This window comes from Liolophura sinensis, chromosome 6 (assembly GCF_032854445.1).
Source record: "Liolophura sinensis isolate JHLJ2023 chromosome 6, CUHK_Ljap_v2, whole genome shotgun sequence".
In the NCBI taxonomy this organism is placed as follows: domain Eukaryota; kingdom Metazoa; phylum Mollusca; class Polyplacophora; order Chitonida; family Chitonidae; genus Liolophura; species Liolophura sinensis.
In genome coordinates this window covers 24,387,111-24,531,289 of record NC_088300.1, presented here as the reverse complement: position 1 = coordinate 24,531,289, position 144,179 = coordinate 24,387,111, and the positions used below count along the sequence as shown (strand labels likewise).

Below are 144,179 nucleotides of genomic sequence, written 5' to 3'. Positions count from 1 at the left end.
TTTAGGAAGACGTGACTGAGTGAGTGCCTAACAAAAAGCAGCTTAGATATGAAATAGAGAAATGTCGGAGTTGAAAATTAATGAAAATTTGTCAGCACTAAGAAAAGCAATAAGTTTTATTGCACTCACTGGTACAATTCGATATGACATATGTGTTCTGTACACAAATATACATTTCACATTGTGTTTTACTTAGGATCGACAGGTCGGTTACATGTAACAGGTGTTAGCAGCATATACTGTCCGTTCAAACAAGTGACACAGTGGAAACAGATCAATACAGTATAAAGGTGTAGACGCTGCTGGCAGGCCAATGTTCCCCCGGTATTAAGTGATTATCAGCGGGGTATGACCACGCGCGCACTTCTCCTTTATGGAATTCAGGACGCCTTGTAAACTGACACAGCTTAACAACCATGTCAATCATTAGCTGATTTCACGGGACGGGTAACGTACAACTGACCCAACTCCAAAATTAGATATTACAGCCCTGTTCCCCATCTTCCCGTGACCTTTGAGCGAGCCTTCGTTCAGAAGCTGTTACAGTTTTCATATGGCTTTTAATCACCACGAGTATTTAGTAGCGGACGACCGTGTACAATGCTTTATGGCAGACAGCCAGAAAACACGCGTCAATGTAGGTCTTGCAAGAAATAGCTTATGTTTTCCATGGAGAGGCCACGCGCACAGGCTGCATGGGCGAATGAGAAAGATAATCTTTCAAAATAAAACTCATCTTTTAAACACTTTTTAATTGCATGGCTTTCATAAACAGATAGGAGCATGTCTTCGTATTCATTGATGAATAGGTTAATTAACGAATCACACACGCAGGGACGTGGGAGGATAATTTGAAGTAGTTAGTATTTAGTATAAGAATGTTAAATGCAATTTGCCTGGTATGTCCGGTAATGACAAACTTCCTTATGCATTTACTATACTAAGATACCCGGATATATGTAATTGTAGACCATTGAACATGAACCTGATACCAAACATGTATATACACTAACTGCTGCACGGCATTTCGGACTGAAAATAGAAAATAAGAAAAAAAATAGATTTTTGCTTTTATTTTCATGCTATATAAAGAATTTGATTTAAACGGGAAAATTAGTATAATTTGGAACCGCCTGATGTACTATTCTGTTTTCAGTTATATCCGCTTTGGAAGTCACTAACAAATGTGATGAGTCACCCAAAGAGTCGGCCATCTAAAGCATAATGTTATACTATATGCTCATTCTGTATACCATATATAAGCCGTATACTATAACAGAAAGAACACTCTGTTTTGTTCTTTATCTGAAGGCCTGTACATCTAAAAGACCATGTGTAGGCCTATATATATAGTATACATATACATATGTTAAACAATCTCTATAATGCAAAGAAATAACGCTCACGCGCATATTGTGTAATAACACGGTTAACTTAATTCTCGGTTGACCCAGAGATAAAAATTTTTTACTGGTACTTTATTTGATTGACGTTTACGCCGTATTTTAGAATATTTCACTTATACGACGGCGGCAAGCATTATGCTCCTAGCGATTGATTGACGAGGTCACTAAATATCCCTTCCTAATGGTCTCACATCTAATTTGCTCATTAAATGTGTATATTTTTCTTAAATCTTCGAGAGATCTCTTTAGTCTGTAAAAAAATCCAAAAATTTATCTATATTTTAACAATATATGCTTATTAATAATTACACTTACACGTGAATTAACGTTATACGTACCTGCATGTATATACAGCATTTAATTATCGTTAGTCACGCTCTTCGGAAACGTTTAGCATATATCATTATCTCAATTCATTTCAGGCAAACTTAAAAAAAGCATCTCATTTTACACAATGTAACTCTTTTTTCCATTTTATCATACAGCCACATTTGTCCTTGTCGCGTGCTTCTTTGTTCGGCCGGTATCTGATATTCAAGCTGTTCAGAAAAAATCTTAATCTTTTGTTCGTACAACAGCCGTTTCTCTAAGCTGCTGTGCTAACTTGAATGCATCGCCTGGCACTTGGAACAGCATAAGCTGTAATAATTGATTTGGTCCTGAAAACTTGATACAGGTGTCCAGTAGTGTGTAATAAACCATAAGTTCTGTACCAGCATTCGATATTTCATACAACATTAGGCTTATTCCCGCAAAACCAGTTGAACTTAATTTATTCACACATGCGCTATTACCGGCTTGCGTAACACTGTCTTCTGTTAAAGTCGTATTGTTATTGATTTATTTATTTGATTAGTGTTTTACGCCGTACTCAAGAATATTTCACTTATACGACGGCGGCCAGCATTGTGGTGGGAGGAAATTGTGGAGAGCCCGGGGGAAACCCACGACAATCCGCAGGTTGCTGGCAGACCTTCCCACTTACGACCGGAGAGGAAGCCAGCATGAGCTGGACTTGAACTCACAGCGACCGCATTGGTGAGAGACGCAGTGTTATGTATATATATATAGTATAACTCATTTCATAATTCAACATATTGTTTATTTATTATATGTTTCTTCCCGCCATAATGCTGGCCGCCGTCGTGTAAGTGAAATATTTATGAGTACGGCATAAAACACCAATCAAATAAATAAATAAATAAATAAAGATACTTATTATATCTGTACTTTTACATATTGTTACGTAAATTAAATTAAAAACATGGCTAAACACTTCAGATGAAATCAGGCACACTCACTGTTGCGTATTTATACTTATCAATGCATAATTCGTTAGGTATTTACAGGTTTTTCTTATACACTTTTAATAACCATGCAGAGTGCGCAAAAAACCAGCTGTTGTAAGCACATGTACATGTACACATCTCTTTGAAATCGACTTGGTCATGTCTTAATATATGCAGATGCATCCACTGATGAGTCAGAGGTCAGGTGTCAGATGACACTGGGAGAGGGGAGGCTATATAGGGGACAAATAGTCATATACACTCAAAAAATTAATTTTTTAATTTTACAAGAAAATGTGTTGTCCGAGTGTTGCTACAATGTATTCTGTTATAACATAATATTCTGTCATTTTCAAAATAATATCCTGTGAGCTCAGTATAATCTTTATGTTGAAATTAATAGATTATGTGTGTTTATATTTAACAGAACAATCTGCTGCAATAACAGAGTACATTTTATCATCACTCAGACAACAGACTTTCTGTTAAAATAAACAGATAATTTTTTTCAGTGTAGCTACGACACCAAACACGAGAAGACACCTGATCCTTGTGGGTTATATAGGTGTTTAAGAAAACGTAATCGATACAAAGGACAAATCGGACTGTTTGCGAATCTCTTCATATTACTCGTGTCACTAAAAGTTAAGTCATTGTATATATATGCACCAGTGAAATATGGGACTGTTTATGAATATCTTTTACATTAATCTGAAATTAAGTCGTTTTAAACTTGTATATCGGACATAAATGCGTTCACTTCTAAACGTCTTGATTGTACGAGTGCGTTTGCATTGTATACATAGCGAAACCGTTACTTTTCTCCAAGAATTAACTGTAGCCGTTGGCGCAGGAGTTCCGATGCGCAATATTACACAAAAATTGATATGGATGAAAGTAACTGTGCCTTTGTATACTATATTGCTATGACCTATGTTCTAAATTCTACTGGTATACAATCAAAAAATTGATCTGTTAACAGAAAGATTGCTTGAATGATGCTAGAATGTATTCTGTTATGACATAAAATTCTTGAACATATATGTCATGTAATATCGTGATATTCTAACAGAATCTTTATATTGGATTAATAGAATATGTGTGTTATATTTAACAGAACAATCTGCTGCAATAACAGAATACATTCTAGCAACCTTCAGACAACAGACTTTCTGTTAAAACTTTTTTGAGTGTATATTCAGTTAGCAATCAGTTATTTATATGAATGTCGTATTATGAAGATATGTATATTTTAACGGAATATGTTAATACAGTATATGGGTATTCTTTGGAATTTGAACAACATTTTATTCATGTTCATGCATTGTTCACAGTTTCATATAATGAAATATCTACATTGTTAAATATAGGACTGTACATAGGAATGCTAAATTTCAAATGAAGTAAGGCTCTCTTCTTCACAAATAATTTCATTTCACTTAAGCCTAATTCAAATTAGTGATAGTGAATCGACCAGCTGACATCAAAAATGTATCGAGCTATAAAGTCTTTGCATATCTGTAGTGTGAAAAATCAACGTTCAATGTTCAACGTCAAAATGTTTCCGTTATAAAGTATTGACACATGATATTTATCCTGAGCAGTGACCTTTTGACATTGTTTGTCATCGTGAGATCGAATTATACTCAGTGAAATCGGGCCTATGTCATACAGAGACGAAAAACCCTGTGTTCACTCATACAGACTTATCTAGTCATTTATATATTCCCAATATTTTTTGTTTAATGATCTTTAAGTTTGAATAACTGGATCCGTGCTTTAAAAAATCATGGATCAGCAACACATGTTTGAAGTCTTTACAACTTTGAACCATGGGCGTTTGTACAGCTGACTGATTGATCGTCTCACCCTAATATCGATTAGAATATAAACACTTAAAACTGACATGTACAGCTCATTTGAACGCTTTCAACATTAGTCACTGCTGCTGCAACGGTATTGCATTTTCGAAATTTTTGTAGAATTTATTTTTACGCTCCATGAGTTATTGATGTTAACTGGTAGCAGTTTATCAAGCTCCGATTGGTTGAAAATAAGAGGTCAAATATCCACCTGCTTTAGATGGAAGGTATTCGAGATCTTTATAGCATAGGAGTTCGTTCCCCACGCCGGGGGGAAATCAAAGTTCTTTTGTGATCAGATATCCTAAAAAAAAGCAAATTGACAAAAATAATTTGGTCGTACATTTAAACCACAGGAAACAGAGAGATTTCCCATCAAGTTAACACTTAATTAATATATACCGGTAATGGGTTAAAGCTACCGTTCATTTGTAAATATGTTTGCACAAAAAGAAATTGATATCATGTGTGGAGAATTAGAGGCACTTTTTACACAATAATGACAGAAATAATGAACTTTTTTTGTGAGTCCTCTCTCGAAGACTTTACTTAAGAGCGATAATTTCAGTTTTGACAATGTAAATTATCCTTACTTGGACAGCAATATACCGAAGCGTCTTGTGTATAGACGTGTACATATCTCACCTGGTGGCATTTCTTAGATCCTGTGTGTTGTGCGACAATTCGATCAACGTCACAAGTTATTACTGCAAAAGCTAGTGTACAAAGGTTATTCTATCAAACACTTTCGCTCTAAGTTTCTTCAGTTTTACAGTGAGTATAATTCCTCTTGCAAGTAAATTTGGGGCCGGGGGACAGGGGTGTATATTCACCGTGTTAAATTAGATGGCCTTTGGAACGTTTGAAGAGTTGCAATCAAAGCTCAACTGAGATACATATTTTATTATCGACAACTTATACATTAGCATGGTTCACGTTTTGATACTCATTTCACTCTCTCGCCTAGAACATGCCTTGCGGCTTTTTCCAACATCACTGAAAGCTGTTAACCACTTCTTTTTACATGATTCCCGCCCAATTTCAAACTGTATATAGTTTCTTAGTTCTTTGGGGGTGTATGTTTTACGTCGTTTTGGGAATTGGCATTGCGATTATTGACATGCCATGTCTTTATTGATTGACGGCTGGTATACGAATATCTCTTTCGACCCATAGATTAGAATGATTTAAAATTAAACATTTACTGCATTAATTAAATCCCTGGTGCCTGATAAACTAAATTGTTCTAACTGAAATTTTCGCACACTTGTAATGACCCGAGAGCATTGGGTAAATAGAATCTATGATCTGAGGTTGAATAAGCTTAAAAGAGCGGAGTCATCCTGTGCCATTGGAATTGGCAGTATAAGAGGTTCTAATAGTACAATAAAGTAAAGCTGTGTCCTAGAGTTGTACGAGCTTGACATAACAGAAAAAGTATGCCTGTTGCACAGAGTTGTATGAGTTTGACATAGCCGGTAAAGTATGCCTGTTGTACAGAGTTGTACGAGATTGACATAACAGAAAAAGTATGCCTGTTGCACAGAGTTGTATGAGCTTGACATAGCCGGTAAAGTATGCCTGTTGCACAGAGTGGTACGAACTTGACATAGCCGGTAAAGTATGCCTGTTGCACAGAGTTGTACGAGTTTGACATAGCCGGTAAAGTATGCCTGTTGCACAGAGTTGTACGAGCTTGACATAGCGGATAAAGTAAACCTGTCACCCAGGTTAGTACAAGCTTGGCATAGTAGATAAAGTAAATCTGTTAACCAGGGCAGTACAAGCTTTGCAGTGTCTGCTCGTTTCGCCTTAGTAGCGCTTCGCCTTAGTAAAATTGGTAAGGCGAAATGCGAATGCTTAAGTTACCCCCTTGGATCAGTTAAAAGGATTAGCCCATAGGAGACTCGATAAACATGTAGAGAAAATAAGACTAGACAGACATATTGAGATTTCTATCTTTATTTAATAGCACTGTGAAAGTTATAAACGTAACAAAAAGGAAACAGAATATGTATACCCCATAGTTGATTTCATATTACCGCGAGCTTCGAATGCCATTCTTCCGAATGGTTTTTGGTCCTTGCACCGTCGTTGTCATTAAGCTTCCATATAGATGGAAATTGGCCTTCCATACAGATGAAAATTGGCCTTCCATCTAGGTTTCTGTGACATAGTCGGCCAGCTTGGCTGCTGGTTATATGTTTGGTTCTTGGTTGGCAATCTCAATCCAAACTACGTGAAGAAGATTCTCTGGTACGAGTGGCAGTGCGCTGATTCGCCGTAGCTCTGGATCTGTCTGGTAGATGCTTTGAAGTCCTAATTTCTGCACCTGTTTCCAAACACACTGAGTAAAATGAATGAAACATCCTCTGACCTCTGCATTTGAAAACCGGGCTGGGTGGATATCAATATTATATTCTCTTGCCTTAACGCGAAGTAGACGACAGAGCCGTTCATAGGTGACTTGACACTTGTCTGGCAAAAAACTATAGACAAGGGCAAACATCCATCAAAATCCTGGTCCATCCTTCTTCCAGCTGGATTGAGGATCTGCCCTTTGGTAAGGCTGGTAACTACTTACGCCACTGACGATACACAGAATCTTTCACCTGCTGGTATGTGGGCATTTGACGAGCAACTCATTCCCCATCGTCAATGCATTCATCTGTACGTAGGTTCACAAGTTCGTCATTACAGATGGATGGCATTGCGTGATTTCTTCGAGAGCTGTCTTCTTGTTATTCTGCATAACCATGCTTACCGCGATTGTATGGACGTAAGAAGGAGGATGGTGATCATTTCCGAGCTTGGTTATCAGATCATTCCTGGTACAATTGATAACTAAACATCCCCTGTGTACGCACTTCCAGGAAGCCCGGGCATCTGTCTGACTTTTTACACGGAACTTATACCCATTTCTCACCAACAATCAGCTTCCTCTCTTGGATGGGATGAAGGTTACCTGGATATCAGCTTGTGCCATGATGTTATCTGTACGAGCTAGAATTTAGGTATGATGAAATATTTTTTGTTGAAATCCTGGTTTTAGAGCCACCTCCCTCCCGGATATCGTGGCCCGTCAAATCAGCGCTTTTATTAAATCATTTACATTGGTAATTGTTTTTTCCCCTTGTTTATTTGTTTGTTTTGCAATGCGAAATTGTCTATGTACATAAGTACATTAGTGTTATGATTTGTTTTTCTTTCACTATAGTATATACTTTGCTAAATGGATTGCATTCCAGAACTTAATTATTGTATGGCATTTGTGAATAACAATTGAGATGAAGAACAATTTAGAGAAGTGTGTACAGAAACAGAAGTATGGTAAAGTATGCCTGTTACCCAGAGTTTTTACGGGCTTGACATAGCGGTTAGAGTAAGTCTGTGTCATATGATTGTCTATGTTAGAAACATCGGGTAAAGTAAGCCTGATCCCCAAGGTTGTATAAGCTTGAATAACGTATAAAATAAGACTGCTCCCTAGGGCTGTACAAGGTTTAAATACCGGGCAAAGGAAGTCTGTACAATTGTACATGTACATGGTATGAGACTGTTCCCCAAGGTTGTACAAGCTAGGTACACCGGGTAAAAAAAGCCTTTTCTCAAGGTTTGTATAAACTGAAACCAGGAGGTCAGCCTATGCCCCAGGGTTGTTGAAGCTTGAAACACCTGTTGAAATAGGCCGCCTGTGCTCCTGTTTTGTATAAGCTTGAAACATCGGGTTGGCTTGTTCCCCAAGGTTGTATAACTTATATAAAGTCAGACTGTGCTTCACGGATTTACACGCTTGAAACACTGGGTACGGTAGAACTGTTTCCCAGGGTTGTATACGGTAGAAACACTTTGCAAAGTTCGCATGTGCCCTTGAGTTGTATTTGCTTGAAAGTAAAGTAAGCATATTCTCTTTGGTTGTATAAGCTAGAAACGGACTAAAATAAGCCTGTGCTCCACAGTTGCTTAAGCTTGAAAGAACTGGTAACTTAGACCGCTAGTGCTCTTGTTGTATAAGATTGATACACCGGACAAAGTAAGCATGTGCTCTTGGGTTGTATACGCTTTAGTAAGCCAGTATTCCAGGATTATGTAAGCTTGAAAAAGCGGGTACAGTAAGCCTCTGCCACATGATTGTACAATCGTGAAACACGGTGAAAAAGTAAGCTTGTTCCCTTGGATTTTATAAGGTTGAGTAACAAATAAAACAAGCCCCTTCACCAGGGCTGTACATGCCTAAAACACCGAACAGTCTGTACCCTATACTTGTACATGTGTTCGTTTGAAACACCGGTAAAGTATATCTGTGCGTTTACATTTTTAAACTGAAATATAGGGTAAAGTAGGCCTGTGCCATTTGTATTCGCTGGAAAATTGAACCCTTATCATGCAAGTTTATAAGCTTGAAACAGCGGATTAAGGAAATTTGTGCCCCAGTGGTGTATAAGCTTGGAACACCAGGTAAAGCATGCCTGTTTCTCAGGGTTGTATAGGCTTGGAACACCAGGTAAAGCCAGCCTGTTTCTCAGGGTTGTATAGGCTTGGAACACCAGGTAAAGCAAGCCTGTTTCTCAGGGTTGTATAAGCTTGGAACACCAGATAAAGCCAGCCTGTTTCTCAGGGTTGTATAGGCTTGGAACACCAGGTGAAGCCAGCCTGTTTCTCAGGGTTGTATAAGCTTGGAACACCAGGTAAAGCCAGCCTGTTTCTCAGGGTTGTATAAGCTTGGAACACCAGATAAAGCCAGCCTGTTTCTCAGGGTTGTATAGGCTTGGAACACCAGGTGAAGCCAGCCTGTTTCTCAGGGTTGTATAAGCTTGGAACACCAGGTAAAGCCAGCCTGTTTCTCAGGGTTGTATAAGCTTGGAACACCAGGTAAAGCAAGCCTGTTTCTCAGGGTTGTATAAGCTTGGAACACCAGATAAAGCCAGCCTGTTTCCTAGGGCTGTATAAGCTTGGAACACCAGGTAAAGCAAGCCTGTTTCTCAGGGTTGTATAAGCTTGGAACACCAGGTAAAGCCAGCCTGTTTCTCAGGGTTGTATAAGCTTGGAACACCAGGTAAAGCCAGCCTGTTTCTCAGGGTTGTATAAGCTTGGAACACCAGGTAAAGCCAGCCTGTTTCTCAGGGTTGTATAAGCTTGGAACACCAGGTAAAGCAAGCCTGTTTCCCAGGGCTGTATAAGCTTGGAACACCAGGTAAAGCAAGTCTGTTTCCCAGGGTTGTATAAGCTTGGAACACCATGTAAAGCCAGCCTGTTTCTCAGGGTTGTATAAGCTTGGAACACCAGGTAAAGCCAGCCTGTTTCCCAGGGTTGTATAAGCTTAGAACACCAGGTAAAGCAAGCCTGTTTGTCAGGGTTGTATAAGCTTGAAACACCAGGTAAAGCAAGCCTGTTTGTCAGGGCTGTATAAGCTTGAAACACCAGGTGAAGCAAGCCTGTTTCTCAGGGTTGTATAAGCTTGGAACACCAGGTAAAGCAAGCCTGTGTCGTTGGGGGTAGTATAAGTTTGGAACACCAGGTAAAGCAAGCCTGTGTCGTTGGGGGTAGTATAAGTTTGAAACACCAGGTAAAGCAGGCCTGTGTCCTTAGGTAGTATAAGCTTCAAACAGCTGGCGATATTATCGTTCGTCCTTGGGTTGTACATGCCTGAAACAAAAAGCGGTATACTTATGTGCGCTTGTGTTGTATAGGATTGAACCGGAGTGTATAGTCTAGCCGAACCGTTATAATATTATAACCCTAAATCTGTTTGAATTAGAAAATGTTCATACACACATTAGCTAAAGAGCGCAGAAATCCCAAGGCACTGCTATTCGGATGCGTTTGAATTCATGAAGGTTTATTTCAGACTTGTTTATGAGACGTGTTTACAACCTGGGCTATTGCACAAAATTATAGAGGCCTTTAACGAAGTTTAAACTGTGCTGACCGCTACACGAGCGTCGGCCCAATGTTTCATAAATATTTAGAATGGAAAAATCCACGATTTCTCTGTCCAAGGACAGGCTTGAACTCGTAACTGTTGTTCCCTGTATGTATCGACTGAAAGACACAAGGGGAGTTTCAAGTTCGAACTTTTGTTGTTGAAGGTAAAATCAGCCAGCACCCCCTGTATCATGTGACCACCCCAAAATGTTAGGCAACCTTTGCGGACATTAATTTACCGATCATTTGTCTCACTGTGTTCCAAAGGCACAAATGACACCTTTAGAAATCTCTTGAGTTCGCAAACTTTCAGCTCCGCAATTTTCTCCATCGTTTGTCTACTCTAAATGATTTTTGTGAAACTTTTTTTCACATGTTATAGTAAATGTGATCTCGCAATAGTTCCCTAACATTTTTGGGTTTTCACATGATACAGTAAGACATTTTTACCTTCAGCGATAAATGAGTTCGAACTCGAAACTCCCCTATTGCCTTAACCACTCGGTTACTGTGTGCTCCCTCTATGCCTATTTGTCTGGGTCCTGTTTTTCATAACAACTTGTCATAAAAATAAAAATAAAATCATACATTGTTATGTGTTCTAAAGTATTTTCGCATAAAACTGTGATACACTAAGTCGTTATATTCGAGGACAATGGGACACGGATGGCTGCAACTGGACGGTAGACACTCAGTAAATTGCACCAGTCAAGACAATGGTACAATACAAGAACACAAAGTACGAGTCAATTACCATAAATGAATAACAACTAATTGGTTTGTCAATATCAAAAAAATATTAGGTCTCCATTGTTATTATTGTTTTAAACATTATCGCTTTGTAGTGATTCAACAAAGATACATCTGTTTCTGACACAAATTGTCATTATATATGTGTATAACAAACAGGTATACATTAATTTAATGGAAGAAAAACAGGAAACGTCATACATGTATAATAATTGCTATATCACACAACATAACGGCACATTCGGTGCAAATGCAAGTTATTATTTTATAAAATAGGGATATTTAGTTGAACAGGCCGTGGTTTGTTTATCTTATTAATTGCTTATGATGTCCCTAAGTGAACTGAAAAACACAAACTCTAATTACCACAACAGGAATTAGTTTAATGTCAAAGTCAAATGAATACATGCAATGCATTACATGTTCGTCTGTGGAAATGCTGCATAATACAATGGTGAAGTACACTCCAAAAATTAATCTGTAAATTTTAACAGAAAGTCTGTTGTTTGAGTGATGAAAGAATGTATTCTGCTATTGTAACAGATTATTCTGTTAATATAATACTCATGTTCTATTAAGTCAACATAAAGTTTCTTTTAAACTGACAGGACATTATGTTATAATATGACACAGTATTATGTTATAATAACAGAATACATTCTAGCACCACTCATGCAACAAAGTTGTCACGTTAACGAATAATGTTGAGTAAGATAACAAAACTGAGTGAAATATTCCCTAATAAATGCGCTGCCTAGATTTTCTTCAGTTATTGTATCCATCCAAAACACCCATTAGTGACTACCACAACAGGCAAAATTTGAACTGAGATGAAGAAAAATTTATCTCATGACAAACCTAAAGATCGACTATATAATAACATTAAGATTACCAGGCTTAAACGGATAGGCATGAAAGAAATTACGAGGTCTTGTGTTGTTGGGGAGATGATCGACTTTTTCACACACAGCCGAAATTTTGTCCTTATAGCCGTAAGATGTACATAATGGACTCGCTCTTTATTAAACGGTCGTAGTACAAGTTGGGCATGGTCGCCACACCCTGCAGTAAAGGATGGACGTGAGTCACGCAGTCGCACGATTGATCGTCAATGTACGCCTCGTCGTGCGACCGCTAATGATTGGAAAAGACGTATGCTAAGATCAGCCGTATAGATATCGTAAGTATAGTCGTGCGAATTGATCGTACGAACAACCAGTGACGGCCGTTGATTCACGCTAGCACAATCGATCTTGACGTCGTAGGACAGGTGGCACCACCAATTGTGAAGCGTCTTGCGATCTGGAATAGACGATGAAATGTGTTTGACATGACTATCGAGCTTGCTGAGACTAGTTTTGTACTGGTTATCACCCAAGACATTTGCGACCAGTCGCGCGCTCTTTCTACGATTTACGCTTAATCCCCCATTTCTCTGTCGCAGCTCAGTAATTTCCTTGTCGCAGGCATGGTGCGGTTGGGCCTTCAATGGAAACCGTGACAAATATTACAGATTGATCGTACTTTGACCAAAAGGGCATTAATCTAACAATCCAGAAATCAGCCGGGCCGGGGTGGCTGAGCCCATGAAGGGAGAAGCATTCCAACAGTACGGCCATGAACCATGCCCTATGTCTTGGCCTGTTGACACGCAACAATAGTGCGCGTAAAGAAATCAACAAGTATGTATTTGGCCATAGAGTATAACATGTTGGCAACCCAGGGGTACTACACACAGGAAACTACGGTAATAAGAGCCGGACATTACAATGTATAAACATTATAATGTATAAACTGTCAATCACAATTATAATCCGTTCAGTACGGTAAGGTGTAAAACTTGTGCCTGCATTCATAAAGTACAAGATCCAAAATCATGTTTTGATATTGCACCACAAGGGCCCACTACCATCATACTCCATGGTGACATGCATAAACCCCTATATTTGGGCAATATGAATATTCAGATCTCACTCACTATATGCTTACATGAAATACACGGAAGGCTGACGCCATACACGTGGCTGAGCTGACACGTGGCGCAGATCAGGAAATCCCCTCCTAGAATGTATTACAAGGCCACACAGTGTTGATCTATACGTTTATCACCAGCTCCCAGCAGAACAGGACATATCTAGTTACCGCCTTAATTGCCGTAAAAACTGTCCCAAAAATTTGCATTTGCATGTAAGGACAAATAAAGCTCATAAAGTATTACATTTGGTGTTGGAATTTATATTTTTTCCAGTAGGGCATATCATCTTACATTAGAAACCAACCAAAAATAGGAATTTATGTTACCTTTCAAACCAACCTCAAACACTTTTCTAAGATCAATTATAGAACTCTGAGAATCAAGTAAAATGTGTAACTTAGTAATGGTCGAACTCTTAGGTGAACCACGGTACTCACTGTAGTGTCTGATAATGGCGCATACACGTACGACCAACCGTCAGCGGTACGTTATAATAAGACACATGAGAAGCTATGACTATATTCCATGTTTGGTTACATGGATTTCTCTAGATTATGTACATAGAGGAGAGAAACACCGGACGTGTTGTAAGTTTTAATATGTGCCGTCAGCATTTCACCGTATGATACATGTAGTGTTGTGCACTGAAATGAGTCACGGGTCACGTGTCGGCAATGAGGAACTCCAATTTAAGTGAAAAGTTGAACGCTCAGTGTACAGCCTTGTATAACTCCTTGACACATTTTAAAAGGGGATTTCCACTTCAATAACGTGAAATATGGGGAAAGTTTCGTCAAGAAAATAAACCCGTACTGCGTTACACTTTGTACGAAATGCAGTGAATTCATCACAGATTACAGACTATTTCTGTTGGTCGAACAATTAATGTCATTTACAATAAATTAGTTGTAAGACAGGTAGATAGACTGGTGCGTAATACAAATATCTGTTTTGCGCTAAATTAAAATAATACTCTACAAAACATCACACAGCACTCATATAAGGCGATTCCTTGATATCGACATAGCGCAAGGGCGCAGATCACATTTCAAAATCATTCTAGTTACCATCTTTTTTTGTTGATGGACAGATGAACAGATATACATATCCAGGTTTATTATGTTGAATGTAGCTAAATGACGATCACGCTTCAGATGTATTCAAAAAAGATACTTAAACACACACGTTTTCAATAATGTCTAGACGAACAAAAGCACTTACATATGTACAAGACAAAAACCATAGGCCCTACACAGAAGGGCTTTCACAAGGCGTGTGAATTAATTCCATTCAGAATCCAGTGTTAATTAATTTAGTGTGGATTAACGCCTTTCCGAAAAGGTGTGAATTCAAATCTTTTGAAAAAGAAGAGAATTAAGAACTATTGCAAAAGATTTGAACTAACAGCTTTTCCAAATGGTGTTTCGGCTTTTCTAAAGCATGTATTACATTACGGCCATTAGGAAAGCGGGCTTTTACTGATAGGATGTGGAGAGGGATTTCCAAATTGGCACATAACAGAATGAGGACAATGCTGAACAATATCTTCCTGCTTTATTCAATGCAGGGTGTTTTATAACCACTGAATTTCGCTCCATGCTCTATCATGGCGTGATAACTGAGCAGTGCCCAGGCTGGAGAGGTGTCTCAAAGATCACTCATACAATATTCAGGGTTGACATACTAATACAGCACTCGAGGCACATCCCAATCATGTTTATTCAAAGAGCCTTTACATTATCTAACTAAAATGACAAACAGTTCGCCCAGATCGAGGCTCTAAAACAAAATGTTGTGCCCGAAATGTTATAATCCGTAGTGTTTCTATCGAAAACCCATATAGTTTCACTATCTTCATCGGTGACATCAAAGAAAACACACACTTGACGGGAATCCAAAAACCTACATTATTTGCACCAATCGGTTGCAAAGAATCAAAAAGATTCCACCAACAAACAAATCAGAAATAAAGAAAACCATTCTTAGTTTTAATCTAATTAAAAAGTTGCTTCTGGGAGATAGAGCGATATGTCCGATCTTACTTTCAGCTAAACCAAGTCATACATACATATATACATACATATATATATATATACACACACACATGTTCATTCCTTGTCTCACCTAATGCCATAGTTATTATCTCACAAAAACCATAGTGGCGCCAGATGAACATTATAAACGATACATATATAAACCAACAATCAATAATTTGGCGCCAAAGAAATAAAAACAATCCTGAAACAAGAACAGATTCGGCTAGTTCCAAGTTTCAATTCCAATAATTAGCACAGCAATATCGATCACCCCCAATTAACAGCCAACTCTGAGGAAGGTTTTACTGTAATTGATAGTCTAGACTAATAGTCATCAAGTAATTTTGGACGTTCTTCTATAAATATATACGTGTGTGGTCTGGACTGAGAGAGTAAAGGGGCGGGCCATAGAGTATGTGAGAGGGTAAGCGTGTTAACGAGTGGGTGTGGTTGATTGATTGATTGATTTATTAATTGATTGATAGACTCATTGATTAGTGTTTAAAGCAGTGCTCAAGAATTTTTCACTTAATATATGCCGGTTGCTAAGTTTTATGGCAGAGGATATCGATGTGCACATGGAGTTTAAACCATGAACCGCCCTTCATCTGATATCTGACAAACCTCTAGGCTGAGTTCAGGTCGCAGTCGATGTATTAAAAGCTGGATTCCAACATGTTAACTCATTCGTCAGGGGCCTGATGTTAACGGCGTCATCGTCATAAATATCAAAGACAGCGAGGCCTGGGGTGTGGTCGATTGGTGACGAGTTCGAGGCAACAGTGAACCTACAAGTCTTAATTCAGGCAATGACCATGGTGTATATAGGCCTATTTTATTTCGAAATTCAAGCAGATTTACGCCAGCAATGTAATGGTGGTGTTCACATGTTAATGATTTTGTTCGGAACGGCATTTTGAGCACTTTTTATGTTACGCGTATATGCTTTTCTTGCAGGCTTGATTGACTGTCCATGGATTCGACAAAACGGCAAATTATTTTACTTCTACCACGATAGCCAGGCTATTTTGGAGAATCCAACTGACGTTCCAGGGAAGAAAAATAAGTTGAAAATTATGCCTGGAATAAATACGGTGCGTGTGATTAATGATGGGAATTGAGTCTGAGCAATAATTTGGGTCATGTTTACAACTCTACATACTTTTTTTAAAACTTCTGTTTCTCGGATGCCGGTGGACTACATGCTTGGAAAAAATCATACAGCTCATGGGAAATTACCAAATCACAGCAGGAATAAATCACCCACTTTGAGAGCCTTTAAAGTACTGTGCAGTTGTATAGAACGATTGTACTTTAAGTAACAATGTGAATCAGAACAAAACATAAAGAGATACATCCTTGTGACTTCCTTTTCATGGCTATATAAGACTTCCCGGTTTAAACGTGGCACTTGGGGGTTCCTTCTACAAACAAACATAAACACGGATACATACATGAAGAACGTCTCATTGAAGTATTGCTCATCAACAGAAACTGAAGGCTATATCTACTTACCAGAATGAGGAATATAGTCAATATTGTGTTTAATTATGAAGTATATGGAACAACATAATGTTGCTCAAACCTGTTGTACATAACACAGACAAATGTTTGTACAGCCCATAAAGTCGTTTTGGACTCTAAGAGCTGCAAAAACATTTATGTATTTATTTATTTGGTTGTTGTTTAACGTTAGACTCAGTGGCATATTTCACTTTACATTCGTACGCAGGTTTTTCTGCGTAAATGACGTCATCTTGTGAGATAACTTTCAATTACGACGTTTAACGAAAATGGTCTGCTCTCAAAAAAAAAGTCTGTTGTTTGAATGATGCTAGAATGTATTCTGTTATTCCAGCAGATTATTCTGTTAAATAGCACTAATTTAACATAAAGATTGTGATTCACTAACAGGGTACTAGTATTACGTTGAATATGACACGTTGTTATGTTATAATAACAGGATACATTTTATCATCACTTAAACAACAGACTTTCTATCAAAATGAACAACTTTTTTTTCGAGTGTAGGTGGACGTCAAAGTTATACGACCACTGTTCAATAGCTTTTCAAACAGGCAAATAGAGAGCAATCGGGGTTTTAGAAAGAAAGTGAGGATGCCCGAACCTGCCTCAAACCAAACGGGCGCATGGTTACTTTACAGAGCCTGTTTGTGCATGCGGAAGGAAACTGACCATGCGCACAGCTGTCATTTATCATACCATTGGCCTCTCGGGTCAATCTGCACATCTTATTGTGTATTTGTATACATGTAGCTGTTTTCACCCTCTCTGTCAGGTGTCCTCTCACCATCATGCTGGTCGCCCTCGTATAAGTGAAATATCCTTGAGTACGGCGTAAAACAGCAATCAAGTAAATAAATAGATATAACCACCCTCGCTGGATGAGAATCCAGCTCTCCTGTTACGAAAGTGACGTTGTTTACTCTTAAGACTCCGGTTTCCACTACCCACAAACCTTACAGACGCCATATTTACTGAGACCAAAATTAAGATAAAGGAAATTAAGCCTTTCCAATAACTGATGCCACAGCAGTTTCAGTAGAATTCCCTGTATTCTCATGTAAGACGAAAAACTTACACATTGTACACAACACAGTCGAAAGTTTGTATACATGTCTGACTTTCAGTGGTCTGTGCTCGTCTGCTTATCAAGGAGATGACCATCACATCTGCATTTGGCCTTGACCTTGTTGGTTCTTTGAATACGATATAGATCTATACTGGGAACCAGGAAGACAATATAAAATGGTATCCGAAGGTTATGCGGAAGGTCTGAATTTTAATTATATTATGCATGCCAATTAAACATATCAGTATTAAGAAAGAAAAAAGTCTTTCTGTAATATAATAACGAGGGTGTTTAACTGCAAGGAAGATAAAATGTATACAGCGCTGATGTTCGTAAAGTAGCCGAGTGTATGGCGGTAAACTTTTCACTGGTTCAGGAAGAATTTTTCTTGAAAAGTATATAAGCTGTGAAACAGTCGACTCAGGGACTTTCCTGATGAGTCTGTGGTAGACATTTTAAAGCAATGTCTTTGGTTGTATTCGCAAAGAAAGTCCCCAGCATCAGGTAATCCCCTTTATCAATAACATTGCCCTATTCACACCTATACCTAGCAATAACCTTCATCCTTGAATACAACTTTTAATACCATTCCAGTAAATTACAGGTGTAATGAATGTATGAATGTGAATTTTTAAAAGCAACAAACGGAGGATCTGACAAAAAAATACAAAACAGAGACACCTCAAAGTTGTCCGCTTTATGTCGTCATTTCTTCACACTTATTTAATGAGGTAATAAGGTATTTATACTTTTGCCACATTTATTTATTGTGGTGACGAAAGTAATAGTTGGATTATGTTATACAGTTTTGCTAAAACCAAATTTCTATGCATATGATGATATACTTGACATGCATGTTGAAATGAAAGAGAAAATTCTGTACTGGAATTCTGCCCATGTTCGTATCTTAAGTAAGGTTATCTTGTCTGCCGTACATTCTAATAGTAGTCCATAATACACCTGCACACATCTGTATGTATAGGTGCCTATGTCACATATATACAATCTGTGCTGCCACACCCAACCTAATGTATATACACATGTATACATGCGTTTTGTGTAAATTGCATTGTCATGAGAGTATTGCTGGCATCGAATGTCATATGATATCTGAATTACCCATTCAAAATCCATGAGTGCCACTGATCAGCTTAGTATTATATATGCTGAAGAAAAGTACCAGTGTATACGAGACCCACAATACATATATGCGCTTTACTTTGTCATCAACAGGGGTGAGTTATGTTGACATCAGGAATATACAGACGCACATAATACATAAATACACACATTACGCAGATACAAACAGTACTATATATATAACACATTACACATATACATTACACAGATACAACACATTAAGCAGATACAAACATTACATATATAACACATTACGTAGATAAAACATTACTTTATATAACACATTACATAGATACACACATTACGCAGATACAAATATTACATATATAACACATTACATAGATATACACATTACACAGATACCCACATTACACAGATATAAACATCACATATATAACATATTACATATACACACATTATACAGATACAAATATTACACATATAGCACATCACATAGATAAAACAATACTATATGTAACACATTACACAGATACAAACATTACTATGTATAACACATCACATAGATACGCACATTACATAGATACAACACATTACGCAGATACAAACATTACACATATAACGCATTATATGGATAAAACATTACTATATATAACACATTACATAGACACACACATTACACAAATACAATCATTACATATATAACACATTACATATACACACATAACACAGATACAAACATTACTTATATAACACATTTCATAGATACACACATTACTATATATAACATAAAACACAGATACACATATAACACATAGTTTACACCAGACACCAGACTAACTGACTTAGACATGATAATTAGTCATCACCATGGAAAGTCACCTATAATTTTAAACTGCTCAGTATATGTGTGTAAGAATGTCATCGTAAAGCTAGGGGTCATGTTCAAGACTGAATCGAGTTGGTGATAAATCTAGCATGTTTGTTACTTCCCTGTGATCAGCATTAAGAGATAGGCCAAGTACTAGTCGGACTGGGGTCAGTATATACTGTGACACGGATAGGGCGTCATGGCGTTCCAGTAACATAACAAATCACAGCCAGGGTAGTGACATAGTTAAGATATAGTTTGAGTTCTGAATTTAAAACTTCCTTGAATTAAGAAAATAAAATCTGATTTCATAATCGTAATTTTTTATTAGTCAAAAATCACATTATTCTTAATATGTGTATATGTATGTATGCTTGAGGTTTAATTTCGTAACAATTTTTCAGTCACAATGCGACGTTGAGTCTTTCGGTGTTTGCAGATATATTGTGTCTTCTTGTGGTAGGCGAGACCATGCCGCCGAAGTGCTGTCGTCACAGAAGTCATGCTTCCTCTAATCAGTGCTGAGTACCAAGCGAGGAAGCAACAAGTAATATTTTTGAATTCCTCTATATGATCGGACCAGGGTTTGATCCCGGGGTCTCCCGACTTCGAGGCATTATCATAAATAACGTATTTCGATGTTTGTATGTATTTAACTTTGGATGCATCGTAATATTTAGTTCACTTTCGGCTCAACTCCAGGAATTTTATAGTGTATGACAAATTATCTTATCACCCGTGTCCTCGATTGCATGGAGTTCAATGAAACAAACATTTATAGAAGTGTGTCATATTTCTGTCAACGCAATACCACACCTGGAGGAGGGAAGGGGGGGGGGGCAAGCATAGAATGTTTGTCATAGACTCGGCTTCATATACACACACTCTATTCCTCATTTTATTTAAATGTTTTATTACTTGATCAGTGTTTTACTCTACACTCAGGACGTTTAATATATATTTTACATAAATAATTTCGAAATAATACACTTTATTCACATATTCAGGGAAATTCATTCCCGCGTCCTTACTGTATATACATGGATATCAGTGACGGATTTCTATATCTGTGCTATTTTTCATTTTATTTTATTTACAGAAAATTTTCATAATGGCTTGCCTAATTTAACAAACTTAACATCCATATAGCCTAACAGTACGGTGTCCGATTCGCTAGGCTTTGTTCTTATTTCTGAGAAATTAATGCATGCCCTATACTGTATATGGAGCGGATTGTATATAACAGTATTTGTAGAGGCGTATCTCGAAAAGTTCAAAATACATTCTCGTAATCTATACACGTAATTTAAAGAAGATATCCAGAAGTACATAAAGGGTCGCATCACGTGATGTATGCCTGATGTGTTGGTGACTTTCGATTTTGTTTCGGCAATATCTTACTGTGGTAGAGGTAGGCCGATATATTCATAATATGGTATTTACTTGTATATATTCCAGAAATAAGATTTACAGCTTGGATCGAAATTTCTGATAACATATCACATAACTCATTGCTGATATCATTTACAAGCCTTACTCATGTAATTATCTGTATATAACTCTACATTACAGTGTGCTTATATATGATATGTGGTAACCTAGACAATCGGGCTAAATGTGTAAGGGTAAACGCCCTGCTAGTGTCATCAGTTCAAGCCCAGCTCAAGACTCTGTGGCTTAATTCCTCTCCTATCTTACGCGGTCTTCCAGCAATATGCGTATGACCCGTGTATGACACGTGTTTAGGGTAGGACCCAATCGTCAGAAGACATCTACCCGATAAAATCGACCATGTAGGTGTATATAATGACATACAAGTCTGGACTGGGCATGAGCGGTTCTTTAAATGTAGCTTAAATTTATAGAATTTCACAGAAAACTTGAGTGCCTGGGGTGATGAAGTTACTGATAACACCTTTATATATGGGATGTAATTTACAACAAAATAGATTTACAACGTTTTGTGCAAGAGGGTCCTAATTTTTCAATTTTTTTTTCCAGAAAAAAAAAAATTAGATTTGATGTATACTTGTATATTAACCACTTGCATTATCCGGGAGAAAAATGGTTGTGAAAATCATGGCGGAAGGAAGTAGAAGATCGGGAGAACGGGAAATACTCAGAATGTATATAGCTAAATATGTTCTAAAGCTAAATTTATAGCTAAATTACGATAATTCAAATATTTAGTCAGCCCGGGTAACGCATAATTGGAACAGCCGTGAATACCTTCGCCTTATTTTTCTAGTGTGTGTGTGTGTGGGGGGGGGGGGGGGGGGGGGGGGGGGGGGGTATTCCTACAAATGAAAATTCTCTGACGTCAAAATCAGAAACAACTTGCCTGGGCTTATCTCTTTATATTCGTTCTATACTGACGCACCAGAAGAGACTCTCAAGCATCTCACCAACCTGACACGCGCACGTAACAGAATCTTGAAGGATGGAAACTGACTTAATGGAAGCGGGAATTAATGGAAAAGTTCAAGACAGAAATCTGAAATGCAGAACATCTTGCACATGGCAACTTAATGAAATCAGATCGTAAAAATTTCCGCATGTACACCAAATGACAAAACTACCATCGATGGCCAAGTCCCAATCACCTTGCCGTGACGAAAGAAAATATAATTGCAACTTATAGTATTTACACATATACAAGCGTACATGGTACCTATTTCGAATTTCATTTTTGCACCTATTTTTATACCTAATAGGACCTATCGTTATATGTGTGTAATTTTACTTAAATAGATGGTCTATAACTACGACTACTGGACGGAAGATAAGTGCGCATATAATGATTCTTATATACATACTACTTCGGGATACGATATAGATAAAAACTTTTGATAAACTTTAATTAGTTTACTCTGACCCCATAATGCCTCATGCATTATCGTTTAATGATTTTTAATTAAACAGGCATTTACAGTGAAAAAAAGAATCTGTTAATTTCAACACAAAATATGTTCTTTGAGAGATGCTAGGATGTATTCTGTGATATTGTTGTATTATAACATAACAGCGTGTCATATTCACCTTGATTCCTTCTAATCTAATACAGTCTTTTATGTTGAATTAATAGAATAGGTGTGCTATAATTTCTAGCATCACTCAGGAAACAGACTTTCAGTTAAATTGAACCGATTATTATTATTTATTTTTTATTTTTTGAGAGTATTTGCTACAAAAAAATTAAGTTAGAATGGAAACAATTTATTTTGTTCGTCTATATTTTCTTTGTGTGGCGACATCTTCCCTTTTAGGCCTTTCAACACAACTGCATGTTAATTTAGCTGCGTATATAAGCCTGTGTAACAGTGCAAAGGGTGCCTGATTGCAGTGACTCACGAGTCGTTGATATTTATATATATATTATATATATTTGTGGGCCCTATACATGTCAACTCTTGCCGCAAAGGCGCGTCGCTGGGTAACGCTCTAACTCTGTTTATACACAGGTGAAGACAGACGGGCTGCTTGGATCGTCAGCGGACTAGCCACGCGTCGGCTCCAGCTCTTTTGTAAACAAATAAAAAGAAACCCGTCTCATGTGTGTTTCATAACCTTAAGACACCCAGATGACGATAGTTACTATACTTAGAACAGACTTGGAAAGGTTACTAGAGCGTGTCTCGTCAAGTTTTGCGTCTGCTGTAGTAGTAGTAGTCACGTGTTACTATGTCAACAGAGTTCAATATGGCCATCTCTCTGCTAGTAACGCTTATACATGTGTACAGGATAAAAGAAAATGGACAGGTGTTTTTGTTTGTTTGTTTTTTTTTTTTCGCTTTTTTTTGTTAGTTCAATTCATAAACAGAACAATGAGTTTATGCGGTGATGGCTGTGTACATCCGTGTAATCCGTTTTCGATACCCTGTTTGTCAGCTGGTGAAAGCATCTACATGCATAACCATCCGTCACTGTATTAATTTCATTCGGTTTTTGGTTCGTTTATTTATTTATTTATTTATTTAGTTAGTTAGTTAGTTATTTCATTTCTGTCCGCAGTGAAGATAAGAATATTCCTCTTACATAATGGCGGTTAAGTTACAACTATGTAGGAAACTAAACGAGACATAGGAAACCGAAGTTTGGTTCCACTTATTCGACTGTGACTTTAAGTCATGAGCTTCAGCTGATGTCTGACAAAGGACGGTGTTTTACTCCAGTTTTACTTTTAAACAAATGACCTCAGATTTCTGCTAAGTAGTGTCCCACCATGATATAGGCCTACATCTGATGAAGAGTTGGATTCGAACACGCGACTTTAGAATCCCCTCTTCAGTTAACGAAAGCTCAAACATAAACCACATCGACTCATTAAATTTGGTGAGGAACAGAAACACCCACATATGCAGTATAATTTTCATTTGATTTATACTCACATTTTTATTTGAGCAAATCGAGGTTCACATGGAATACCGTATATAACAAAACCCTGCAGTTTAGAGTAAGTCTAAATCTAACGCCTTAAACTTCGGGAATATACGGAGAAAATTTAGTGTACAAATACCGTACACAAAAGAGGAAGCCTCCGCATCGTTTTCATCACACGTTAGATGGAAATCAATATTGTGTAGTGTGCTTCACAACCATTGCTCTATAAAAATGAAAACGGATTTAGGGTGAAACGGGATGTAAATTTGAAGTGGTCGCATATAGGTCATATTGTACACTTACTGCGCATTAAACTAACCAGGTTGAACAAAGAAGGGAAATCCCCGACAAGATCAGGCAATTCATGTATGTCAGATTTCCACATGGACAAAAAACTGTCTATTGCTTTTCCGAAAAATATCACAAGGCACTTTATCTGTTCTGCAAATAATAGCGTCCATTCCAGAGATATAAAATATTAAACACACATGTCCATAAGTATATTTTTATCTGGAGACGGCTGTTGTACTCCATGCAGTTATACACAAAGTTATATACAAAGTCAGATGGCATATAGATACGAATATATACAAATCGTATCAATCGATATCTGTTTGTCAAACAGTTATCTTGAATATCTGCATGAGCGAAGGTCGGTCAGAGCTTATGTATATATATACAAATGACACAGATGCAAACCATGGATATACATCCAACATATACAAAACAAATGTACAGATATATACAATATTAACATGAAATTTACAAAAATATCGTAAAACTACTATGCAAATATTACCACTCAAATTCTAACTTTCAGATATGCGAAGTAATCACATACATGAGTGTAAATCACAATAATTCCACCTAATTAAAAAGTCTGTTGTACAGCTATTTACATTTAGCGCTATTTATATGTATCTTTCTACCATATCATATTTATGTAGAAAAGATGCTTCCTTGAAAAACCAAAATACAAAACTGAACGATGTCTGTATAAATGGTTACAACTGAAAATGTTTCGTGTGGGCAAATGATTTTATAACTTAATAAGAATACCAGTGAAATTTACACAAGAATGTCTACAAGCTGACAAGAAATACCTTAATTTGATTAAAACTTCTGCATGTCCAAGACATGTAGACAATGACTTGTGATATGTTATTGAGATCTGAACAAGGTCCGTTTTCTATCAAATAATAAATGTACGTATATATACAAAAACTGTATGAGGTAATATAGCACAGAAAAAGGAAACCTAAATATGGTTAAGACTGTGTTCTTTTAATGAATGGAATGGGTGAAACGGATCTGCATGGGTTATATTAAGGTCACTGACCTTTGACAAAACTAATAATTCTTTAAAAAACTTAAAATTCACACGTCAAACTTCATACGATGGCACAAGTCATTAAAATAAAATGATTTGTATAAAATGTACATCGCCAAAATGAGATCAAATGGAAAACTGATTATCTTGGTGGTGGATTTCTCAAACTGTCGTCGGACTTTTACTGGTAAGATGTAACAAATCTAACTTGATGACTGGAAGACTGAGACTAACGTTACATGTAATGCAAATGTCGTCATGTGCAAATTATTCCCATTCGTTGGTCTATAACCTTTTGTGTTGTGATATTGATAAGCTTGGCTCACTGCAAGGGCATGGAAAACTGAGCTCACTGCATTGTTACATGTTGATCGAGGACATAGACAACTGAGCGCATTGAATTGTTACACTTTGATCGAGGGCATGGAAAACAGAGCCCATTGGATTGTTACACTCTGACAGAGGGCATGGAAAACTGAACCCATTGCATTGTTACACTTTGATCGAGGGCATGGAAAACAGCCTAATGGGTGTTTCCTCGCGCAACATTGAGCTGATATCACACATTCGCATTTTTAAAAAGAGACAATGCGCTCAAAACTATATACGTACACGTAAATACACAGGAACAATGGTCTCTTTGCGACATATACATGTGTAAAAATACATAGCAAAAGGCCGCTGCATGCCGTGTCTGGTCTGCAGATGGTGGAAGTTGCACATGCGTATGCTTGTTGACTGCACATGTAGGCTGCAACACGGTTATATGGCGGGTGTGTCAAGGGTTTTCCCCATACTCTCTCTCTCGATCAGTTGATGAAAAAGATGGGGTCTACATCCCAGTCAGGCACGACAGCTTCACGCGGAGAGCAGCAGTGCCTCTTGTGGTCCTCCAGAATGGCTAATATCCTCTGCTTGTCTTCTTGCAGCTGACGAAACCTGGGCGAGCAGAGACGCATTCTCCAACTCGAAGACGCTGTTTCTCCTGAAATTGCACAATAAAAGGATCGTCAGGTGTATACCCAAAGATATGATATAAGTAAAACGTACACAGCAGATAGTCTCCCATAAAAGCATGTGTATTGCATGGCGGTGACACACGGTGAACGACAAGTGGTGATCTACTTTCATTGCTGAGGGAGCTGCTCATGCTTATTTGTGTTACTGCATGGCATTCTGACTTACTCATTGTTTAACGTGGATTAAAATTACAACGAATTAACTTAATTATCATACTTTGAACTGAAACAGATTTATTGAGCCAAGCCCCACATCACCCCACCCTCCGTCTCCACCGTGCCTTTACTGTTTGTCCGTAGTGATCAGGCGTCGCTGTTTAACACGATATCGCTGAGCAGCACGTCTATTCTGAGCTTTACGGGTCTCCCGCCTTCGTATATCATCTTCAGTCAGCTGAAATACGGCAAAATTGAAATTTATTATTAAAAGAAAAAATCAAAATACACTCTCTTATAATTAAGGTAGAGATTAAATGTTTACACCATATTCTCTGTACTTTTGTTTCATTTTTCACACTTAATCAAAATTTTTATTAGGTGTAATTAGGTACTTCAGCCTCTTGCCCTTACAGAAATACAGCATACACTTTCGAGTGTAAATATGCATATGCACGTACAACGGTCAATACATCTATAACATATAATTTATGCCATTGATGGCCAAAAAATAGAAGGTTCCAGTATAACGTTTTTGCTGATTAAATCATATATTGCATAAGGCTATTATGATTAGCTTTAAGCGAATTAAAGCTTCACAAAGAAGCATACTCATATATATGTAGACGTGATTGACAGCTGACGACCCTTTAGCATGACTGGCAAAACAGTTACAGTATAACATCTGAGTCTAATAAACGCAGGTATACAATAAAATAATTAAGTGTTACTTCAAGCAGAATCGATTTTATATGACAAGCCAACGGTGGTTATGTCATTATATACTTCCACTGAATAAACCAGACATAGAAGGTCGAATTCGTGTGCGTCACATAAAATTTCTGCCTTTCTGGGTAAGCGGGTAAATCGAAGTTTGTATGTTAATAAGTCTTAATTAACAATCACTAAGTCATACAAGGCAAATCCATCAAGCATGAACACTGTTATACTAAAATCATTACACGGATGACATATAAAAGTTTCAATAGACATAATTTTTTCTCCATAGCTTAGATTTCAAAGTTTCATTAAAAGGAATTATCAAGGTGGTATTGAAAAAAAAAAACATCAGGATTAGGTTAATGACCAGAATTACGATGAGTGTGAAAAAAATTATTTTATACGAAGTGGGTCAATATTAACCGCTTTTCGTTGATAAAGTGCTAATCAAGACAATATTTGCGTCTAACTGTGGCATTTCTAACTGTAGGAGGATACCTCAACTGTGAGTTGAAAAAAAAAGGTAAAAGTACGTGAAAGTGCGTCCACAAAAACATAATGTATAAAACAAATATATACCTGGCCAGAAAGAGGCAACACTCACCTGATTGACTTTGGGTTTGGACTCGTGGATGTCTAGTTCTTCTTGACCAGCCGCTAATCGTTTGGCTTGGATTTTACATTTTAATTCTTCTTTAATCAACGGTAGAAGATTGCCAGTTTTCTTCGGCGTTTTGGCCAAGTCTAAGGAGTTCTTCGTCATGTATCAATGTTGCCATAATCGTCATCAAAACACGGCTCGGATTTGAGCTCCAGCCTGGGTTTTTCCTGGTCGTAGAACAGCGAGGGTGTCACCCTCCAGTTGTGCCCAGGCCGGCTCCCCTTCGGCCGGCTCCCCTTCGGCCAGCTCCTCTAGGTATGGGGGTGTAAACTCCGTTCAGCATGATGACTGGTATTGTAAAGGTGTAGAGATATCCTATCTTGTCAAGCTCTACGCGCTGTGTGATACGACGTTCGCACTTCGTCGTACTTATATGCAACGCCTAGTCAGGTCGGCTGACCTACCTGGCCTTGTCCGCGCTGAACAGCTGTGATAGATGACAGAAACCCACCTTACCTCACCCCCCTGTAGATAATTTGGAACGGCTCTTTCCTCAAAGTAGGCCAGTTGAAACTCTTGCCAAAGTATTGTCTTGTCTATTTCTGTAACAGGCACAGATACCGCAGAAAACTTGGTTACAAGTTACGTTTTGAAATTGAGCGCGGTGTGATCATCAGCCTGGAATACGTCGCCCGATAAACATGTGAAGCTATGTAGATTAGGGGAATCCCTATGGCACAGGTGATTTCCACAGACAGGTCTGGACACGTCCGCTATGAGTCGTGTTACCTTCTCAGAACCAAATATTCAAAATGATTTCATAACATCTGTGAAAACATACATAATCAAAGTGTTGACAGTGTATATATATATATATATATATATATATATATATATATATATATATATATATATACACACATTTGGGAATAAGTCCCGTAAATAATTTGTGTAGCAATTAAATATGTAGGTCACCATGTTAAATGTGCTGTAGATTTAATTGTTGGGTACTTGAGTGTTGCCCGTGTAGCAAATGTATTAAAGTATAAAAGCCAGAGTTCAGGAGAATGACCTTTAATGATCAATCATTTTAAATAATTATAGGCTGCGAAAAACAAATGCGTGGGCATAACATACACCGAAAACATCTATGTGATATACAAATATGAATATCTTTATACTAGCATGTTCATTTTTATTTTTTTCCTTGTAGGCCGGACAGAGGTATTCATATAATTATGGGCTATCCGTGTTAATTTCAGGCCACGTCAAAACGTCGATGTGACAACGCACAGCACTTCTGTAACTACAAGGGCATATATTTATATAGGTGTGTTTAAAACAGCGTCTTGACAAAATAAATAAAATAAATAAATAATAAAAATATATTAAAAAAAAAAAACAGTCAAACAGCCCAAACAGTACCTAAGTGCCGAACCTTGCGACAAACCTTTAACTGGGTTATTTCCTAGATGCACATTTAAGTCTGGAGGTTTGCTAAGAACCCATAAAAGACCGCCGTTGTAAAAGTGAAAAACTGGTGCAAATATCAATAAATCATTAGACAACAGGCGTTTATTAGAGCCCATGATTCAGGTTCTGTTCGAGTCATGCCTGAATAAGATCTGCTTTGGGGTCAGCCTTTTTAAATGAAACATAATCCTAACAATAGTTGGTAGTAACTACTAACCACGGTATATGTATTAGACTGTATTGATTTTTACCGAAGTTTTTTCATAGTGACTAAGCGTGTTCTTAATTCTCCACAAACGTGAATCATCATTCCGCGAAACGATCTAGGTAAGAAACCTAGAATGTTCTACGAGTATTCTCAGTATACATGACACATATGCTTGTGTGTATGAATGTACATACGTAGACAACTCCGTGTAGACTCTGATCCATGCCAAGAAAACAAAATGAAAGTCAAACACATGGCGTATTGTATTTATAGGTAGATAAAATTATATATGATCTCACATTATAGTCACATCACATATATGTCAATTTCACTAATGGAAGGTCTTCCAGCAACCTGCGGATGGGCGTGGGTTTCCCCCGGGCTCTACCCGATTTCCTTCCACCATAATGCTGGCCGCCGTCGTGTAAGTGAAATATTTTTGAGTAGTGGTATGCATGAAAATACACATGCATTTTTTTATTAATTTACTTCACACAAATGACATTTTCTAGCTTATCCTATACACAATGGCGCTAGGATTTTAAAAGTAACTTGTTGAAAATAGATTTACGAAGAAAGGTTTGTTATAGATGGTCAGAACAATAAAAACATTAGTGTAGAACGTGTGCCTAGCTTGTCAAAATCATATAGAGATATCGTTGCAGCCGTAAGGAAACTGCGAGACTTAGTCACGGGTTCAAAACGCGAGTTTGTCTTCTATTTTCATAATTGCACAGTCGCTGATGTTTCTGGTTTGAACTTTGTTCAACGATAATTGCAAGACTCGTGACCTCTACAATGAAAATATCGAAACCCAGAAGACTGATACAGCTGTGTTAATTACAGCTAACATGCACTGAAAATGACACGAAATAATCGCTAAATAAGCAATCGATATTGACTAACATTGAAAGCTACACTCCATCTATATGGGAAAACATTTTCACTTACATGTATTTATTTACTGCATGGTGTTTCGCTGATTTTCGAGCCTCCGGTATGATTTCGTATTTCATTATTCTTGATCGTTCATGTGCTATTGATACAGGGTTTTAGTCACAATTTGAAAAAAAATTATAACGATTAAACCAAGATACCAACGGTAATAAGTGATGTCAATTGTGAAATACGCATAAGCAGCCGCGCACATTTCACAGTGTACTAAAATCGTTGAAGCTCCATCTTATATACTGACACAATGTATACACAGACAAAAATATGCTTATCAAATGTATGTATGTCAAGCTTTTCATCGGTCTTAATGTGATACGGCTTGATATATATCATCGACTTTCTAGCGCTTATCGAAGTAAACATGCGCATCGTTACATATTCTTGACAAAAGGTGAGGATATAAAGAAATTGATTTTTAACATCTGGCGATATGTGCATGTATGTATGATAACTTAAATTTGATTGTGCAGATATCTTCGCGTTGATGGACAGCGTGAAGAGGATGTCACATTTCATTCGCCAACTACGAAATTAGATAATGATATATGTGGGCATTCGGTCATGAGGAAAAGTGCCAATGAAAGTTGACATGGGCGTTGTGTGCAAACCAAACGCGCAAAAGGAGGGCTGTGTACATATATGCGTGCTGTAACACCCTCTTCCTCGCTAGCTTTCATATCTCTGTATTAACTGAATTGAACGTCCATGCCGTTGGCAGGCAGCTTTGTGTGAGAGTAACTGACAGGTGAAATGAACAATTACCCAATTTGGCATCACGTTCCACATGACGGAAGGTCGAACCTCGGGATCGTATGGCTCAAGGCTTGGAATACGTTAGATAACCGGTAAAATGCTCTGGGTTGAACAGCTTCCAAATGCTATGTTAAACTTGAAGCAATTAATTATACTGTGAATTAAGCTGGCTGTGTGGGGATGGGGAATGCATGGTTCATGCCTTATGAAGGGGCAATTGACAGCTATGAACACCTATAACTTCACCCAGTCAAGAAGGTGTAAACATTTCAATATCATACTGTTGAAACCAAGCACTAAATTCTCTACATGTGCACACCGGTAACTAGTGTAGTGTAAATGCACTTGACTGTTAACAGCTGGTTCATGTCTCATGGACGATGCCTGATGTCGCCGGTGAAAAAAATCAGAACAGCCAATTGGTGCCTTCACAAGCCAACGGCTATCACTGATTGGATAAAGCATGTACAGCGCTGCCGCTTGGTCGGTAACTGTGTTTCCACCAACAACATGTGTTTCTTTGTCCGATCAAAGCGATAGTTGACGACACCTAATTTCAAAATTAAACATGACACATTTTACAATAGGTTTAAGGAGTATTTTTCGCTAGGAGAGATGACAAATCCATGTCGCTTACGGACAACAACCAAGGGCGAAATAGACATATTTAAAATGTTTAAATGCACTGAAACGATGAGTCAGAGAACTTGTACACAAATCCACAAACTCGGTTTTTGCTTTTGGCCTATATGTCACATAAACATAAAGCTGTATCAATAGTACTTCACGTAGGACGTCTTTGTTGTATCTTGAGTGTAGGTTCACGTGGTTTATAATAAAACAAATAACAATACTCATCGCCACTTATATGCGTGACCTTGATCCTACAGAACAAAAAAAATTAAGTTCACTCGGATGAGTCCCGTGATATATGTATATAATTTGCAAAAAGCCTTAAAACCATTGTATTTTAACCAAACCGGTGTTTTATTTCTTTATTTGTTTGTCGTTTTACTGACGATTATATTTTCAGGTGTGGAAGAACCGGACGCTGTACAGAGCAAATCATCGACATTTAGCGAGTTATTGGCAAGTTGTTCCAGGTATGAGGAGTCCTGCTGGCGGGAAAGTCATCTTCCACGAAATTCATGCAAGACCACACAGACACCGTGAAGGAACCGTTTAGAGTTTCAAGCATCGATATTTATAACAAGTTAAAGGCAAACTGTTCTAGGTATAAGGAGTCCTGCTGGCGGAAGGCCCAACGAACTTCATGCGAGATAACACAAACAAGACCAATCATCGGCCCGAAATTTCCACCAAGGCCATGCATAAAAACAATAGAAACAGGGGAATCTAGAAATGCCATGTCCAAGATTAGGAATTAACTCACGCCTCGGTTGTGACCCCAAACTGTATGAAGAATCATGTATTTATATTCCGACATTGAAACATCTATCTCTACGTCAGTGAAAATACTGGCTCGTGTGAGACGCGAACTCACGGCTAGTCTGTCTAGAATGTGCGAAGAATTACTAAGAAAAAAGACAACGCTGACATGCTTTTTGCTTTTGTCGTCTATTTTACAGTGTTAAATATCCAAATGGACTAAAGAAATTAAACGCAGTCCTAGGTTGATTTACGCCAAAGAATGTACAGATGCACGGGTTTATAAACTAAAAATAAACTACAGAATCCATTGGTGTAAAAAAAAAGATAGCCGTTGCAAAATCTGAATTGGTTTGATGGTAATGCCCATTCTGTTAAAACTGTATACAGTATGCAGAGGGTGTGTTAGTTTAAAACGTAGCAAGGTATCAAAAAATTACCAAATTCAGTTTTCCATAGCAATTTTGTATTAATTTTAAGCGAGCTAAAAGGGCTGCCGAGTGACCGATTTATTTTATTTTTCGGCATTTTACTTGCGGCAGTTGTGCTTATTAACATATATATAGTGGGTTATGTCAATGAAATTGTCATTAATTACCTACCCAGCATCCAAATTAAAAATAGTGAGAGACACAATTTTAGAGATTAGAATTATTAAGATATGTATCCTATCAAGCTTGACCTTCACCTTGAAACACACCTTCTGTACCCTTTTAAAACACATGTATTTTGGTGAAGATCTACATCTAAAGAACTTCAGGGGGCCTCCGTGGCTCAGTTGGTTAGCGCGCTAGCGCAGCGTAATGACCTGGGAGCCTTTCACCAATGCGGTCGCTGTGAGTTCAAGTCCATCTCATGCTGGCTTCCTCTCCGGCCGTACGTGGGAAGGTCTGCCAACAACCTGCGGATGGTCGTGGGTTTCCCCCGGGCTATGCCCGGTTTCCTCCCACCATAATGCTGGCCGCCGAAAATATTCTTGAGTACGGCGTAAAACACCCATCAAATAAATAAATAAAGAACTTCAGCATGGAGCAATGAGTTTAAACCCACCTCCTGTTAATTTTCCCTTAGGTTATATATAACAAATGCTTGTAATGCTATAATATCACTAGTTGGTTTCATCGTGCCGCTCGAGTCAGCTACTGCAAATATTGTGTGCAATCGGGCCAACCAGACCCGAAAATGCTGTAAGAGCACAATATGTCATATGATGCTATACATACTTGGCTGGCACATTGTACATCCAAAATGTCATTATGCTACATATTTAGCTTGCAGTTCATATCCAAAATGTCAGCGCCATAAAGATGTGGCACGTTAGCCAATTTTGTCTCTCTTTCACTAATGTTGGGAACTGCATACCCTGTAATTGTTTGATTACATATTTGCTTGGGTTTTTGTCGTACACCACGACATTCCGTCTTTGTATGGCAGGCCTTTTCCCCCAATATACATATACTTTCATATACACGTGCTCCCATGCCGATTATGTCAGCCAGAAGGTTATCAGCGTAGCCCTTCCCCACCAAGGCGTTTACACGTTGCGATTTGTCCATTCAACTTGTCGAATCCCACTAACCGAATGAAACTAGTACTGCGCTATTCCCCAAATCGCGTGCACACCGAGCGATTTGTTGAATTTAAGTCATATCGTATACAATAATAGCGTTGGGGGTATTTTTTATTCGATTAGTTCGTTCCTACAAGCCGCGCCGTGTGACAGCACCTTTACGCTGAGCGTCAACCAGTGATGGTATCAAGATTTTAATTGGCTATGACCCGTTTCACAAAGTGATTTCGGTTTTTGGCCCAAAATTGTATTCCAGATTACGATCTTCAATACATGCATCAAACAGACAAAATTTTCATTACTTCCAGCCAAATTTGACCTTTCCGCTTCAAATGCTAAGATATGTTATGAAGAGAATCGGTAAAGTTTTGGACATCTCAAAATCTCTTTGCGGAACAGGCCCCGCGTTTCTACCTTACCAGCCATTTCTACGTTTCCAATCGGTCACAAATAATGTTCAAACACGCACATACGTATTCTAAGACGATCGACATTATTACATATGAGAAAGAAATGAGTAAATCGTATACTACAACAAGGCCTGCTCGACATGAAAATTACCTGTACCGGAGCGGTATGCTATACAGCTACCAAGGCCGAAGACTGGTACAAATTTTATATCAATTTGGGGACACTAATGCATAACCACGTATACAGGCGAAGGAATCTGGAGGGAAACCAATGCACCTCGCGAGGTATACACGATTAACTCTGGTGTATATGATATGTATGTCACCGCGCACGCGACCTCACTGGTATTAGCTCTACAGAACCAAACTGAGGCTGTCTATACCAGGTTAAAGATTGTCCCTGTTTTTTTGTGTGTTTTTTTTTCTTTCCTGAAACATCCTGCCAACGTAAAAACAAGGAATACAATTTTGAAATTGATGAAGAAAACCCTTCAACTATGCTGGTGACGGTTCGTATTTAATCCATAATGTGAAAAAGAATTCTTACATTTACTTTTTTGCTAATTAGTAAATTGAACATGATGCTTGGCGTGCGAATGTGAAAGACAAATCTAATATAGTTTGAAGTGAGAAATAAAAGGTTTGTTTCTTGGCTACTTCTTTTCTTTCCTTCACACTTGTTTTTCTTAGAAGATTGCTTCATGATGTTATACATTAAGGGAACTTTTAATAATACAACAAAGCAGAATACACAAAATAATCTGGTTTTGTAAGCTGTATTTATAAGAGAGTACACAAAGCATAAAAAATAAGAGTAACAAAAAGCATCTATATGTCTGTTGAACTTGAAGGACATAAAGATCAACAACAGTGCAAAAGGGTTGTCCGACGAGTATTTTATAGTAAAGAGGATACACAGGGTGAAAAAATGCCCTAAGCACATCTAGGAATTCTCAAAAATAAGTAACCACAATAAAAAAGTAAATGAAAGCAAAAAAGTTAAATACATGTCACTAAACACCTTAGCACCAATGTAACATTCAGGACATATATCAGTAAAACAGAAACAAGATTCTTCCAGAAAGTTTCTTCAGACAATAAAGTTACTTACGTATGTATATAATTACATATACATGTGAATCCCTCAACTTGTAGACATCACTAAATGTATATCACAGAAAGTTTTAGAAAAACATCTTTTTTTCAGTTAATCACTGTACCTTTAAGCATAACAAAAGAGGAAGTTCATAGAGATTCCAGGCACAAAGTTCTTTTTTTAACACACACTTTCATTCTAAACATACAAGACTTTAAACATGCTAAGATAAGGCTATCTGAACCTTTAACCTAATACAGAGGGCACCACCATAATTAAAAACACTACATTCTACATAACAGTTGAAATTAGCATATTTCATGATCGCCTTCACTATACAGCAGCCTGAACAAGATCAACGTATTGATACAAAATACAGTATTGGCTACGCATAAAATGCAAAAGGAAAAAATGTATACCACTCATCAACTGATTACAATGACTTGACCCCACATTATCAGCTTGATCAGTTGTGGATCTACGTGTATGCTCACTTACTCATAGTTCTAAAAACAGTGCTGATATTAAATGGTGCTTAAATCAGTAATTACATCACCAGCCACAAGTTTTAACGCGCATATATAACACGACCAACTGTATCAGTAGATAGACGAAAAACAAACGAAACAATATTGCATGTATGTGTTCATGATTATAGAAAAACTCTATAGCACAGAACCATAAAGTCATATGAACTGGGTAAAATGTGCCGATCTTACATGTATTGCTGATGTTGGTTCCATTTCATATCACACTACACATAGTTTTCCCTGTAACAAAGCAAATTTTACTAAAGTACAGTTTGTCAACTGTTACGCATGCCAGGGCTGTAACTGTTTTCCAGCTCAAGTCTGCTAAAGCAATTTCCAAAGAAAAGTTCTTTTCCATCAATAAACTAAGCCTCCATTTTTCCCAGCTTCTCACAACAGTCTTTTGCTATACATCTGTAAAATACAGAGGAAAAATTGTCATTGAACAGCACAAGGGAGATAATCGGCCCAATGACGTCTACATGTGAACATATCCACTCAAAAGTAAAATTTTCACGAACCACTCAAGGGAGATAATCATACTGTAAACCTAGTGGAAAATTTACACATTTACATTATACATGTTTTAACTGAAGAGATAAACATAGCTTATGACAGAGCAGTATTCTTGAAGCCCTATTATTAGTTGTTATCGTTCAGCTGATAATTTTGCTGCTGGATGATGTCAGACTGACAGGATATGAACAACTAGGGATGAGAATATTTATCTATTGCTGGAGCGTGCTATGCTTTATTTTTACCGCAATCTCATTGTCTGTGCTTTATTTAGTGTACGCTACTTTCCTTATTATAACACCCTTGTGTGTCACATCAGTCTTGCATCAATCTCATGTCTTATATCAATATCACTGTAAATGTAGCATTTTTCTTACTGTATTTGTAATGTGAGTGGTGTGATTTTCTTACCATGTGTAGTGCTTTTTTTTTTTTGCTAAAATCAGTGCCGTGTGCTGTACATATTTGCTGCATTCCACTGTAGGTGCTGTACTTTTCTTTCAAGACACTGTGTGCTATACAGTATGTTGTTTTATGACATTCTTACTATAAGTGTTCCATACTTCATTATACAAAGGTCTTACAGTGTGTGGTGTTCACAGCTTACTGACTTCTAGGCTTTTACTAATACTTATACTCTGGACTTAACAGGTAAGTGTGCAGTAATTTTCTCACTAAAACCTTATAGTATGTGCTATACTTTACCACAAACTTTCTCTGTGTGCTGTATTTTATTCACACTGCAGTATTTTTGGTAGTCATGTTTGTGCTATACTTTTCTTACAGCAATTTCACTGTGCTTTACTTTCTTCATCTACTCTTACAATATGCTGTAATTTTCTTTGACCAGTTCATACTTTCTAAATTTATTTATTTATTTGTTTATTTGATTGGTGTTTTATGCTGACTTTTTCACTCATGTGACTGCGGCCAATATTATGGTGAGAGAACACCGAGCAGAGTATGGGGAAAACCATATGACCATCCGAAGGTTTCTGACAGACCTTCCAACATATTGTCAGAGAGGAGCCAGCATGAGCTGGATTTGAACTCGTAGCGAAGACATTGGTGAAAGGCTCCAAGGTTATCACGCTGCATTAGCATGCTAACCAGGGGACCCACGGTGGCCCCCCAACCCTCTTAATACCAAGCCCTAAAGCTGCAAGAACTCAACAAACCATTGCATAGTCACACAACAATGCAGATGATCACAGGTCCAATAGTGACCACACCCTCCCCTGGCCATTACGACTACTGTGGCTATTATCTGCTACAATTAGAAGCTCACCTGATAGTCCTGGTAATTCAGTCTAGAAGAACTCCGGTTGGAAGAAGTTAGCATTTCCTCTTGTCATCACATGGCAAATTTGGTCTTTGTTTAAGCGATGATCAAAGTTCACAAAGTTGCGGCCATTTACAAAGGTCTTAAAAAAAAAAACAAGAAAAAAACAAGAATTCAGTAATTTCAGATAAACCAACATGATGCTCATTCTGTATGTATGATAGCATCCATGTTTCATAATGCAAATTATACCATAAAAATAACAACACATAGAATCAAAAAACTTGGATGTTCAAGTACTCTTAATTTCCAAAAAAGTCCAAGAATCTCAAGTTTCTCAGACAAAAGGCTTAAGAAATTAGACATACTTATTTACTTATTTGGGATCTTTAACTTCACACACTTTAAACTGGAAAATGTATGACAAACATATGTTAAATGAGCCAATTATGTCTTGAAGGATGTACCCTGGAAATAACAACTATCAATGTCCACAGAGTTTAGAATGGTACAATGAGTTCCAACCCAAATGCAGAGCTATGCATGTTTCTTCATGTAAACACTATTCCCGTAGTTTATTCAATAGGAATATAAACTAGTTTGCAGCATTATTGTGGTCAGCCATCGTTTCACAAGTAGACCAGTTTCATTGACAGTATATTTTTTATAGTGCTTCACTAAATGGCAATGTTGAAGATACCAGACATGATGCTTACCATACAGACTAAGAATATTTTTTACTTCTATGACAATCGGACTTATATAGATGGACACCTTTATCTCCCTAATCTAAACCTACAAGGTAAGAATTATCAAGACTACAAAGTTTAAACCATTAGGAAAGATATAAATCTGTGCAAGTCTCATGTTAAATATGCAAACTGAACAATCTAACCACTTTGCCACAGAAGTGTTGATGATAGATCATGCATTCTACCTGGCCACAGAAGTTTATATTTTGTATTTACCTGGTCACAGAAAGAAGTTTATGAAATACATTTTAACTGGACTAAAAAACATACATGTATACCTTGGGGACTTGACCTGGCTGCAGAAATGTACATTATGCACTTAACTGGCTGCAAGTGTACGTCATGGAGCTTACAAGGTCATTGAAGTGTATGTCATGCAGTTTACCAGGCCACAGAAGTGTATGTCAGGAAGTTTACCAGGTCACTGAAGTATACATCAGGTAGTTTACCAGTTCACATAAATTTACGTCATGCAGTTTACCAGATCACAGAAGTGTATGTCATGCACTTTACCAGGCCACAGAACTGTACGTCATGAAGTTTACCAAGCCACAGAAGGCTACGCATGCAGTTTACCAGACCACAGAAGTGTACGTCATGCAGGTGTTTATTTATTTATTTGATTGGTGTTTTACGTCGTACTTACGTATTTTACTTATACGGCATCCAGAATTATGGTGAGAGGAAACCAGGCATAGCCTGAGAGAAATGCACGACCACCTGCAGGTTGCTGCCATACCACAGAAGTGTACGTCATGCAGTTTACCAGGCCACAGAAGTGTATGTCATGCAGTTTACCAGGCCACAGAAGTGTATGTCATGCAGTTTACCAGGCCACAGAAGTGTATGTTAGGGAGTTTACCAGGTCACATAAGTGTGTGCCATGCATTTTATCAGGTCACATAAATTTAAGTCATGCAGTTTACCAGGTCACAGAAGTGTATGTCATGCACTTTACCAGGCCACAGAACTGTATGTCAAGGAGTTTACCAGGTCACGTAAGTGTATGTCATGCAGTTTACCAGACCGTAGAAGTGTGTGTAATGAATTTTACAATCTCTACGATGAAGGTTGATTTGAGCTGAAGTGTAGTTACCCTAATTGTATCATGTTGAACACACAAGATTATTTCAAAGAAATCCTTGTGCTGGAACGGGAATTCCGGTTGGTCGTTCTCTTCATCCTGCCAATCGCCATTTTGCTTGGAGTTGCGCACCACCTGCTGGTCCGCAATGCGCGGGTTGAAGTGAAGGGCGATGTCAGAACTGTCATCCTCTCCACACTGCAGGTTTACAGAGAACCTGTAATAAAAACAGGGAACAAATCCATTAGTCTGTATGTGCCTCTAGATTTCAGTACATCTTAGTAACACAACCAACACCATGCAAATCCATTTTTTGAACATATTCCACTATGGTTCATGTTTAATTATAACCAAAACACACTGGACTATTTGGCACTTTTGCACATGGATGTGTTGCTGAGCTGATGAATGTGTGTTTTATCTGGTGACGGCAGCAGTGGCTGCCAGAACCTCATAAATGCCACTATCTACCCAACTGTCCAATCATTCAGATTCTACATTTTTTATAAACACAATATATAATTAGACCTAGCTACATAATTTCTCAACTACGGCCTACAGCACAGTGTTATGCCAGGTTAATATCCTACGCCCATCACAGTTCCACAGTCGGCATACGGTAGGCCCATACAGTGTCCTTGTTCCATTGTACGTTAAGGGGGCGTACAATCTGGTAAGAATTAAATGTATCATGGCACCACAATTGCACCATCGTGGCTGGATGATCCCAGTATCATTTTACAACATTCCACGACACATGATTATGTGACATCAACATAACTGCTACATGCATGAGTATGTTCTTGGGGCAAGAACTCCACAACCATGTAACAATTTAGATATCTACAGATTATTTATTGTAGGTAATAGTAATGTCATAGCATCATTTGCCTATGTACTCAATCTGTACAAGTGTGTAAGTTTAAAATCTACATTGTATTATTTATGCTTGGTGTTCGTGGACAATAGCCCCCAGAAGTAGACTACAAACAGTGCTGCTACAGACTGGGGCTTGCACAATAGTCCCCAGTAGTAGGCTACAAACAGTGCTGCTACAGACTGGGTGTGTGCATGCACAATAGTCCCCAGTAGTAGGCTACAAACAGTGCTGCTACAGACTGGGTGTGTGCGTGCACAATAGTCCCCAGTAGTAGGCTACAAACAGTGCTGCTACAGACTGTTTGTGTGCTTGCACAATAGTCCCCAGTAGTAGGCTACAAACAGTGCTGCTACAGACTGGGTGTGTGCGTGCACAATAGTCCCCAGTAGTAGGCTACAAACAGTGCTGCTACAGACTGTTTGTGTGCGTGCACAATAGTCCCCAGTAGTAGGCTACAAACAGTGCTGCTACAGACTGGGTGTGTGTGTGCACAATAGTCCCCAGTAGTAGGCTACATACAGTGCTGCTACAGACTGGGTGTGTGCGTGCACAATAGTCCCCAGTAGTAGGCTACATACAGTGCTGCTACAGACTGGGTGTGCGCGTGCACAATAGTCCCCAGTAGTAGGCTACACACACTGGTGCTATATGCTTGGTGTGTACATGCACAACGGTCTCCACTAGTAGGCTACAAACACTGCTGCTATATGCTCCGTGTGTGCATGCACAATAGTCCCCAATAGTAGGCTACAAACATTGGTGCTACAGACTTGGTGTGAGCGTGCACATTAGTCCCCAGTAGTAGGCTACAAACACTGGTGCTATAGATTCAGTGAGTGCATGCACAATATTCCCCAGTAGTAGGCTACAAACACTTGTGCTATATGCTCAGTGTGTGCTTGCACAATATTCCCCAATAGTAGGCTACAAACTCGGTGTGCACGTGCACAATAGTCCCCAGTAGTAGGCTACAAACACTGGTGCTATATGCTTGGTGTGTGCTTGCACAATAGTCCCCAGTAATAGGCTACAAACACTGCTGACACAGACTGGGTGTGTGCGTGCACAATAGTCCCCAGTAGTAGGCTACAAACAGTGCTGCTACAGACTGGGTGTGTGCGTGCACAATAGTCCCCAGTAGTAGGCTACAAACACTTGTGCTATATGCTCAGTGTGTGCTTGCACAATATTCCCCAGTAGTAGGCTACAAACACTTGTGCTATATGCTCAGTGTGTGCTTGCACAATATTCCCCAATAGTAGGCTACAAACTCGGTGTGCACGTGCACAATAGTCCCCAGTAGTAGGCTACAAACACTGGTGCTATATGCTTGGTGTGTGCTTGCACAATAGTCCCCAGTAATAGGCTACAAACACTGCTGACACAGACTGGGTGTGTGCGTGCACAATAGTCCCCAGTAGTAGGCTACAAACAGTGCTGCTACAGACTGGGTGTGTGCGTGCACAATAGTCCCCAGTAGTAGGCTACAAACAGTGCTGCTACAGACTGGGTGTGTGTGTGCACAATAGTCCCCAGTAGTAGGCTACATACAGTGCTGCTACAGACTGTTTGTGTGCGTGCACAATAGTCCCCAGTAGTAGGCTACAAACAGTGCTGCTACAGACTGGGTGTGTGCGTGCACAATAGTCCCCAGTAGTAGGCTACAAACAGTGCTGCTACAGACTGGGTGTGTGCGTGCACAATAGTCCCCAGTAGTAGGCTACATACAGTGCTGCTACAGACTGGGTGTGCGCGTGCACAATAGTCCCCAGTAGTAGGCTACATACAGTGCTGCTACAGACTGGGTGTGCGCGTGCACAATAGTCCCCAGAAATAGGCTAATAGAAGTGCCATAGACTTGGTGCGGGCATGCACAATAGTCCCTGGTAGTAGGCTACAAACACTGGTGCTATAGACTGGGTGTGTGCGTGCACAATAGTCCCCAGTAGTAGGCTACAAACACTGGTGCTATAGACTTGGTGCGGGCGTGCACAATAGTCCCCAGTAGTAGGCTACACACACTGGTGGTATAGGCTTGAATTTTGCAGGAAATTTTCGAGCAGCAAAAAATACTTCTTATCAAGACACAACGGATTTCCTGGATAAATAAGCTTGTAACAACACAGTATGAACAGTAACAAAATTTGATCAGGGTGGCAGGATGCTACGCCCATGATGGTCCCACCATGGGCATACAATTGTATCAGGGTGGCAGTAGGGTGTGGATCAGGGTTGGCATATGACAACTGGACCGTGGGTGCAGTACTGTCCAGCCATGATGGGAACAACATATACGTGGCCAGGATCCGGCTGTTCTGTATGTCGCTTGATTATGTTCAGACTAAACTTGACAAATACTGTCTGTCTGATCAAGATAGCCTATAGGCAAGAACTTCACTAATAAATTAATTATTGAAGAGTCTTTCACTTCTACAGTGTTCAGTTTTATGGGTGGAGGAAGGTGGTGTAAACCACAGACTTTGGCACATTATCAAAAACCTCCCCCCATATAACACAGAGATATGTACATTCATACTGTTTAAAGACAATTAAGTGACCTTCAAAGAGCTTTAGGCTGTGTAAAACGGCCACACCTTGGATCTCTTCATGTCACCTAGCTAGGCCCCATAGAGTGAGAGTGTGGAAGAGACCAAATAAGCTGTCACAGTGTGTTTTACGTACTCTGTTGACTGCTTGGTAATGGTTCCAGTAAAACTGATCCAGTGATTCTCATTGATATGTCCTGGTATTCTCTCAAAATGAGGGAGAACCTGGGCAAAGAAAAAATACTTCATCAGATATTGCATATTGTCATATACATGGACAAGGCATAGTGTCATATACATACACAAGTCATAGTGTCATACACACAAGTCATAGTGTCATACACACACACACATGTCATATACACACACGTCATACAAACACAAGTCATATTGTCATATACACACACATCATACTGTCATACACACACACAAGTCATATTGTCATACACACACACAAGTCATATTGTCATACACACACGTCATATTGTCATACACACACACGTTACATTGTATACACACACAAGCAATACTGTCATATACATACACAAGTCACTGTCATACACACACACATCATTGTCATACACACACACACAACCCACATTGTTATACACACACACATACACACGCCATATTGTGATATACACACACGTCAGTCATATTGTCATATACACACGTCATATTGTCATATATACACACACCATAATGTCATATACACACAAGTCAGTCATTTTGTCATATACACACACAAGTCACACTGTCATATCATATACACACACGTCACACTGTCATATATACACACGTCATATTGTCATACACACACACAAGTAATATTGTCATACACACACAGGTGATACTGCCACACACACACGTCATTGTCATACACACACGTCATATTGTCATACACACACACAACTCATATTGTCATACATACACACGGTATATATCATATACACACACGTCATATTGTCCATACACACAAGTCACATTGTCATATACACACACGTCATAGTGTCATACACACACACAAGTCATATTGTCATACACACAAGTCACATTGTCATATACACACACATTTTATTTATTTGATTGGTGTTTTACGCTGTACTCAAGAATATTTCACTTATATGACGGCGGCCAGGCATTATGGTGAAGAAAACCAGGCAGAACCCAGTGGAAACCCATGACCATCGGCAGATTGCTGCCAGACCTTCCTACGTAGGGCCGGAAAGGGAGCCAGCATGAGCTGGACTTGAACTCACAGCGACGGCATTGGTGATCCCGGGTCACTACGCTGCACTAGCGCGCTAACCAACTGAGGCACATACACAAGTCATATTGCCATATGCAACACGCCTCATATTGTCATACACACACACACTAGTCATATTGTCATATACACACGCAAGTCCTGTCATAAACATACACAACCAATATTGTCATACACAAACACGTCATATTGTCATACGCACACACGTCATATTGCCATATACACGTCATATACACACACAAGCCATATTGTAATATACACACACACACACGTCATATACATACACAAGTCATAATGTCACATGCATACACAAGTCCTATTGTCATATACACACACGTCACACTGTCATATACATCCACAAGTCATAATGTCATATACATCCACAAGTCATAATGTCATATACACACACAAGTCACACTGTCATACATCCACAAGTCATAATGTCATATACACACACAAGTCACACTGTCATATACATCCACAAGTCATAATGTCATATACACACACGTCACACTCCTGTCATATACATCCACAAGTCATAATGTCATATACATACACAAGTCATATACACACACAAGTCACACTGTTATATACATCCACAAGTCATAATGTCATATACATACACATCATATTGTCATATACACACACGTCACACTGTCATATACATCACAAGTCATAATGTCATATACACACACGTCACACTGTCATATACATCCACAAGTCATAATGTCATATACACACACAAGTCACACTGTCATATACATACACAAGTCATAATGTCATATACATACACATCATATTGTCATATACACATCATATTGTCATATACACACACAAATCACACTGTCATATACATACACAAGTCATATTGTATAAAGGCAAATTATTATCATTGTTTCATGCTACAGAATAGTTCTGATGTGAGATGGGAGCAAACTATATTTGTACATCTATATTTTGTCTTGTTGCTTCCTTATTAAAATATTTAATTTGAAAAATATTCCAAAATTTTCTTTTCCATCCCCTCTGTTATATTTCTTCAAGGACACATTTTCATGTGACCAATATGACAGTTCTATTTGCCAGCTCTTGCAAGTTGTGCAGCTAAAGGGAGATAACAATGCATAGTTGGCCATACCACTTGTCTCTGTAGTTTGATTTGATGAATATAGGCATCCCCAGCCACACTGACTGACTTCACAATGTCCAGGACAGACTCTCGTGCTGGGAACTGGGTCATGAACCGGCCGTTACAATAAATCTGTCAACAAAAACGGTACCTCTAAACATAACACTAGCATACAATTCATATTTACCTTATATGACCTCAAATTTCCCCCAATAAGGTGCATTTTTACAGACATTATTTTTGGTGCTAAAACTTTTTAGCAATTTACCGGTAGAATATTATCCCATGTTCCAATCAAACCTCAAAACACCTTTCTAAAACCAATACAACTCTCAGAAATCAGGAAAATTGGGCAAGCTAGTCATGGACAAAATGTATGGGTAATGAAATACACATATGTATTTAGATCTGTTTAACAGCATATACCAGTAATTCTACAAATATCAGATAAGTGATTAAATAGAAATAAGTATGATACTGTGTTGAGTGAGTGAGTGCTTGGGGTTTAACGTCGTACTCAACAATTTTTCAGTCATATGACGACGAAGATACTGTGTTGAATCATATCTGTTCTCCCTCCTGTTTGACTAATGGAGACCAATGTCACTAAATATATATTGCCATCTTGAGGAATAACACCTGTTAAGATTTTATTTGGTTTTATTTGCTTGAACTTCAATTCAGTGGTGTAATGATTCGGCACCAGGATATTAAGGGTGAGTGCTTTGTCAAGAAGATTCAAGCAATTCAGAGGGAACAGACAGAATAATTTTAGAAGTTATGCCAAGTTTTCTTCCCGCATACAGCCATTTTCTAACATAATGTAACAGAAACTCAAGGTCTATTGTTTCTGTGACTGTAGGCTATGCATCAATCAATGTCCAGTGGAGAGTGTGTTGGCCCTAGATGGGGAATCACAGAGAGAAAATGTTGCATAAATATCTCCTTCTAGCGATATTAGCATAAAAGAGCATTAAATGAAAACCAGACTATGTAGATTTCAGCATCTTTTCACACGTGCGATACAACTGTAAATCAGAGCAACCAACTCTGTAATGTACAATGTATGCAGAGCCAATACATTAAAGAAGTGACAACTATCATTTGTGTTATTTGTATTATTTGTGTTATTTATATTATTTGTGTTATTTGTGTTATTACATACATGTACTACACTAATTCATCCACCTTTTCATATATCAAACAACAACTTTCCAAGCAATTTATGCACATTTTTAATTTCATTTTGGAGACAAAACTACAATTGATTGGAACAACCAATTTCAGGGCTTCACAATAAGCATAATTTTATCAGTCTACACAGAATAATATCTTCAGACTTGACTTGAAGTAAACTTTTTACAGACATGTCAAAAGATTAAAGAATTACAGTATGTCAATCCATTACATGTTCATGCAACAACCAAAAAAAAAAAATGTTTCAAGACCCAGGATCCAAAACTTTCGGAAAACAAATAAGCTGAGTCCTAAACTTAGTGAGCCTCCATACCTTAAACTTCTTGGGCTTAGAGATAATACGTAACTCAAACGGCAGGTTCTCTCTGAACACCCAGGGTAGATCTTCTACCTGCTCCTCTCCCCAGTCTCCGCCGTAGCGCGTGTTAAGAACCACCTGCTGCTGGCTGCGGCGTGGGTTGTAGTGCAGCGCAATGTCGGAGTCAGCGTCATTCTCATGGTGCAGGTTCACGCTGAAGCTGTAATTATACCAGTACGACAATCAGAACCAAGTACTATACAGTAATGATGATGATGATCTGACCTTTTACCAGTACAACGATCAGGACCAAGTAATATATGGTAATGATGATGATGATTTGACCTTTTTAGAATTACACCAATCAGGACCAAGTAATATATGGTAATGATGATGATGATCTGACCTTTTTACCAGTACAACAATCAGGACCAAGTAATATATGGTAATGATGATGATGATCTGATCTTTTTACTATTACACTAATCAGGACCGAGTAATATATGGTAATGATGATGATGATCTGACCTTTTTACCAGTACAATGATCAGGACCAAGTAATATATGGTAATGATGATGATGATCTGACCTTTTTACCAGTACAACAATCAGGACCAAGTAATATATGGTAATGATGATGATGATCCGATCTTTTTACTATTACACCAATCAGGACCAAGTAATATATGGTAATGATGATGATGATCTGATCTTTTCACCACTACACCAATCGATCTCAACAAAAACTGTCATGACCTACATGCAAATGTGAAATTAAGTAATATTCAGGTGAGAAACCATGTGACATGCAGGTGTATAATGAAGTACATGTAATACTTTATTTATTTAGTTAATTGACTGGTGCTTTACTTGGTTTAATCCAGGCATGAAACAAAGTAAGATGGTGATGATGAGGATGTTCAAGGCTACAGGCATTGAAACAATTCAGGACATAATAACAGTTATTTATCTGATCAGTGTTTTATTATTTACTCAAGAATATTTCACCTATATCGTGGGGAAAACCCATGACCATTCGCAGGTTGCTGGCAGAACTTACAGGCCTAATTATCACATATGGTATAGAAATGACAAAAACTTGTGTAACATTTAATTATCGTAAGTTTTATTGGTTAAAGAATTAATCACGAATAAGGCCAAATGAAATTGTACATTAATAATGTTGAAATGATAGCTTCATTTTGTATTCATATGTACATGTAATTGGTATTTTACACCTCATTTAGGGTACCTGCATGACAAAACTTGTTACAAAAAACCCAAGGCTTTACCAGCTGAACTTCCATCCAAACCCAAACAACCGGCCAGTGAAGGCCTGACATTTCCTTAGTAATGATTTTGTGATTCAGTTAAAATGAAATACTGAATTTCCCCTACAGTGTTGCCAGAAATAATTCACTTCAGCAGGACATTAAATGTTAAAATGAGATTTTATATGTCAACACATTAGTTTTCCTGATAAGAAATTAATCAAATTTCACAAAAACTCTTAAGTTGTCCTATAAGGTGAATGAATCAATCAGAATCAAGCAAAATGTGTCACTGGCAAAATGCCAAACTTTACGTGAAATAGAGTACACTGTACGAAGTAATGCAACAGGCCAGTGAAGGGAACCATGCAGCTTTGTTTTGTAATAATTTCTCCAACAGACACACAAAAGATGGTAGCGACTAGTGTACATTCACTTGGGCATGTATGCAGTACTAACTGTACTGAAGTGCATTAACTGTATTGGCCACCAAGCCATCACCAGATTAATACCATGCTCATGTAACTTGTTCATTTCTCTATATGCACCAACCTTTGAGCATCTGCCTGAAAGATACCACGGACTGTGATGACATCTCCCTTTTTCAGTCCTGATGGAATCTCTTTGCACACATTGTCTCTCTGAGAAGCAAATATACATTTTTTATTTTAGTTTATGGTCATAAGTAAAAACATAGGTATGATATATTGTACCTCAAACACAAGCAATGTATGCATTGGCTCACATAATAATTGAGACAGCTCAATCTATAGGCCTAGAGTATTTCACCTTAAAATTTCCTCATTTTACGTATTTGCAAGAACTTTTTTTCAAATGTGAATCAGCTGATGAGACAATCTTGAATCCAGGTATCAATTCTACCTTTTCTTCCATGTTAAATGCTGCATACTCATGCCAGTATTCAGCATTCCTCATGCAAACATCTAATTCCTCATGTCAACATCTAAATCCTTATGACATCATCTTGATCCTCATGCCATCATGCGAGGATTTCATGCAACATCTAAATCCTCATGCCAACATCTAAATCCTCATGCCAACATCTAAATCCTCATGCTAACATCTAAATCCTCATGCTAACACCCATATCCTCATGCCAACATCTAAATCTTCACGCCAACACCCAAATCCTCATGCTAACACCCAAATCCTCATGCCAACATCTAAATCTTCACGCCAACACCCAAATCCTCATGCCAACACCTAAATCCCCATGCCAACATCTGACATTCTTCAGGCCATGCATTCTCTCTATAATCAAAATGCCCAATGCCCTGACCAGTATCCTTCACCTCAGCTCACACAACATTCATCAGCTTTCTATGCAAGAAAATGTTTTTTCGAATACTTTCAAGGATATAACATCCTATGTTTTCCATCGTTCCAAAGACAATTTAGTTTTTTTGGACTCTTTCGATTTTTGGGAAGTCCTTGAAAAAACATTTTCTTGCACAGAAAGCTGATGAGTGTTGTGTTAGCTGAGGTGAAGGATACTGGTCAGGGCATTGGGCGTTTTGCTTTGTTCTAATGGAATATGATATTTGCCAGGACATCTACCTGGTTTTAGGATGCTATCATGCACATGTCAAAAGCCTTAATCATGCGCATTGTGTATTTCGAGGACATAAGTTGCATGTCCTCAAGGTGCACAATATGACAGAATAAAATACTGCCAGCACAATCATTTCCATCATTCCAATCCTCCACATACTCCGGAGAACATCCTCTTTCCTTGCACCAACATTCCTTAATTATCCTCACCCTCAACATACTGTAAATAACCTAAAAATTTCTCCCCAAAAATGCACTGTTACAGGCAATGGCTGAAAATCCAGTAGGAAAAGTAATACCTTCCAAATCAACCTCCAAATAATAGATATAAGATGAATCAATCTGTCAGAAGCAGGCAAAATGAAGAACAGTCATGTTTGATATTTTACGTTATTTCCCTCCTATTAAAAGCCATGTGCACACAATCCAATCCCTGCCTCACAAAATATCTCCAATACTGATACCACCATGCCCAATCCAAAAAAATATGATAAGTATTATTATACTAGCAGCTCTGCTGGGTGTTAATAAATCAAATATGCCCTCCACCCTTTATTTTCATATGCAATGTACAGAAAATGGCGAAACGTAAGGTGTGAATGTGTACAAATTAGTTTGGAAGTTCTATCTAAAAATTGGTTTTTGATAAATCATGTTAAACATGCATGGACACTGGCAGGTGCAAATCAACATCCCCATAAAAACTATTTTCAGGAGGCATATGTATTCTTGATAATGTAATGACATATATTTATCTACTTAAATATTTTTGAGTATGGCATAAAACGGCAATGAAATAAATGATTTCATTGGTGTTTAATGCTTTACTCAAGAATATTTCACTTTACATGCGACAATGATCAGCATTATCAAGGTGGGAGGAATATACCTGGAGAGGAGGTCAGCATGAGCTGGACTTGAACTCACAGATATCGCATTGGTGAGAAGCTCCAGAGTCTCTCCACTGCCCTGACATATTTAATAAGCCACTGAGACTTGGGACTAACGTGTACAACTCACTGTTTGCTCAAAGTACTGCACATCAGCAATGTCTACATCTCCTTGGATGGCCATGTGAGATACCTGCTCCACAGAGCATCGGTATGCAAAGTTGACGTAGAAGGCTCCATTGATAAATGTCTGCAAAACAAATGATAAAAAATTCATGACAAGTTACATTTAACAGGTAAATATTTACAAATATGTACAGTAAGGTTCGCCCATGACTACTGCACATTCTGTCTGATTGCAAGAGGTCAGCTAATCTTTGATAAGATGTAATCCTACAGGAAAAATGTCAGCTTAAGCATAAAAAGCAATATTTTATGGTATTTATTTTCATCTACAAATGGTAATTTTTGGGGCAAAGTTTTAGGTGATTTACCACACGTAGAGTGTATTTACTTAAACATGTACCGGTAGTGCTCAGAAAAAAAGAATATAATGCTCTAAAGCCAAAAATAATTTTAATACAAAATGGCCAACAATTGAGTTTCAGTCATATTCAGAAGAATCTTGATCCAAAAGACAATGGAACAATACAACACTTTCATGTAGACCTACTACGAACATGTAGACGTGCTCATACCATGAGGCTGCCACGATGTACTTACTATGAAACACACACTGAACATGTCACAGAAGTTGCCAGAGTGTACTTACAGTGAAACTCTCATTGGTAGCTACACACTGAATATGTCACAGAAGTTGCCAGAGTGTACTTACACTGAAACTCTCATTGGTGGCTACACACTGAATATGTCACAGAAGTTGCCAGAGTGTACTTACACTGAAACTCTCATTGGTAGCTACACACTGAATATGTCATAGAAGTTGTCAGAGTGTACTTACTGTGAATCCCTCTTTGGTAACTACACAAAACATGCAAAGAAACTGCCAGGGCATGTTTACTAAAAAAAAAAAACACTTATTGGTGGCAACAAAAACGCAAGAAGTTGCCAGGGTGTACATACTGTAAACCCTCATTGGTGGCTACACAAAACATGTCAAAGAAGTTGCCAGGGTGTACACACTGTAAAACCCTCATTGGTGGCTACACAAAACATGTCAAAGAAGTTGCCAGGGTGTACATACTGTAAAACCCTCATTGGTGGCTACACAAAACATGTCAAAGAAGTTGCCCGGGTGGAAGGGGAAGTGTGGGATGTCTCGCTCCTCATCGCCCCAGTCTCCGCCAATCTTAGAATTCCTCACCACAGCCTCATCACTGTGACGCGGGTTGAAATGGTAAGCGATCTCATCCCCTGATGGATCACACTGGAAATTCAGGCTGAAGACATCTTTTCTGCAGGCACAACATTCATGGAGATATAAATTATATTGTGGTAAAACATAGCAATCATGCCAGACTAAAATTAATGGCAAAAGCTGAAAGTTTCGGAAGGGAAATCTTTTTTCTGCATCATCAATTGTGTTCAATTATATCATCATAAAAAGAACTTTAGTCAGAACCTGGTTTCGTAGAGAGTCCATTCCAAAGAGGGCACAGAATTCAAGTTTGACGAGGTATGAAACAAGGTTCAGCAGTACTGGGCTACACAACAAGCACCAAGACAAATGTACTAAAGTACATCCTAACCCAAAAGTGGGGAAAAAACGGCATATTTCATGGTGCCATTCTCTTTTACATTCTCTGCAGAGATTATGAATTTTAGACCAATCAACGGCAAGCTGGACAGTTTACCTAGATATCTGAAAGTTGCATATTTGAATGTTGTGCCTTATCCTTGCACGGCGAACATGTAGGAACACAAAAGTTTTGTTACATCAAAAGTTATAAACTATGTCAAATAGCACCTGTCTCACGGAAGGAAATCCTGATATTTCAACAGTTTATAAATCATAAAACACAAACCTAAGACATAACCAAATCCAGTTCCTGTTATTAGCTGAAATAAACAGCTAGACTTTGTATTATTCAGGGAGGTAAATGTACCAGCTTGATCTTGTTTGAAAGGTCCTCTCTAGTTAACGTTTACATCTGCAGACTGCTGACAGCAGGGTTGAATCAAATGCAACCGCTTCTTTAAAAAAACAAAGAACCAGGAATACCTTATTTCAATGTACATGTAATACCAGATATATATGAGGCAGATCAAGGGGGACAACTCACCCAGTGTCTGTGACTACTCCCCTGATCCTGACTGCTTTTCCCACCTGGAATTTACCTGGTATAACGCCTACATAAGGGCTGCTCTGAAATTTTAAACATTCAACAGAAAACTGAAAACTCAATATAAAGCAGGGGTTAAAACAATTCTGGATCTAGGGGCCAATGATCTGTTTGGACTGAATATACTCTAAGAATATACGATCACATAGATAAAGACAGATTTTCTAGGGGCGATTCCAAAAGTCTAGGGATACGTGGTTTCTTGCTAGTACAGTAATATTGAGAAGATAACCATGAGGAAACAGAATACACTATTTGAAATTAGAACATAGTAATTTCCAGATTTCCAAAACTATTAGAAAACAATTAACAAAGTGTATGTTATACATGTAGAAAAAAACAGTTTTTAGGAACGTTTTCCTCACGATCAATATCCTAGCGGCAAAATTCTGCCGATTTATGACCCAGCTAATTTCTTAAGCGGGAAGGGAAACAGAAAGAGCCACTCAACCTTATAATCTCTCGCCTTACAATGAGAGCTGAGGTAACCAAAACAGCTCATCAAGATTTTATCATAAATCAAACAGTATTATGCTTCAATGAAGCAAATCTAATACTACAAAGCAGATGCTGCTGGTGAAGGATTTGAAGCACAGATTTTGTGGATTTTATTCTATTTAATAAAGTTATGACCGTTAATGAGAGTGCAGATTCCTGTAGTTTTGGTGTACTAAAGTCAAGATATCTGATTCCCACTGAAAGTAAAGCCCTACAAATACCTGTATAACTAATCTTGTCACAAATTATATTCCAGTAATACAACTTACCACCTTATCCTGAAAAGAGATGTCATAGAAATGAGCCTCTCCAGTGACTCTAACAAAGTGGACATTCTGGTAGCTGAGCCTGTGATTAAAGTCCACCACATGGTAACCATTCCCATAAACCTGTGAGGACAAGGAGACATTCAATGTGTGAACAAGGAGACATTCACTGTGAGAACAAGGAGACATTCACTGTGTGAACAAAAAGACATTCACTGTGCGAACAAGGAGACATTTACTGTGAGGACAAGAGACATTCACTGTGAGAACAAGGAGACATTCATTGTGAGGACAAGGAGACATTCACTGTGAGAACAAGGAGACATTCACTGTGAGAACAAGGAGACATTCACTGTGAGGACAAGGAGACATTCATTGTGAGGACAAGGAGGCATTCATTGTGAGGACAAGGAGACATTCACTGTGAGAACAAGGAGGCATTCACTGTGAGGACAAGGAGACATTCATTGTGAGGACAAGGAGACTTTCAATGTGAGGACAAGGAGGCATTCAGTATGTGAACAAGGAGACATTCACTGTGAGGACAAGGAGACATTCATTGTGAGGACAAGGAGGCATTCACTGTGAGGACAAGGAGACATTCACTGTGAGGACAAGGAGACATTCACTGTGAGAACAAGGAGACATTTACTGTGAGGACAAGAGACATTCACTGTGAGGACAAGGAGGCATTCAGTATGTGAACAAGGAGACATTCACTGTGAGGACAAGGAGACATTCACTGTGAGGACAAGGAGACATTCATTGTGAGGACAAGGAGACATTCACAGTGAGAACAAGGAGACATTCACTGTGAGGGCAAAGAGACATTCACTGTGAGAACAAGGAGACATTCAATATGTGAACAAGGAGACATTCATTGTAAGAACAAGGAGACATTCATTGTGAGGACAAGGAGACATTCACTGTGAGAACAAGGAGACATTCACTGTGAGAACAAGGAGACATTCACTGTGAGAACAAGGAGACATTCACTGTGAGGACAAGGAGACATTCACTGTGAGGACAAGGAGACATTCACTGTGAGAACAAGGAGACATTCACTGTGAGGACAAGGAGACATTCAGTATGTGAACAAGGAGACATTCATTGTGAGAACAAGGAGGCATTCACTGTGAGAACAAGGAGACATTCACTGTGAGAACAAGGAGACATTCACTGTGAGGACAAGGAGACATTCACTGTGAGGACAAGGAGACATTCACTGTGAGAACAAGGAGACATTCACTGTGAGGACAAGGAGACATTCAGTATGTGAACAAGGAGACATTCATTGTGAGAACAAGGAGGCATTCACTGTGAGGACAAGGAGACATTCACTGTGAGGACAAGGAGACATTCATTGTGAGGACAAGGAGACATTCACTGTGAGGACAAGGAGACATTCACTGTGAGGACAAGGAGACATTCACTGTGAGAACAAGGAGACATTCACTGTGAGGACAAGGAGACATTCAGTATGTGAACAAGGAGACATTCATTGTGAGAACAAGGATACATTCAATGTGTGAACAGGAGACATTCACTGTGAGGACAAGGAGACATTCATTGTGAGGACAAGGAGACATTCACTGTGAGAACAAGGAGACATTCATTGTGAGAACAGGAGACATTCATTGTGAGAACAAGGAGACATTCACTGTGAGGACAAGGAGACATTCACTGTGAGGACAAGGAGACATTCACTGTGAGAACAAGGAGACATTCACTGTGAGGACAAGGAGACATTCAGTATGTGAACAAGGAGACATTCATTGTGAGAACAAGGAGGCATTCACTGTGAGAACAAGGAGACATTCACTGTGAGAACAAGGAGACATTCACTGTGAGGACAAGGAGACATTCACTGTGAGGACAAGGAGACATTCACTGTGAGAACAAGGAGACATTCACTGTGAGGACAAGGAGACATTCAGTATGTGAACAAGGAGACATTCATTGTGAGAACAAGGATACATTCAATGTGTGAACAGGAGACATTCACTGTGAGGACAAGGAGACATTCATTGTGAGGACAAGGAGACATTCACTGTGAGAACAAGGAGACATTCATTGTGAGAACAGGAGACATTCATTGTGAGGACAAGGACATCAGGTGAGACAGATGTTCTACTGACTCCTGTGATAACAAGGAGACAATCATGGTTAAACTGATAATCTACTGATTCCTGTGATAACAAGGAGACAATCACAAGGAGACAGATGTTCTACCTAAATATGTAAGAACAAGGAGACAATCAAAGAAAGACAGATGTTCCACTGACTCGTATGATAACAAGGATACAATCAAAGTGAGACAGATTTTCTAGTGACTCCTGCGAAAACAAGGAGTCATTCAAAGTGAAACAGATGTTCTACTGACTCTTGTGATAACAAGGGGACAATCACAGTGAGACAAGCGTTCTACCTAAATATGTGAGAACAAGGAGACAATCAAGGTAAGACAGATGTTCTACTGACTTGTATGATAACAAGGAGACAATCACGATGAGATAGATGTTCTACTAACTCCTGTGATAACAAGGAGACAATCACAGTGAGACAAGCATTCAACTAAAAATGTGAGAACAAGGAGACAATCAAGGTAAGATAGATGTTCTACTGACTTAACAAGGAGACAACGCGACAATCAACCTGAAAATGGATCAATTGCGCATGTATATGGTAGACTTATGGCAACATTTACTGGTACATGTAGAAAAGAACAAATCTGGTACTCCCAATGTTTTAGTGACAAAAATGAACTGTCTGTATACAGTATTGTAATACTGGTAGGAAAGGACAAACCTTGTACTGAGAGTCTGTGACCAGAATCCTGATAGCAAAGTCTTGGTTCTCTGCAAACGGGTAGTGATAAACTTCACCAGTTTCCTCCTCAGCCCAGTCTCCCTCAAAGGAGTTACGAACAATTTTATTCTCATTGTGCCGTGGGTTCAAATGGAAGGCAATATCACACCCCTCATGTTCTTCACTCTGCAGATTGATGGCAAAACTGGAGGCCAACAAAAAGAGCAAAATTGTGATAATCCTAATGACAAACAGTGGAAATGCCACCATTAACTAATTAATTGTCACTACTCAATTTGCCACTGAGAATTTGAAAAATAAAATTATGAGAGATTCTGCATGTCATACAATCACATGCAATGAATACACATCATCTATACATGTAAATGTACATGAACTTTTTATTTTATTTAAAGAAAATCAATACAAATGTATAAATTCACATTCAGGGAAACCCAGTATATAGTATCATGACAAAAAAGATGAATGCCAATAAGTTATTACATGGGAAAATTAGTCATCATTTTTCTCTCCATACCATAATTAAATCTGAATGTGAAATAGATAAATGTTCCAACAAGCACATACATCATGTGTGTATCAAAACTGTCTCACCTTTGACCTCCTTCATACATTCGCCCACGGATTATGATCTGCTTGCCTGAGTGCAGTCCTCCATGGATACGATGACTGGAAGGATTCTCCTGTAGGCAGATGAAACATTACACAGGTGTTAATGTTCCGTATTTACAATATAAAAGTACTTGGGACGGTCTGGCGGAAGCCTACAGACGGTTGTGGGTTTGCTCCCCCCATAATGCTGGCTGCCGTTTTATAAGTGAAATGTTCTTGGGTATGGTGTATAACACCAATCAAATGAGTTAATAAATAAATGAATACGAAATGCTTTTCAAGTCATGATGTATGTGTCACACATTAAGAGCGACATTAAATGTGCATATTTTTAAATGACACTTTCTTTTTTTGTCAACTGGTCAAATGAAGGAGCACCGGATATTGTAAGAAATCAAACTAATACACAGTTTGTTCACACCAAATGAGTTGGTCTGATTTTAATATACTGTAAATCTTCATCCTTTTCAACCACTAAAGCAGGTTGCTTCTTCAAGACAACCAACTTGGTTCTTTGGCATGCTACACAGGTGAAACCAAATTTAGAACCCCAATGTAGATTTTTGATTCACTGCACTAAGGTCGGCCTGCAGCCTCGTGCAAACACGGTCTATGGGCCACTAAAGCAAATGTTTTTGGCCTCCACTGTACTTATGGCACTGTTGATTTGTCTCTCCCCACACCGCAAGAGGGCGGTTAATGTTGTTAGTGTTAACGAGACATTGATGATTGCCTACCCAGTAGCAATAAAATGTTTTGGATTACATTACATATTAACAGTTTCCTATTAGAACCAAGAACCACATGGTTCTCTGAAGAACCAAGATTTCTGAGAGTGATATATATGGCATTAAGCAACAATGAAATAAATAAATAGATGTTTTATTCAGCTTTTATGAGTTCATGTATGTAATAAGTGTGTTATATGGCCTATCAGTCAGACAAGTACCCACACAACGCTCTCCGCATACATGTATGCATGCATTAAATTGTTAACAACATCTCTAAGATTTAAGGTTTCCTGTTTACATGCGTGTATATGGGACATCCTGATGCACACTGAAGAAACGCAGTGTACATGTATGTACAAACAAGATGATGTGCCAGTCTACACAAGATTGAACGCATGTACAAGCAAGTTGTACTGGTGATAAAGCTTTAAGAACCAGTCTTTCCAGTCAATGACAAATAGTCTGAGCATGAAGGTAAAATAGCCTTCCACAATCTGAGGCACATGTATATGTATCATATAGCAGAATCATACTGTGCCACACACTGAACAGGCTAGATGAAATCACAGTTCAACAGGTGTAAAAACAGTGTATATTCAGACTTCATAATTCACAGTGTGGTATTTGTATTTCAACAGTTATCATAACTGAATTGGGCAAAATTTACTGCATTCAAGTTGCTCACCATAACTACGGCCCACACCTCAAGCCCTTTCATACACAAGTACTAGACATGCGGAGGCTGACACACAGGCTTAAAAGGGGTCATGTGTATTACGGCAGGAGAAAGTTGAAAATTACACGTACATATTTATCCTAGTTCCGTTTGGTTAAAAAAAATTTTTTTATATTATAACATGTACATGCAACATCCACCATCCTCGATTTTTCTTTTTCTTACGTGATCAGGCCTCTAATAAAGTAAAAAGCCCACATTATAAGATGTTCATTGTTCTGCAGTAAAGAATCAGTGCACATGCAGAAGTTCTAGAGCAAAACATTTTTATTTTAGCTGTGTATGATATTTTGACTTCCTTTACTTGTTTTGTCTTGTTAAAGACCTTCAATACATGATAGGGACCCTGGACTGTCACTACTTAAAATTCAGCACAATTTGCTGATAACCTTAATTTATAGGCCATGATAGTGAGGCAATCATGAACTATGGTAACTGCTAGCAGCTTTATGGCTTGAAGCAATGTCTTTAAAGAGGATCATACCAGAGATTTTCAGCTAGCAAAAAATACATATTTGCTAATTGAAACAAATTTTCTGTTTTTACCAAAAATAGATGAAAATATCTGAAAAATAAAATATGTTCAAATCTGAAAATGTATAAGGCAACCAACTTTTGTAAAGTCTATAGGCACTTATTTTGAATTGCATTAGATGCACAGTCCAGGGTAATATTTTGAGAAAGGTAATAATTTTAAAATAATTATAGCAAAAAATTGATTAGATTTGCATCGACTGATTTTTTCTGAACAATATCCAATATATAAGCCTCTTGAACATAGCTTAGCTCATGCATCATGCAGTGTTTGAACACTAATACTCCCAATCCAAATCCCAATACTCCAAACACTGCATGCCCAATCAATAACAATTATAAGTGTTATGGGTATATATACTTGTTCCAACAGTAAAGAATTTCAAGAAGTGCTTTAAAGCTCAGTGCATCTTCCATCTTTTTTTGATTATGAGAGCTCAGTTAAAATTCATAAGGAATATAAAGTCACAATGTTTGTTAAAAATAAGAAAACAAAAAACACTGTACACTGAATTTTACTAACTTTCAGAAAAAACTTGTTGTACAGCGTGTTTTTTGTTGTGTTCTTTTGTGAAACCAATCCATACCCGTCTACTCAGTATATAGTCATGTATGTGCTTTTATTCATGAGTTTATACACCCACTCAGAGTCCATTTCACCTGTTTGGAGCTTAACAATTTCCTCAAAAGTACATCATTTGTCATTCTTGTACAATGTTATAACATCCACGTTTATGAGGGGTACATTATAAGACACAGAAAACCACAAGCCATGGTACTGCCCTCCACTAGGCACTAAACATTTAACACCTAATTTAAACTGGGTAGCATTAACCTCAATCAGTTGGATGACACTGACCACTTGACTACCATGGTGCAGAAGTCAATTGATCCAGCCAAGCCCAAAGTCATTTCAATGACACATGGACATAAAAGGCAATCCCTCAGCTATCCCAATATATTTTTTGTGATTTGATTTTGATGCCAGAATAACATGTTTTTACAAGTGAATTACATTTAAATTATGCAAGCATTAAACCTTACAAAAAAATACACGTCAATTCTTTTAACTCTGATGCACAAAGTGAAAGTTCTTTCAAGCCTTTCAGAGGTGAGTTAAAATACCATAGGTCAATCAATCATAAACATTCTATAACACACATTCCCAGTAATGTTTCGTGAAAGGTTCCATGCCAAGCAAAAACTTGCTTTCCAATTACATAAACGCTTTCATACATCTTTAGAATGGGTATATTTGTCTGTGAAGCAGGACGCCAGGGTTTAGGAATGTTAACAAATGTCAAAAGGCCTAAATACCATCTGTATCCTAAGGACATGTCAGCCATTTATGACACTAATAAAGTACATGTATAACAAATATTACAAAGCCAGGATATAACAGAATTTTTTCAGATACTGAATAGGTTAAAAAACTACAATAAATTTATTGTTATTTCGGCTATCATTCTACCTGGTAGTTACAACAGGCATGTTTTTATAGTGTAGCAAACAGTGAGTAACACTCAGGCTATTCTGACTGAGAACGCAAATGAGTGAAAAATAAATAATGTTTTAATATTTGCTCCTTTCTGTTACAGTGTATTCATACAAAAGAGCTGCATTGTTCTCAATCAATACATTGTATAACAGCACAATATTAATCACAGTATTTCTGCTATCAAACTTTTTATTTAAACATGATTTTCTCGAATGCCTTTGTACACATTATTAGCACCGATCTGTCAATTATAAATGTTTTACTGAAGCTAAAAAACTGCTGATATTCTCACAGTGTTGTATTGTTCTCAGCATCTAAAGTTTGAGGAGTGTACCACATAGTAGGTGTTTGAAGTGTGTAGTTGGCCTGGTATGCGCAAACCCAAGTAGAATGTGAAGAGACAACATAACACATAAGTAACTATGTGACCTACATCCCAGACCTATTCTCATTGAGCACGAATCTACCTTGCATATCTAGTTAATCCAAGGAGTGTAAGTAAATACCTACATATATATGCAGGTACATCAGAGCCTGTTCACGTTCACCTGGCGTTCGCCTTACTGTATTACAGTATTACTGTAATAGTGCAGCCTTTTTCAAGCGACATTTTAGCACAAATGCATTTGAGTCAATTGTTTATTTCTCTTGACAAAGCAATCTTTTGTGCTTCAGTTCATCACATAAATTTCAGGCATCCAAGGCACTTCAAACATGAAGTTTTTCATTTTATTGTTACAACAAACTGCACCCGCAACTGCAAGCATTGGTAAATATACCAACATTGCTAACATTGTGCACAGCATGGCTGCTCGCCTGACATGCATGTAACCTGCACAAACATGTACATTATATGCTTTAACAGTAATATTCATTTATTTGATTACTGTTTTACACCATACTTAAGAATGTTTCATTTATACGTTGGCAGCTATCATTATGGTGGGAGGAAATATCCTGAATCTTTGTTCTGAATATATCCTATGCTGTATGATTTTGGAAGTTAAAGATAGATACGCAAACCATGGATCAATCAAATTTAGACTGAATTTTTTCGCAACTTTTTTCGCAATTAATTGCATCAATAGCTGAAGATTTGACGGATGCATGCATGGTTGAACCTTATTGTTGTAAACTATATAATGTCACCATGAATGTAATATTTGTATAACAACAGATTCATGGGACACTTCTGTGTGCACATGTAGGTATAGCACGCACATCACAGTGCAACTCAGATATTTAAAGTTATAACATTTGTGACATCTGACATACATTTAGTTTATGATACATATCTAGTCATATCAAGTAGTTTAGTTTTCCGTGTACACTGAAATACATTGTGTCATGCTTGAATGCCCATTACAAACCTGAAGATCTGTGTTCTCCTTCATGGTAAACTGCTTAATTTAACTTTGATTACAATCCACGCCACCCGCTATGTCTGACTCAACGTCGCATTGTAATTGTCTTAAATATCTGTCCCCTCGTATTGCAGGCATGTGCAGGCTGTTGCTTATCAATGAAGACTTCATATTACACAGGCCACTTCTGTGGTCTAGCATATATCTCTGTGAGAAATCTTAATAAACCAGGTGCCTCAAGTAAATTAATTCCAATATTATCAAAATGAAATGGTTTCTACTACTAACAAAATTTTAAAACAAAAACAATGTATTTCAGAGGGATCTTTATAGTCAAAGTTGTAGAAGACATGTAGTGTGGCTGGATTGTGAAGACGGCTATCACTTATAAGTACTCCACATAGCAAAAAAATCTTACTAGTATATAACTAAACACATTCATAATAAATACAAATTTGAGCTTTGAGGTACAGTATAGTTTCCTCCCACCATAATGCTGGCTGCTGTTCTATCCGTGAAACATTCTTAAGTACAACATAAAACATCAATCAAATAAATAAATAAATAAACACATGAGCAAGCCTGCTTTAACATACATTCATAATATGTTTACTGCATTTCACCAGTAGTTTAGTGCTCTCCAGTCAAGGTCTGGCGGCAACCTGCAGATGGTCGTGAGTTTTCAACAAGCTCTACCCAGTTTCTAGCTCCCACCATAATACTGGCCACTGTGGTATAAGTGAAATATTATCAAGTGCGGCGTATAAAACACCAATGAAATAAATAAATAATGAAGTCTACAGTTTCCAAGTGACACCAGTTGCTAGATTCTGATCAATTCATCCACTGTATAGGGCCACTTAAGGGGGGTGTTTTTTTGGTGAAATTTGAAAATTTCATTTTACACTGAAATACAGTATACCTGTTTGTTATACGCTGCAAAGGGAGCTGACAGATCTCTTCAACATATGCATTAACTGTCGAACTAACTATTAGGAACACGTAGGCTTTGGATTTTTTTTATTTAAATGAACAGAGGCTTGGAAGTCTGTCACACAGAGATGAGTCATAAACTCGGGTTTCAGCCACCACATGTGAATAAACAATACCCCTTAAAACCAGTTAATAATCCTTACAGTCTAAAAAAAGGATTACATCATATACTGCTTTGGTTTACATATATACACAACTGCATGTCTGTTTTACCTTGGAATTTTTTTGCATGTGCAAAATTATTTGTTGTAAAGTTTTTTTTATTTCATTAGTGTTCAGTGTCATATGTTTGCCATTTAAATACATTAATTCTTCATTTCTGTCAATATACATAATATATATATATCCTTGGCTTGATTCATAATTCATTGATATAGCTGCATGCAACATCAAACAAAATGACTAGCCGTTAGCACTTGTTGACGCTTAACATTATAGCTGCACACCCGTATACTTACAATGGCATACACCTGGTACGACATGATCGATGGCTCTGTTAACTGTCTAGTATGTGATAAACAGCCTGAAACAACATTTGATATAAACTGTGTGAAAACATGAAAATACATAGGTTCAAGTACAGTGGTAATATTGAATACAAATCAACACCATACCAAGGATATTATTATGGGCCAGAATAAAATTTAAGTATTAGTATTGTTTAAGTATATGACATTACAATAAGTAAAATTTTACTTAAAATCGATATCTGGGCTTAAATTTGGTGAACATGATCAGTAGACATTATGCCCACCCGCGAGAACGCATACAGTTCCCAGTTATAGCCCACATAGGAAACTGAAGCAGAACCTACCATGATACGAACCCACTCAGCACGGATGCCTGCAGCGGGTCAGAAAAACAGGACCAATCCGATATGGATTGTGTGTTGTTTGCTGCCCATGGTCGACTTTGTGCAGGGCTTATTACAATAAATTCGCACTTAACTCTAGTACTTACCTGAGATGAAAACTCACTCGCCCGATGGAGCTGCCGGTGTGCAACAAGACTCAGACTGCGAGGTTAGACTGATTCATCAGCAGGTCAACAAGACCTGACAAACTTATGTCCAATCAACTGTTCCAAAACGGTCACGTGGTCTGGATTGGCTTTTTAGCCGGTGAACCCTGCTGGCTGCATGAGAAGTCCCACGTGGCCTTATCAGTATAAGAGAAGTGTAAATAAAGGCGGATATCAAGTTGAATATTTGGTAGAAAAACCAAAAAAGGGGTCACTATTTTACTATAGTTTTCGCTCTGGCAGACCCCTTATAGACCTAAGATGAATTAATACAATATACCCCTCCCCCCCCCTCGCCCACACACACTAAATATATGGGCTGGGAAAGAATAAAACGATGTTCCCCATAAAATCGAACATGTTATAGTATATAAATATATGTATATGTATCTATATCTATATACCTATAGAGCCATTCAAAACGGTTCATCAGTTTGAATGTCATGTTTTTCAGTTTGCCCAATAAACGACGGCGGCCAGCTTCATGGTGAGAGGCCAAAATTCACGCCATCCGCAGACTGCTGGACTGAACTCACAGCGACCACGTTTGTGACAGGCTAAACCTCTCGCTGGCCACGGAGGTCCCTTCTGTCAAATTGAAATGGACCTAAGTTGGTATGCGGTATACCGCAATATACTCAACAGAATTATAACGTTTTGTCCTGATAAAAGTTGATTCTAAACTGAAAACTGAAAACTGAAACATGGTTCCACCAAAACAAGTTACAGACCTAGTTCGAGTTTTGGACCGTTTCTTCCATTTTCAACAAAATGATGGTATTATAAATCGGAAAGATACAGAGTGTTATAAAAATAGGGTATATTAGCCTCAGAAAGAATATAAATGCCAATTAATATACAGGGATGAGAATTTTCATGGGAAGTCAGGATTATCAAAGCATCTATATATGTGACCAAAATTACCAAAGCTATAATCGTTTTACTAAAGGAGTCAGCTAGTAGAAGATTTTTCACCTGATTTTGATGCAAAAAGAACAGTGTCTTTTCTGAACAGACCCTATACATGGATCCAGTGATTATCAAACTACCCTATGTTGAGGGGCCTCCGTGACTCAGTTAGTTTGAGCAGAGCGCCTGAGCAGCGTAATGACCCAGAAGCCTCTCACCAATGCGGTCGCTGTGAGTTCAAGTTCAGCCCATGCTGGCTTCCTCTCCGGTCCTACGCGGGAAGGTCTTCCAGCAACCTGCGGATGGTGGTGGTCTTTCACCGGGCTCTGCCAGGTTTCCTCCCACCATAATTCTGGCGGCTGTCGTGTAAGTGAAATATTCTTGAGTACGGCGTAAAACACCAATCAAATAAATAAACAAAATAAAATATAATCCTCGATTTCTAAGTCCATAGCAAGTTTTGATTGAATGACTGATTGACCATTTATTCACCAAATTTCAAAGCACATATAGTGATCGATTATCTGATATACATGCACTTGTATGGCAGAAATACGAGGTCCAGACGTAGGAATTGTTCTCTTCCATACAATTTTTTTTTCTGTATAGTATATACCATATCTAAGGGTGATAAAGTTAAACTATTACAAATGCACGTATATTGTACTTACAGAAAAATATGAAACATATAAGGGGGGAAATGGTATACGCATGGAGATCATAGATAGGGAAAGTCACTATTAAAAATTTTGAAAAGTAAAGAAACTGTGTATCAGTGTACATCATGAAGATCATGTTTATTCCGGCCCCGATCCGCTCTGTATCGTACATAGGGTGGGGGGGGGGGGGGGGGGGGGGCTACAGTGTACGTGTAAACAACTGACTGATGTATATGTAGGATGGAATGCGAAGATTGCAATTCCGGCCCCGATCCGCCCTATATCGTACATACAGTGTACGTGTAAACAAACTGACGGATGTATATGGTAGGATGGAATACGAAGATTGCAATTATTATTTCTGGTCGAGTATTTGTATACAATATTATATTTAATTACCTTGTGAAATATAGTGACGAAAGCAGATATAAGGTTTTGTGATGCATGGGTGAGGTAAGAATCTGACATTCTGTGAGATTCTATGCCAGTGGCGACTACTAAATTGCAATTAACAGTATTTTTGGTTTTACCTAATTCTGTTTAAGCCATGCTGCTGGGGTGGGGGTGGGGGAGCATTTATATGCATGAACAGTCAGAATAAAAGCCCCATTGAGGTAAACTGACAAGAGGTATATTCGCCTGGTACCTGTGACCATTTGTCAGCTTTCACAATGTGGTCGATGCTCTTGTTTTTATGCTGTACATCTTAATGATATTCTGTTTGAAGTTTGTTTTATTTGCTAATTTCTACTTATATATCTATTTATTTATTTGCACGATTGGTGTTTTATGCTGTACTCAAGAATATTTCATTTATACGACCGGCGACCAGCATTATGGTGGGAGGAAAACGGGCAGAGCCCTTCTCACGCACGGGCATATTGGGGAAGCCTGCATGAGCTATAGACTTGAACTCACAGCCATCGCATTGGTGACTGGCTCCTGGGTCATTGCGCGGTATCGGGAAGGGGTTACCTCAGGGTGGATTTGCATATATGTACGTATAATGTACTTACACTCAAGCAAAAATTTTTCACTTACACATTGGCGATCAACTATGCGTACGTGCATGACAAGGGAGTGCCCATGGTAAACTGTGCCACCCTTTCAGTTAACATTCCCACTTGTGAGGTGGGCTGGATATGAGTGTACCAAATGGGTGGAAGAGAAATTCAAGAAAGACTGAGGTGGTTAGCGTGCTAGCGCTGCACAGGCAGTGATCCAAGAGCCTCTCACCAATGCGATCGCGGAGTTCAGGTTTAGTCCGGCTTATGCTAGCTTCATTTCCGGTGGTACGTGGGAAGGTCTTTCAACAACCTTCGGATGGCCGTGGAAGACTACTATACTCTTTATAGGCCTACATGTATATAATTCACTGTTTGATGTTGTTCACGGCGATAGATAACAAGTTACCATATTCTTGTACATGTGTAATATTAATGAATGTCACATCGTTATCCCGTAAATGAACTAGAAATATGTTTGACTGGATAGCACATTGGTAAGGAAAAGAAACCGACTATGGATTTCAGTTTGGTAGTGACGTCGAACTTTATATATCGACGTACATATATATATATATATATATATATATAATATATATATATATGTTGAGACGATCTTACATAACTTGGACCAGTTCCACAAATAACACATTTCTGACTTAAGTCAAAACTACAAACCTTGTCACAGTGGTTAGATTTTGGTGCTGGAAGTTGAAATTTTGGTACATTTATCTTCACACGACATTTCTAACGTGTTCGAATGTCAGTTTCTTATAATTGGGACGCAAAATTTAAAATCGTATTTTAAATGTCAGCTGGTTAGCGAGCTAGTACAGGCTGTGAGTTCAAGTCCAGCTCATGCTGGCTTCCTCTCCGGCCATAATTCGGAAAGCCTGCGGATGGTCGTGGGTTTCCCCCTGGCTCTGCCCGGTTTCCACCCACCATAATGCTGGCTGCCGTCGTATAAATGAAATATTCTTGAGTACAGCGTAATACACCAATGAAATAAATAAATATATAAATAAATATTTTTTTCGCGCATCAATCTCATCACATGATTTGTGACTGTGTTTTGATCCTACGTGTACGTGGATCTATAGGCCCTTACCTCATGGGATATGTTTCAAAGTAGCATATGTTTCATATTCAGTCTTAATTACATGGGCTACTGGGGTGCACGCACCTTTTAATGTATAGTACATGTACTTTGGATGGAAAATGAATCTCATAATATTAAAATCAGATCCGTTTCAGCGGTGTTAACAGGATTTGACAGGTTTGTCAGACAATATATAAGCCTATATATACATGTACATACATAGTAGGGAACACCGATCGGGCCATACAAATACGAAACGGTGGCGACGATTCTGTGGATACGACGGCGCGGCTAGTCGCTATGGGGAAAGATGCAGGGGATGAAGCGGAAAGGAGTGTCATTTTCACGAATAACAGTGATACTTTAGGTAATTTTTGTCGTATATCGTGACGTCAGAGAAGATTTTAACTCGTTAAGGGACCGTGGAACTAGGTTATTGTCTGTTATTTGGAGGAATATCACACGTGGAACACCCTGGTGCATGTCGTCAGTGAGTGGCGATCGAGAGAAAAAAAATCCTGTCAACAGCTGATGACGAAATGATGAAGTCTTTGTCCAGTCTCCGCGCCCGTTGCGCGCCCCCATTGACTGTGTCGTTCAGCCTTGTATTACAGAATTAGTTTGTTGGTGTGGTATGATAGCGTGTCGACAGTGTAATAGTTTGATTGATAGGAAGGCCTACATACGTCCGGATCTCGGAATGATTCCCCCACCTGTTGACCGGTGTTGACGGAAAGGTAGGTTTTACGTGTCGGCCACTCCTCTTAGTATAGGCCCTTGGGCGCTGTCATACCAGCCACTGTTGTTCTAATCTGATTTGTGTTTAATGCCTTGACTGAAGAATTTTTCACTTGTACTTCAGAAGGTTTTCACTTAAACGTTTTTAATCAAAAATCATCTTTTCACTATTTAAATCTGTAACTAAATCTAACTAAAAATAAGTATAAAATCACTATTTTCTCCTGGTGGGGGGTGGGGGGGCATAGCCAATCCACACACCTCACCTGGAATTTGCCCAGGACCGGACCCAAGACCTGCAACTCCTGGATCCTGGCTTTTGGGGTTCTCACATCTTTGGTCCTATCTGGATTGACAGCTCTGTGATGGCAGCATTTACAGGGAAAACAACACAACATCTCATCAGAATTTTTTTTTCATTCACTAATATTTTACTTTTGCCCTGTATGTTTTACCCAGTTAATTATAGAAGCTGATAATGGTGATTGATGATGGAACAATACTCAAGCAAAACCACTTGAAGACCACTTGTCTAGCTCCATCTCTAGAAATTACCACAGTTGGACCATCATATAAGTTAAACATTGTTGAATATGGCATTTAACAGCATCTAACAAAAAAAAAAAAAAAAACTGAAATGTAAATGGTTGTTTATATACAGCTTTTGATATTTCATGACTTAGAGGAACTTAGAGTTGGCATTGAAAATACCAGTGATATACGGGTTAAAACCCATTTCGGACCAGCCTAATAACATAACCACTATTATGTCTTCAAAAACCTGTAAAAACAATATGTATATAGTAGAGAGCCATATGTTGATATCTACATGTAGGCCTGATGCCTTCGTTCTGGCTAGTCAATATTGCCTCAATTCACAATCCATATGATCGCTTCTAATGTCTGTCTCGACCTGTTTCAAGTGCAAGTATCTTGGCTTAACCTGTTTCAGATTACCTGTAGAATTAGGTAGCTTTAGCCCATCAGCAATTACCTGCTGGCTTACAAAATGCATAACTTTTCAGGTTGAATTGAGACCTGGAACTTTATACATTCAATAGCTTTTTTTTTTTCCTACAAGAAAGGCAACTATCATATATTTTTACCTGTGTCTTTTCAGTTTTTCCAAACCTTAAACGAGCAGCTGGATGTGGGGAGTGTTTGCAGTATCAGAATGCAGAAGAGGAAAGAGCATAAAACAAGTGACACAAGGCCTACTCGCCCAGACCCTGAGCTTCGATGGGTTGGCACCAGTAGTGCCTCCATTATTCATAAGTTACCATCATCTGTTAGTGGTAAAAACCATTTTCCATTGTCCCAATTGTATGTTCATCTAGGTGAGCCATCTGATAGGACTCACGTGGAGGAACGCTCAAAACCAGAAAGCCTAACAACCCCAAGTACTGGACGACCACCGACCCTATCAGCTCATAGAAGCAGGCCTAATTCTCAGAGTTATCCAAGCTCATCTAGATGCTCAAAACATGTTTACCAAATTCTACCTAATAAACCAACCATTACAGGTCAACGCAGTTATCATCATGATAAGCTATATTGTTCACAGTCAGTACCATTTTCATCATTTTCAAGAGAATCACAATCTCATTATGGCACAACTCATTACTTCAACACCACTAAGCATAAACATTCAACTGTGTATGGAAGTGAACCTGAATTGTTTCCATGCCAAACTCATCAAACCAAAAAAGAATACAACAACACATGTGTATGTTCCCATAGTCGAAACAACATGTGTACTACATCAAGACATGAGACAGCCTCTTTTATAAACAGAAGTGTAGAAGAACATCCCCAATCTGACCAGCATAGTGGTGATTTTGATCCACCTTCACCACGCATGTATCGTTCAAATTCTTCTCTGGAATTGCGAACACCTCCAGATAAGGATGCAAGTGGCAGCCAAGACCATCGTGTGCACACATTCCAAGACTTACCACATTCAGACAGGATCAGGAATTCTTCTGTGAAACGATCAGAATTTAAATTATATTTAAAAAGAAATACCAATGTTGTGCCTAGCTTTACTCACACTATAGTTTTACCAGAAAAGTTGCATGATGCATCATCCACGGATGACCCTGATAAGCTGGATGAAGCCTGCCATCTGAGTCACACAGACGCGGAAAAGGTGAGCCTAAGTCCTGGCTTTGATACCTCCTTGCCCTGTGATCTATTTGAAGATCGTCTCACGCTACACGTGCCTTCTGTGCGTCGCAAGAGTGGCGGCAGTTTGAGCAGTCAGAGGTCTAGTAATGCTGACTCAGCTGTGGATTTGAGGACTCCTGAGGATGAGTCTCTGGACATTTCTGTGGAAGAGCCATTATCCACTTTCTCTGCTGTACACAGATGGAAATGTCAGGCGGAATTGGTCAACTCCCCCAAGCAAGCAAAATCTGAAGCGTTGCAACATGCCGGTTACGACTGGCCAAAAGAGAACAGTTCAAATATGTTGGATAAATACAACGACAGCCACTTGTCTGCTGTGCCAGCCAATTCCCTTACAACTTTCTCCGCACCCCCTTTTGTAATAGTCAGTGATCACAGCAGTCCCTCTCTAAACATCCCCAGGAGCCCCTCTGTACATGACCCTAGCAACTCTGACCACAGAACCCAAGACCTAGGACACAATCCTTGCCAAACCTCATCTTACTTAGCAGCTAGTTCTGCAGATGGTGCTAAGGAAAGGAGGCTTTTCCGAAAATGGTCTGACAGTTCAGTGACATCAGTGGCCTCAGATGCTCAGTCTATTGTGTCTACCTCAACTTGTATGTCATTCGAAGATCAGACGGACCGTGTCATGTCTGTAAAGATGGCCTCCGAACTTGTCACCACAACGAAGGTAAGTCTTCACATTTTAGCCTCAATTCTGATATCATTTGCCTTCATGTCAAATAGGTGTCAGAAAGTGTGGCGGCTGTTTAATATAACACTCAGCAGATATATATACCTATGAGCACAACAAGTCCATTGTAATCATTCCATCATTTGTTATCTTTTAGATGACAGATTGAGCAAATGACAGTCCATTCCATGTGTAGTGTACCTTATGTATTGTGTGAGCGGTAAAAAGCTGCAAGAAAAGGAAAGTAAAACATGCTTAGTGTATACTGTTTACATTGAAGATTATATTGTCGTAACCCTGACGGAGACTTTAAAACTGAAATATGACCTATGTTATGAAACGGACTACTTATCTCTGTTTGTGAACAGCTTATGCACACAACATGCAGAGAGAGGAATTACTATGCCTTAATGGCTGATATCTGCAGCAGAGAACATTTTATAGTGAACAAGGCATTTCAAATTGGCGCGAATAAATCTTTGTGAGTTAGACATATCCCAAAGTATAGTAAACATTTGAAGGTATAGCAGCATTCAACAAACACTTTAAGACTTGAGTTGAAAGAATGTTAACATTAAATGCTCTGAAAGTTTGGCGTGATTGATGAGTCCAGTCTGCTTATATATGTCAACTGACAGAAGCAGGTGGAGTGTCACATCTCCAGAACATAAGCATCATTACATTATACTATGCAGCGACAGTTTGTCTTACTGTTAAAGTCTGAGGGTGTACTCACAATGTGGTCAGCTGAAGCTGAAAATGCTTATCCACGGAATCAATCGCTTCCTGCCAACATTCCAGGAAAACATTCCACAGAATTCCTGTCTAATAAACTTATCAATCCTCACACACAGATGAGTTCCACGCACCGGTATTTCGCTATTACAAGGTAATAGAATCTGATCACACATAAATTTCAACGCCATTGAATGTGTGCTCATTTAGTGTTTAAAAGTGAAATATTGTAAGCTGTGTAAGTACATTTATCTTTCAGTGTTCAAAATGGTACATTGTACTCTGAACCAATCATGGCATTAGCAAGACTTATTTGAAACACATACATGTACTATATTATGTTGGCTACATGTATATTGATTTATTTATTTGATTGGTGTGTTAAGCCGTACTCAAGAATATTTCACTTATGCAATGGCAGCCAGCATTATGGTGGGAGGAAACCGCGCAGAGCCCGGGGGAAACCCACAACCATCCGCAGGTTACTGACAGACCTTCCCATGGAGAGGAAGCCAGCATGAGCTGGACTTGAACTCACAGCGTCCACAGTGGTGAGAGCCTCCTGAGTCATTTAATTACAACTTACATTATGTGAGTACTATTCATTATGTATCTATTTGAAATGTTTTTTCAGCTGATAATGATATTTATATTGGATGGATGTTGACATTTTATCACCATCTGCCATTTAATTGCTGACTGTTGTCTGTTTATAGTTGTGCTTACTTGTGCTTTTCATACCAAGTGACATAATTTTGCTCACGTGTGCCTCTGTAATTATCTTTGTATTAAATGCTATGCTAGTATTTTTAAGTATTTCTTTCTTGGGTAAGCAGTGTTATAAGAGTGTAAGCAAACAACAGAGTTTGATGTACATGTGACATTATTGTGTGCATTCAACTTAAGTACCGGTAACCCTATAAAATAGGACACACCCCACTGTGAAAAACTTGTCAGTGTCATTGTCATGTATGATGTGTGTTTTATAGTTTAGGCCAGACCATGCTTAGACAGACTGAATCATATCTCCAAATCTTCTGTAACTGTCTTCTGAAAACAATGTACCTCCCTGTCTAACCATGTCCTCTCAACAACAACTGCCCAAACACTGATAAATTTAGTGCAGGAGTAAATCCATGTAGCTGTGATAGCTAGTCTTATCGATCCCCATAAATAATTTCCGGGGTCAGGACAAATTGAAACAGTTTCAAGTCAATGCTTTGAAGCATCGAAATCTACATACCTTAAATGACCTGAAAATTCAGCCTCAAAGAATATTTTTGGAGGCAAAAAAATGTCATTAATTACTTCTGGTGCTAAAATTTACATTTTCCCTGTAGGATATCATCTTACCTTCCTATCCTCTTAAAGCACCTTTTTAAAATCCATAGACCTCCCAGAATCTTGGAAAATGAACTACTTATTCATGGATGAAATTTTAGGTCATTTAGGGTACATTGTAACTATATTGAGTCACATATCACACAATTTAGCATATGCAATGTAAATGGTTGGGTGAACGCTCATAATTGTTACACATGAATGTACCTGTTACTTTGAGCATGTGATATGTTGCTGAAAGTCGCTACATTTAAATATTGATAAAGATTCAAGAGCAGCTCAACCCTCCATGATATGGCTAGAACTAAATAAATAATATTTATTTATTTGATTTGTGATTTACGCTGTACTCAACAATATTTCACGCGGCCAGCGTTATGGTGGGAGGAAACCAGGCAGACCCTGGGGAAAACCTACGACCATCCACAGGTTGCTGCAGGCCTTCCCACTTACAGCCGGAGAGGAAGCCTTAGCCACCATGAGCTGGACTTGAACTCACAGCGACCGCATTGGTTACATACATATATATTTATTTGATTGGTGTTTTATACGGCGACGACCAGCATTATGGTGGGAGGAAACCGGGCAGAGCCCAGGGGAAAGCCACGACCACCTGCAGGTTGCTGACAGACCTTCCCATGTACGTCTGGAGAGGAAGCCAGCATGAGCTGGACTTGAACTCACAGCAGCAGCATTGGTGAGAGGCTCCTGGGTCATTACGCTGCACTAGTGCGCTAACCATACATGTATATGATATACTTGAACGTGTATGTTGTGAAATTATAAAACTGCTGGAATTCACCTTACAAAAATCATTGTGGGACAAGTTTCTGTCTTAGGGTACCGTTTAGGAGGATTGGCCAGATAATGCTTTTAAGGATGGCTTAGTACAGTATATAGCCAATCACCCGAACTGTTTCAGTACTTAGTGCTTTTGAGAACTTTGGATGTTAATAGGTTAATTGTTTGGCATTTTGGTCTGATATTTTGTGGCGCATACTTGCAGGGTTTGATTTACTTGAACGGTTACTGTAAATCTACAGACTTTTCAAGCACCAAAGTATTTTTTTTTTGGATTGGAAGTTATGCATACAGTCATTATGAAAATGACTCTAAAAATGCAAGTTTCATAAAACTATGCAAATTATTTCTCTACACCAGTAGTTCTTTCAGAATGATTAAAAATATTGGTTGCAGGGGCGCTTAAAAAGGTTGAGGATTTAGGGTATTCACACTTTGCAGAGGCATTTTACAAATATGGCAGATCAATATTCATGCAAAATGTTCCATTTAATATAAAATATGAAAGTGTTGTGCCAATTAAAAATAAGTGTTATGACAGATGAAATGAACCTTGACCTGAATCTACATGAAGATTAATGGGCTAACACTTAATAATCTCTTACAAGCACAGTTTACTTGTATTTTAGGGCAAAAGAGAGCAAATGTGAGATAAACACAATGGTTAGGACATGTCCTGAAGTGATAGATTTTGTACATGCACATCTTGTTTGTCAATCCTTCATAATAGAGAAAGCATTTCTCTGCGTGACTGTAGGCAATGTAATGGTTATGCACCAGTGCCTTTCTTATATGAAAATTCAAAGAAACAATTTCAAATTTACATTTGTATTGGGCGCAGATTAAGAGACAAATTAACCCACCATATTAAGCACATGATTTTTCACACGACTTGCTTCACAGATTCTCCTGCTATTAGCCTGAGACCTCGACAGAGGCCAGGGCATAATGCTGACTTGTCTTGTATTTATTGTTATCTAATACGCTAATAACAGCTGTGATGAAAAACACAAAAGAGAGAAAAGGTTGACATTTAGTGGCTGGGAATTTAATAATAATTTGTTTTTCATGTGAAATTTATCAAACTGACAAGATTTTTTAACAGTAAAGCTGTGTAAAGAAAATTACACAGTAAAAATAAAATAAAGAAACAGTAGCCAGTCAAATTGACTCTTTTAAATATTTGCCTGATTGTCCATGCAAAATGAGCTTTACAAGACAACACAATATTGTTGACATTTGCATTACTGGCATACATTGAAACTGATAGATTTACTTACATCCCGTACATGTACCTGTGCATGGACTCTAATAAAAACAAAAAGGAAAGGTATAAAATATACTGGAATGAACTGGAGGAGGCAGTATTTCACATAGCAAAGATGTACATGTATGTAACCAACAGCTATCTTTATATTCTTTGTCTAGAAGTCCCTTGTGGCACAGGACATGTAAGTTGCTGCATCAAACAATGATTGGTCACTGTAGTAGTGTAGGAGCCGTTTCTTCCACACAGTCCAGCTGTTGGCATTGGTCAGTTTGGGGATGGGTCTGTTGAGCAGAGTAATTGGAGTTCCGGATTCATAGTGATCGGCTACCCATTTCACTGCAGCTGTGATTCCATTGTCCTCTGTTCTAGTCAGGCAGGCACAAAGCTGGGAGCTGGGTGGGTTTGGGGCAACCTTTTGCCAGTACAGCTCATGGATTTTCACCCACAAATCCAACATATGGAAAGTGTGGGCCACTCGCTCTATTGGAGACCAGTTTGGACCAAGGCCATCATCAGAGTTTTCAAGATGGCTGAGGATTTTGTCAATGGTGTTCATGGTGTGGGTTGCAAAGTCGGAGCCAACAGGGTCATTAGGAGCAAATGGCAACACCTTCTGGACAGATTTGAGGTTGTGGTTCACTGTAGGTATGTGGTTGCTCTCTGTGGCTTTAGAGTTGAACATCTTCAGTCCCTCCACAGTCATTGAATGTATAGCATGGGCGATGGTCTCGTTGAAATTTTTAGACAATCCATTGTCAGTAATCAGTTGCAAACATTTGTGGGAAAGAGGCGACCCTACTACACCAAGAATGGCAATGGAAATCAGAATGACAAACCTTATCATCGCTGCAGGTGTGTGTACCATCTACAAATGTCTCAAATTGTCTGATGTATGCAAATTTATACACAGGTCTGATGATGTCTTATCACCTGACTTGTAATTTTATATCTTTATCAGCAGTCTGGGAACTTAACACCTTTCTTGAGAAAGTGGGACAGCATTCTCTTTACACATGACTATTTGGGGTTTGGGTGTGTCTGAAGATATCATGATGACCTGAACTGTTGGTTTTTTAATTTGATAAACATGATATTATGTATCATAAGCAAATATTCAACCCAAAACATCCTTCATCTTGTACACGTACATGCATTTGGGGCTGTCTACTGTTAAAGATTCACCCACACCCACACGCATACCGAAAGACACACGCACATCCACCCACTACCACCGCCATAACCACTGCTAATACATTTACCAGTTTTAACCAAGATCACAATGGGGACTTTCAGGTCTCTCCTCTAATGTATTAATTTCCTTGTTAATCAGCTCAGTTTGCATGACACTCTCTGTGTTTGTGACCACTATATTTTTATTTAATTGACATGCATTGAAAGGAATTTGTCATGTGTTTGGCAGAAGTCATTGGTTTACTCTAGGCTTTCCACTCTCTAGGCTTACCCTTTCAAATATATATACATGTAGGCCAACATGTGTTACATTAATTAGGGCTTCAAGCTTCAAGCCCTATTGTATCTGTTGGGATCATTATTATTCGCTGCAATTTTGTGATATGGTTTTTGAGAAAATGACAAATGGTACATAACTGAAACTTTAGTATGTGTTAGGATAGGGTCTGAAGTTATGCTTTTTTATATTTTGGAAACATTTGGTTGCGTGACTTGGTGGCCATATTGGATATTGTGGCAAACCTAAAAAAATCTTAAAATAGGTTTTAACTGGTATGTATGGTGAGACGTCATGTGGAAACTAAAAATTTGAATTTGAAGATTCTTAACATGTTACCTGACATAGCTTGATGTCCTGATCATGAACGATCATCTCTGGTCGTATTTTTGTTCTGCCATGTATATTTGTGTCGCAAATTGCGATCAAAATGCAAAAAAGCGCAATTTCTTCTAGTTTTGCAGGTCATGTGACAGAAAACTGTTAAAGCTGTAAAGTTGCAAAATGTTGTGTATAAAGGGCTATACATGTGCTGAATGTGTGTTGAAAATTTTTGAGCTGTCTTAATAAATACAGGATGTACAGGGCTTCAAAATTTGACAAAGGGGCGATTTACTGTATTTTGGCACATTTACAAGTGTATGTTTTATATCGCATATACAATCTATTCATTTCTAGGATGCCTGTAATTTCAATGTAACTCGAGAACTATTGGAGCTGGAAAAACTTGCACCAAGTTGTACACAAAACACAGTGTCTCTGTAAAGTGCCAACAGATTTGAGCTATGGTCAATAGTGTTCTGGGTAAATATGTATAAACGTCCGGCCAGCTGCCTCAGTGATAAACAGTGTAACATTGCATTGAAAGCTGTGTATTTGGTTATGTATTGATTTTTGGCCAATAACTTACGCTCCCATATGAAAGATATAAGTATAAAGAAAAGGTGTATTGCAATTGTCTCCCATATTTGGAGGTTGCGTGACACAAAACCGCTTTAGCGGTAAAGCTGAAAATGGCTGAGTGCAAAGGGCTATATGTGTAGTGTAAAAAATCGTTGAAGTATCTTAATATATATGGGAGTTGCAGTGCTTGAAAAATTATCCAAAGGGTGAGTTACTATATTTGGAACTTTTATGTCCCCATGTTATATAAAGCATCTTAAATGCCTATGTGTCCAGGATGGGTGTACGAGTATTGTTAACATGCTACCCGATTTAGTTTGATGTCCAGTTCATGAATCTGGACTTATTTATTTCCTGCCACATATAGTTTTGCCGCAAATTGTGATCAGATTGCGACAAAGCACAATTTCCACCACATTTAGCAGTCACGTGATAGAAAACTCTTACAGCTTTAAAGCTGAAAATCACTGAGTGCAAAGCGCTATGTACATGTACGTACTCTATGTATGGTGAAAATCGTTGAGCTGTGTTAAAAAAAGAGGGGACATGCACGCCTTTAAATATCACCCAAAGGTCGATTTACTCTGTTTGGTACATCTACGTACATAATGATAAACAGTGTACTTACAATGCACGAATGACTACGAAGAATGTAGCCTTTCTAATTAAGTTGGTTATGTATCTATACATGGACACCGTTAAGGTAACCAGAAGAGACACCGCACAGGCCAGCAATACCGGCTTGAACCCCGGCATCGCTTCTTTAGTAGCTATATTTCATATGTTAATTACTTTAACTTGTGTAACTGTTGAATGAAGCTCCTGACGTTTTGCTGAAATTGTCATCTAAAGGTGTGTGGAATGTGCAGGACTGCAATTGGAGGCTAGTCCTGCAGCTCCTCAGAGCACTATTTTATTTATACATGAAACCAATGAAACTGAGACTTGGTAGTATTTGTAGTCATACACGATAAACTGAGTACCAAAAACAAACACAGTCTATCTCTTTTCCACATACTGGAGCTCTTGACCTTCAGTGCCACAAAAATGGCTGCAAATGTATACATGCACCCAGTGATAAAGTCGTGCGTAATTAAACATTGTACTATTTGTTTTTAATTATCTAGAAATTTTACTGAAGCTGTTCAATGTACAATGGTTTGGCAAACTAGCATTGTAAACTGTGTGCACAGGCTTGTGTGTATGGTGGTACAATATGAAAGGTCAACAGGCAAGCTTAAGGGGCCATTGGACTATGTCTTGTGTCAAAGTTTGATATAGTAGTCCTGCTTCATCGTGGCTATAATCATCATAAGGGGCTATATATTTACAGTGCTACAGGTGACATTTCTTTTATTAAATTTCGACCTGCAAATAGCTGGCTGTTTCTGATCTATTTTTGCTGAAGATTGTGTTTTATTCACTCTACCGATTGTGTTTTATTCACTCTACAGTCGCATTGAATTGAATTCATTGTGATTCAGTCATCTGAGGTTTTGTATGTAGTTCAGACCACACAGATACCATGTACAGTATATTGTGCATATGAATTAGTACTGTGCTTGTACTGCTGGGTTCGTGTATTTTGTATACCAGTGGAATTGTTGTGTCCTGGGTTACCTACAGGTCTGTGTACACGTATATATGTCCCTTTTGAAAGGACAATGTAACATTAGCTATGAAAATGAATACAGGTATTAAAGTGTGTGTATGTATGGGCTGCCTCTAGTTGGGGCATGCGTGCCTGTATAGTGATAGCTCTGGGTCCTTCCAGGTGAACAGGGGACTTGGTGAGTGTGTAGTGTCTGTACACATACTTGCCCACGATCCTGGGTTTTATTTAGCCACAGTCTGTCGACCATTGTGGGAATTGATTGAATCTGGTACCTCAGAGAGACTCCATAGTGTGACTTTAGGGCAACATATGTGTGCTGTGTGTAGAACAATAGTGTGGAGACATGCAAGCTTGACCAGTTCTGAACTGTTTACCCCTACCTGTGATTCCTGGCCATAAGGACAGCTTGGGCGCTTCTGCTTAAAACCTGTGTATGATGGCTGCAAGATTATTAAAGTGAACAAAGCTCTCCTGACTTGTCCTGCTCCAACCAAACACTCCTTTCCAACAGGGGGTGAAAGCCAGTGGACAGCCTGGGGAGAGACCCCACAGTCCGGCAGGTTATGACCAGGAGAGTGGGCCTGTTTGTGACCCATGTTCTAAGCCTATCATGAGCTCAGTCGCAGCAGATAAACAGTCTAAAGCATGTGGCTATACAAATACCTGTGTGTCACAGGCCAGAGGAAATGACCATAGTGCATGGTGCAGTAGTGTACCTGACCTCAACTCTAACTGTGAACCCAGTGGTCACAGTGATGTGAAACTGAAACTCTCTGAAGAGTGCTTTGAGAATGTCAGCAGTGCAAATAAGGATAGTAGCATTAAGGAAACTGTTGACTTGAGAAGTTGTGCTGATGAGGAAGGTGAGCTGAGAATGTCTGAAGACTGCAGTGTCAACAAGGTTAGCACATGTAATGAGGGAAGTGGTCCTGTGGACTCTGCAGTGGCCTCCCACCACCAGGGACAGTGTAACTGTAAGTCAGGGGGTGATGATGGGCCAGAGATTCAGAGCTGTGAGTGTGACCAGTGCCTGCTGGACAATGAGGACCGTGTTATAAAGCTTAGTGATGAACCCTCTGACAGTTCTGATAGCTCAGGCAGTGGCGGACCGCCTGCCAAATTCAGGAAACGGGTACGGTACATATTAATATGTCATATTGTATTTCTTCCTTTCAGTCATTTGTGGAAGTTATTGTTAATTATGCATAATTCTATATCTTGAAGATTTCAAAGTTAAGGTTTAGTACCAGTTGTCTTTGTATTTGCATCACATTTCTTCACTTCATAGTTTTACAGTATACTAGTATATGTAGTGCCACGACCACATCTAGAGCCAATGTAGTCCTGGAAAACTTACGGACTCCCAAACTATAATCAAGCTGTATAAAAACTTACATTGAATTTAAACGAAAATGTGATCTATCTATAAAAAGCTTTGTTGTAATGCATAGTTGTACAAATTTCTTTCATACATGTATATAGACATACTGTCATACAGCAGAGTTAAGGGTTTTAATCTTCAGTTTTTTTGCATTAGATGTAGCCCTCTGATGCATCTGAGCATATGCACAGATATTTGAGTTCCTTTAAAGCACCTGTTACAGAATAAACATGTCAGATTTTGTCTTACTAATTTAAGTGAATTTTCCCTTTTTGTATAAAAACTGAAAAGGTTTTAACCCTAATATTTATGGTTGTAAAATTTCCGTAGGCGTAAACGTTGCCAAAGTGAGAGGATATACATGTACACGTAGAATGCAGATGTAGTTATAGTAGGGGATGTAAACATTTACTTGAGTGAAAGAGTGGTTTGTCATGTTCATCATGGAGCCTAAGATATTGATGAAAGTTAATTCTGGTGTACTGCTGATTAAATTAATATTGACATACAGCAGATTATTTTTGTACTCATGCGTTTTGATAATGTTGATAAAAAGTTCAAATACATGTACATATATGTATAGTGGGGTGTATACGTGACAAGTGTAGTTTAAAATGAGCATGTGCGTATATATACATCATGAGTGATGACGTCCAGAATGTGTCCTGGTTGATTTCCTAAACAATGCTATAGACTTTGGCCAGTAATCTAATAATGCCATGTAGGTTAAGTTAGTCTATATGTATCTTGGAATTGGTCATACCAGTGTGAACGTAATATGACTGTGCAAGTGACCCTAAACACCACAACAGGCTATATACACATGCTGCATGTGTAAAACTCCTTGTGATCAAATGAGGTGTTAATAGTGAAATCATGGATATTGACATGGATCTGATGAGTGTACATATACATCATAGTGAAGCTGCCAGTGGAGAATGGCTTTTATGTTCATTCCCATTTAGCATAGTTGTTTTATTTTATTTATTTGATTGGTATTTTAAGCTGTGCTTAAGAAAATTTCACTTACACAGCTGCCAGTGTGAGGAAACCAGGCAAATCCCAAGGGGAAATCCACAACCATTTGCAGGTTGCTGGCAGACCTTCCCACGTACAGTGTACATGTACATGTATATATGGTCAGGGTTAATAAGAGAATCAAGGTTCATTATTAGAGTAAATGATATGCTTGTAAGTGTGTCACAGGATTTCATACTGACTATAAACTTGCCGGGTTTATTTATTTGCAAGCTGTACAGACAAGTTTGGAAACCTCTGTGGCTAAACAGTGCAAAGCCTGACACCTACTTCACAACACTTTAATAACTATCTGTGTCCATACCATGAAAGTATTCTAGCATTTGTTCAGAGGGATGTCAGGTGTGATGAAATACGACTGAAATTGTCACACAGATGGAATTTCACCTAATGGATATTAAGCTCTACTTTCATCTTGTATATACCTGCCAAAACTGTAATACGTCTTGCTTTTGCTTTGGTCGATCAATCACATACAAGCCAGAAAATCATGCAGTTCAGGTTTTACAAAGCATTTTTGACAGTGTGTACAAGCAACATCCATTGCATCTGAGACTGATTAACAGGTATGTAGTGTTGCCAGTGTGCGTGTACATCTATATAATTAACATGTGCATGTAGTGCTATGAGTTCTTTGATCTTATTAGCACCGGTACACATCAATTGTTAGCCTTGGCTGGACAGTTAAGGGTAAAGAAAACATGAAAACAGAGTAATTATCAGTATAAAGACCAAGACAAGCTTTATCTGAAAATGCCTTCGCTTAATGGGCAACTGGAGGACAGTCCATATGACAACTAGTAAAATGATTCGTTTTCTTCTGTGACGTTGCAGTGTGTGTGTATTTCATATATGTTTTTTGAGCACATGTACACCGGTAATCATGACGTAATAAAGGAAAGAACAGATGAGTTCACAGCTTTGGACCATCTTGATACAGGCGATAATGAGTTTTACTAGTTGTCATTATTTATAGTGCTTTATCACTGAATTAAATGCAGTAAATTATTTGAATTTAATGTGTCACATGTATTACATAAGTATAGTTCACAAGAGTTTTATTCACATGAATATTAAGATGAAGGCAAAGGTGATGATGTCCTTCATTGGTGTCATACATGGAAACCAATCTAAAGAAGTAAGAGGGATACAGTGTTGTTGTTTTTTTGTTTTCCACCCCTTCACACTGAAGTAGTAATAAAAAAAAATGACATGCATTTTATACATACTTTGCTCTTCATTTTAAATTTGGATCACCTGTTGGCTGAATAATATGTACATGTATCTGAAAAATGAAATTGAGTTGAGGACTGAGTTACATTGTGACATACTCTGTCCATGTCGTAGTTACTGCCAGGAAGGTTTTCTTTTCAAATACCAATCATGAGGTTTTTGCGTATTAGAGTAGCTTTGAAATTATGTGTAAAGTGATATTATATATGCAATTAATTATTTCCATTGCCATGATAATAAGCTGTATACATATATATAATTCATTACATCTGCATATTTAATTCATTTCATCTGCATGTTTTAACACTTACCAACATTATCATATGCACTAGTCTGTAACATTTACTGTTCTATTGATTTCTGTTGCTGTTGATTACAGGTACGTGTAGTTTTGTACTTTAAGGGTTATGTTCATTTTATTTATTTATTTGATATGTGTTTTACAACATACTCAAGAATATTTCACCGATACGATGGGCATTATAGCGGGTGGAACCGAGCAGAGCTCAGCATGTAAGGCATGTGAAGGCGCATGTACATGTACACATGAATTGTAATGTATACATTTACATGAGTACAAGTACGTACATATAGCTTGTAATGTATACATTTACTTGAGTACAAGTACGTACATATAGCTTGTAATGTATACATTTACATGAGTACAAGTACGTACATATAGCTTGTAATGTATACATTTACATGAGTACAAGTACGTACATATAACTTGTAATGTATACATTTACATGAGTACAAGTACGTACATATAGCTTGTAATGTATACATTTACATGAGTACAAGTACGTACATATAACTTGTAATGTATACATTTACATGAGTACAAGTACGTACATATAACTTGTAATGTATACATTTACATGTGTACAAGTACGTACATGTACATATAGGCTGATGTATATGTACAGTGTAAGTATATCATTGACTTCTAGTTTCTCTTGTTGAATTACTGATTGAAAACTTTCGCCTGGTGTGTCAGTTGGAGCTGAGATGCTGTACATGTACATATATACAGACATGACAAAGAGCACTAGTCCTCCTAAAACTGATTGTCAGACTTGAATTCTAACAGTGTATATGCAGACAAACAAACAGTTAATGGACTTATTAACACAATTATTTAAGGTGTCTGTTATGGTTGACCACAGGCACATACATGTAGCAGAGTCAGTCTGACATTTAAATTTAGTGTATTGTTTGCCAACTCTGTGAGTTCCCATCTAAAGCTAATAATTCCAGTTTCATGCATGTAGAGATGTGATCTCAGTCGATCGTGCAGTACAATGCACTTTATATTATCATAATGTGCACCCTTATGTATGTGTTAATATGTCAAGTGACCTTAAATCATGTTATAACTGACTTTATTACAACTGCATGCAGTTATTATCACTTTATACTTGACATATCAGATGTATTTGTGAGCAATTATTCTTGGCTGTTCCATGATCATTCATGGAGGGAAAATTTATTTTGCCTATGATGCCTATTGTATTATTGGTTTTTTCTGCTAAAGTGGAAGTGGCCCTGAAAACCAGTCATGGTGGACATTCAGACTGAATAGCCTATTTGTGCATAATATTATTAAAATGACATGTTCATGGCCAGCATGTATTACATAATATAAAACTTGCATCATCAGAGGTAAATGTACATGCTGAGACCGTGTTCTTTCACCGTGTATATGTGTTTCTAATCTGTCTCAGTTGACACACCTGTGAGTTTTATGAATTTGTTACATGTACATGTATAGTTGCAGAATGGCTAGAATTCTAAGGGAATTCATTTGGCTGAACAGGTTTTAATGATCGTACATGTACATTGAAAGTGTTAAAGGGATTTAGACATAAGATAGAATTATACATGGTATGAGCAAAGACATAACACCTTGAACTGTCAGTGGTTCAAGACAAAATATACATACATATATATATATATATATAGATATATATATATATATATATACTTTCATGTATGCTATTTGTTCTAAATTTTGGGACACCTTGCCTGCTCTTTTTAGCCAAAAATACATACATGTATAACAGTAGCAGGAATATTTTGTTTCTCTTTTCTCACATGGTTAGACCATGTTACGAACAACATACTCGCATCTTTACTTTTTAAAGTAATGTTCTGCTTTTCAGCACTAATATCTGTCTCAGAAATAAGAAGAATTAGGGAGTGTGTACATTCATGTACATGTATGCATACATGAAGTATTAAGTGATATAGAATTTTGTAATCCTCCCTTGTAAGCTGTACGTATACATTGTATGAAAGATGTTTTGAATGTCAATCATTAGAGTGATGACAAACAGTCTTCATTTTCTGGCTTCTGATCAACTTGCCTGTTGATTATTATCATTGTTCTAGCCTGAACCAATATGATCATTCATGTACATCAAAGCAGAGCTGTCTCATCAGCAGAGCTGTCATAATTATCCAGGAAATGCCTTGATGCTCACGTCGATAAAACATACAGATGTACTAGTGATTCTCTACAGTATCATGCTCTGCTACTGTTGGTACAGTGTTATATGAGACATTGGTTGTGGCAATGAGAGTTTTACAGGGGACTGATGATAGATGTATCTCAGTGATTTCACCTGCATCTCAATCTGTGCATCAGGGTATGGGCCGTATCCATTTGTGCACATTCAGGTATATCCTTTTGATCAGAATACATATATCATGCTGGCTTCCTTTCCGGCCAGAAGTGGGAAGGTCCTACAGCAACCTGTGGATGGTTGTGGGTTTCCCCAGTAAAAACACCAATCAAATAAATAAATAAATAAGTAAACAGAATGTGTATGCATTTGTCAATTCCTGTATTTACTTTTTTTCATTTACTTGTTGTTTGTTAAATTTTTAAAATAATTTTTTATTTTTATTATTGTGCATGTTTGCAAGAACATGAAGGAATCCTCTTAGCTGGTTTACCTGTAGATCAACATGTATGCTATTAGTGCGAATCTCCAAGTGCCTAATCAATGGTCCTTCACATGGCAAAGGATGGCCACGCCATATAATTCCCTTATTGATTTTCACCTGGTACATGTACATATAAAGCTGCTCATGGCTTTACCTGTGCCTGTCTACCTGTAGCCCAGAACAAGACTGATTCCAGAGATGCTGATTCCAGCAGGCTTACATTAAGATGAGCCGGTGACTTGGTCTTCACATAGGACACCTACAGCTTTCTATAATCCATGACTAGTTCATTCTGCCATTGCCTTTGGACATGTCTTCATCATTGACAATGGCATCCAGACAAACTCTGTCTTCCTCCCTCATCAAGCCAGGTCTGAACTGGCTTGGGATTTTCTGTGTGTATAAGAAGTGTGCTGAATACATCAGGAAGATGATCAGAGCGGTTGTTCATGGACCCAGTCACCAGTACTTTCTTCCTCTGCGACTTCTCATCTTCACTGTTCAGTTTATTATCCAAAGCTTTGTAAGTACTTGTATATGCCCAGTATGTTATCTGTTGTTACTAACCTTTGATGAACTCTCAGGATTTTAGTAGATTTAAATTGTCCACCATGTTTGTGCTGCTTCTTTTTTAACATCATGTAAGTATATGACAAATAGCTGTATTTATTACATCTTTTTGTAAATCTTCCTTAGGGTTATATCATATCATATCTTTTTATGCTCATATCCAAATACATACATGTACAGAGTACATGTTTATGTGTTGCAGGGGTTGATATATACCCGATACCTACATGTACATGTAGATGTGTTTAAATGTTTGTTGTGTCACAAGGATCATAGTATGTGTATACATGTGGCTGGATATCGGTATATTTTAACCTGATACTTATAGTTACATCACCGATGAACTTCATGATGTTTTATTGTATACAGTATTAGGATCATAATACATCAGTGCCCTGATGTGATCATGTCTATGTGATGTGTCACTTGGATCATGATATCCCTTGATGTGTTTAAAACCTGTGATGCATAAGACATATTTACTTGATGTGTGTTGATGTCTTGATGTCTTGATGTGTCATGCGAAATATCATATGTTTTCATTTATGAGTGATATCTGTCACTAAAAATATTATATATGTGGGAATGTTCTCATGAGATATGTCATTACTGTAATTCTTGGCTTTACCTATTGGGATGTTTGTAAGATGGTTTATCCAGGCATACATGTATTCTGAGGTCATTATTCTGAGTAGGGTGATAACATTGTGATTGTACTTTTTATGAAGCCCTGAAAGTGTGACTTAACCGAGCTAATGTAATTTAGTCTCCAAAAATCAAAAATTAAGTGCATAAATCGCACTGAATTTCCTCAGAAAGATTGATGGTAAATAAGTGTGTATTGTCAGGATATATAGTGTTATTTACATGTTTCCGCAGCTATGTGTACATGGATTTCTCTGTGTATATTTATGTCCTGGTCACCAGTGTACATGTATATATACATTTATATATATAGACAAATACATCTACAGACTACATGTATTTGGTTTGTTACCTGAATATGATTTGGGACAGATATTAGTAGTGTTGAAAGTAGAATGTTACATTCTTCAACAGCCTTTTGAAAAAGTAAAGATATGAGTATTTTGTTCATTAGATAGTCTAACCATGTGAGAAAAAAGAAACTCAGTATTCCTGTTAGAATTACATATATAATGAGCTAAATGGGCGTCCTAGAAATTAGAAGAAATTCATGTAGGGTATTTATATGTACATGTATATATGTGCATGAATAGTAGAGGATGTTTGTACGTGACACTTCTACGTATACATGTATATATGTGCATGAACAGTAGAGGATGTTTGTACGTGACACTTATACATGTACATGTGTATATGTGCATGAATAGTAGAGGATGTTTGTACGTGACACTTCTACATGTACATGTATATATGTGCATGAACAGTAGAGGATGTTTGTACGTGACACCTATACGTGTACATGTATATATGTGCATGAATAGTAGAGGATGTTTGTACGTGACACTTCTACATGTACATGTATATATGTGCATGAACAGTAGAGGATGTTTGTACATAACACTTATACATGTACGTGTATATATGTGCATGTACAGTAGAGGATGTTTGTACGTGACACTTCTACATGTACGTGTGTATATGTGCATGAACAGTAGAGGATGTTTGTATGTGACACTTCTACATGTACGTGTATATATGTGCATGAACAGTAGAGGATGTTTGTACGTGACACTTATACGTGTACATGTATATATGTGCATGAATAGTAGAGGATGTTTGTACGTGACACTTCTACATGTACATGTGTATATGTGCATGAATAGTAGAGGATGTTTGTACATGACACTTTTACATGTACATGTGTATATGTGCATGAACAGTAGAGGATGTTTGTACGTGACACTTCTACATGTACATGTGTATATGTGCATGAACAGTAGAGGGTGTTTGTACATGACACTTCTACGTGTACATGTATATATGTGCATGAACAGTAGAGGATGTTTGTACGTGACACTTATACGTGTACATGTGTATATGTGCATGTACAGTAGAGGATGTTTGTACGTGACACTTCTACATGTACGTGTGTATATGTGCATGAACAGTAGAGGATGTTTGTACGTGACACTTCTACATGTACGTGTATATATGTGCATGAACAGTACAGGATGTTTGTACGTGACACTTATACGTGTACATGTATATATGTGCATGAACAGTAGAGGATGTTTGTACGTGACACTTCTACATGTACGTGTGTATATGTGCATGAACAGTAGAGGATGTTTGTACGTGACACTTCTACATGTACGTGTATATATGTGCATGAACAGTAGAGGATGTTTGTACATGACACTTATACATGTATGTGTATATATGTGCATGAATAGTAGAGGATGTTTGTACGTGACACTTCTACATGTACATGTATATATGTGCATGAACAGTAGAGGATGTTTGTACATAACACTTATACATGTATGTGTATATATGTGCATGTACAGTAGAGGATGTTTGTACGTGACACTTCTACATGTACATGTGTATATGTGCATGAATAGTAGAGGATGTTTGTACGTGACACTTCTACATGTACATGTATATATGTGCATGAACAGTAGAGGATGTTTGTACGTGACACTTATACGTGTACATGTATATATGTGCATGAATAGTAGAGGATGTTTGTACGTGACACTTCTACATGTACATGTGTATATGTGCATGAATAGTAGAGGATGTTTGTACGTGACACTTCTACATGTACATGTGTATATGTGCATGAACAGTAGAGGATGTTTGTACATGACACTTCTACGTGTAGATGTATATATGTGCATGAACAGTAGAGGATGTTTGTACGTGACATTTATACGTGTATATGTGCATGTACAGTAGAGGATGTCTGTACATGACACTTCTACATGTACGTGTGTATATGTGCATGAACAGTAGAGGATGTTTGTACGTGACACTTCTACATGTACATGTATATATGTGCATGAACAGTAGATGATGTTTGTACGTGACACTTATACGTGTACATGTATATATGTGCATGAACAGTAGAGGATGTTTGTACATGACACTTATACGTGTACATGTATATATGTGCATGAACAGTAGAGGATGTTTGTACGTGACACTTATACATGTACATGTGTATATGTGCATGAACAGTAGAGGATGTTTGTACGTGACACTTCTACATGTACATGTATATATGTGCATGAACAGTAGAGGATGTTTGTTCATGACACTTCTACGTATGCATGTATATATGTGCATGAACAGTAGAGGATGTTTGTATGTGACACTTCTACATGTACATGTATATATGTGCATGAACAGTAGAGGATGTTTGTACATGACACTTATACATGTACATGTATATATGTACATGAACAGCAGAGGATGTCTTCATTTTCTGGCTTCTGATCAACTTGCCTGTTGATTATTATCATTGTTCTAGCCTGAACCAATATGATCATTCATGTACATCAAAGCAGAGCTGTCTCATCAGCAGAGCTGTCGTAATTATCCAGGAAATGCCTTGATGCTCACGTCGATAGAACATACACATGTACAGTAGAGGATGTTTGTTCGTGACACTTCTACGTATACGTGTATATATGTGCATGAACAACAGAGGATGTTTGTATGTGACACTTCTACATGTACATGTATATATGTGCATGAACAGTAGAGGATGTTTGTACATGACACTTATACATGTATGTGTATATATGTGCATGAATAGTAGAGGATGTTTGTACGTGACACTTCTACATGTACATGTATATATGTGCATGAACAGTAGAGGATGTTTGTACATGACACTTATACATGTATGTGTATATATGTGCATGAACAGTAGAGGATGTTTGTATGTGACACTTCTACATGTACATGTATATATGTGCATGAACAGTAGAGGATGTTTGTACGTGACACTTATACATGTACATGCATATATGTGCATGAACAGTAGAGGATGTTTGTACGTGTTTAGTATGTTTATAGGTTTTGTGCGTTGTTTATTCTGATGCACATTTTTAGGATATGTCAAAAAATGTTAATGTAATCAAAGCTTGACAGTGTTTGATGAGGAGAGCATATTGGATGTACATGTGCATGTGGCATCACATGAAATGCTGAAATCTTCACAAGTACATGGTTGATGACAAATTATAGACACTGATCTGCTGAGTGATCTATCAAATCAGCTCCATAATTGTAGTACTTTCTTGGTGGTGTACATTAATTATGTTCAGGTATGCCTGCATATACTCAGGTTATTGATTGGTTCACCTTGTGTTTCACCTGTACCATAATGGCTGATTTAACGGGCTGTGTATGTACAGGTTAATGCAGTGTACATATATGACCACTATGTGATCAGCAGTCTTTAGGCTACTACAGTGGAAGTGATATACATGTATGTGTACATATATTAGCCGCTTTAACAGCCATCAGTCTGTTGAACGTGTAAATATGGCATCAGGAAGCTGGTCATCATTAACACATTTCCTGTGCTAATGGAAACAGTAATGAATGAATGACATGTTCAGTTCAGGTGTGAAATCGTCCCATCTGGGTTACAATCACTGAGTTCGTTAATCTGCTATCACTTGATGTATCCTGTAGGCTGCATTTATTGTGGCCTAAATATATATATATGATCTTCTTACCCGTTCATGGAGTTGCCTCAGTAATTTGCTGAGAATATATTTAAGCAGTCAGTGGCATTTGTGGACATTTGCCTAATATAGATTCTTTTTCTCATTGAAGATCAGTTGTTTTCCACCAATATTGCATGCTTATGTGTGGAAATGAGAAAGCTTGTGCATAATTTGCTGAAGGCTGGTGGTTTACCCCAATCACTCACATTTCTCACATTCATGAAAGCTGCATGTATTGATAAAACTGACTTCTGTCATTCTTCAACCTTTTCACATGTTTGCAAGGTGTTTATTAGAGCATATTCTGAAGGCATTATTCTGTGTAAAGTGATAATATTGTACTTTTTGTGAAGCCCTGAAACTAGTCAACCCAACCAATGTAGTTTTGCCTCCAAAATGGAATTAAAATTATGCGAATTAGGATAACACTGTAGAAGTAAAACAATTCTTGAACATGGCATTAAAGAATACTCAAATAAATAAATGCATGAACTTTTAAGACTGGATGACTCAGAACTTGTGAATGCTTGTGCTCATTTACATAATTCATATGTACTTTATTTCAACTCAAATGTATGATGGAAAAATTCACTTTCAGAGGCTCCTAAAAACCATAAACTGATACTTTTGATGTCAAGTTTTTCTAATGTGAAATTGATCAAACTTTACCCAAACATTTTAGGTGGCCCGATAAGGTTCATGACTCCGTCAGAATCCATCAACATGCGTCAGTTGAAAATGCTAAACTTCACATGAAATACAGTATTGATGTTGCTTCAGAGAACTCATTAAAAATACATGTAATAAATCTGGAGCAGATGTTGTTTTTGTATCCCATAACTCCCATGTACAGATTTGCAAAACAGTCATTCAGACTTTGGTACTAGAGCTTTGTCACACCTTAGTCAACCAAATTAATGATAACATTACTACACCTTATAGTAGCTGTTTACCTGTACCTGAAGTTCATAGCGTACACTATCATGTTTTGCTCTCTCCTTGTCTCTATCAGTTGTGTTGTTAACACTGTGTTGTGGGGCCGTGTGGGTTTTATAGACTTGTCAAATGTTCACATCAGCTGTGAAACTATACTCATATAGCCTGTGGCTCTCACATGCATGGAAAGTCATAGTGACTACAGGGAGTGCTGATCTATTTACAGAACTCTCTTCCACCTTGTTTGGTTCTGCTGTCAAGACAGGTTGGCTTATCCTAATACATATACCTGTGCTGTTTTTGAGGGAAAGTGGTGTGTTGTAGTTATGAAGTTTCTACCTCGTGAGTGATAGTACAAAAGTGTAAATTACTGTGTGTTATAACAATGTCGGCCAAGAGTAAAAATCCAGAGGAGGCCTCTGTCACACTGGACTCAGACAGTGAGCTCAGTGACTGGGACGGGCCAGTGGATATAGACCTTACAGATGTAAGTTTTCTCTACAACCTTTTATGTATGTACACATACATTTATGTACGTCAGTACCCTGATTTCTTGACTGAATTTGTGAATTTGTGAAGATAACTTTCTTTATAAATTTTATCCCGTATGACACACAGATTTTTGCCTGGGCTAAAGCTCTGTAATGTTGTATGTACCTGTATTACAAAATTGAGCAGTAGATTATACATGCAACATGTATGTGTATGGGGATAAGGTTTCATGTACATGTATACACCTAGTTTTATACATTAGAGCATAGGCTGACAGTAATAAACAACTAATAAGGATCATATATATATACTTGACCTTTGTGTCAACAGTATAGTTGCCTGAAAAGCTTCTTGTTTCTGGTGACAAGTTAAAGTCTGACAGCACAGTGTGAACATTACTCATGCTTAATGCATAAGGTCAAGATCTGTTCATATCACCTGAAGTAAAGGTTAGTAGATGGGGTATGCACCCAACGGTTATTTTATCTGAATTACACTGACATCATTATTTTCAGAACGATCTAATTGACTGTACACTGCATAATAAAATAAGGTTATTATAAGTCTAGGCAGACAGCAAGGTGTGAAAAGCATGATAGCTTTCTTCAGCTTGCAGAGTTTGCAGTTTTAATACATCTAAGCTTGCAGTCTTTAAACTATATGCAACTCTTCATAAGCACAGGATAAGTTTCATAAGGTCTGTTCGTATAACATGTATACTCTATATGTTATTTCTTTGTTCATTGAGTGAGATTGCTACATGTGCTGTATTCTTTTCCTTAGATCCTCATTGCTGTGTTTACTCCGAAACATGAAAAAATTAATTGTAGCCTACATGTACATGTACTGTATGTTCATCCAATGCCAATCATGCCAACATTCACAGTATACTCTATACAGGTGTAATAAGCAAGTTGTACAATGTCTGTAGTCTACATTCAGCTGTCAGTAATTTACAGTATATTCAGTACAGGTCTAATCATAGTTTTTTGGGGGTTGAGTGCACACATGTATATAGAAGTGAAGTAGGCCATGCATGATTTCATGAGGTACCTGTACCTGAGCTGAGGCTGTTATCAGGAGATCTATTCATGGAAACCAGTTCCCTTCACAATCCCCTAACTTTATAAATGAATAAATTATTCTTTAGATTTTGCTGTAATTATTCTAATAGTTTGCCCGAGATATTTGTGGAGATATCTGAAGATGGTGTCTGAAATATAGATTGCTCTGATACATACTGCATGCTGTGCATTAAACAGTACTGATGATGTACAGTGTATAGGCTAAATGTACCTGTTCAACATGTGCATGTAGTACAAGAGAGCTAGTATATTACCCTTTACCCATATGTTTTAGATACATTATTCTGTACTGTAGCTCAAGAGGCTTTTTTAATACTTGCAATCAGGGCCTTATCTAGAGCCCTTTTAGCTCTGGAACACTGTTTGGACTCCCAAAGAAACAAAAAAGAAACAGTGCTGGACTAGAAGCAGTGCCTGTTTGTATATATTGTGTCTAGGGTACTCCAGGCTTGTTAAGCAGAGGTGGATAGTTGAGTGTGGAGATGTGTGGGTGTGAGGTGCTCTAGGACCCTGTAGCCATTTGTGTACACTACAATATACTTGACCTTGTTTCATTCTCAGGCATGCTACATTTACCCAACCTGTACCTACATATGCATTACTAGTTAACATGGTTGGTTGAGGTGGGATACAAAGTGTTTACGTGGTGAGTGTGGAAGTGATTGGCTCAATCACTATCAATTTCCACTCTCACCATGTAAGTACTTCATAAATATGCCCTCTCAGCCAACCATGATAACAAATTTTTTATCCCAAAGAGCTCTTAAGTTGTATGAAATCTATTAAGAAGTGGGTGGTGGGTGGTTAATGTTTTCCACACCGATGTCTCCCACAGACCCGATACGAGTCACATCTGTTGATAACCCATGCAAGCTATGACGTCACACTATGACACGCATCCTCATTTGCATGTATACCCTTCACTTTCTAGCGGGCGGACTTGTGAAGGAATATGAAACAGAAAACTTGTGATTAAAATTGAATGGTAGTTACTATGGCGAAAAATAAGTGTCCAGTAGCACTCACAAGGTAATTATATTTATAACGAAAACGCTTTCAGTTTTATGGGTATGAGTTTTGTTTATCGACAGACAGTCTGAGAGTTGCCTTTTGTCACTTCTCATTTTCGATGATGTTGGTGAAGCCCACTTTATAACTACATGTATAATGTCAACGCTGATTGTTCCTATGTAGATGATGAGTAAAAAATCATCAGACATATGCTGTATGTCTAAGTCATGATCAAGAGTATCGTCATGAATTTCGTCAGAATTAAGCTGTTTTGTATAGACATGTACTTGTGAACGCGAGGGTAACTTAAGGGACTGATGAGGTACGGGTGTCAACGTAGGTGAAAGGCCTATAGGGCTAGCTGTTGCTGGCATTGGATCTCAACTTGACCGGCTGATACTTACATCGATGTCAGCAGACCTGAGCGTACTTCAGCATGCCCCATGCTTATTTTTTATATATGTCGTTCTGAAAACATAGATCGAGTGTTAGCTATGCCGTTGTTCTGTGCTACACTGAAACGAAGTAGGCTTACAGCGGCAATATGTCAAATATCGCGCTTCCATAGTAACTACCATATCGGGTATTACAGGCTACATGATTTATACATGTCTGTATAAATAGCAGTCCAACTGTTTCTTATACTCTTTTTCATGAATATCTGAGGCTGGTATTTACAGAATATTGTTTAATGATTTTTCATTTGTCCATAGTCAAAGTGTTTTATTCCTCATCATCTTCTATTACAGCAAAGTTCCTGGAAGAAGATTAAAAATGTCATCCATTGGACCCCTTTTGTTCAGCACTTCAAGAAGCATCGTTATCCCTGGGTTCAGCTGGCAGGACATAAAGGTGGGTAATCCTTTGGTATGTAATACCTGGCAGGACATAAAGGTGGGTAATCCCTTGGTATATAATACCTGGCAGGACATAAAGGTGGGTAATCCTTTGGTATGTAATACCTGGCAGGACATAAAGGTGGGTAATCCCTTGGTATGTAACACCTTGCAGGACATAAAGGTGGGTAATCCCTTGGTATGTAATACCTGACAGGACATAAAGATGGGTAATCCCTTGGTATGTAATACCTGGCAGGACATAAAGATGGGTAATCCCTTGATATGTAATACCTGGCAGGACATAAAGGTGGGTAATCCCTCAGTATGTAATACCTGGCAGGACATAAAGGTGGGTAATCCCTCAGTATGTAATACCTGACAGGACATAAAGGTGGGTAATCCCTCAGTATGTAATACCTGGCAGGAGATAAAGGTGGTATTCCCTTGGCATGTACATGCAAATGTAACACGATGCTTGGCTGAATGGAAATACATGTATAAAAGTGGGTGCCTTCGTAGACTGTAATACCTGGCTGGACATAAAGGCGGTTACAGTCCCTGGGTATGTAATACCTGGTTGGACATAAAGGTGGGTACAGTCCCTTGGTATGTAATACCTGGCTTGACATAAAGGCGGTTACAGTCCCTGGGTATGTAATACCTGGCTGGACATGAAGGTGGGTACAGTCCCTTGGTATGTAATACCTGGCTGGACATAAGGGTGGGTACAGTCCCTTGGTATGTAATACTTGGCTGGACATAAAGGTGGGTACAGTCCCTTGGTATGTAATACCTGGCTGGACATAAGGGTGGGTACAGTCCCTTGGTATGTAATACCGGGCTGAACATAAAGGGGGGAAAGATCCCTCTAATTCATTCTGACTTGTTTGACATCAGTATTTTATTGTGCAGTAGATTGATCAACCTTGAAAGCTGAGTTCAGGTCTAAGATTTCAGTTCATACACTCTGATATTGTGTAAATATTTTTTTCACATATTCTGACTGTGGCAAAACCTGTGGTCAGGATGAAGCCAGAAGATGATAATAATTAAATCAAAAAGAAACATTGATAATTGATTTGATTTGCAGTTATTACTGCAGAATCAGGTGCATGTACATGACAGTGTCATGTAAAGGTACATGTACTGATCAAAGTGATTTGGTTTCTTCTTGGCTCTGCTGTATTTCCACTCTACATACAGGTGTCATTGACATCATTTATTAATCCCCATTTGTTAATTTATGGCACTGCAGGTTTGAATACCACTCAGCTGTCAGTCACAAAATCATTACACTTTATGCTTTTATATTGAAACACGATGGCTTCATCTTGACCAGCTACAGCTCATGTTCGAGTTTCGGGCTGTTTTGCTATGACATTTATGATTTTGTGACATGTATGTTCACAGGTAACTTCCTGGCTGGTGAAGATGGAGCCATCTTGAAGAAACTCAACCAGAAGGAACACAAAAGTCTGCCCTTGTTGATGGCTGACATTCTTAGGCCATATGTCCCGGAATATCGCGGAGATTTGGAAAAAGATGGAGAAAGTATCCTTTTACCCTAAAACAAAATCTGTGATAAATTAAAACATGTTCTTCAGTAAAATTTACACGTCCATATACATGTACATATGCATAATGGTCTTAACTTTTAGCCATTGCTTTTTATTGCAATGTGTTTATTTATTTATTGCAATGTGTTTATTTATTTATTGCAATGTGTTTATTTATTTATTGGAATTTGTTTATATATTGGTATTTGTTCCTTTATTTATGTGAGATTTTCCAAGATTGAATCAGCATTGTATGTGTCTGAGGAATTGAAATGTTTATAGATGTGTCACTAAGCAAAAATGACCTTGACTGAGCTAAGCCTATGTGCTGATGCAGGACCTGTTGGCAGGGTTCAAATCCCCATGTGTCATGGATGTCAAGATGGGAGTGAGGACGTATCTGGAGGATGAGTTAGAGAAGGCTAGACAAAATCCCAAACTTAGGAAGGTCAGTTTTATTTGCTCTTTATGAAACATTTTCTTACTATATTACTGATTTAATTAAATGCCGCTAGCTGGATGTTTGTGTGACAAGCATCAGATAGCTGTAAAACATAGTTAAATTAATGCATTTATGTGTATGTATTACTTGTATATGTTAAGTGAACATGACCAATATGATTTTTGTAATGCCTGTAAAAAAGACCAGGTACCATCATAATACTGTAGCATTAAAGAAAAAGGTATGCATGAAGAATTTTTTGTTATTTCATAAAAAGTAACTCTGGGACCTAAAATATTGCTTTACAAATCTATAATAAAAGTGTTTTGACTGAAAATAATGGTTTGTGGATTACTGTAATGACAGGAAATATTTGAATAAATAAATGCAACAAATCGGCATACAAATGTATTTCAGCCATGAAGATTTGACTGATAAGTATCTTTGGTCAAGCTCCCGTAAAGTACACGGGAAAGTTTAAAACTGCTTTCTCGCATTGTTGTGTCAGCTGATTGACATGCCTGTACATCAGTAACATCCAATGTAAATGGCTTGTATCTTGACAAAACTGTACGTATATATTCCCCTGAAGGAACTCCTTTGCTGAATTGCATATTTCTGTTTACAAAACTATGGATGGGATTGACAGAGAATCAGATGACCGCATGCTAAAGCAAGATTAAAAGTGTTGCCTTTATGATGCTTTGACAACTTCATGATAAATTATGAGTAGGTCGGTGCTTATGTCAAGGATCTTCTGTGTGATCAATTTTTTTGGTTTTAACATTTAACACTAAAGGCTTTGCAGTTAAAATGTATATATATGACACCCCACTCTGTTCCTGTAAAGATAAACTGTAACATTCCCTATATCCCATTTTTATAACAGGGCAATGATAAAGAGGAATCGGTTAAACATTGTATTCGCGTGTTTGGAAATTGGTGCCTTATATCAGCTTCATATTGCAACAATTTTTAAACATTGTATTAATGCAAAGCCATGCTACCCATAACTCAGTCACATGTGCGTAAATGTCTGTGCAAGTGACTTACAGAAGCTTACAGAATTCAACACTGGCCAATGAGAGGAACTTACTTTCATTGACATGCCCCTTGGAATAATAAGTCATCACGATTGTGAGATCTCCAATGAAATTTTGAGCAGAAAAGGGGAATTCATAATTTTATACACCGTCCTGTGAGCAGTGAAATGTTTACATTTTCTTGTGACGTTTAAGTTTGACCTTGTAAAGTAAACCTTGTTCAGTAAAGCCAACATAAAGTCATTTACCGGTAGATGTATTTTGATGATGTTTAGAACACTTTATCTGTTTATTGTGGGAAGAATTGAAAAGAGTTACTAAAACAACACGTAGTCCGTTTGGGTCTCTGCTGTGATTGACAGGTTCCACAAATGTTGGAACTTCAAAGGCTACGTCCAGAGCAGTGTGAAGTCACGATTTGCATATCAGCTGGTCTGTATTGGTAAGGCGTGAGTGTTCTGTGGCAAACAAGTGTCTCGCATTGCCTGTGTTTTTTTCCCCATTAAATTCGGTGGGACAGTGTGGTGCAAGATACAATCATTTCAGTAGCATCTTGGCATGAATTTACAAGTGACTATATTTTCTGAAACATAAATGTTTTGTATTTTACAATCTCAGTCGTAAATGTCACAAGACTCCAGATTATTTTTGGGGTAAAATACTAGGTCTGGAAAGTAGACGGTAAGAACAGCGGATCCTGCAGATTATGACTACAACTGAATGAACCTATCATAAATAACCCAGACGTCAGAGTGGCAAGTTTGCTACAACACCACCACCAAGGACAGCAGAAAATAGTTTAACCCATCATGTTTTCCTGATATAATTTTCCAGTTAAGGCGGTTTCTCTGCATACTGTTGACATCACTATGCTAGATACTTAGGTTCTCCAAGTCAGTCAATGTCCAGGTGAGCAGCGACCAGCAGTATTTTCATACTGTGGCAGCACAGATGAAATTCATCATAGGAGGGAATCACGTATATCCATTGATGATTGCCGGTGGTTGATTATTCAGGTGGTCAATGTTTTGCGGTTATTACGGTAACCCATAATCATGTTCTATTTGTAACCCCTTTTAAAATTCTGTTTACTGCTGTATGATCCTAGACTGAAATGTTGTATTTTAATACATCAATCATTTTCTCAACTATGAGCGTGTTTGTTTTAGGACATGTACCAGAAGATGGTGGACATATGCCCTGACGCCCCCACCCCAGAAGAACGTGCTGCGGGGGCTATAACCAAGCCTCGTTACATGCAGTGGAGAGAGACGATCAGCTCCTCATCCAGTCTCTGCTTCAGGATAGAGGGTATCAAGGTAGAAAACACTTCATGATCTCTAGCGAAGGAGGTTATGTTTTTCGCTGACGTTTATTTGCCTGATTGTCAGTCTGCAACTTCATGTGAAAAAAAATCACACCTGATTTCCAGGAAATTTCGTGCACACGTGGCATTCCATTAAATATTAGAAGTGGTGTGGATCAGAGCCGGAATATTTTAACGATTTGTTGCAATTAAGATTTTTTTCAGTTAGTCCTGACATACAGCAGGGCATTAATTAACAGCTGACCACAAATTTAGAGTTCCCCTTTACATTACTCACGTGGAATGGGTTACCATGCCATGTGAGTGATTTAGATATAGCACAGGATTAGATGTTGAGAGTATTATCACTTTCTCTAGATAGAGTACAGGATTAGATGTTGAGAGTATTATCACTTTCTCTAGATAGAGCACAGGATTAGATGTGGAGAGTATTATCACTTTCTCTAGATAGAGCACAGGATTAGATGTGGAGAGTATTATCACTTTCTCTAGATAGAGCACAGGATTAGATGTGGAGAGTATTATCACTTTCTCTAGATATAGCACAGGATTAGATATTGAGAGTATTATCACTTTCTCTAGTGATTGAAGGAATTTGTACATTTTGCTGGGGCAGAGGTTTGTGCTCTTAGAATGCCATTTAATTAGAGGCTGTTGAGAAAGACATTTTGACTTCTTAACGAGCAAACTTTAATATATTCTTAAGCTTGATACTGTGCTATCATGTAGATTTTGTTGATTTTAATGATGTTTTATTAAATGTTGTTTCCAATTTTCGGTGGACACTTTTGTGAAAGCCAACTTTATTCATGTCTTAAGCAGTAGTTTCCTTGTTTCTAGAAAGGAGATGGGAGCTCTTCTAAAGATTTCAAAACAACACGCACCAGAGAGCAAGTGAAGGAAGCCCTGAAGTCTTTTATTGGTGAAGATAAAACATTAGTGGTGAGTGTTATAAAATTGTTTGAGATTTACAGATTGTTGGCTCTTAGTGCATGAGGCATGAGATCTTAGTGGTGAAGACTTTATTTTGTACTTATTGCTCATTCTGTATTTTAGAATTTTTGCAAAATTCCACAATAAAAGATAAGAAATAAAAAAGAATGAGAAATAAATACTGAGAAAAAAAAGAAGTTCATGTTTTTGTGAGGGTAGTGCTGCAGTTAGGGACAATTTAAGCAGCTTGTACATGTACATATGTGATTGTCTATTTCCTATAGTCAACCTACAGATGGTCGTGGGCTCCCCGGGCTCTGTCAGGTTTCCTCCCACCACAATGCTGGCTGCCATCGTATAAGTGAAATATTATTGAGTATGGCGTAAAACACCAATCAAATAAATAAATAAACTTCCTATAGACTATGGGGTTTTCTTTAGTTTAACCAGTTGTTGTTTTCTTAACCAGGGTAAATACCTGAGGCGATTGAAGGCAATTCGGGCCACTCAAGAAACATCGGAGTTCTTTGCTAAACATGAGGTTTGTCAACAGTTATTCCTGCTCATCACGTTCTTCATTGCTAGATGCATTTGGTGTGTGTTTCTGTTATATCTTCAAAATTTATGTATGAAAAAGTTTGTTTAAGGAGGTGATTTCTCAAAAATTAAACATAAACCTGACATTGGCGTCAACTTGATGGTCACTTTGTTAATGGTCAACACAAATGCCCCCATCCTTGAGAAGATTTTAACAAAGTTCTAATGTTTAATTACACACAGGCAAAATCCTTGGTTCTCTTTCCATGTCACATTTGTTTATTGGAAAACGCAAAAGAAAAATCACATATTTATGCTGTGGTCTTTGTCAGTTATCCTTTGTTCTTTGTGTGATATTCTCTGTTTTGGCCTGTTACAGTTAGTAGGCAGCTCCCTGCTATTTGTCCATGATGCATCAGGCCATGGAAATATCTGGATGATAGACTTTGGGAAGACCACTCCATTACCAGACGGGGTTCATATTGACCACCGGTCAGAGTGGAAGGAGGGCAACCATGAGGATGGCTACCTGCGTGGGGTGGACAACCTCGTCAGTATTCTGGAGGAACTCTGAAGTCCTGCTTTGTCAGTCATCACAATCCCACAGTCGCTTCATCAGTACTGGCTAATACTATGGTCAATAGACATATTTTGTTCCATCATGCATTGGAGTGAAATACTGTTATATAACCAGTCTACTTATGTGGGGAAATCATATATGGTAGTGTAGAAAGAACTGGTCCTTTTTCTCGTGTAATGATATACTGAGATTGAAGTTTTGTTAAAGAACTCCTAAGCGCAGTCAAAATATGTTGTTTTCTGGCGTAATGCTGCAGTGCTTGTGTGCTACCTCAGTGTTTTATGGGCACTGAAAAGTGTGACATAGGAAAAAAAACAAAAAAGTACATGTATATAGCTTTGGATTGATTTGTTAAAGGAGAAGAGAGTTTCGGAAGTTTCTAATTTTTAACGCGTTTACTTGAGCTTGGTGTTGCTAACACCACAAGCGAAATTACATGATTACAAACCGATAAAGAATTTCTCAACATCGTGTGCTCAATTTTGTGAAACCTGTGAATTCCTAAAATGAAATATTATGTGTATGTTTAATATACGTGTAAACCTCAGATGCTAACTGCCAGTTGGAACTGTTTTCCTTCTTTTTGGATATGTCCTGTCTTCAGAAGTAACGAACTGATAGGCTGACAGGGTAAATACCTGATATTTAATACAGTGGTAAAAAAATCAAAACATGAGAACAGAGAAATTTTATTCTAATTGACTTGCATGGATAAACATGAAAATTGTGTTTGTTTTAAACACGAACAAACTGTTTGCAAAAATGATATGAGGTAAGTGACATATCATGTAATTAAAGCAAATGTCCAAACCATCTGCAGCATTTTGTTGAATGGGAACTTTCTCAACAAGAAATCTCCTGTATAATATATACAGAAGCACACTGCTGTGTACAATTTAAGCTTACCAGTACTCTGACTCATCTGTGTCTGTATCACACTGTGCATTCACATCGATGTATTGAAACAAGGCATGTGGCATTGGCAAGTCTTGCGTAATTGGTTTGGTAGCATTTGCTATTTAATTCGGGTACATCACAATTAAATATATGGCTCGAATTTTGAACCAACAGAAAAAAAGTTATCACAGATGGCTCATGGAGCTAAGGGAGACAACTGGTGAAAGATCATTTCCCGTTAATATCCCAACTATCCCCACCTTGAATAAACTCCAATCTCTCCAGTTTCCTTCACATGTGTCATTGAAAAACAAAATATATAGATATTCTCAGCTGACATGAATCACACTTTTTTAAGTATTCTCATAACTCTTTGTATGATCCTTGTTGCACTTTCAAAAAAAAAAAAAAAAGAAAACCAATTGTTTGGGTGTAATTTTACTTAAAAATCGATATCAGTTGTCATCAATTGCCAGCTTATCTTTACACATATATCATCAACAACTGTGTGACAAACCCATGCAATAGTTACTGTATATAGGAGCCACAACAAATAAAATTAAATAAATATTTAAATGACAAAACAGACCGACCATTTTCAATCCGGCCATTTCCGAGCACTCTGTTGAAACAACTAAGTTGTGATATATGTCTGTTCATACCTCATGATTTGGGTTAGGCTTTTTTTTTTTTTTTTTTCACCATTGTGAAGCAGTTGATTAAGGAAAGAATCGGTGATCACTATTTCCATGGCCTTTAAGTGTTTAGAAACCTTTCTGTGACAGAATTCTATGGTAAAGCTGCTATCCAAGTACTTGCACGCGCATCTGGATTGGTATCCTCCATATGTATTTACTTCATGCAACTATGTCTTACCAAAGTTTGTCACCTTTGTTTCCACATGTAAACTGGTTTGTGTTATGGATAAAAATTGCATACAGCCTGTCACACATCTATGTGTGTAAGTATAATACAGTGTGCCAGGTGCTTCCTGTCGTGCCAGTCAGTGGAACTTGAGTCTCTGTCAAAACCTGTTTTGTATACTTTTCTACATTGTTTTTTTATTGTCTTCGATAAATATATGTGAAACCTGTACATTAGCTTTTAATGATGCAGCTCAGGCTTCATTTTTGAGACATAAATGTGTGCCTTGATTTCCTAATGTTTTACAAGTAACGTTTTCTGTCTTCGTGCACAATCTTGCAGTAAAATTCATGGAAGGCAACATCGCACTTTAGTGATTTTTGTTGAAGATTCATGTTAAGGAGTGGGATTTTGCATTACGTGAACTGCATCCCACATTCATCTTGCCAGATCAAACTCTTTTTTTATTATTTACCTTCAAATTACCTGTAATTGTGAATATATGTGCGATGTTTGTGTTTGTGTAATCCAGTTACGTGTTCATCACTGTTCAGAAGTCATCACGGTTAAGCCTGTACTGTCAAATTCTTGTTCCTTTTACCCTTCATTCTTGCACAAGAAAATATCCCTCCCCCTCCACCAAAAAAAAAAAAGAAAAAAAAAAAAGAGCAAACAAAACCACCCCACTTGGAACTTGTTTTACATGAGCAGTGTTACTCAGATAAAATGACAGCTTTATTTCAGCTTAGCACTCATCAGTGGATGGCAAGATTTTTCTCAGAGTAACATTACTTGTGTATTACATGTGTATGTAAAACTTACCCCTGGATTTACTGGATTTTGTGACTTGTTTGCTAGTGTTATTGAAGGCCAACTGAAATCTCAACAGGCATAAAAGACTTAAAACTCAGAAAATTGTCCTAGCTCTTTATTTCAGATCATGATATTCTCAGGCTTTATTTATTTCACCTGTAAGAGATTTAACATGCTGAGGAGAACAAGTTTATGAAAAGTGGTTCTGTATACTATATATTATGTTGTTTTGTCCAACGTTGATCTGAATAACATTCACTTTTTATGTACATGTATAATGTATATTCTTGCAAACTCATATCTTTCAGTCTGAACTGTACACTGACTTCATTTTAGTACATGGTTTAAATTTTTATTGGCTAATTAATATCTATCTATATATATATATATATGAATATAATCCACTTCAAAGTACATCTATCTGAGAAATGTTTTAAGAACTGTTTATGTATATTTTGCTTTTATTAGTCAACTACTGTATCTCTTCATGAACTACACAATTTTCTATACTTCATCCATCAGCAGGCATTCCTGATATTTCTCTTGCATTTCAGAATATGATAAATATTGTTAAGTTAAATCTTGACAATGGTGTCTTGGTTTTGACTTCATTCTTCATTTATATTACACAGTACCCACAATTCAGCACAATAGTGTCTATATATGTACAGGTCTGGCTCAGTAATTGGTCAGTACTCAAGAATTTTTCACTTACATGTATGTGATGCTCAGGTTCATTTATTTGATTGATATTTTACGCTGTACTCAAGAATATTTTACTAATACGACGACAGCCAGCGTTATGGTCGGAGGAAATTGGGCAAACCTTATGGGAATCCACGACCATCCGCAGGTTGCTGAAGACCCTCCCATGTACTGCACTTGAAACTCACAGGGGTCCCATTGGTGGGAGGCTCCTGGATTATTTTGCAACGCAGGCGTGCTTTCCCCCTCGGCCACGGAGGCCCCCGTCGGGTTTATGGGCGGAGGAAAATGGTTTGACCATTGTAAACCACCGACCTTCACCAGGTATATATACCAGGGAGCTGCTTCAATACAGCTTTTGTCAAGATTATCAGTTGCTGCAGTTCTGTTTCGGGAATTAGCTCAAGAGCTTAAGGATTATATTTCATGTACTGTACTTCACCTGAACTTTGATATGTAAAAAATGAGAAGCACTTGAAGACCTTAAAATGATACATAATATTTGATGCCAGCACTTTTAAGGTTTTACGAGAAATTCAACAAACTTTACAAAAAAACTCAAAAGATTGTCATGAATCAATCTGAATAATGCAACATGTATGGCATGAAAAACAGTGTGACATATAGACCTGGGGCTTATTTTCATGTTGGTAGTAGCATGGAGGTATAAACAATATATACCGCCATGGCCATCGTGAGGTCAAAGGTCAAACGCACTGAAAGGTTACATGTGCTAAATATCTTGATAAAGATTAGGTATAAGTTTTGGGCCGTGTCGTCCATTTTCGAAAACTGATGGCCTATTTGGTCCACGTTTGAACTTCGACAATTTTCCTGTCATTTTCTTCAAAAATAGCTTGTCTGCTTGTAGGCCTACTGATTTGAAAATTTGTCTCTAGCTCCACTACAACAAGTTTCACGTCCGGTTGGAGTTTGTGCTGTAGGCCTATTGTCCATTTTCAGCGAAATGATGGTGGCGTTTAGTCTGGCTTTAGACTTCAACATTTTCCCGTCCACACACCAGGCTTCAGTTCAGTACGGTGAACCGTTTTGGTTTGTGGCTTCACCATAACAAGTTTGAGTTCGTTCGAGTTTCGGGCCTTTAGCCCTGTTCATCTACTGCTACATATCTTTGGTTTCCATCCATCAACATGACCTGAACCTCAACAGCGCATGAAGAAAGTTCCTCAGTTACATGTACTGGTCAATAATTGTTGGTGGCTGTGTTACTCAAGTCACCATCATGATATATTCTTACTTTAAACGCCAACAGGAGTCCAGAAAATAAAGTGTATAAACGGTACATGGTATTGCGGTCTTAACATTATTTATTTATTTGATTTGTGTTTTGCGCCGTACTCAAGAATATTTGACGTATTCGAAGGTCAGCATTATGGCAGTAGGAATCTATGCGTCGAAACCGACATTCGTATACCAGCCGTTAACCAATAAGGGCGCTCCGGGTCAATGCTCGCAAGGCCAATTCCCAAAACGACGTTTAACACAAATTGCCAAAGAACTGAGAAAGTATATAAAGTACGAAAATACGTCGGAGTCATACAAAGAGAAGCTGTCAACAGTTTTCAGTGATGTAGGAAAGACGCAAGGTATGTTCTATGCGACTGAGTGATATCTGTATTCAAATCGTGTACCATGCTAGTGTATAAGTTTTCGATAACAAAATATATATATCGAAGTTGCGCTTTGACTGCAACCGTTCATATACCTAACGTGGCTATCTAATTCAACACGATGAATATTATGCCTTTAGCCCCGGGTTAAGTGAAATTAGACACAATCATGAAGCAGAGCGCCAGAGATTCTGAACGCTCTGTCCATAATTACTTACAAGGGAACTGTACTCATTGTAAAACTCAAGAAACTTGGAGTGAAGGTGTTTGATGGAGTGAGTGAGTGAGTGAGTGCTTGTCATTTAATGTCGTAACGAATATTTCACTTATAAGACGGCCGCCAGCATTATGGTGGGAGGAAACCGGGCACAGCCCTAGGGAAACCCACGACCTTCCGTAGGTTGCTATGTTCCGCCGGAGAGAAAGCCAGCATGAGCTGGACTTGAACTGACAGCAGCCGCATTGGTGAGAGGCTCCTGGGTCATTACGCTAACCAACTGAGCCACGAAGGCCTCACCATTGCTGTATATGGATTGTTTAAAGCCGGCAGATTATCAATATACCGTTTAGTGGATGAAAAAGATCGGACCCAGTGAGGATTACTCCATAATAGTTTCGGCATATAACAGTATTCATAGGTATAGGTCGTTTAAAAGTTGGACACAATTTGTACCCATCGGAATACCTATACACTGCTGATTATGGTTTCGCCGAATTTCACATAGATGTCATTAATGAGAAATGCAAACAATTCAATGGACGTGGAAATATCGCATGAATGGTAACCATTATATGTAGTTGAGCTGAAGAAGGCTTTGTTACCTTTGACGTTAATGAAGCGGTGACCAGTTTTATTAAACACCGATACAACTGGTGATGAAATTCTATCAATTAAATCTGTGTGAGGAACTGTAGTAAACAGAGTGGAGGAATCCCAAGTAGAGATGTCCTTACACTGTACGTGTATTTGGGTGTCTAGTTCTTCAGTGAGACGGTTTGAGTTTTTAAGGATTCACATACAATTAACGCTTGAATGTTTTTCAGTTGCATAGAAGTATTTTTCTTCGTTAAGAGAGTAGAGACAAGTTTGGTGGTACAGCTACTCGATTTTGCAATAAAGCGAGCTTTGTATGGAGATTTATGCATTTTGGAATCCAGTAAAGTTGTGGTATATCCGTGAAACGGGAAAGCACGGATACACTCCTCTGTTTGAGACAGGACTGATGTTTTTTACATAGTTCTTGCAGAGTATTGGTCGTTCTAGAATACGTTGATGTTGCGGCAGTTCTTGTTGTGATATTAAGCTGTTCTACAAGAAGCTGGTAGTAATAATTCTTGCAAACAAATATTATATTATTAGGAGCTTTCTCCGCAGGAACAATAACGTATTTTTTCTGAAGGTCATCAGGTACCTTTCGCTCCGTAGGATCCTTCAGAACTTCTTTGGCTGTCGCATGAGCATTAGTACATTAATGTGGTGGATTGCATACACAACATTTTCTTTACTAGCTCAAGCCAATTAGTGTCAAGGACTGAAGGGTCTACCTTCTCCTGTTTACACCATTTTTTGGCAAAGTTTTCAAGCGTCATTAGGACAATTGCTTATTAACCTTCATACTTATCTTTCTCGGATCTCTGCACCTGGGTGCCCTCACAAGCAGATTTCGAAGGTCATCATTATTTACAATATTAAGGTTACCAGTCAGGACACCCACGACCATCCGCAGGTTGCTGAGAGACCTTGTAAGGTAGGAGAAGAAACCAGCGTGAGCTGGACTAAACTCACAACGGCCGCAATGTTGAGAGATTCCTGGGTCATTACGCCGCGCTGGCATGCTAATCACCTCGGCCACGGTTAATTGTAATTAGGATTTACTTAAACAGTACATCATTATACAGGCTGCATTACAATGTACGTGTAAGTATAGGCAATCCAGATGATTTGCCATAGACAACTGATAAACATACTCTCACCGTGAAGCTCTTCCTGAAAAACTGAAAAAAATTTCTCGCTGGCAAATGGAAAAATTCGACCTATATTTTCTCACCAGGTGAATGACAATAACCATGGATAACCTGGGGGAAATGGTGGAACGAGAACGGCACGGGTCCGTCGTGGATATTATGCTCGTAAAAAGGTGACCTAAACTAAGGCTGTTCCATTTAGGACGGCTTTTTTCTGATCCGCTAATTTTGGTGTTGTCCAACGTTTTTGTCCGTGTAAATGCAAGACGGTCATTAATATATATATATATATATATATATATATATAGCATATGGACGGCGGTCGCTGTCTTGCTCGATCTCGTATGGTCTTCTTCTCTAGCTATGGCTGACCCAGATATATAAGCGCGGAGTGATCTCTCTAGGTCGGCCACCCGGCACTACAGTGTAAACAACATGGCCGCGCCCATACGTGCTGTGCTGGTTTTGCTGGTTTTAGCTTTTCTTGTCGGTGGAATCATTGATGTACTTCGTAATTTCGAAGACAACCAGTGCGAAATGACATGGATGTACGAACAACCCGAATACCACTCCATAACACTGAATAAGAAATTCCAGCGACAATTCCCTAGGTACGGGCTGTATTTCTACGGAGAAGGAAACTACGCGCATCAGATGAAGAAATTAAAGTTCGCGTTGACGGGTGTTCCTGTATTGTTCATACCAGGCAACGGTGGAAGCTACAAGCAAGTACGCTCCCTCGGATCTGTGGCTCAAAGGAAAGCTCAAAACATGAACAATTTCTTCCATTTTAATTACTTTTCAGTGGACCTAAACGAAGAGCTATCGGGCATGCATGGCGCCGTTTTGTATCAGCAGACGGAGTTCGTAAACTATTGTATACGAAAAATTCTTAATCTATACAAGGACTCCCCGTCTCCCCCGACATCTGTAATCCTTGTGGGTCACTCCATGGGAGGTATGATCGCCAGGGCATTGTTCACCCAGAAAAATTTTGATCCGAACTCTGTGTCTACTATCATCACACAAGCTACTCCTCATCAGGGTTTGGTGTTGGTGCCAGACTATCTTGTAGGGAAGTTTTACAAGGAGGTAAATGGGTACTGGAAGGCTAACAAAAACACTAAGCTGAGAGATGTTGTTGTTGTTTCTACTGGTGGTGGATTTAGAGATGTCCAAGTACGACAGGATTTGACGTCTTTGGATGGCCTGGTAGCACAGAATGTGTCCATCAGTACATCATCGATGTCCGTGCCGAAAGCCTGGGTGTCAACAGATCACTTATGTGCAGTCTGGTGCCGTCAGATGGTCATGGTCACAGAGAGAGCGTTGTTTGACATTGTCAATAGGTCAACATTGCAGGAGTCAGCAGATGTGAAAAACAAAATGTCTGTATTCCGGTATCACTTCCTGGAGAACCCAGGAAGTAGAGAGTATCTCCCAGTTTGGGATGAGAAGGTTGAGATAATAAAACCTGCTATCTGGGAGCCTGTAACTACAAAGCAGTGGCTTATTGTAAAGGAGAAAAGAAAGAAATTTGTGTATCTAACTGTTCCTATCAGCAAAAACAAGAACACACTGGTAGCTGCAAGCAATGCAAAAGTTGATAACTGGATCTTCGCTTGTAAGATTAAACGTGGACAAGATGACTGTGGAGATACATTGAACCTAGCCCAAAGAGGCAGAGTGATTCCTCCCTTGTATTCAAACAAGAGGGTTATTCAGCTTGACTTGGCAGAATTAACTGACTTCACACACGTTGTCTTGGTTTTGCCTCGTGGGGAAGACAAAACAGTGGTATCTGGTGAAATTGTTGGAAGGAGTGAGCTCTCCAGAACGTACAAACTCCCAGGTTTGCTGGATATCCTGTCAGCCTTCCCAGGAAGTTTGCTGTCCAAGAAAGAGATATTCAGATTCAAGGGAAGCAACTCTGTATTCTTTGATGTATCCCTGTCTGGTTTAAACAGTGTTTTCCACTCATATAAAGCCTATCTAGACTCCACAGGGTGCCCCAACAGCACAGATGAGTATGATGGCAGTGTAATGCAGTTCCACATGACCGATGGCTTCGAAGACACCTTTGCCTTCATCAAACAGGGGTTGTCTGGAGAAATTACTTTAAAACGACAGAGTGTTTACAGGGGGAAAACACAGCAGAAAGTGCAACTTTTGTTGTATCTACAGCCAGGTTGTAACTACAGACTGTCTATCAAGCCAGAAATTTTGGATAGTATGGGCCAGTTTATTCGTTTTTATGGACCATTGTTATTGGCATTTATTGTTGCCAACATTTTAATGGGTTTTATTGGACAGTTAAGGTCACTAAATAAATCTACTATTTGTCCCACATTGTTAGAATCAGTTGCGAAATACAGTAGGCCATATTATGTTATTCCTTTGGAATTAGTTATTAGATACTTACTCAGCCATCAAACTGTTCACAGATTTCTGTTACCTCTGGGTCTTCCTGAAGATGATAGCATACATCTGCAAAGGCTGAGAATGTGGTTTTCTGGACTACCCCTCATTCTTTATTTGCTTGGCCTTGGGTTCATTGCATTTTATGTTTACTTCTTTCAGATCGTTTTGAAAGTTTGTGGAAAGGTTTTGTGTCGAGTATGGTGTTGTCCTGATGTTTGTTCAAGCCTCTTTAAGCTGTTGAAATATGGCCTGATTTTGGCAGCTATTGGAATATCCGGGTTTGTGTGTGGCAGCTTGGGCATTGCTGTTTGTTGTTGTATACAGCTTTTAAAATTGATTCGCCTTCGCTGTGCCTGTGAACACACAAGTCCTCAGCAGTTTCACTCGATATCATTGTACAATTTTCATTTTTCCATCTTTCTCATGTTGCTATGGCTTTTCCTCTTTGATGCTCCCCCTCTAATTGTCTGGGTGGGGCATATTAAGTTTAGTTACAGACTTGAGGACGACCCTAGTCGACTGGCTGGTGTACTGTGCTCTGTGGCCTATCTTATCATCAGTACATGGGACAAGCCTTCCCCAGTGAGGAACATGTACACAAGTGTCATCTACATGCTCTATATTGACGTTATTCTGTTGCTTTTATATGCTACTTATTCTCAGTACAGAATAGTGTATGTTCTCGTAGCTGTCATGCTTTCACTTATTGTCCCCCAGATTGTGTCCAATACCATACGTGAACCGAATGTTTCTGATGAAAAGGACAAAAATGATTAATTGAGACATAAAGCATAAACATACAAGATTTCAACAATATTATAACCATTTTATGCAAAATTCAGTTTTAATGAATGAAATATTTTTAAAAATCTGAACTGATTTGCATGTAAATATTTGCATTTATATCAAGATAAATACGATAATGATGTATAATGATCACATCAGGTACTCTGTTAATAAGCATTTTTATATGAAATAAGAAAATGATAATCTTAATTAATATTAAAAATAATATTTATCAAAATTTATCATACTTTTAGTGTTCAAATAATATTCCTATGAACAGAATGATAGGGTTCCAATTTGACATATCTAAATAAAATCAACTTGTAACATTCCTATAAACGAAATGATTTGGTTCCATATGGCATGTCAAAATAAAATTGACTTGGCACCTTCCTTCAAACAGAAGAGCGTGTTTTCATATGACATATCTACATAAAGTCAACGTGGAACATTCCTATACAGTATCAGTGGTGTTTATATAATTACATATCAGATTACCAAAATCAGCATTAAAAATTTAAAAGTTTTTTGTTACATATTTGTTTCATTTAAAGCTTGCTTCAGTTGGGATATTTCTTAACAGAAATGTCAGTCATGAATGTTAATCTGTCTTAACTTGACAATGAATTTGGTGAGTAAAGCAGATCTTTAAATAGGATTTTATAAATATTAATTGAACTTCCACTCAGGTGGCCCTAGTTATTCTCTGGTATCCATAGCACCATTCTTTATACATGAAAAAGTAAATAAGCTGACTTTATAATAATAAATTCCTTTATTAGCAGTATTTAGGCCATAGGCACATATACATGCATCTCGTACATCAAAGTCGATTTATAGTACATACCTAACTGTAGAAATTCAAATACAAAATTCAAATTCAAATACAAAAACGTTTTAATTTTGGTCCCAAGCAACAGTGGTTATACATGTGGTATTTTAGTGGTGCCGCATGCCACACACTAGTCCGGATTTGTAAGCTTCGTAATACACTTTACTACGCAAGGCAAGAGTTGTACCACATCAGCCAAATATCATTCCACTCTGTATATGTTTTGTGTGTGTTTACTTTTAAACATGATTCAGAAATATTTGTACTACACATACAAGTATATTTGTTGTCCTTTTTGTACAGTGAACTAAACCTTTGTTGCTGATGTCTAAAAACCTTCCAGACATTTCGATTCGAATACGCGAAATATGTCATAAGCATGCATCACCATGTGGTTAGAAGTATGCACATGAAAAAGCTGTATTGTGCAAAATATACCTTAGGGGAATATCTGTGCAAGTATTGTAAGCATTGTCATGAAAATTAAGAAGCCTAAGCTTAGGTCACCACGGTCATAGGAAAGATGTATCTAATATTCCATGAAAATCCCTGCATGTTGTACGTTCGAGGGATTGTGTGAATAATATCACATCTGTAGACCTCTAAATACATCGATGTGTTTGGGGGTAATTTTTGTATATATCGGCGCGTACGGCACGAAAATAAAGCATGCACAAGTTTAAATCACGGGGAAAGTGTAGACACCAATTTACACGTGAATTCGTGCAGTACTTTAGGAGGATTTACCAAAGAGACAGACACTCTTATTCCAGTAAACTACCTTCGCCCTCCACCCAAACACCCACCCGCCCAAGTGAATTTCTAAAATCGTTCCCATGTGGTTTGACATGAAATCTGACAAAGCGCAAAACCTGCTTGGCAGTATAGAAATCTTTTTTATTTGATTGGTGTTTTATGCCGTACTCAAGAATATTTCACTTATACGACGAAGGCCAGCATTATGGTGAGAGGAAACGGGAGGGAAACCCACGAGGAATCTCGAATTAAGTGTCATGTGGGTTTAGTATAGCTCAAAATACAAATGTTAAAAGAAAGGTTTCCCAGCTGTTCAGACCGGATTTTCGATGTAACCTCCAATCTCGTTCGAGCTAAGCCCAAATCATATAAGATCCGAGTTCGAATCCCGCTGTAGTACAAAAACTGGGTAAAACTAGTTCTTAAGTGGTAGGCCCAGGGATGTTTGCCTTTATGTCTTGCCTATATAAATAAAGACTTGAAGTAAGCGGTTTTGATATTCCCTCGATGGGTTACTTCTTGCATTGGATTTTACCCCTATAGAGCCGAGTTAGGTGCCATAGACGATCACCGGCCTTCAACAGTCACCATCTCATGGACCCAAACCCGGCCCCAAAGTCTCCTATCGCTTCTTTCACTCAAATATGTCTGCGCAGCTAAAACAGCCGAGGCCCGTTCTACAACGCTTCCTCAAGAGCATTTAAAATACTGAAGTGTATCTTCATTACGTATGTTCTCACGGAATAGGGGCCTCCCATGGTTAGCGCGCTAGCACAGCGTAATGACCCAGGAGTCTCTCACCAATGCTTCGCTGTGAGCTTAAGTCCAGCTCATGCTGGCTTCCTCTCCGGCCGCACGTGGGAAGGTCTGTCAGCAGCCTGCGAAAGGTCGTGGGTTTCCCCTGGGCTCTGCCCGATTTCCACCCACCATAATGCTGGCCGCCGTCGTATAAGTGAAATATTCTTGAGTACCGCGTAAAACACCAATCAAATAAATAAATAAATAATGTTCTCGTGGAAATTACGCCCGTCTCTGAAATTTGCGACTGTTTCGTAGAACGGGCTACGAAGCCATTGATGGCATCATAACCTTGAACTGAAAGTTGACGTTGAAATCACAGTTGGACTGGATTGCTAACGACAGGGACCATCCAGTCCAGACAGCATTATTAAATATTCGTGATTTGCCGACGTAGCATCTCCGATATACCATGAAAACGAACAATCTAATCCAGCTTCATCTCGTTACACATCTGAATCCAGTTGTTCGAAAGTGCATTGGCTGTTATACTGGTATCAAGTCATTTTTTTATATCTATCATTTTAGCCAAAGTAAGGAGTTAGTGCATTTGTGAAAAGTCGAAATATAACAGAAGATTTAGTTCATACTTAATATATTGTTACCCAATCATCTTTGGTCTAAGGATTAAATTGAAGACTTGGCTTAAAAATAAATCTGGTATTTTTTATTTTTGATTTAAACAGTTTTGAACAATTGGGCCCTGGCTGATCATGCAGGTACTTTGGGACATTATGTGCTATGCATATATAAAAGCGATTGTTCTGTATTTTTAGTCAGATGCCCAAACTTTACCTTTGTATCTATATGATAATCACTATATATCGCCATGATAAACAGTATAAATGATCGAAAATTTTGGCGTTTGCTAAGTTGCTAACATTGCATGATTCTGACATTTTTTGTAAAAATTCTCTTTTCGGGGGATAAAATTTCCGATCACATTATCGCACATATACCTGTAGGTGAATGATTTCAAGATGAAAATGTTTCTACCTATTTGTATAGTCAGCCTCTGGCGAGAAGAAGTAGGCAAGGGGCTGTAGCCCAAAATTGTAATCTCAGAGATTTGACGGGGTTTTTTTTGGTTTTTTTTTGGTTTTTTTCTTTTGTCTTTTTGCAAAGAAGATAAAGTTTTGGACTTGGACACAAACTGGTTCCGTAAAACAGTTTCCGGAGGGATATTATACTGTAATGTTGTCAATAAAGATAAACAGACACTCAGAACGCCTAACATTTTGCATTACTTCGATGTTGTCATTTATTCAAAAGCCTTTCAATATTTACATCCTCCCCCCCACCCTGAAACACATAATTTAACAATATCCAAAATTGTTACAGACCACTATTAAACTCCATTAACAAAAACGACGTTTTTTTTAGGTTTTCTTGTGTTGTTTGTCAAGTCACTTACAGTGACAATTCACCCTTACACATTTTGGGTCACTTAATACCATTTGACAAAAACATCAAACTTAATCTAGTAGCCTGTAATCGCAAACAATTTTTTTCACCAACGTTTCCTATATTTATCCCATGACACTACTGGAATACAGTGATTGACTTCTAAGAAAGCCTCTTTGGCAGTGGGCAATGTATATTTATCATGCCGTAACCTGTGTGGTACGATACAGGTATGCCATCTTGGAATCTTTGTTACAGACTGAGTATTCTGATCACAGCCAATGTGAGCTATATGGTAAGTCTTGATTTGGCACAACCTAAACACATTTGTCAGCCGTTAATACCACATGTATGTTACAGCTGTAATAAATGAGTGACAGTGTTGGAATCTGTAATACGGTTACAAATGTCGTTTTCCAGCAGTGTATATTCTTGCACAGGGACAGATTTCTGGACTGGTTTCCTATACATCAGCTGGTTTCCTTTCACTCGGGGCTCTTTCAACTTCAAAATTCTTCCTATATATGAAAAATGAGAATGCATATTCATGGTTAAATCACATACACAATTCACCCAAACATAGAGCTACCTAAAGCTTAGCCTCTACATACTTCCACCATGAAGTAAGGGACGCCATATATGAAAGCATCTTAATAGCATGGTTAATTTTCTTTTCTATTTCATATAAAAATGAACAGACAACTTTCAAGATTCTGATTTAAATGTACTGGCACTCGTGGCCGAGTGATCATCGTCCGAGCGCAGGGAAAGGACTCAGGATCCTCACACCTATGCGGTTGCTATGAATTCAAGTCTAGTCCATGCTGGCTTTCTCTTCGATCGTGTGTGGGAAGGTTTGCCAGCACCTTGAGGATGGTCGTGAGTTTCCCCGAGCCCGGTTTCCTTCACACCGTATCGTCGGCCGCCGTCATACAAGTGAAGTATAAGTGCGACGTAAAACATCAACGAAATATAAATACATTTTTAAATATTGAGCCCACTACTTGGATAAAATGCATGAAAATGCACGGGTAATAGCGACTTTACAGCAAAAAATAACGAGCAATAAGGCCTTGTGTATCTTTATAACGCTTTTTATCATTTTGAGGCAATAAAAGACAAAGCTGAACCTGTATAGATTAAAACTTTACCAAAATGCTGTCAGCGTGCAACACCCTTAAGCAAAACAAAACCGAGTTATCTTAATCTTCTCCTTCCGTGTTTCTTATTAAACAACTATGAAAAAGGGTGAGCATTTGTCGTAATTAATAGATGCATGTACTCCCCGGAAAAAAATTTGAGCCCTGGCCCTATCAAAACCAAAAAGTTCAAAAGTGAAACAAACAACTGTTCTGTCTTCAGAGCGCAAAAACTTAAAAATTTAAAATCTCAACGACGACAAAATAAATCGACATTATAAATACTCTTAATGAAAGCGCCAATCCATTAAATGCAGATTACGACTAGAAGGTTTTTCGAGATCACAAACATCTAACACAGCTATGTACATGTAAAAATTATCACAAAAGATACGAAGGGACAACACAGCTATATATACATGTACAAATTATCTCACCAGATACGAAGGGAAAACATAGCTATGTATACATGTACAAATTATCACACCAGGTACGAAGGGACAACCCAGCTATGTATACATTTACAAATTATCACACCAGATACGACGGGACAACACAGCTATGTGTACATGTACAAATTATCCCACCAGATACGAAGGGACCACGCAGCTATGTATACATGTACATGTACAAATCATCACGCTAGATACGAAGGGACAAACGAAGCTATGTATACATGTACAAATTATCACACCAGATACGAAGGGACAACACAGCTATGTATACATGTACAAATTATCACACCAGATACGAAGGGACAACACAGCTATATATACATGTACAAATTATCACACCAGATAAGAAGGGACAACACAGATATGTGTACATGTACAAATTATCACACTAGATATGAAGGGACAACACAGCTATATATACATGTACAAATCATCACACCAGATACGAAGGGACAACACAGCTATGTATACATGTACAAATTATCACACCAGATACGAAGGGACAACACAGCTATATATACAGGTACAAATTATCACACCAGATACGAAGGGACAACACAGCTATGTGTACATGTACAAATAATCACACTAGATACGAAGGGAAAACACAGCTATATATACATGTACAAATCATCACACCAGATACGAAGGGACAACACAGCTATGTATACATGTACAAATTATCACACCAGATACGAAGGGACAACACAGCTATATATACATGTAGAAATTATCACACCAGATACGAAGGGACAACACAGCAATGTGTACATGTACAAATTATCACACTAGATACGAAGGGACAACACAGCTATATATACATGTACAAATCATCACACCAGATACGAAGGGACAACACAGCTATGTATACATGTACAAACTATCACACTAGATACGACGGGACAACACAGCTATATATACATGTACAAATTATCACACTAGATACGAAGGGATAAAAATGGTGAAAAATTACTTTTAAAAAAGCTTGGATCCCGATCTTGGGATCTTATAACCCGGCTAAGACCAGAATGTGACCAAACCTTCCTCCAAATTCCTGTTTTTAACTTTACCCATAAAGTTGCTGATAGACTTACACACAAATGATTGCCAACCAAAGCATACCCTCCTAGGCCAGTAACATTGGTTACTGAATGTAGACGGTTACAAAAGCTAGCAGAATACTCACCCACGAGGCCAGTTGGTTGTACGTACGCCCAGTTAGCAGAGTTCACGGAGACGGCGAGGAAAGGCTTGACACGAGATCTTCTGCTCTGAATACCGTACACATTAACCGTGACATATAAATCGCCTCCGAGGTCGAGCTTCAGTCCACCAGAGGCGGTTACTTCCCCTTGGCTAATGTTAACTTTTTTAAGTTGCCACCAGGCGATGGTTTTTTTCCCCTCGAATCGCAAAGTTCGGGTCGTGATCTTTACTGTGATGTTTGGCGTTTTGATGTCAATTTGAGCGAACTTTTTCCCATTGGTGTAAGCGCGGGAAACTTTGCCCGATACATCTGAAAATAAAATATCAGAAACGAAGTGATGGTATAACAAGTTATGTTATAATAACATCATATTATATATGCTATAGACAGCACAATACGCTGTTCCATCAACAAAAGTATTCTTGATGGAATAAAAAGGCAAGTGAACCGTAGATAACATAATAGTTTGTATCAATAACATAATCGATTATGCCACCACTCAGAAAACGTGTTATATGAAATTAAGATTTATTTTTGAAGCGTACCAGAAGGTACTCTCTCACTTCCCCTTGCTGTCTGATATCTTCAGAATAGAAGAAAACTTACAATATTTTTGTGCGAGACGGATGGACCCGTGCCCTTTTATAATACAAAATTCTAAAACGTTACACCGAGGAAATGTTTATTTCTAGACACTGCAATCTTCCATCAAAAATCAAAACAATAGTCTGCGTGTTGGTGAGCCAACCTACAGTAAGCCATCCATAGTGTATATTAGCCAGACCATCGGATCGGATCTATGCAGGTCGTGTGGTAATAATCTGGTCCCATCAATTTCAACTCATACAAACTGATTAGTGTCCAGACTTATCATTTACTCATAATTAATTGCCCCTTTATATACAGCTAAAATGAGTTTAAAGATTATTAAAAAATTGCCCATTAATCGGAATAATATGGCACCTAAAACCACAAGATAATGAAGCTGGCTTAATGCATTTTTTTCGCTAACACTCGGTAGTTTCCGCACCTATGCGCTAACTAACTGTTGGTTACAATACGCTGTTACTTTTTAGTTGTCGTCGGATATAATCAGTCTTTGTTAACCGATATCTTGGTTAAAAAGCTACATTCTGAGCATATTTGCCTTACAGAAGTCCCAGCGACAGTTCTTTTCTAGCTTAATCGAATTTCTGTATGCATGCAGATAGCAATTTACTTTTAAGAAAGTGTTTCGGTATCAAGAAATAACGACAATAGTGCAGATAATTTTTTTTGTTTTTCAAGTGTTTACTCATGTTTGCAACTGTCCATGGCAATCATACATTTTTAAGAACAACTCTGAACCTCAACAACATTCTAAGCTGAAATCTGATTCGTTGCTCACCTGTCTCCCCCGTCCTGAGGATGGTGTACTCGGGTTTGGAGGCGGTCAATGGGATGTCAAAACAAACGTTCATCGCCACTCCTGGCGACTGTTGGTCATTTAAACGTACATTTATGGCCGGAAGGTAACCTGAAACAAAATATAAGCAATAATAAAACAAAAGTCCCGGTTTCCTCACATCATAATGCTGGCCGCCGTCGTATGAGTGAAATATTCTTGAGTACGGCCTAAAACACCAATCAAATAAATAAGTAAATATCATGCAATGCCATTGGCTGGCTGGTTTGGAAGAGCATCATAGCACAAGCTGACACTGTCAGTGTCAGTTCTTACTGATATTAACTCTGGCTTGTTTTCCGATTGCGAAAATGACGACGACGACTACGTTGATGACCGTTGTGATGATGCTCCAGCGTCTGGAGAGTGAGAATGACCGGAAAAGATGTACTCAGTGAAATGTTATCAAATGTTATTAGACATGTAAAACTGAAAGCAATAATAACAACATATATATATATATATATATATATTTACTGCTTACCTTTCGATACCTTCGGTGGAAGAGTCGTAGTGACATACAGTCGTCTCTTGGGTGCTGTGTGGAGAACAAACGTATTGGTATCAACAATATAATTATACATAAGTGCCAAAAGATTTAACGACCATTAAGTACTGTACTGAAGCTCTGGATTCCTCATGACATCTCAGTCAGTCCGTTCTATAACCATCAAAGTGAAAAAGGATTTGCATGTGTGATCATATAGATCCGGATACTTTCATTATAAATTGACCTAATATGCATGAATAATTACATTCTGATCATAACCCTTTTATCCCTGATGAACATTAATACAAAACACAAAAGGAAGAGAGAACAGCAAAGTTAACATTAATAACATTGGAATGCTGGAATTTCAAGTCTCATTCTCTCAGAAAACTTTCTTTGTATGTTAAAAGTCATGTTTTTGGTATTTTCTTGTTCTAAATTAACCATAAGGCTAAATGTCCTTTGTATTTTTCTTTGAAATGATAATTGTACCGTCCACTCAGGCTATCATCATTCTATGACAAGGATAAGGTACATAATCACAAAGATAAGGTACATTATCACAATAACAAGGCACAATATAACGAGGGTCAGGTACATTATCACCAGGATCAGACACATTATCACAACAACAGGGCACATTATCACAATGACAATTCACATTATCCTTGTTTTATAATTAATGCCATCACCAATGAAACTATTTGTGACACCTCCCTTAATACACCTTCTTCGCTTAAACGCTGTCAGTCCTGTACAACTAATGCGTGTGGACAAGCTATCGTCAAAAATTTTGGGACCGATTCCACAAAGCCATTTTTGGCTTCAACGAAAATTTTAAATACGATCTTAATGCTTATTTTTGGGGTTTTAGAAATTAAAATTTTGTCCACCCCATCAATGTTATTTTAAGGGAGAAGAAAACATAAAAATGATGCCAAAATCAGATGAAAGTGCATCAAAACTTATTTGTAAATATGATCTTTAATATTTTTTGGATTTTTTTTTCAAGAGAAATGGTATTTGGAAATATTTTTGTATGGTGAGTATTTGGGGACCAACTTGTGGTATTTATCGTTGTTGTATAATTATGTTCTAAATAAGGATATGATGAATGTCTAATAAATTTATTTGAATGTATATTTGTTGTTTATATCGAAACATATGCATTCAACCTAAATTATGATAACATTTATGAACATATTAAAAGTATAAATATGATCCAAACTGAGGTTTATTATATTTGTTATAAACCGTTTGATCACTTAAGCAGTTATTCGTATTGTAAGATGTCTAAAGGAACAAGATTATTGTTACCGAAGGGATGGATGTCAACTTTTGTCGGAAAGGACACCTGTACTGAATATACGTTTCACAGCGATCCAAATCGATGTGAAATTAGATACGAATTCCACTATTCAACCAGATACAATACGGACCCCTTGCAACAAGATGGGAAATCGTCCCTCAGTTCGATAGCCAACCTGCTCACAGTGACAGATCGTCTGCGAAATGCGGTTGAAGTTATGTTAAAGGTGTAACGGGTGAAATACACCAAGTTAAAATATTCGTTACTAAACATTGGCCTACACTATGCCGTTAAATGCATAGGATAGTATACTTTTTCGTCTAGGGGCCTCCGTGGCTCAGTTGGTTAGTGCGTTAGCGCAGCGTAATGACCCATGAGACACTGCGCCCAGCTCATGCTGGCTTCCTTTCCGGCCATACGTATGAACGTCTGCCAACAACCTGCGGAGGGTCGTGGGTTTACCCCGGCCTTTGTCCGGTTTCCTCCCACCATAATGCTGGCCGCCGTCGTATAAGTGAAATATTCTTGAGTACGACGTAAAACACCAATCAAAAAAATAAACAAATAGACACATTTTTCGTCTAATGTTGGTATTTCAAACAAGTTTTATCTTACGAATTGTACCATGAATATATTACAGTGTCTTACGAAGCTAAACTGATAAGCATACGCCCCCTTTCTCAACGTAATTGTACGATATACTGTTTCGCCGTAAATGGCGCTGAGCTTTCATTTAAAGAATACTGTATTAAACTTATGTAACATACTGCTTGATAATATATGAAGAAATACAAAAAAAAGGAATTTCTTGTCTGGTTCAAATTAATGCCCCCTTCATTATCTTACTTTGTCAGCGACTAAAAAAAGTATGCTATGATAGAAATCGGACTCGTTGACCTGTTCAATACAACAATTTCAAGGTACGCATATTATCACTGGACCAATGCGAACAATGCGTTGGAAGCCATGGGATGTTATGGTGAATGTAGAGTTCCTCTGAAGCTCCAAATTATGTCTTTTTTCCGATTAATGAAAATATCAACTAGACACTAAATATGAGGAAATGATTTAGGTTCCCGTAATTATATTTTTATTATGAAGAGAATTCGAAGAGGAAAACGCCAAATGGCAAAATTGATAAAACAAGAAGTATAAATCAAATGACTCCAATTTTTCACAAACATAATCTTCAGTAATTGTGCTTCATATTCATGCAAGTTTTAGTTGTTTTTCTGCATGAAAAAATTACACTTCCCTACTGCACGGAAGTGGGACGATATCCTATCCCGTTGCAAGGGGTCCTTTGTTTCACTTTTGTTCATTTGATATCAAATTAAAATTTTTCAAATCATAACGGTGCTGACAGTTTTTCATTATTAGTACATCTATAAACATATAAACACTGTAAATTAATTAAAGCGAAAACTGATAATAATAAAGTAGTAATGATCATTTTTTTTTCTGTACACCAGTTCCGCTATATTCTCAACGTCACAAGTGGTGCATGAGCTTACCAACCTGTTGTTGTTGTTGTTGCTGCTGTTGTTGTTGTCCTTCTTGCCCAAATGTTAAACGCTGGTCTCGTCGTAGTGTATTTAGGAACTATAAGAACATATCAAAACAGACAGCTAAACAACGAATCAAAGTATACTCAATAAAGTTTTAAAAAACTACCTCTAATAGTATAGGAAAAGAGTGGATTGCAAACCAAAACGGGCTATAACAGAACTATTAGCATAATAAACACACATTATACAACAGATATATTATTTTAACGTTGCTATACACTGAAATTATCCGGAACCAAGTGTTAAACGTAGCCAGGACCGGCCCCGATAGCACAGTTGGTAGAGAGTCCACTTTCGGAGGCGGTAGATAGAGCGTCCGCTTCGGGACCGGTAGATCCAGGATCAATCCTTGATCGAGTCACACCTAAGACTTTAAAAGAGGAAGTTGTAACTTCCTCGCTTGGTGTTCAGCATGAAGGGGATAGTGCAACGACTGGTTGACCCGTATCAGTGTCGTCTCAGTGAAGCAGCACTAAATAAAAGAGCGGTGAAAATCCGTCCTGCAACAAGGAGGCACATTACACGTACATGCACCCTAATGATTCCTTCGTCGTCATATGACTGAAAAATTGTTGAGTACGACGTTAAACCCCAAGCACTCACTCACTCACTCGGAGGCGGTAGATACAGGGTTAATCCTTGGTCAGGTCACACCTAAGACCTTAAAAGAGGAAGTTGTAACTTCCTCGCTTAGCGTTCAGCATGAAGGGGATAGTGCAATTACCAGTTGATCCGTATCAGTGTAACGGCTCAGGCGGGGCGGCTTACTTGCCCTAAGTGAAGAAGCACTAGATAAAAGGGCGGTGGAAATCCGTCCTGCAACAAGGAGGCACGTTACATGCACTCTAAGGAATCCTTCGTCGTCATATGACTGAAAAATTGTACGACGTTAAACCTCAAGCACTCACTCACTCACTCAAACGTAGCAATGTATGCAATGACATCAAACTAGTCACACAGCATGCGCAATACAATATACAAAAGCGGAGGCAATCCAAATCGAACCAGGTTGTGGTTTACTTTGCCCTGTCCTCTTTCGCTATATATGAATTCGCCTTTATATGGTATGGCGGGAATAGGGATCCCATTCGAGGGAAGGAATTTTCATAGAATTTCCCAGAATGCATGATACACCTTACAGAGCAAAAGCTCAAGAAATTCAAGCGTTATCTATAAATGGGTAAGAAATGGCGTTGTGCTTTTATAATATTATTATTATTATCATTATTATTATTAAAAATGTTCGCGTGTGCCAGTCCCAAGGGGGACAAATTTACACCAAATCTGAGAAATTTACACATAATACTTCATTATTCAAATCTGTAAGAAGCATTAGAATCTCTCTGTAGATATTATATAATCCGCAACAACCTGGAAAAAATTCAATCGGTGGTTATTAGGACTTAGTAACCTTTCAACAGTAGGGCGTTTTACACCCAGAGCGGTTACCCGTTGCTGTAAAACGAATCTATTACTAGTAAAATTAAAGCAATGGAGTAAATAATGAGATACAGTTTCCTCCACATAACAATAGTCACAAAGGTCGTTTGGATGTAACCCAATCCTCGCATTGAGAGGACAGACACCTGAAATAAGCCGAAAAAACAAAACATCATGCTTACGTTTAGACAGTTGCGCGAACCCCTTACCCAGCGAGGGTTGCAGTTCGTTAAAAAACCTGCCATCATCTGCAAAACCCCAAATATCCTGCCACAGCATATAAAAATATGTGCTAGATTTAGAGAAAAACTCTGACATGTTAAGTTTAACAGGAAAGGAGACATGAGGAGAATTCAGTGCTTTTTTTTCCAAAGAGTCAGCTTCCTCGTTCCCCTTCATACCAACATGAGCTGGAACCTAGGCTAGGCATACCTCCGTTATCATTGAAAATAAATTTGTGATTAAGATTAAGATTTCTAATACCAGCGCAGAAGACTTTTGCCACACAAAATATTTAATAGCTTGCAGAGCACTTAAAGAGTCGGAAAAAATAACTGCCCTTATCGGTCGAAGGTCACCCCAAAACTGCAATGAAAGTAAAATAGCTACTAACTCACATGAAAACATAGATAGATTATCGCTATGATGTTTAGAATACTTCAGTTCAGGGCCAAGAAAAGCCGCCGCGCACTTGTGAACATCTGGTACACAAGAGGCATGCGTGAAAATCTGCAAATAGCTGTCCTGAAAGGACTTAACATAATCATTAAAACAAAGGAAGCTCAGCTCTGGAAAGTCAGACTTTCTAATACAGTCCCTGGCATCCATACAAACAACAGGAAGTTTTAATTGCCATGGAGGGATTTTAGGGATAAAGTCATCCTGCACTATTGACCAGTTTCATCTACAATTTGACAACCACGAATGCTAAAGGGCAGAAAAGACCGGTTGTCATACAAAAAGTCATAATAACAAGGATCTAGTAACTTAGAAGCTGGTTTATGCTTTGCCACAGATAACTTAACAGCATACTTAAATGTTCTCCACTTTCTTCTCATAGACAGTGGGAACTAGTCACAAGCAGCTTGGAGAGCTCTGGAGGAAGTGCCTTTGATTGCACCTGTACAGATACGTAAAGCACTATACTGGATTGGGTCTAATTTATTAAGCACTGAATCTGAGGCAGATGGGTACACTTCAAAGCAATAATCAACCCTAGGCTATATCTGTGACCTGCAAAGTAGCCGTAAACATGTCTTGTCAGCGCCCCAAGAAGTGAAAGGAACCGATCGCATTAAGTTTAGGACTTTTGAGCACTTCACGACAACAAAATATGTTCACTCCACTTAAGTGAATGATCGAACGTTACGCCAAGATACTTACAAGATGGAGAAATTTAATACTAATTTAATACTAATAAAATAATATAAAATTCAAGATACTGTTTATTGTTAATAGCATTTTTAATATCAAGTAACATGGTCAACAGTACTGCGTTTACGTCGAAATCCACTTTGGACAACTGAGAGCAAATTATTCTTTTCCAAAAACCATGTTAGCCTAGAGTTTACAAGTCCTTCCATTAACTTGCATACAGTACTGGTAAGCGAAATTGGCCGGTATGACGAAGGATCAGATGCTGGTTTACCTGGCTTCAAAATAGGAACAACCAAAACATTACCTCAGTCTAGGGGTATCTTCATAGAGAACCATATATGATTAAACAGCAAAAGGAGAATATCGAAACATCACACTGCATATTCCATCTTCTCCTCGTGAACTATTCTTTTATAGAATACATATACATTTATAGAAAGGTCATCAAGATCAACCCAATGACATCATTACTTATTTATTTGATTGTTGCTTAATGCCCCACCAATGAATTTTTCAGTTATATGGCAGGGGAAACCGGAGTAAACCACCGACCTTTGGGAAGTTACGGACGAACATTCTCACATGTGCAGATATGCACACAAAGTTGGTGAAGCGCCAACGGCTACATAGCGTCGTTCATCAAGACCCCACAAGCAGTGAGAGCGGGAGAATATACAAATTCCCTGTCCGATTATCTTTTTTATCACGAGATACCCGAGATCAAAGCCGGGTTGTCGGGTCATGCTTTAAAAATGATACTTATTCCTGCCTCGCTTGGCGCTCAACACTGAGAGGTTAGATCAAGGAAACAGGACTGTTTGGCCCGATGTCAGTATAATGTAACTGGGTGGGGTGTCATGCAGGGTTTCTTCGGCATGGACTCGCCCTGCTACAGGAAGACACAGTATATGTACACCTAATGACTCCTCGTCGTCATATAACTGAAAAATTGTTAAGTACGACGGAAAACCCCAAGCATTCATTAGATCAGTGGCGATAAGTTGTATGGATGGGGAAACTGGATTGCACAATGTAAACCATCGACCTTTGGCAAGTCACTGACGAACTTTCTGACTTAAATGGTATACCGCTGCAAGATAATTGGTCTTCTAAATAACAATAAACAGCGTCGCGGAGAAGGTCCCACCATTAAGAATGTACAAATTCTATGTTTAACACCGGGTTTGAACCTGAGCCTGATGTACCCGGCGATTGAAAGGTAAGCGCCTTAATTATTCCTTCACGATACCTACCCACGCAGTAGTACATTCGGATAGGTAACAGAAAACTTAATCACAATATGGAGCCTATGACAATCTTAACTGCGCTAATTAGTGATATGATAACGCTGGTTTGAATACCTCAACTCATACTCCGTTTATGTGAGAACTGGAACTAAGACTGTTATTTTAGCCCCAGGTAAGACGAAACATTTTGAACTATTCTGCAAGTTTGCAATACAGTTTTTTCCCTGTTGAGTGGCCTATTAACGAAACGTTTAGTTTCAAATAAATCTGATAGTTATCAATGCACTGGTAAACGTTTCTATAATTCAAATGGAACATAAAGCTGGGATTAAATTAATGGCATACTTACATCCTCGCATTGTTACCATTTCTGTAGTAAAAAAAATGATAGAGCATATTACTTCCGAGCTGTGATAAAAAGATATATCAGGTCGGCATAAAAAAATGGGCCGTACTTTTACACTCAATATCTCCGAAACCCTCTTACGTCAGCTTCTAAAAACTACACACTCAAAAGCCATTATGTCCTAAGTATACAGACCAAATTTCAATTTCATCCTTTAACATTTCTGTTCATTGGAGCAAAATCAAAATACAGTAAAAAATGCATATTCCGGATATTTCAAAATGATGTTCTACCTTGTTTTACTTGAAAAGGCCATCAATTCCTTGTGCGTCGCAAGGAAAACCATCTGGATTCAGCAAAACTTGTGCCTATCTGGCAGAAAGGTTTCTCTGACACTAGAGCCAGACAATTTTTCCGAACGACACTTGACTGACGCGTGTCACACAGGTGCAGCGCGCGCTCAACTCATGACACCCGACAGGTGACGCAATATGGGTCACCGGAAGCGTGTTTGACGCTATGTTTTCATTTTAATCCTGTGTACAGACTACTCAAGCTATGACCTTGAAAATTAGTCAGTGTATTAACAAAATCATGCCATTTGAATGTCTAAAGTTTGAAAGGGTTTGAGCAAATGATAATGCCTTTTTTTATGCCCACCCGATATAGGTTTTCACCTATAACATATAGACATACATAAATAAATGTTCTGGACATCATTATCTTGCCTAAACACTTTTAAAACACTTTATATACACTATCAGGGTATTTATAAAACAATAATAATAATAAAAATAATACCTATCAAGGTGTTTTGGCGGCATTTTTGTTACCACTGACACAGCGTGATATCTATAACCTATAAATAATTATGATTTATGCTGTTGTTCTTACTACTCCCCCTCCCCACGTTGAAATTTGCGAAGCATTTATGGATTATTTCATGCTTAGTCCTATTGATAAATATTATTTGGATACAATTACGGTTTGTTCATCGATTAAACATAGACTCACTGGGTACCATATCAGGCCTTAAGCCGGATGGACCGCTCAGTCCAGGAAATCCCGGTAATCCTGGCAGATATCCTGGGGACAGAGAGCATTCGCATTATTATAATGATATCACCACTTTCTGAAAAGTTCAGAGAAATAACCATGCAGAAGCCATTCACACAATCACGACGTTTGTATGGACAGTCGAGTGGACCGAATTGTTAAAATATTAAACAGCTGTTTTTCAGAGTGAATTAACTTGTTTGCTTGGGGTTTACGGTGTTGAAGTACGCCGGTTGTTTTACTGAAGTATTTATATAAATGCTGTCTCAGTGAAACGTCATGCTGGAGACACGCGATATTCCGCAGCTAGTTCAGCACCTGTTGACTTGCAAGTTAATGTTTTGTTCCTAAGAGCATACGAATGTGTGAGAAAATGACCTTGAGTTCGGTGCCAATAGCCTCATAGGCGTCGGAAGCCCTGAAACCACTTGCTTTATGCAAATATGACATAATTATGTTTTACGTGGCTCGCACGTGAGACTTGTCACAGACTGTTGGTTAACTCCAACCACTCCCATTTCCTCCAAACATAACATAAGTGAAAACATTCTTTAGGATGGCTTTAAATATCAAGCAGACACCAAAAAAAAAAGAAAAATCAAGAAAAAAGAGATAAGACTTATCTCGACTGTGGAATGTAGGCCCGGAAGCAGTGAAAACACATTTTAAGTTTGATGGTTTATTACGAATATATATATATATATATATATATATATATATATATATATATATATATATATATATATATATATATATATATATATATATATATATATATATATATATATACACATATGATCTTGCACTACTACTTGCATGCAAAATGCAACCCTACGCAGCTGTGACGTAAAGAACTAGTTTTTGGGTAGAAAAATTACAATAAATAAGGTTTAACAGAAGTTTACAGAAGTATATAGTTGAAGAAAAATCATCAACAATATGTGGAACTCGAAAAAGTCCGACCCGCCTTTAAAAAAAGCCGTGTTTTCTTATGTTCTTTTCTGTTCGACATCACACATTTTGGCCGACTGTATATGTTTTCCTATAACACTTTGGAAGTGTATCACAATCACCGCAGCGAAACAGCAGAAATCTGTGTGATTCTGCTACGATTTACACCTCTTTGTCCAGCCTATCAGTGTCCCATTTAGTGGTCTGGAAAGTCAATTATGTACGGTATCTCAATAATATAATGGTGACTCGATTTTGTCCTTTATCGTACATTTATAGTAAGCGACATGATATAGCATATTCCCGTTTAGATCAATAGTTCAATACCGTTTAGATATAAATCAGAGCTCATTAAATCTTTGTACAGGTGAGTGACAACGCGTGCTATACCTGAGATTTTGACAAAAAAAATCCAATCGAGTTTGAATGTTGCTTAACAATAGCCCAAATAATTAGCTTTCACAAAATATCAGCCAGTCTGTGAATGCGTTACTGTTCAAAATCTGTTTCCTATTATTGTTATGTTTCAATGTTTAGAATCTTTTTAACACCATAAACAGAACAGATACGAGTGTGATATTTACTAAAGGGCATAGATTTGAACTATTCTCGGTAACTACAGAAAATATGATTTGATTGGCGAATATGGATTTTTTGCTAAAAAATCTCCGGTATCTCTTGATCTTTGGTAATCCACTTACCTCCGTATTGTGGGGGCTGAATTGGCATAGGTTGATAGTCGTAGTCTGAGAAATACAGTGGAAGAGTTAGCAAGAGTGAAAAGTACATTTTTTGTTTTCATAATATTGCGTGAGACAATATATAGCATAATTTATTTCATAATTGTATACAAATAGTAAGAAATTATACACTTGAACAAGTAACAAACAACTGACAATAATTATGAATGAACAACCATTTGGTAGTAGTTATCCAAAAAAGTCCAAAACAACTTTCATTTTTTACATTTAAACTGATCAGCCACACACTAGAGTTGTGGACAACAGCATCAAGAAGAGATACTACGTCGAAAAACATGATTGAACATAAACAAAATGATGCATACAGTAGTATTTCAGGATACTGTGGCAACGGCGTAAAGGCAATATCATAGTTAATCACTTTTTTGTGATAGATTATGATACATGCATATGAAGATGTTTGTTTTGTTAATTTCAAGGTCTTTATGGAGATCATGTTCTGTTCTTGATTTGAGCGAACAATTCTAAGAATACAGGACTAAAACTATGAAAATAACTCATGTGGAATGTTGAGAGAGTTGTGGTAGCATAGAGGTGGGGTAAAAGTTGTTATATTGACTTTTTAAGAAACTGTTCACAAAGATGAATTACGTCTACAAACATCACATGTATTAAGAGATTTTTTATCTTTTAGCAAAGACATTATAACTGCTCTCAGCTTCTCTCTTGTTCAAATAATCACGGCCTAAGTTTTGTCCGCCCTATGCCTATGGAAGAGATGTGTAGAATATCGTCTATGCCGAGTGGCACTTGCAACAGTTATTACTGGCAATTGCCGTGATAGGTGGATACAGCCTAGGGTTTATTGATTAACTGCTAACGGTTGTTTGGACGTGCTTGGCGGCATCTATAAAGATTGTTTTCTCGTTTATATCGGTTACATATGTTGACATATGTTGGAATTCTATATTACCTTCGTAGAAGACATCGTCTTCATCATGTTGCCGTCTGCCGCCCATCACCTCCTTGTCTTCTTCGTCGCCGTCTCCGGGTTTCGTCACAACCATCGATGTGAACGGTGTCACAAAGTTGTACTGAAAATGCAAACGCCGATTTCTAAACTCCTCAACATAAGTTAGAGTATGCACGAAATACTGTATCACAATTAACTGTACCAATTTCAACTTTATTTATAAACAACAATATACCTATACCGATTGATTCCGTATCTTTGACCTCAGGCGAATTTGCCAAAGCAGAGATCTATACCTTAGTCAAACAAGGCGTTCAATAATGTTCCTACCGATTCAAGTCGTCAGAATAATAGTTATGCCAAAGCCTCTAAAAGAAAAAAACGGTCATAATTTTATTGGAAATGGGCAAAACGGCCAAAAACTCAAACTTGGTCTGTAATTCGTAAACATTTATGATTCACAATAATTCCGTTTTACAGAATAGTCCAAAATTGGACAAAAATGGATCTAATTTTGCTCAAAATAAACGAAACTGCCCGAAGCTCGGATTTGACCCCTAACGTGTTATGCTGGCGTTATGTACCGATTCAAAACAATAGATCCTTTTTCTGCAAAGCGTTATCTCAAAGTAACAACAGACTATACACACTTATAGGCCCGAATTATTTAACGCAGGAAAGTTCCTCTATTAAATATAAGAAAAACAATTAAAGCATCAATGTGGGATAATCAGCAGAAGAAACCACCACATCTCCTTTTTTCTTTGCAGCAGAAATTTGTCTAATTATTATTATACCTGTCAGAATAATAAGAGCAATCCAGACATTTGACGCTACACGTATGTTTAGAGTGAGAAAACGTCATGTGACGTCAGAGAACACGGACAATGATTACATAGTTCATAAAGCCTGAAATATAATCCACACGTTTGACTGAAATTAACTCTATTGAACAAGAGTCTCTAAAAATAAATGAATCTATTTTTCAGTTGATAGTCGGATAAGCCTTTATAAATTCCTTTGTTAGTTTTCTATTAATGCTACTAAAACTACTCTGTGGATTAGCTGTACACGTTATGTGGGACTGGTTTACCTTCAAGGCCAATTCCTTAGCCTTGTTTTTGGCCTCTTGCACTTTTTGCGGATCTGAAGCCTGCTGTGTGGTGGCTACTAATTGTTTTATGGTCAGGTACACCCAGAGCCTGTGGGTGAATTCTTGGATATCCTCGGCTGATGCTGTGGGAATATCCTCTAGGGTAATATCGGTCATATTGAACGTCTGGTCAATCACAAGAGTCGAATCCACGAGGTTCCCTTCTATATTAATGTCGATGGTGGGAACACTGTTGCTGTTGTTGTCCAGCGATAGTCGACCGGCCACAACCATCTCTGCCCCATCGAACAGGCAATGGAGCGTGTTCTCAGTTAGGGAACTGTTATCGACATCTCCAAGGTAAGTTATTTTCAACTCAGACAACAACGGCGACGAGATTTCATCGTAGAATCCTGTGAGTTGCAACGTAGCGTCAGCATCTTCATAAATCTTTCTGGCTAGGCCATTGTTTTGACCAGAGATTTGTTGAAGTAAACTAAAATCTGCACCACTACCAAACGCCAATGAAAAAATGGACACACCGTCATTTGAAGTCTTGATGTTTTGTAGAATTTTCGTCGAAGAGGTGACACCAGATGTAGCCTGACCATCCGTCAAGAAAATCAACATGTTTGATTTGTCTGAGTCGCCGGATAACAAGTCAAGTCCAAGAAGCAAAGCGGCATTAATATTCGTACCTGCAAAAATAATATATATATATAGCTTTGCACGTGTGCCACTTAAGTTATTTATTTGATTTTTGTTTCACGCCGTACTCAAGAATATTTCGCTTATACGACGGCGGCCAGCATTATGGTGGGAGGAACTGCTAGGGGAAACACACAACCATCCGCAGGTTTTGCAAACACCATGTGTCAAACAAATATACGTTAATTTGTTTACATAATATAAATGCTCATTTTAATGGCCACATTTTGTTATCAATTTTAAATTATTGGATATTATTTTCTGCTGCAATAAGAAAATGATTACGTTATTGTCTTAGGGAGCATAAGGCATTGTATAAAGCTGACATAAATGCTGCATGCAATTTTATAAAATTATATCACTTTTTTCTTTTAAACGGGTCGTACTTTTGTGTAACAAAATTAAAGCCAAAGGCCTCACCCCCAGAAGCTATCAAGGTTTCAGCATGAAGTTTAGCTTGTTCAATGTTTTGGAGACTGGCTGGTAATATCTCTCCCCCTTTCCATTTTTGAACGCCACTGCTGAAAGTGAGAATTCCAAACTCATCATCCGGGCTAAGTTCATTCAAGATAGTCACCAAAGCTTGCTTCATCTGGCGAATCTTAATCCCGCTCATTGACCCGCTGGTGTCCATGACAAACATCAATCGTTTGCTTAGAGGCTCGAGCCATCCGGCAGCGAAGAAGTGGACGAAATAGCCATCCACTACCTGGAAACGAATGAATGAATGAATGAATGAATATGGCCTAATATGGACTAGATATGAGACGAAACCTAGAAGTTGCATGTCTAACCAGTTATGGCCTTCAAGATATTGTATATTCGTCGGTAATTTGTGTTTGTGGCCTTACAAGTTTCAAATATGCACCATCATACACACAGGATATTAATTCATTGATTGGTGATTAAATCCGTGCAGAAGAACTGTTCACTTATATGACGGCAGTCAGGTTTATGGGAGGAGGAAACCGGAGAGACCAGGGTATACCACCGAACTTCGCTAGCTACAAATCAAACTCCTTAACTTAAAGCAGCAGAAATGACGAGAACTGGATTCGAACACACGACCTCATTGGCCAGGGTCCTGATAGTTACAGCGATCTGAGCCAGTGAGGTGCCCTAAGATGCCCATAAGCCAAATCTTTAAACAGGCTATTGAAAGAGCAGGTATTTTGAAGAAATAAAAAAATCCTGGATGAGCTAATGATCCACAAGTAGGCGATAAAGAAGTGGATCATCCACAAGTGGATGATCATGAAGTTAATGATACAAAGTTAATGAACAACAAATGAATACATTATTCGTGTCCACAATGCGAATTAAACTTCACTTTGGATATAGGAGACTAACCTACTTTTGTGCAATTTCAGATGAAAATAATTAGACTTAGATTTAAATTTTTATTCATTTATTTGATTGGTGCTTCACGCCGAACTCAAGAATATTTCACTTATACAACGGCGGTCAGCATTATGGTGGGAGGAAACCGGGTGGAAACCCACGACCATCCGCTAGTTGATGGCAGGCCTTCCCACGTTTACTAAAGCAAGATATTGTAGAGATTTGGTAAACACGTAGTGATAATCCAAATACCTGCCTATGCCTTAATATTGTTAAGTTGAAGTCAAATTTGGTTTGCTTGCATCGCTGACATAGGGTATTCAGATTTATAGATATAGGCTATGCGAATTTATAAACACCAACCTTACAACTGATTGGCACAGTGTAAGTAAAATTTCTATAACTAACAATCAGTAAATCAATAATAAGATTCATGTAGGACAGAACGAACGCACCAGAATCTCTCCAACGCCGTCCATTTCATGCTCCACGTCATAATTGACGATAAATTGTCCGGAGACCCCCTGTTCGGAGAAGTGCCTCTGCTCTTCTGGCGTCGGAGAGAAAGCGATGTGGGCCGAGGATTCTGACAGTATGTCAATCCGGGCGTACTCATTTGTGTCTGAAACATCGCGGAAACATTGTTAAGTATACAATATTGACAGACTGATTGGCTAGTAGGTTATTCTTTTCGCAAAAAACTGTCAGCAAGCTGTATTTCAAAAATATTCAGCTAGTTAAACGTAGTTAAAACCCACAATGCGCTTTTGCAGCAGAAATATATTCTTTATGGCTTAGGAAGCTATTTACTGTTAACAAGCCGATAGCATGAGGTAAGTTAACATGAATGCACGAAAATTATAGCCTACAATTATTGGAGCTACAACTAAGAACATAAAAGGAATGCAAGAACAGTTATATAACAGTAGATCAGCGTCTCAAGGAACCCACCATCTATAATGACATCTGTGATAAGGTCATTGCTTATTGGTGGGACGCTGAGGTCTGTGATCACGCGAGATTCCACGATGTATACATCGACCTTCATGTCAGCTACGGGTTGACCCGGGTCAATGTAGATTACGTGTTCGTAAAGGCCCAATCGTCTTTCCAGCAGTTCTTGGTACGTTAATTCGAAGGTAACACTCATGGCTGCCGCAACATTGACAGAGGCTGTGAATTTGTTGCTTTCTCTGGAAATGCAATGAAGCGAGCATGAATTGCTTAGCCGAGGTTTCTAAGAAAATCGCTGAAATTCTGCTCATAATGGGCTATTTACAATAGGTATTTACATCAAGCTATAAACATCAAATATGAGATTCATACACAGCCAATTCTCTGGTTAAAGTATATCCCCAACTACAAAAAAATTTACATGTAAGTTTTAAAAAACACAAGTGATTTTGTCAGGGATAAACATGCAGTCATTTATTTTTTCAATGGTTTCATGGTTTTCGAGGATGTCAGGGGGAGATAAACGATCATCACTTTTCGCTGATGTCAGGGGGAGATAAACGGTCATTACTTTTCGCCGATGTCAGGAGGGATAGGCAGTCATCAGTTTTCAATGAGATTAGGACGAGATAAGCATTCATCACTGTTCAATGATGTCAAGGGAATATTAGCAGTTATCAGTTTCCAATGATATCACAAAGAACTTGAAGAAATAAATACTGATATAAGACAGTCCAAAAGGTTTGAATTTGTTGCTTGATACTCTTATGATAATATGTCGCCTTTTTCGTGTAAAAATATTTAGGTGGATATATAATTTTAGCGAAGAACCTAAACAATAATCTAACAGTAACGTGATCCTGTTATGTAGGACTTACTATGAATACCCATTAGGATCGTACCTTGCCCTGATATGACCCGCAGACTGACCACGTTCCACGGCAGCGTCGTACGTTTTCTGAGCAGCCTCTTTTTCCTCTATGTAACCCACGTAAACTTTGTCCTCGATGGTCCTGGCGAAAACATAAACGACAATCTCAAGTCTCTCACATAAGATAGACGCTGAAGTTTCATTTCCAAGTAATTTCTTTTTGAAGGATACATGAAACGGTATAATAAATAGAAGAGTATGGGCTTAAGGAATATGACGAAAGGTATGCCAAGAAAAACAAAACGAGTAAAAATTCTTTTTGAGGCGTTTTTTTATATTTCTTCATTACCCCTTTGTTTTGTTCATATTTTCCGTCAGTGGTCGAAAATATCCGGAAATTGGGCCCTTACGAAATCTGCGGATTAAGGCCATATTTACACCCCAAGAGCAAATCTGAAACCTTTTTGTAATTTTTATGTTAGACCATATCATATACTACCTATTAAGAAATAAAAGCCAAGCGTTTCATCTATCTTTTACATAATAACATTGGCCACTTTTCTCTATAGCACATACTCTCTATGCTGTACCTCTGTTCCGGGTTTTATCGTTTTCCGGGACGATTGAATCTTTATGATTTAACGCCACCGCGATAACATTTCCACCATACATTGTGGTGAATTTCAGTTTTAGGTGAAGGCTTTATTATCCAGTCTATAGTTTTTTTTTTTTTTTTGCAATGCATATAAAATCATTTATGTGAAAACGGAAAAGTTGGATCCAAGGATCCAAAGTGCGATTTCTACATTCAGTGACGTTGAATTTCAATGTGTTTTTAAGACACGAAAACCAATGGTTGCCTTTTAAAATTTAACACCGAAGACGACCGATGTTTGGCGCACTTATTCTATTAATTCAACATAAAGATGCACTTATTCTATTAATTCAACATATAGATCCTATTAGACTAACAGGACATTATGCTGAATATGACACAGTATTATATCATAATAATAGAATACATTCTAGCATCGCTCAAATAACAGACTTTCTGTTAAAACTGACAAATTAATTTTCTAAGTATACATGTGAAAGCGACTTACATAGGGAGCTAAAGCTCCACCCACACTACTGACATCCATCGTAATGTCCCGAACTTGTCGGCAAACAACAATCAAGTAAATAAACAGATAAATACTTACATGGAGAAGTTGGAAATGAATGCACCTTTTGGCAGTCGAATATCGAAGATGGCCTCTTTGGGGGAATACCCTAAATTCACCAACACACTTGTCACGTGTGTGGTGGCGAAGCGATGAGTTATAATAGAATTAACATGAAGCTTTTCAACAGAGAAATCGGCCTCCTACAAATAATTAGATGAATCAGAGTTCACTCTGTAAAACTCAGATGGTTAAATATCAACATTTCCTATGGCAAGAATTAAAATACAAAGTGTTCCATGCAGTAAAATATGAGTGGTAATATATTAAAATGTTACGCTGAATATAATTGTTGTTTGCATGCTATAACATAATGTCAGTTATATGTATGTAAATCGGAACACAGCATCTGAAATGTTAATTTGACATAAGACAGTGCTAGATTATGTTCTGATAATTTCGTAATGTGTGAAACTCCTAACATTTCAGAAAGTCTTTACCTACTATTACAGAAACTTTCCCTCCTCTTCTACTGCCAACATGTTAGATTCAATATTGTATATATTTCAATTTTAAAAGAGTGTCTTTACTCAGGAGTATGTAAATAAAACTTGTTCAGTGACTCAAATTTCCACTCAAACTTTCTGAAATCGATGTAATAATAATTATGGTTTCCGGTGATTGTTGTTGTGACGAGTTCATTCAATTCTTATACTTAAAGAGAAAGCGATGTCATTATATACGCTGTTACACATATTTATTTATTAATTTATTTGATTCGTGTTTTTCGCCATACTCAAGAATATTTCACTTATGCGACGGCGGCCAGCATTATGGTGGGAGGAAACTAGGCACACCCTGGGGAAAGATACTCATATTCATTTTCTGTATTACATTAGAAATCATCTTAAATATTCTCTTCCGTCAAGTACATGTACCTTACAAGCTAAATAAGGAATGTGATACCAAATAATAAACGTAGTAAAAAGATTAAATATTCTCCCCTGTATGTATTTTAAAATAAAATTAAAATTAAAAATCGCTTCACCAGTATATTCTTCATTAAAAGCCAGACCACAAAGTGTAATGAACCATGAGTTATATCAACCGTTCCTTACCTTTGCTGTACAAATTGATATAATAAATACACCGATAGGTAGAAGTATTTGGTAGCCTGCCATGATGACTTCGTGATCTCGTTACAGACAAAACTGTCTTACAGTATAGAAAGCCGCGAGACTTCCTATATAGCTGATGTCCAGTTGAAATCTGAGAACGATAGATCGAATCAGACATCTGTTTATTGTGTGGGCGTTGCCAGCTGGTACATGTACATGAAGTATCGGGTTCCAGAGTAAACAAATCCACACATTTGTGTCTTGCATCCGGGTCAGATTCGAGGTATCGTAACCTTGAGCTGTTTAACTTGCGCTGTTGTCATGTAGGCCAGAATTATCACAAGTGTTGGGTGAATCCACTGGTTTTCATGTCTATATACCTAAATAAATTGATATTTTTCTCATTTGCAGGACAAATATTCAGAAAGCATGATATAGAAAGAAAGACACCAAAGATAACTGGAAAAAGTGGAGGTTTTATTTTATTAGATAAGCCGCTTTTGCGTCCGAGTAGGACCAATAAAGGATTCAAATTTGAGATTATCCAGCAAATGACGTCACTCTTCAAGAAACGCCTTACATGAGAAACCTAGATGGCCATGTAACGGGGATGTTAGTGTCTGAACGATGTGAATAGGATAAATTCTATTTTAGGATGGAATTTCATACAGAGCTTTGTGACGTATCCACCACTCAGAACTTAGCATGAAATCCGATAAGAACTGTATCGGTCAGAGTGACTATTGCCTTCTCTCTCAGTGCCTGGTACCTACATCCGCAATACGACCTCGCGTGTTTATGTTACTGTACTCTTTTTTTTTCTCAACAAAATAATTATTTTACATATATGTTCTGTACCAATTTGCAACAGCCCTTTCCTTCACCACAGCAAAAGGTTACACGAGTGCATTAATTTTCCTCACTTTCCTTCAAATTATATATATATCCAAAACAAAATTCGTGTCGTTCCATGCCAGTTTGTACTTTTTTTCTCTTCACCAAAAAAAACAAAAAAAAAAACAAAAAAAAATGATCTAGCATTTTTTAAAACTGTTATTGCTTGAAGTGAAGTTATAGCATTTTCTTTATCGTAGTAGCCTATAGGAACTTGGGTATAGTGACACTGGGCAAACAGTTTTCAGTTCTATTCAACACAGACAAACTTCTGATATATTTTAACCAGGTGCAAAATAGCAGTGCAGAAATTTATAATGTATCAACAAACTTATTTGTCTGTGTGGCAGTATTATCCAATCAGTGTTGCTTCACTCTTCAGTTTAGAGGCAAATCTTGGATCCAATTGCACGCATTGCGCAATGACCAGGCACACAACTAAACAGGATCTTTTGCATCGAGTCCAAAAACCGCTGACGGCGTATCTGGCTGGATTTTAGCTTCGCGGATGGTAAGAAATCCTGTCGCGTTCGAATGCAGTTCACATTTTTACGGCAGTGTCTTTACATTATGTGTTGAGAACGGACCGTGGCCGAGTGGTTATATGTGGTGCTTGCCTCTCAACTACCTAGACGCACAAAGTGCGGGTTCAACTCCGGCCTTGGCCTAGGAGTTTGTACATTCTTGTAGGGTTTAGTGAGAATAAGCGCTCGAGGGCGATCGTATGGCCGTCTGCACAGTTTATACTATAGCGTTCGTTAATCACAAAATAACTGTCATCTGCCAGTTGGTGTATACATTCATACACCTGAAAAAGTTAGCTAGCTTGCCAAGGATTGGTGGTTTATTCCGGGCACACCCGGTTTCACCCATAAAATTGACTACCATGGTATAAGTGAATAATTCTTGAAGCTAGAACATGGCGTTAATTAACGTTGGGATATATTAATAATAACATCTGAATGTTCAGATGCAGATGGAAAGACAGATTAACCAAACGAATAAATCTATATCACTGATTTTTACAATAAGGCCTATTTCGAGGGGTTTAGGGGTAATGGTCATTTTACAGGTGGCTCATGATTAGGTTGACTTATTTTGTGGCTTCATGGCGTGCCATTTTGTGTTTTCTTAATTTCGATTGTTACAATATATATATATATATATATATATATATATATATATATATATTATATATATATATATATATATATATATATATATATATATATATATATATACCGAATACCTCTTCTGTTCTCGTGTTATACGAGGTGTAATAAGCGGTCGACGGCAATCTTATAGTGTCGTTTAGATGGTATGTCTTATATAGATTTGTGCAGCATACGCATGCGCGGTGAACTAGAAGTATGTACTAGTGAAAATAGGTGCGTCATATATATATTGGAGAGCTGTCTGTTACTCACCAAAGCCCGTCGGTTCACTCCGCAACTTTGCACGCCCTTTTATTGACTTTGTCCATACCGCAGAGGGCAGGCTATTGACCTTGTCCATATCACAGAGGTTAGCTTATTGACCTTGTCCATATTATATGGGGTAGCTTACTGACCGTGTCCACATGACAGAGGGTAGCATATTGGCCTTGTTAATATTATATAGGGTAGTTTATTGACCTTGTCCATATCACAGAAAGTGGCTCATTGACCTTGCCCATATCACAGAGGTTATGTTATTGACCTTGCCCATACCACAGAGGTTGGGATATTGACCTTGCCCATATCACAGAGGGAAGGTTATTGACCTTGCCCATATCACAGAGGTTGGGTTATTGACCTTGTCCATATCACAGAGAGTAGGTTATTGACTTTGTCTATACCACACAGAGTAGGCTATTGACCGTGTCCATATCACAGAAGGTAGCTTATTGACCTTGTCTATATCACAGAGGTTAGCTTATTGACCCTGTCCATGTCACCGAGGGTAGCTTATTGACCTTGTCCCATATAACACAAGGTAGCTAACTGGACCTTGTCCATATCACAGCAAACGGCTCATTGACCTTGCCCATATCACAGAGGGTAGGATATTGACCTTGTCCATACCACAGAGGTTAGGTTATTGACCTTGTCCATATCACAGAGGGTAGGTGATTGACATTGTCTATATCACAGAGGGTAGGTTATTTACCTTGTCCTCATAACAGAGGGAAGGTTATGGACAAGGTCCATTTCACAGTGGGTAGCTTATTGACCTTATCCATATCACAGAGGGTAGCTTATTGACCTTGTCCATGTCACAGAGGGTAGCTTATTGACCTCGTCCATGTTACCGAGGGTAGCTTATTGACCTTGTCCATGTCACCGAGGGTAGCTTATTGACCTTGTCCATGTCACCGAGGTAGCTTATTGACCTTGTCCATGTCACCGAGGGTAGCTTATTGACCTTGTCCATGTCACCGAGGGTAGCTTATTGACCTTGTCCCTATCACAGAGGGTAGCTTACTGACCTTGTCCCTATCACAGACGGCAGTTTATTGACCTTGTCCATATCACAGATGTTAGGTTACTGATCTTTTTCATATCACAGAGTGTAGTTTACTGATCTTGCCCATATCACGGGGGTTAGGTTCTTAGCCTTATCCGTATCACAGACGGAAGGTCATTGACCTTGGCCATATCACAGAGGGTAGGTTATTGACCTTGTCTATATCACAGAGGTTAGCTTATTGACCTTGTCCATGTCACCGAGGGTATCTTATTGACCTTGTCCATATAACACAAGGTAGCTAACTGACCTTGTCCATATCACAGAAAACGGCTCATTGACCTTGCCCATATCACAGAGGGTAGGATATTGACCTTGTCCATACCACAGAGGTTAGGTTATTGACCTTGTCCATATCACAGAGGGTAGGTGATTGACATTGTCTATATCACAGAGGGTATGTTATTTACCTGTCCTCATAACAGAGGGAAGGTTATGGACAAGGTCCATTTCACAGTGGGTAGCTTATTGACCTTATCCATATCAGAGAGGGTAGCTTATTGACCTTGTCCATGTCACAGAGGGTAGCTTATTGACCTCGTCCATGTTACCGAGGGTAGCTTATTGACCTTGTCCATGTCACCGAGGGTAGCTTATTGACCTTGTCCATGTCACCGAGGGTAGCTTATTGACCTTGTCCCTATCACAGAGGGTAGCTTACTGACCTTGTCCCTATCACAGACGGCAGTTTATTGACCTTGTCCATATCACAGATGTTAGGTTACTGATCTTTTTCATATCACAGAGTGTAGTTTACTGATCTTGCCCATATCACGGGGGTTAGGTTCTTAGCCTTATCCGTATCACAGACGGAAGGTCATTGACCTTGGCCATATCACAGAGGGTAGGCTGTTGGCCTTAACCATATCACAAAGGGTACGTTTTTGGACTTATCCATATCACAGAAGGAAGGTTATTGACCTTGTCCATATCACAGAAGGAAGGTTAGTGAGGTTGCCCATGCCATAGAGGGTAAGTTATTGGCCTTGCAGTTATTGCCGAGAATGACTGCGTAAATCCACGTGTTCCAGAGTCCTCTGTTTGGTACCGTGATGTGTTCCAGTACAATATACTTTCATGGTTTTCGCATGGCACCATCATATTGCTATGACTCTAGAAACTAGGCGAGTTGAATCTATCTCCCAACAATAATTGCATGCAATACTATTGTCACAATGATAATTCCTGCGGATTAATGAAGTAACAGTTAAGCCATCGATCCCTGCCAATAAGGAAGATGTTTTTAATCAGCCAGTTTTGTGTGTTAATCTGTTTTTCAGTTTATGCACCACATCCTGGTATGTACACTTTCCAGGCAATTCTTTAGACTTGTAATCCTGTGTCTTATATCTGACAGGGTTATAAAGCCCATAAATACTCCTTGTAATCTGGTGTACTATGTCCGACAGCTTGATAAGGCCTATACATAGCTCTTGTAATATCGGTGTCCTATGTGGCTCATTGACGC

The 144,179-nt window shown here is 38.2% G+C and overlaps 6 protein-coding genes across 8 annotated transcripts; 2 read left to right on the top strand and 4 right to left on the bottom strand.

The window, feature by feature from the left end:
- Positions 1–25,697: 25,697 nt before the first annotated feature.
- Positions 25,698–28,381, bottom strand: LOC135468382 (uncharacterized). Its single transcript, XM_064746615.1, has 3 exons — positions 28,015–28,381; positions 26,824–26,928; positions 25,698–26,503 (listed from the first exon to the last, which is right to left on the bottom strand). Exons 1-3 carry the CDS (start codon positions 28,171–28,173, stop codon positions 26,417–26,419), a joined length of 351 nt encoding a protein of 116 aa, XP_064602685.1. The 5' UTR covers positions 28,174–28,381; the 3' UTR covers positions 25,698–26,416.
- Positions 28,382–35,264: 6,883 nt separating this feature from the next.
- On the bottom strand, positions 35,265–64,599 carry LOC135469083 (uncharacterized). Its single transcript, XM_064747608.1, has 15 exons — positions 64,403–64,599; positions 63,901–63,965; positions 57,569–57,657; positions 56,954–57,158; positions 54,149–54,268; positions 53,322–53,404; positions 52,283–52,493; positions 51,209–51,328; positions 49,169–49,257; positions 47,361–47,565; positions 45,860–45,982; positions 43,591–43,679; positions 40,041–40,245; positions 38,199–38,334; positions 35,265–36,808 (listed from the first exon to the last, which is right to left on the bottom strand). The coding sequence occupies exons 2-14, from the start codon at positions 63,922–63,924 to the stop codon at positions 38,221–38,223; spliced, it is 1,677 nt and encodes a 558-aa protein (XP_064603678.1). The 5' UTR covers positions 63,925–63,965; positions 64,403–64,599; the 3' UTR covers positions 35,265–36,808; positions 38,199–38,220.
- Positions 64,600–68,444: 3,845 nt separating this feature from the next.
- LOC135469082 (inositol-trisphosphate 3-kinase A-like) lies at positions 68,445–105,425 on the top strand. Of its 2 annotated transcripts, XM_064747606.1 has the most exons (9): positions 68,445–68,870; positions 69,992–71,731; positions 95,982–96,084; positions 97,482–97,622; positions 97,948–98,075; positions 100,282–100,431; positions 101,280–101,381; positions 101,842–101,913; positions 102,289–105,425. In XM_064747606.1, the coding sequence occupies exons 2-9, from the start codon at positions 70,046–70,048 to the stop codon at positions 102,481–102,483; spliced, it is 2,577 nt and encodes an 858-aa protein (XP_064603676.1). In that variant the 5' UTR covers positions 68,445–68,870; positions 69,992–70,045; the 3' UTR covers positions 102,484–105,425. The 2 variants fall into 2 exon arrangements, with proteins under 2 accessions (XP_064603676.1, XP_064603677.1); XM_064747607.1 differs by lacking the exons at positions 68,445–68,870; positions 69,992–71,731 and adding an exon at positions 92,809–93,131.
- Positions 75,638–76,763, bottom strand: LOC135469084 (uncharacterized). The gene has a single exon (XM_064747609.1). The coding sequence runs from the start codon at positions 76,744–76,746 to the stop codon at positions 76,036–76,038; it is 711 nt and encodes a 236-aa protein (XP_064603679.1). The 5' UTR covers positions 76,747–76,763; the 3' UTR covers positions 75,638–76,035.
- Positions 105,426–109,799: 4,374 nt separating the features above from the next.
- Positions 109,800–112,653, top strand: LOC135468370 (GPI inositol-deacylase-like). Its single transcript, XM_064746584.1, has one exon. The coding sequence runs from the start codon at positions 109,800–109,802 to the stop codon at positions 112,560–112,562; it is 2,763 nt and encodes a 920-aa protein (XP_064602654.1). The 3' UTR covers positions 112,563–112,653.
- Positions 112,654–115,602: 2,949 nt separating this feature from the next.
- Positions 115,603–139,440, bottom strand: LOC135469129 (inter-alpha-trypsin inhibitor heavy chain H4-like). 2 transcript variants are annotated; one of them, XM_064747662.1, is made up of 16 exons: positions 139,313–139,440; positions 138,234–138,397; positions 137,063–137,173; positions 136,158–136,399; positions 135,662–135,828; positions 134,286–134,574; positions 133,158–133,855; positions 132,065–132,185; positions 131,092–131,136; positions 129,398–129,469; positions 128,387–128,407; positions 123,924–124,007; positions 121,091–121,144; positions 120,550–120,678; positions 119,142–119,471; positions 115,603–116,879 (listed from the first exon to the last, which is right to left on the bottom strand). In XM_064747662.1, the coding sequence occupies exons 1-16, from the start codon at positions 139,373–139,375 to the stop codon at positions 116,716–116,718; spliced, it is 2,754 nt and encodes a 917-aa protein (XP_064603732.1). In that variant the 5' UTR covers positions 139,376–139,440; the 3' UTR covers positions 115,603–116,715. The 2 variants fall into 2 exon arrangements, with proteins under 2 accessions (XP_064603732.1, XP_064603730.1); XM_064747660.1 differs by having other exon boundaries at positions 121,091–121,148; positions 123,925–124,007.
- Positions 139,441–144,179: the final 4,739 nt, after the last annotated feature.

Bases quoted from the DNA above. Each gene is read 5' to 3' on its own strand.
- LOC135468382 (XM_064746615.1), bottom strand. From the start codon at position 28,173: ATGACGAAGAACTCCTTAGACTTGGCCAAAACGCCGAAGAAAACTGGC. The intron at 26,929-28,014 runs GTGAGTGTTGCC...GCCGTATTTCAG, and splicing joins CCAAACCCAAAGTCAATCAG to CTGACTGAAGATGATATACG. The intron at 26,504-26,823 runs CAGTAAAGGCAC...ATTGTGCAATTT, and splicing joins GCCTGATCACTACGGACAAA to CAGGAGAAACAGCGTCTTCG.
- LOC135469083 (XM_064747608.1), bottom strand. From the start codon at position 63,924: ATGTCGTACCAGGTGTATGCCATT. The intron at 57,658-63,900 runs GTAAGTATACGG...ATCTGCCTACAG, and splicing joins CGTACCAGGTGTATGCCATT to GAGAATCCTTCCAGTCATCG. The intron at 52,494-53,321 runs GTGAGTTGTCCC...TTGTGCCTGCAG, and splicing joins GGAGTAGTCACAGACACTGG to AAAAGATGTCTTCAGCCTGA.
- LOC135468370 (XM_064746584.1), top strand. From the start codon at position 109,800: ATGGCCGCGCCCATACGTGCTGTGCTGGTTTTGCTGGTTTTAGCTTTT.
- LOC135469129 (XM_064747660.1), bottom strand. From the start codon at position 139,375: ATGGCAGGCTACCAAATACTTCTACCTATCGGTGTATTTATTATATCA. The intron at 134,575-135,661 runs GTGCGTTCGTTC...ATTCGTTTCCAG, and splicing joins ACGGCGTTGGAGAGATTCTG to GTAGTGGATGGCTATTTCGT. The intron at 121,149-123,924 runs GGTTGGTAAGCT...TTTGTTCTCCAC, and splicing joins CAGCAACAACAACAACAACA to ACAGCACCCAAGAGACGACT.
- LOC135469082 (XM_064747606.1), top strand. From the start codon at position 70,046: ATGCAGAAGAGGAAAGAGCATAAAACAAGTGACACAAGGCCTACTCGC. The intron at 71,732-95,981 runs GTAAGTCTTCAC...CTTCTATTACAG, and splicing joins AACTTGTCACCACAACGAAG to CAAAGTTCCTGGAAGAAGAT. The intron at 101,914-102,288 runs GTTTGTCAACAG...GGCCTGTTACAG, and splicing joins AGTTCTTTGCTAAACATGAG to TTAGTAGGCAGCTCCCTGCT.
- LOC135469084 (XM_064747609.1), bottom strand. From the start codon at position 76,746: ATGGTACACACACCTGCAGCGATGATAAGGTTTGTCATTCTGATTTCC.